The following is a 108,926-nucleotide window of genomic DNA, read 5'->3' on the forward strand; positions in this document are numbered from 1 at the left end:
CTTCATGAAAAGGAAAGTCTGACGATGGCTAGTATAACCCTGCAGTTATTTCATCAAGTTCACTCATTCCCTGCTCTCCAATATAGCTCCATCCCCAATAGACCAATAGATCTCTGCTGATGACAGATGGTTTCAAAACAGTAACTTGGCACTGCAAAAAGCGTCTTATTAACAATATATATCCCCTACTTCTTGTAGTGCTAGGTTCTCCAGTGCTAGACATGCTAGAAATCCAACAGGGCAGCTCCATAGCATTCAGGCACATGGTACATAAGCATACACAGAAGACTGCAGCACATGGACAATCTTTATTGTTAGAGGAGCACCGGTAATCCATTACTGACTGTAGTGGAGTCACCGCAGAGGCACATGCTAAGGCACTTATTGTATAAAAAAGTTTGCAGATTTATTTGTGACAGCAACCAGGACTGGAGGCTCTCACAGTGGAGAGCACTAACCATACAGTATAGGGTAATCTTATTTTAATTTGTCATTTGCTCATAAGTCTAAATGCAGCATATACAATATGGTTAAGTATACAGGTAAATCCAGCAACCAGTGTACAGTGTAGAAAAGTAAAGATTATCTATATAACCGCAGTCCCCATAGAAAGGCAGTGATAAAGACCTTTATTTTTCTTAATTACTTATAAACGAGAGATACAAAGGCCTTCAATGTATAATCTGTGCAGATTAAAATGCTTATTTCTTTTTTAATATACTCTTAGTCACTGTGCAGAATAACTAAACCCATCCCCGATTACAGAGCTGGATGCTTGGACATCACAATAAAGGACTTTGTTCACACTCCATTCAAAACCCACTAGATACTGTCTGTTACCATTAAATATATTTGGTCCCAAATAGATTCTCCAGCAAGCACACAGGAAAAAACTTTGCTGCTTCCTTGGTCTGCCACTAACACACCTCTTAGACACAACGCAACACAGACACCATTGCACTTCAGATCTGTCCAGACATTAGCAAAAAGAGGGCCAACTTAAACTCTTTTCTAGGAAAAACTTCCCAAGACTGTATGGTCTTTGAAGACATTTAGGAGCCATGTTGGGAACACTTGTTTTTCCTGTTCAACATGACTCCCAAACTGGCTAGGTGAGTAGACCGAGGAGGTCGGAAATGTGAGGTCACTGAACATGATTGCCAAAAGCAAACAAGAGGAAGGGGACGGGACAAATTCCCTGCATCTATCACAAACTCGTTATTGGAAGAAAATAGTTGATTTACAGCAACGAAAAGGAGTCACCCCACCCCCACCCCTCAAACTATGTAATTTCCCCAGCAGCCATGGCAAGGACAATGAATGCTACAGGCCTCTGTAGCTCCCAGACTGATTGGGCTGCAGACTCTTTGGCATTCAATACGAAAGAGCTTGGAAGCTGGGAGGGACAACACTAATGTCATGGCTCCAGATATTCAAGGGAACGTTTCAACAGATGTGTTCCACTTCCCCCGGCAGGTTTTAGAAGGGTTTGCAGAAGTCCACTGGACAAAGGGAGGGCAGGTCACTCCATCATGTGGGACCCGGATCCACAAGGCAGCTCTATTCAGTAGCTTTGGCATCTCCAGCATCAGCCTTGCCATCCACTTCCTCATCAGATACTTCACCTGCACCCTTCCTGCCAATCCGGCGTGTCACCACAAATGGCATGTCTCCCCGCCTGTTGAAGAGAGTAAAAGTGGTCATGCAGCTTGGAAATTGGCATTTCATATTTGAGTAATTGTACATCCATGCATTCAGGAAATATGGCAAGAGGGCATCTTACCTAAGTTTGCTCTTCAGCGAGCTGACCTCACGGTTCATGGCATCAGCCGTTTCAGTGACATCTTCTAGTTCCCGCTGCAGCTTTCTACGAGCTGCATTGGCTCGCTGTGCCTCTTCTTCTGCCTCCTCCAGCTGGCGTTTAAGTTGCTTCAAACGGACATTCACCTTGTCTGCCTGCAAAGCAGAAAAAGGAGCTCTCTCAACACTTGTTCATTCACTCCTGAACAGGGACACCAACTTGGAATTTTTAATCTGAACTACATGGATTACCTAGCAGCTCTAGCTCCTTAAAACCTAGTTTCCAGAATCTGGATTTTAACCTTGTGAAGTTTTTGCCATTCTGCAGCTATGCAACCTATGATCAGAGTTTTCTTCCTTCTAAGAGAAGCAGTCTGAGCCAGAGTTTGGGAGTTAAGCAATCTTGAAGCTGGAAATTCTCTAGACTGGCATTGAAATGTCCAATACCAGACATCCTGACTTGTGACATTCATTGCTAGATGGGTGGAAATTTTATTGATGTAGAGACTCTTACAGTGTCTAGCAAAAAGGGTGGAGAACAGAAGACACTGCCAGCACCCTAAAAGCTTGCTAACAGCTCCAACAGTGTTGATGGGATTGCAGGGTAGCAGCTTCCTGCCACACAGCTCACATTACTAAATGCCAATCCTCAACATGGCACATACCTGATCCTTGTACTGCTCAGCATTACGCCTCTCATCCTCCACTTGCAGGACAACATCCTTCAGCTTTTTCTCAGTACGCCGCACCTGCTTGCTGGCAGCCTGGCGCTCCCTGCAAGGAAAGTACCACATCAGATTGATGGAAGAATTCAGAAATAGCCCAAGCTTCCATGTCTGGAGACATTCCTAGATCCCATGCAAAGGAGAAAACTTGCAGAAGGAAAGTGGTAAGAGTGAGATGCTTGCAATTTCCTATGACAAAAGAATAATGTCAACATACTGTGCTGCTGGCACCAAAGCTTTCAACGCCAAGATGGAGTATTTTGAGAGCACCAGCAGCCAGGACTAAGTTAAACAGAAAATGGGTCACTAAGCAGGTATCCCATGGGCATGGTCTGCAGTCTGAGCAAAGTGCCTGTCAAAGTCAGGAGAGCTGTTGGATTACATGGGACTAATTTCTGCCAATCACATTTCAGGTTAAAATTAATTCGTATGACACAACGTTCCACAAGCAGTAACTGTAGAGACAGAAGATGCATTGTAGCTAAATATGCACTTCAGTGGCTGTTTGGCTGTTTTGCCTTTTACTCAGAAGGTTATGATGCCTCTAGAGAAGAATTTAAGTGTGTGAGATTTACTAGGCACTCTAGAGAAGATTGAGCAATCGCAGGCACCACTGAACATGCATGCGTGACCCTTGAAAGTACTTGCTAAGAACTGCATGTGACCTGGCCTTATAAAAAAACAGAGGTCAAGAAATACTTCAGTTCAGATTTCTTCACCCAAGTTAATGACAATATTTCACAGATTTTTTATGACTACACCCATACATCAAGATGCAGGATGAATGCATGACTGATCACAAGCACCTACTTTGTCTCAGCATCCAGCTGTTCTTCCAGTTGTGCTATCTTTGCTTCCAGAGCAGTGATAGAAGACTTGTATTTTGACTTCACAGCACTCTCCATTTCCTGAAGCTTGGCCTTAAGTTCCTTGTTCTGACGCTCAAACTGCTGGCGAGCATTTTCATTCTTCTGGGCATTACTACGCTCTGCATTCAGGTCTGTGTTTATCTGGTCAATCTGGGGAAGATAATAAGAAATGGGTTACAGTCATGGCTAGTTTCTGAATACAGTCTCCTGAAATTTTCATATCTAATCTCTGCCTTGCTTTCCATCTTCTATTTGTTTCCTTTGCTCTATAATCTTGGCAATCAAAATGTAATTCTGTAGGCAGGGCTTGTTCTCAACCTTAATAACTTCACAATGCCTACTTGTCAATGCTTTTTAGAAAGAATATTACATTCATTAAGCTACCTCTTCCTTTTAACAAGGAGGCATATTTCATTATTGTAAGCAGCCTACACCAGCAGTATCATCCCAAGTAGTCAATGCCCATCTTCTGCTATAATAATAGGAATAGGCAGCAAATTTCTAGGTCAGGAGTGGGGAAACTGGCTCATGGACCTCATTAGGCATGACATCCATGCTCACATGCCACCTCTGACATAACATTAAATAAATAAATGTATGTATGCATGTCTGGGCAGCTTCTAACACACATAAAAATAATAAAAATCAAACATTAATAGTAACAATCCGATACAATATTATAAAGTCTTTAAAATAAACAAGTCTTTAAAATAAACAGAGGCAGATAAAGGTGTGGCTGCCATCACTTTTTGCAGGTGGTTTGCAATGGCTTGCAATGGGCTTAAAAAGAGATTCCCTTCAAAGTTGCCACATGATGGCATAATGTTGGGTGATTGGCAGTGGTGTGGGCCTGCCCACCTGTCAAGGTGTGCCTGAAAGCAGGGGCAAGGGAAGATCCAACCCACTAGCTGGATCAAATTCCTCAACCTGTCAATATAAAGCATCAGCTAAGTTGAAAACCACCAAAGATGATTCCAAATACCCTGGACAATAGTAAGACAAATACTCTTACAGGGAAGGAATAGCATCACACTATGATTCAATATACTATGCTTCTCTATGTGCTTCCTCATTCACCATCCTACTGACTTATCAAACCTGATACAGTCGTACCTCGTGTTGCGTTTGCTGTGGGTTGCGAACGGCACGGGTTGCAAACGTGCCGAACCTGGAAGTAACGGAACAGATTACTTCTGGGTTCGGTGGGTCGTATGCGCAGACGTGTGCAGTAACATCACGTGCATGCACAGACGCGCCGAATTGCGACCTGCGCGTGCACAGAAGCAGCGCTGCGGGTTGCGGACTTCTCAGGATGTGAATGGGGCTCTGGAACGGATCCCGTTCGTATCTAGAGGTACCACTGTACTATCTGTCCTGACTCTCACTGGCTTTCCAAAACCACAGGATTGGGGTTATCTAAACTGATATTCAAGGTCCTTACCAGATATTAAACATATGACTACATAAACGTAAAGCATGTGCTCTCATCAAAGAGGTTTGTCTGGGATTTGAACCCAGCATCTTTTGCCCCCAAAATGGGAACAATGCTCCGAAAGCATCAAGGCTCTGATAACATGCGCAGCGCAAAGCAAAGTGATACACAGTAATTTGGATGAATTATGGCAGGGAATCCACCAGCTGAAGCCCTCCACCTCACGGTGCCGTTAAGCAGGTACCTGAAGATTTGCTTTCTTAAGGCGGTCATTAACCAACTCTGTATTGCTCTGCTCTTCTTCTAGTTCTTCCTCCAGCTGAGCTATTCGAGCCTCCAAGCGTCGCTTTTCCTCCAAGGCCAGAGCTCTGAGAAGAAAACACACAATGGGATAATTAACATAGTGCCCTTTTGTGAAGGATGCTCAGTAGTAATGACCATAGAAATATTCAACATTTGTAAGCCATTCTCAGCACACCACTCAGGATAAGAAGACATCACAGGGCACCCTTTCCATGAGCCAACTCCCACAACATTCCTTGTCCCTGAAGAGAAAAAGTGCCATTACTCACCCTTTGCCACTACTGTTGGCAATCTCATCAGCCAGCTCATCCCGCTCTTGCTGAGCCTGGCGCTTGGCACGCTCGGCAGCTGCAAGTTCCTGAAATCAGAACAAGACGTACATGGACTAAGGGTAAAAAAAACAACAACAAAAAAAACCTTCTTGCCAAATAGGAGACATTTTATTACATGAAGCACATGAGGAGTATCTGGAAGCCAGTTATAACCTACGAGCCAGCAGAATGCTCATCAAGAAGAGGAAGATTCGCCTCAGAGTCAGAATGACATTGTGAATCTGGGGCACAGCGCTCTTGAGTGTCATAACAAATGGCTAGTCAACCATCAAGGTAGTTTGTGATGCTACAAAGTGCATCAAATGAGGGTTGATATTGTTTAAATAGGTATATTCAAGTCAATGTATCAAACGATGCTGAAATTATGCTAGAGAGAATGAACTGGAAATTGGGAGGAGGGGGAAGGAGACTATTAAACTGGCCCGAAACCAGGAAAAAGTAATCTGTCAAGTGCATGAAGGAAATACCTGAAATACACCCCTAGCTGCGAATCCAGCAGCTGATCTGATCCACAGTAACCAAAACAATAATCGTGGAAGGGTTTGGATATGCAGTGAAGGTATTAATTTCCAGGGGCTCACCCACTCCCTTTTCTCTGAAGGCAACCTCTTCCCTCCCATACCCAAAGGCCTGCTTTGGGCAGAAACTCAGTTGTGTATTAGCATTTTCTGGATTTAGATTACCTCCTGCATTTGAATCATCTCGGCTTCCATGCTCTTCAATTTCTTTTCATTCTCTTTTGCTTGTACCAAAATTTCTTCTCTAGAGGCACGTGTGTCATCCAGCTCCCGCATGTAGTCCTTCATTTGAGCCTAAAAACCAAACATACCAAATCAGCCCACTTGGCCAAGTAAAGTCTATTCCAACTCGCTGTGGCTCTCTAAGGTCTTAGGCAAATATTCTTTCCTGGCCTGGCTACCCAAGATTCTTTTTAGCTAGGTGTGCCAGGGATTGAACCTGGGACACAAAGCACCCTGTCTACCAATGATATACCCAAAAGAAAACTTATTTTGTAAGAAATGATAACATCCCAATTGAAGATGTAGGCAACTATCTTCATAAGTCTTGATCAAAAAAGCAGCAACTGGCAACTAAGTGATCTGTTCTGTTGCAACAGTACAGTAGTATCTCAGGTTACAGACGCTTCAGGTTACAGACTCCGCTAACCCAGAAATAGTACCTCGGGTTAAGAACTTTGCTTCAGGATGAGAACAGAAATTGCGCAGTGGCACAGCAACAGGAGGCCCCATTAGCTAAAGTGGTACCTCGGGTTAAGAACAGTTTCAGGTTAAGGACGGACCTCTGGAACGAATTAAGTTCTTAACCCAAGGTACCACTGTAATTGATTCACTTTCCCCATCTCATCTCACTGTAAGGAGAAGCCAGTCAGTAACAATGGAATGTAGACCCTCACCTGCAACTTCCTGAGCTGTTTGATGGCTTCCTCACGATTCTTGTTGGCAGAGTCTATGTGGCCCTCCAGATCTTTTAGATCCATTTCCAGTTTCTTTCTGGCAGCCACAGCAAGGGAGCGCTGCTTCCGTTCATCTTCCAGCTCCGCTTCCATCTCTCGCACCTGAAAGCGGGGTCAAAGCACCAGCAGTTTAGCCATGAACACAGGCCTCTTCCCTCCTCCCTGAAGCAAATGAAGCAGGAAGGGGTTGTAAGCCTGCTGTGCTTTCTGGAATGTTACCTGTCTTGTAAGCTGCTTCCTCTTTTCTTCATTCTGCTCATCACGGGCCTGGAGATCCCGATCAAACTGTGCCTTCATGGCTTGCTGGTTCACTTCCAGGCGCAGCTTGGCATCTTCTGTGGCCTGTAGCTCATCCTCCAGCTCTTCCAGCTGAGTCTTCATCTCCTCCACCTGCTGCTCCAGAGCTCGTTTGGACTTCTCCAACTCATGGACCTACAGCACACACACAAAATCAGTTTCTCCCAGACTGACACAGCCCTGCTTTTGCTGCCTGGTACATTTATAGGTTTTAAGAAAAGGAACAAAAATTGGCATGTCTAGTGGCTACAATATTTCTGTGCGCTTAAAGGCATAGTTACTGTTATATCCTAATATGCCTCTGGCTTGGTCCTTTCCCCTTCTGTCCCCATCTCTTTGTCTTTTGTTTTAAAAACAATTTATTTAATAAATCAATAGAAGTATTTAAGTATTTTAAAATGGTAGTGAATCATTAAAAAAATGACCAGAATGTGGGGGATAAAGACAGTCATTTATTGCCAACTTTCCACCCATCTTTGACAATATCAATTCTTAGCTGACCAACTCCCTTTTGCTAAGGATTCTTATCAGACTCTGAACTGCACAGAATTCTGCCTCTTTATCTCCGCTCACTTGAATAAGCTTTGTTTCCTAACACCCTTTGGTGAGTAGGCCGAAGGGGTTTATGATAAAGCAGCTAGGCAATATTGCACAAAATACTGGCACAGTTCCACTGAAATCTGACAACAACTTTATCCTTTTAGAAATGAAGATGCCTTGAGTAACTTAGAAATGCAAGATACTAAAGCTTTTCAAAGCCTGTATGATCTCCCTGTGCAAAAAGGCTTTATTAGTTTATGTGCCTTCATACTGGGTAATAATTCGGCACTTTGTGCACCATTGGAAAAGTCAATGGTGACATTGTTAGATTGCATGCTGCTAGCACCCAACTCATTAGCTTTCATGTCTTATTGCATGTGAAAAATAAGCCACTTTTAGCAAGCCCTCTTCTTGCCTAGGACATTTCTTAGCCAACATCCTTATTACCCCAGCCTGTTGTACAGAAATGCCATCAACTTACACTCTTGCCAACATCATCCTTTGAACTCATCAGATCCTCCATCTCTGTCCGGAACTGCTTATTGAGTCGCTCTAGCTCTGCTTTCTGTTCAATTGCTTCCTCAAGTGCTCTGGCCAAGGAGAGAGCTTTTGTTTCCTTCTCACGAGCTTCTGCCTCAGCACGATCCCGCTCTTCAGCATATTTTGCAGAGATGGTTTTCTCTTCTGCCAAGAGCTGGAAAAAGGGAAATCAATGGCACTGTGAGATCTCCAAAGGAAAGGTTTGCTATCCCCACTTGTTCCATCTGTAATGGTTTGACTACCAAAGATAGGTCACCTGGGTACCAAACTTAGCCACCAATTCTAGATATGTGCCAGGATTAAAGCCAAATGCACTTGTCTGCTTCCACTTAAAAACCAGCTGAAACAGATAGATACAGTGGTACCCCGCTAGACGAATGCTTCGCTAGACGAAAAACTCGCTAGACGAAAGCATTCGTCTAGCGGGAGGCTGCCCCGCTAGACGAAAAAGTCTATGGGGCTGCCTCGCAAGACGAAAAAATTCCGTCTTTTTTTTTTTCGTTTTTGCGGAGCGCGGTTCCCATTGCCGCTCCGCAAGACGAAAACCCCGCTAGACGAAAATTTTCGCGGGACGAATTATTTTCGTCTAGCGGGGCACCACTGTATTCGGGACTATTACCAAATAAAAGTCAAATTCATGAACTAGAGTGAGGGGAGTTGATATTTGCTTACAACTGATCACAATTACCCTTCATCTATGGGACAAAAAATATACATCTAAAATATGACACTTTTCTTTCTCCTTTTCACAAGAATCTATCCTAGTGAAGGAGAAGGACATTGTTGAAAGTTAAAACTAAGTGTACCTGATCAAACTTCTTCTGTTTTTTCTCCAGGTTGGAGACTGTCTGCCGCTGATGATCCAAATCCACAGAAATATCATCCAGCTCCTGTTGAAGCCTGGTCTTTGTCTTTTCCAGCTTGTCATAGGCAGCTGCCTTTTCCTCATAACGTTGGCTCATGGCCTCCAAATCTTTCAGAAGCTTCTTCTTTGCTTCTTCCACTGACTCCAGACAAACCACACTATCATCCATTTTCTTCTTCATTTCTGCAATCTATGTGACAGAAGCAAGGGGGTGGGAAAAAGTATTTTTTTTTTAATGAAGCAAAGAAAAGATGTGGGGATTGAACACCATTTTGCAACTTACAAGTAACAGTGGGTCACTAGAAAGGAACCTATAATTTTTTTGAAGCTATGAACTATCTTTAGGGGGAGTGTTCCACAGTGAGACTTGCCAAAGCAAAAGCATCATCACTTGCTGACTAAGATGCTACAGTGGGATATGACCACTGAATTCCAGGAATATTTCCCAGGGTTAGACTGTTTCTAGGACAGCTCTATCAGTCATCAGAAAGGCAGTTCCTATTTAATTAGACTAAACAACTTTCAAAAGAGCTTGTTTTGGCTACCAAATTGATATTTCCCATGCAGAATCCAGCATGCCATTCAAAGGCAAACTGCTGCCTTGTAAGCTACATTTGGACACATTCTTTTCTCATGTCTTCTACAGTACCTGAAGCTGAAGGACAGAAATCTGTTTTCCCAAGTTCTTCTTTGCCTCCTCTTCTTCCTCTAGTTGCTCTTTGAAGCTGTTCTTCTCATCTTCCACCTGTTTCAGCTTGGTACTGAGGCTCAGCTTCTGACGAGTTTCCTCCTGAAGTAACTCCTGCAAGAGCCACCACGACAAACATTTGGTGTCTTATGATGAAAAGTCCCATTAAAATTTTCCAAATATATATCACATCTGAAGCAGAGAGAACCTTAAGCAATGGCTCAATACCACTGAGCAAGCTGATTTGTCACCAGGAATCAGTTGAAGTGGACCCACAAAATGTAGTTTAGTAGACTACTCGGGATACCCCCCAAAAGTTATGTGGCCCTTGGGATGAAATGCCAGTGGAAGCCCACATTCCAGTAGCCACACAAGGCATTGTGGGGGGGGGGGGGAGCATGACAGACAAGCTGTTATAAGGAGATTATGAACACTGGTTTATCTAAATTGCTCTATAGTTACAAAAAGAAGCTGAAGTTAACTACTCTTAATATAAAGTATTGCCAAACTCCTCAGAGATTATAGATTATATGCAGAAACCTGCAGCACCATGACCCTGAATCTGACAAGCATGGTTAGCTCTAAAATCTGTTCCTGAGCTTGGAACTGTGAAGAGGGAATCATGACTGCAATTCTCCTGTGCTTCTGATGTTGTCAGAACACCTTCAAAATGTAGCCTGACTGCAAGTACAATTCCCTGCTCCAAGCTTGGAAGGAGGGTTGGGGCTCATCAATGCTGCACTGTGCTTCCAAAACATGGATCATTGGGAACCACAGGCCTCCCCCGAAGCCTGAAGTTGTTCAGAGCAACTCTAGAGCTCAGTGTGACAGATATATCCCCATTAGGGAAGGAAGACGATTCTGGTGGTCACATATTTTGGTTACCAATATCAACCACTATTTGTGGGGACCCCACCCCCTGTTCTGCAGTCTGTATTTTTCTGTCAATCTAACAAATCTGTCATGATTAATTGGGCTTATATATTAGGTTTGCATTTTGGACTAGCTAACTGAAGTAGCTAATTTCTGTAGCACTTTAAAGGCTCACCTGTGTGTCCTGTAGCTGAGACTCCAGCGTAGAGAAATCTTTGGCCAGTTTAATTGACTTGCTGTCAGATTGATTCAGAAGACCAGTGACATTGTCCAACTCAACCTGAAAAATTAGAAGAAAAGTCGAACCAATCCTAATAATAATAATAATAATAATAATTTATTTGTACCCCAGCCACTCTGGGCGGCTTCCAACAAATATTAAAATACATTAAAATGTCACAGTACAGCAGGAGAGAAACTGCAGCATCATCATAAATCACTCCATCCTAGTTAAGACTAAACAGCAGGAATTTTAGGTACTTGATGCCCATCAGAACTACCACCCACAACTTCAGCTATCGGCTTATTGTCCCCTAGTTGGTGCAAAGTTAATCAAGGGGTAGTGGACTAATTCACATTATCTCCAAACAAGCTTTTTGTTTATTGCAAGTTACTGGGGCTGAAAAGTAACAACATAAATAGAAATCATGTTAGAATAGCTAAGAGTCAAAACTTCAGGAGGATTAAAGCAGCACTGTAGCCCCAACCCAATTCTCCACACTTCCCCCACTAAATTCTGTGCTAAAAACCAGAACACAATGAATAGGAGGGCAAAGGGAACCAACACAGGAAGCTCACCTGCAATTTGTTAACTCTCTCAGCCAGCTCAGTTCGTACTCTCTCCCCCTCTGTGAATTTCACTTGTAGCTCTTGAAGTTGAGTTTCACCCCTCTTCCTCTTGTGCTCAGAGTCTCCTTTGGCTTGAAGGAGAACTTTCACCTCATTGGAGAGCTCAGCACGTTCACTCTCTAGGGCCTGCTTTGCCTTTTCAAGGTTCACTTTCACCTGAAGGAGACAGGAACAGAAAGCTTTAGTGTGCTCTTTGCAGAAAATTTGATTTCACTAACTCATAGCCCATTATTCCAAATTGTGGTCCTGATGCAAAAGACAGATTTGCAATTTGGGCTCAGCATCCCAAACACTATTTGAACAATAAATCTGCAGGTTTCCACAGCGGTACAGGTGATGCTATGAATTAAAGCTTCATCCTCATTCAAGCAGGATGTCCATGGCAATAAATAGAACTAAAAAGATTCTAGGTAGTTAATACTAATGTTTTCATAAAAATAGGTGGTAAGCAAGAATATGCACAATTCTGCAACATTGTTCTCTCAAATTACAGGTAACTCGCAACTTATGCACATTTAATTTGAGCGCTTTCAGCTTTATGCACTTGGGGGGGGAATGGAAAAATCTCTGGGCAGCTCCCAACAAAAAAATAGTAAAAGCACAATACGCTGCACACTAAAAACTTTCCAACATCTCACACACCCGTTTAGTCTGCTCCAACTGCTCTGCCAGTTCTTCCACAGCCTGGGCGTGTTTCTGCCTCATCTCCTGGATCTGTGCCTCATGGGTCTTTGCCTCATCATCCAGAGTCTTCTTTAGAATAGTCACTTCTTGTTCACGTTTTGACCTTTTAAAAAGCCAGATATATTTCTATTAGATAGTAGTTGAGAATGCCATGCAATATGTGTTCCAAGGGTGCAGTTGGAAGCTTGGCACTTATTTGTGGAGCTACTAAAGTACAAATTGAAAGGAACAACATGGCATAGGAAGAATAAGTTTTGGAAAAAGTTCCCCTGGAAGTGTAAAACCTGCTGAACCCACTATTCCCCTCTATATTTTGAAGAGGTGGAATTGGTCTGAGCAGTATCATAAACACTGAACGTTGCAATTACCTGAGCTCCTGCTGTGCTGCAGTCGAGTCCAGTGTGTCCTCTAGTTCTGTCTTGAGAGCCTCAAGCTCTTCACCAAGATCCCGCTTCTGTTTCTCTGCTTTGTTCCTGGCAGCCCGCTCAGACTCCAGGTCTTCCTGCAACTCTGTTATCTGAGACTCCAGTTCACGGATCTTCTTCAGAGCCATGTTCTTCTGAGCAGCCTCCTCTTCCACCCTACACAAGACCAATGATTTCTGCTTCAATGACCATAAACAGCCATCTTATCTACAGGAACGTTACTAATGCTGCAATTCTACACACGAATGCAGAAACAGGTTAGGGACGCACTGCAACAGAAGTTAGTGCTGAATGCTAACACACACCAGTGCTCTGGCCTTGTTATAACCATAGTTGGCTTGTACTAGAAATGCTTAGTTTCAGCCTCCAACACAAAATAGAAGGTCAATAGTAAGTTGGAGAGGTTGAAGTGGGATACTACAGCTTAATTTATGGCACAGAACTTCTATGGTCCACAGCACAAGCGAACTATTTACTTTATTGCTGCCTTCTGATCTTATCAAGCCATGTAGACCAGTAATTTCTGCAACAGGTCCCATTTAAAAATTAATTTCCTATCAACACAACATTTGTAGTTGCATGAAACAGGGTTACCAGCTAGAAGTCTTAGACGCTTAAACTGAGGCCATTCGTTCTAAAACCATTTAGGGAAATCTCAGGATTCTAACTAAAAGAACACAAAGGAAAATTTATTGCTTTTGCTAATTTCCAGGTAGACATTTAATTCCGTGACCCAAGGCCTTACCTAGCTAAAGCTGCTTGCAGCTCTTCCTCTTTTTTTGCCAGCTGCATTTTGAGCTCTGCTATTTGAGCCTGAAGTTCAGCTATTTGGTCATGAAGATCTGTAGAGTCTCCCTCTAGCTTCCTACGAGTCTTCTCCAACTCTTGCCTTTGCTTTTCTTCTCGGCGCAACCGTTCTGATGGAGAGAATAGAGCTGGGTCAATGGTTCATCTTGGCTCTTACAGCCCTAAGCAATACTTCATGTGAAGAGCCAGAGTGCCAGAACCTACATCCAAACATGTCAACAATTATGGGCCACAGTAACAGCTCCCAGTTCAGGTACCCATGTCAAAGAGTGAGTTTGAAGGTATTCCCCTTCAAACTCAGTGTTCATTCAATCCCCTCCATAGGACTGTCCCATTAAGGCAGACAGTACTATTTCCAGCTGTGGAAAACCACCACAGGCATTCTGAACACAATGCTGAAAATACCCTCAGTCTTTTTTTTTATAAAGTCAAATTAAGCAACAACATTTATGCCAGCCTTATTAGCAATTCCACAAACTTATTTTTTTAAGTCAGTAGTAGAAGCAGCACAAACCCCAGTATTCCGGTATCACCGAATACACAAGAGCAGAAATATTCCCACAGCAGGAGGTGAAATGGAACCAGCTGCTCTTCTCCATTGGTCTGTTTTAGAGGTTTGTTTTTGTTCAAACTAAAGCTAAGCTGGCAGTGTGTAACCTTCAGCCATCCTTACACTGAATGGCTCTATTAAACTGATCAATACCTGTCCTACAAACCCAGTGGTATTAACCCATTAAAAGCCAACACGGTCAGAAATGTACAACACGCTGTGCAGAGAGAGATGCTGATTATAGCCACACTCTCTTAGGCCCTTCCCTACCTTCCAGCTCTGTAATCATAGTCTCATGCTTGTTCTTGAGTTTAGCTAAACTCTTTGACTTCTCCTCTTCCTCAGTTAAGTTACTGGTGAATTCTGAAATTCTTTCCTCCAGTAATTTCTTTTCCTGGGGAAACAAGGTATGAGTTGTATTAAAGAAACAGTCAAGAATACCTGCAGCCAGTTGAGAATACCTTAGCATCCCTTTGCAATGCTTTTGATTTTCCATTAGAAAGCAAATACCCTGGAAGTGTCACAAGGGTCGAAAATCACCCAAACACAGTAGAATAGCCACCAATACTACTCAGGATCCACATTTTATTAAAAGACAGCAGTGTTCTGATGCAAACAGCCTAATGTTCTCTCAGAATTAAGTGGGCATTTGATAGCCCAATTCTCACTCAGACTGGAGTGCTGCAATCTAGTTTGTGTTCTATTTAGGCATTCAGTACTCATGAGCCTGGGGTAGTGTTGAAGGAACAGGGCTAGTCTTGACCATTCTCACTGAGTTCTCCATGTGTGTGGTACCTACTGTAATGAAGGCTTGAACAGAGCTACAGCTTATTTGGATCAGGAATCCTGTACTGCTCTAACAGCAACAAGAATGAACTTTTAAGAGAGCTCAACTATTTGGCCCACCTACTTCCCCAGGAAGATTACTAGATACCTCTTGACTATATTATTAAGATTTATATGCTACTCATGGTGTCCCTGCTTTCCCAGGTCTCCCCCCACCCCCACCCCCGCCTCCAACAGGGTATGGGACAGAAAGCACGTACATACCGTGTTTCTCCTAAAATAAGACACCATCTTATAATTTTTTTCGCTCAACAAAACACAGTATGGCTTATTTTCAGGGGATGTCTTATTTTAACCGTGTCACATCGGTACGCTGCATAGCCACGCCTCTCCAGGCTGTTTTAATGGGAGGTACCACGTCACTATGGCTTATTTTCGGAGTATGGCTTATTTTTGGGGAACGGCTTATATTTCGCAAATGCATAGAAATCCTGCTATGGCTTATTTTATGGCTATGTCTTATTTTAGGAGAAACAGGGTACATATTTGCTGGGTAAAATAAATGAGTCTTGAAAAGTATTTCAGTGAAGTATTATGTTGGAAGAGTGATGCTTTTCCCTACTTCCTCTATGTACTTTTCACAGGACAAAATGTAAGCATCCTCACCACCTCATTACCAAGGGTCGAGTGAAAGCAGGTTAGCAAGAGGTTTCATGGACACCAAAGGAAGACCTCAAGGGTGCCATATGGTGAGGCCATACTGGTGTAATAGGCAGATTACACATCTCTTAAGTCAATCTGAGGCTTCTGTTGTTTTACTAAAGATGGAATCAGCTATTTTAAAATTTTAAAATTTGTTTTGTTGAAAAATAGATCTGGGTTTGCCATGATCACACCTTTTCTAATTTGTTTCTTTCCTTCCCACTTGTGAATGGAGGGAAAAGATCATAACCCCTGGGCTTAGCGTTATAGCCACACCAATGTTAAGGTTAATTTCACTCCAGCAAACCAAGAGAAAACATTACTTAAGATAGGTATGAAAAGAAAACTAAAGAGTGCAAATTGGGCCATTTTCAAAGATTAGATAACAATGCCCTGGTTGGGGGAAGAGGCAGCTCCTTATATGCTCTCTAGTTTTAAAGGAATTGTGAGTACTTTTCAACCACTAATGTTGATCCATTTTTTCTACTAAGTAGTTCTGCCTTGCTTTTTCAGCCAAGGTACAGTTATTCAGACATTATTCTATGTATTTCTGGGCTCATGCAAACTGCAGCAAAAAAATCTGATTAATTTGCAGAGGGCTGGTTTGTGGGTGGTCCTGCTGTTCAGCACAGGGGATGAATTAAAATAGTACTTTGACTCTTCCGGTCCTTTGACAGGGTTCTTCAATAACAGACTTGCTAACATTAAAAAAATAATAATATTGGAACCAGTACAACAGTATGTTATTTTCTATCCAAATTAGAACATTCTGATTTGGACACAGCTATGATTTCCTAATAGTGTGCTCAAGAAAACTCGGCTGCAACTCTAGATGAAGCGGGGAGTGCCAGGGGTGAGGGGAAATCCCAGGTTGCATGGACTCTTTCAGAAAAGTGATATGAAGATGGTATCTGTCCAGTGGGCCAATGAAATTGCACATGGATAGAATATCAGCTCCTTCATGCAAAGTATATCTTTAGTAATCTCTGTCAGGTGGCACCAACATGCCAAAGAAAGCCAACAACAAGAGCACCTCTGTTCTCATGGATGCTGTCTATATTTCCTTCCTTCTACCATCCCACTATATGGGAGCTTTGTTTCTGCTTTACCTTGGCCAGTTTGCAGTTCTGATCTTCAAAAACTATCAGATCTTCCTCCAGCTTCTTCAGTTTTGCTTCAGTGGTCACTTTCTCCAGCTGTAACTTTTGTCTGGCACTTTCCTCTTCCTCCAATTGCTCTTCAAGTTCCTGTACAAGGAACAAGAGAATATATGCATTTAGTAGCTAGATAAACGCTGGACCTCTTACCATACTTTTAAAATGGTCACGAGGCCATACATTGCATATCAACAGCTAGTCATGAGAAGAGCAAACAAACATTGTCCAAGGGTTTACATGAAGCAGCATCATTTTCTACACTTCCAACTGAGACGCCACTATGTACCAAAGATTATAACAGCTGCTGAGTGTTAAATTATAGTCCATTACCTGAATGTTCTGCTGCATTTTCTTTTTCTCAGTTTGCAGATGCTGGCACCGCTCCTCCTCTTCCTCCACTCTTGCCTCCAAGTCATGACAGATCTCCTCTAGCTCCTGTTTCTTTGATTGCAGGCGAGCTCTGATCTCTTCAGCCTCAGCACAGAGTTCAATTTCTGCTTGCAACTGCTCTTGCAGCTGCATCTTCTCTGACATGAGCTGCACAAAACAAACACATCTCTTAAGTCAATCTGAGGCTTCTGTTATTTTACTAAAGATGGAATCAGCTATTTTTTAAAAACCCGCTGGATTTTATTCACACAATGGTGCATTGAAAAAGAAGTGGTAGTCTGTGCAGGGTATTACACTACACTACATTTTGAATTAAAAGCTTTATACAATTCCTTCTCTATCAGACACAAAGTTCAGATTCAAACCTGATTGCACCTTTGTACATTGTTAGCAGGATGGCCCAGAGGGTCCAAGGCCCATTTTGTGTGCCAGGGCCTGTATTTCCTGCCCCTGCCACCCCGTTCTTTAAACATATTTAAAAAAAAAATAATAACTTTGCTTACAGCACAATGCTGGTGAGACCTTAAGCCACCCACTATTATAATTTGCCCAGAGGCAGCTACAAATATAAATTAGCATATATGCATTCTGCCATGGGCCTCTGCCCAAGCTCTTTAGCTTGTGCCCCCAATGTGCAGTGTGCTTCACTTACAATACACTATTCAAGATCAGCTATGATGACTAAATGACTTTCAAGCATATATATGTAACCAAGGAGCTGATCGGCCACTTTTATGAAGGACAACCATCTATTCACCTGTGACTGGAGATTTTCCATTTCAGACACTCTGTTTTCTGCAGCCAGCTGCCTTTCCTTGACTTTGACCAACTCTTCTTCTTTGGCCAGCATCTCCTCCTCTTGCCTGCTCACTTGCAGCAAAGGCTTCACCTGCAGGGAATCAATTGCAGCACAAGTTACCCACGCTAATCAGCCAGCTGCAGAACAGTTGCTTTGTCTTGCACAGAGTTTCAGAATTCAGAGCCCTGGTGTCCCTCCTAATGACCAACAAAGTCCATTGGAAAGAGGGCCAATCCTAAGTATGCAACACAGGACATGGAACTCAAGAGACACAGCGCCTTTAAGGAAGAGGATTACATGCTCTTGTTTGGCTCTGAAGCCTAACTTCCTAACACTGAATCCTTCCTCCAATTAGTACCTTTGTAAACAACCTCCACCATTGCCAGTTGCGAAGCTTCAAGTAGGCAGCACAATTCCTCTGGAGTACCTTCATTGCTGTTAGTTGCTGCTGGCGCTTGGCAAAAGCCCTGTAATGGGAAGAGGTAGGGGAAAGCAGAGGGTCAGATAAAAGCTAGATACCCTACTTACAAAGCCACATTAAAATATTTCATTTGCTTTCCCACTATATCATGCCTTTCCCATTAAAACGTTATGTTTGCTTTCTTTTGTTTGTCTTTTACCACTATTTGTGTGAACGGGGGGGGGGGGGGGGAGACGACTTAATCACCAGTCACTCCATATTTTCCATCTCAATCTAGTTCTATCCTACTGGGTTCATCCCGCATAGTGGAACAAATGCCACCAGCACTTTTTCATAATATAATTTTGATGCTTTATTCTTGTATTTGTACAAATTGTGATGAAAGTTCCAGAGCCCATTCATTCTTAAGAGTGTGGTAACATTTTACTTTGATTCAAATGTAAGCTTTACAGTAAAGAGGGAACTTCAGAAAGCTCAGCATCCTGGAATTTAGGTATTCCATCTTGTGTGTACCTTGGAAGTAATCTCTCAAGCTTTCCTGAATTGTTAGAAAATCATGAGCCAAGGCCAAACGGTGTTTTTCAAAGTTATCTAGAATTCAGAATGCCAGTAATTTATTGCCAATTGGATGCAGATGCTAGCTAACAAGAAGGCTTATACATTACTTTCAACATACTTTCTAGCCAAGTAGCCTCTACAACACGCTTGAAACCCAATAATGACGTCTGTGATTTTCAAGTCTCTTTCTTCTTCAAGGTGGGCAAGGACACCTGCTCGGAAAAACACTTTGCTCTGTCCAATTCGGTAAAGGTTTGGATCCAGCTCCAAGGCTTTGATCTAAATGGCAATGAGAAGAAAATATTTATCATTGAATAATGAATAGAATGCATTGCAGTGTATTTCTTCACACATAAACTGTTCCATGGTGACTTAATGCCACTGAAGAAAATAAAAGAGACCTGAGCTTTCCTGCTGAGATGCTCATACGAAGAGCAATCCAAGGCTATAATCCTAATTCCTACTTCTAGGGAGTAATGCCCACGTAATTCAACAAGACTTGCTCCTGACAGGACACGGTTATGATTGCACTGTAAGTGCATCTTTAAAATGTATGTGGTTTAGGAGCTGCTGTCACCAGGGATTGTTGAAGAGCATGCTTTGAAACATACTCCTTATGAAAGAAAAACCCATCAGGAGGTAATGTGGAATTCAGATGCATGCCAGTTCCATCTTGAAATTGCAACAAGTTAAGAACACTGCTCCATAGTAATGATTCATTAGTGATAAGCCAAGGTCCAGCAGGTCATCAATAGAGACACACTTTTCATAAGAACACTAAACATGAATTATTGAAACATCTACCTAATGGATTGTATATTGCTCCCCTAATCCCTTCTTACATTCTCAGCAACAGGAGCAGAGGACTTACCATCAGAACACAGGCCTGCTTTCCATCCATGAACCCTTTGGGAATAGCATTTGGAGTCAGGATCTCATATCTAAAAGGGAAGATGGTACCATTATATCACTAGCTCATATTTGTATGAGTATTTGGCTAGTTTTTTTATGAAGCACATGTAAACTCAATGTAACAACCACTATTGTCAAGAAGGGTACCCAGTCGAGTCTCAACACACTTAGCAGGAATGCAACTGAAGATCTCTCTGGGGTGTTACCTGATAACACAGACAAAAAGAGTTGTGAAGGTGTCCTGGAAACAAGACCCTGACCTGCTAACACCATATAACTACTGAGTGGGCCTCTGACACTACTTGAGGCTGACCAGGGGCTTTAAAAGGCAGCCTATGAAGAATAGACTGCTAACTGGCAAGACAATTCTCTTTACAAACTACATGCAGAGACCTCTGACAACCTACGAGCACTTCACATAATGCATTCAATACCATGCAGATTAAAGCCAATGCCTCAGTTTTACCTTTGTCTGAACTCCTGGAAGACAACTCTGTTGGGAAAGCCTTGTCTGCAGATACGGATTCCCTCCAGTACTCCATTGCAACGAAGTTGATCCAGAACTAGATGTGGATCCAGTTTTCCAGCCTGTGAAGAAAAGACAGGTTCTTATTATAGGACATGAGTGCAGATGCTTGTGGGTCCCCTGGTGGTAGTCAACAGGAGCATTTCTATCAGCTTAAATTGCACCCCTCCAAGAGAAGTCCTAGTCACAATCATGCGTCAACATCCCTGCCTTGCAGGCCTTTTCCCATCTGGCCTGGGAGGTTGGGGTCCTGAATAACTCCAGCTACAAAAGCTGAGGCGACTTAACAGACTCTTGGGCTGGGGTGTTGCTGATCTGGCGGTGAATTGTTGCTGATGGGTTTTTGTATATTTTAGATCTTGAGGTTTGTGTGGAAATTGTTTAGTTTGGTTGTGTATTTTCGAAATCTTATTTATTCATTACGATTACTTTTGTTATGTTGCAGCTATTTTTTTCCCATGTTGCAAGTTGTCTTGTCCTATTGTGCAAGCAGAAGGCTACACATGCAGTGTCAGATTCCAGGCTGTATGTTTCGTTTATTGTAAGCCAGCCAGCGAACAACAAAAAGTAAAACAAATACTGTTCCTGTATTTTTTTATGGAAAAAAAAGTTCGTTTCTCAACCCCTACTCCCACTGCTAGCCACTAAGGATGTTCTTTAAAATGGAAAGTTAGGACATAATTAAATACTTCACTATTTTAGTACTAAGTAGATGCCATTATTTCTCATTAGGTGTGCGAAGATCTTTCCAAGTGCAATGAAAAGGTGCCTTCTAATAGTCAAATAGTGAGTAAACACAGCATATCTCGCAAAGGATTAACAACAAGAAAAATTCCAAGTCAAGCTAAAGCAGCCACATACAAAGGTAGGGATACAGCTGCTTTTTTCCTCATTATCCCCTACCCCTGAAGTCAATAATACAGGCAAGAGTGGTAATCTATATTAATCTTCAAGTCACTTCTGATATGTGAGTATAGTACAATGCTTCTTTTTATATGCATTACCTTCTTCTCATGGTTGGGGATGATGCAACGGACAAAGTTGGGGTTGGTGTTCCTCAGGGTAGCCATCAGCTTGGCCAGCTGCTCCTTGTACAGCTGCCCTACTGTTCGGAACATTCCCTTCCTGGTCTTAAAGGCCCCAGGCAATGCTGTGTCTGACATGCCAGCCACTTGATCCAGCCCAACTATGCGATCAACTAGAGGAAAGACACCAGATTGTTAATATTTTCCCCTAAACAGCTTTGGTGAGAGAATGCCTAACATATCTGGATACAACAAGGATAAAAGGAGTTTGCAGGATCCATTTGCTTCACTCCTCTACAGATGTGGAGGTCCAATTCATCATTTGTATTGGGCAAGAACAAGGAGGGAAGAAAGCAGCCGACTATTAAAACTAAGATCCATCTCATGCCTGACAGATTTTAAACTGCAATTTTATGCCAAGGTCTAGGAGTAAAGTAGAACTGGCACAATGGGTTTGATTTAGACAAAATATTCTCTCTCATGCTTGGTGTAACCCAAAAGAAAACTTGCTTCTCACAAAGCTAGCCCCTACAGACTCAATATTTTCCATTGAATGCAACCATTTCAAGTAATGGAATTATGTAAGACAAAGTTATAGCAGTCAACAGTCAAGCTAAGACTGCACTTGGGAATTTTTTTACAGGGTTCCTGCTGTAAAATTTGAAATAGATTTAAAAAAAATATTTGATCAGACCTGGTGTAGAGAATCAGATGTGATTTAAAAATCCATTTTCTAGTACCAGACAACATCTGTAAGCTAAATATATTAACAAGATTTGTTTCTGCTTCTCACTCTGATAAGGAGTCTGTCCCTGGTATATCCCATAGGTCATAAATGATAGAATTTATGTAATCACTGCTCAGTGTGCCATGTTATAATGTGCGTGCGTTTTAGCTGGAACAGCTTGTCTCACTGGACACAAGGAGGCAGTTTAGTATTAGCATGTCACAGCAACAGTCCCCCCAGTGCTAAAAGCAACTAAGCCTTTTGTTCAATTCTTTTATTTACCAGTTGGCCATGTGCCATAAAAGAAATAAATTATGTAAGATGATTAAATCCCTCTCTTAATATTACTACAATGGACAAAAGATAGCTCAACCAAAATTAGTCATTCTAGTCATCAGAATGAGCCTAATGGGATAGATCGGGTTTTTAAAAATGTAATCCACCAAACCACTGAATTGTGCACTCAAGCCAGCCACTGCTTCACATATCTCAATGAGCATGTGGCTATTAAAAGCTCTTTCTCCCCTAAAAAAAAAAAAAAAAAGACTCAAGACCTTTAATATGTCAAAAAAGAGGACTGCATTAGAGACTGAAAGACAAGATCATTGCTAAGGGATAAAGTACTTGTGCTTAAAATTATGATGCCTCACCCCTGCCCCCAAAAACCCAACAACAGTAGAGTCAAGACTGATGTAGAAACAAGTTGTTTTACTGAATGGAATCTTAAGAAAAGCATTCATAAAGTTGAGTGGCAACTTCTCTTAAAGTTGATGGCTAAACATCAGCAATCTGCACAGAAGCAGCAAAATATGTAATTTCTCTGAACAGAAACTTCACCCAGGATGATTAGCTGCATCCTTTGGATCAGTAACATTAATAGTTCTAACTTTAGCCACTGGAGAACCTAATTACTGCTCCTAATACACAAAAATATTCAGGTTAGAGCCACATATGGTCATCACTCCATATGGCACCACTAGCAAGAAAATAATTTATACAGTAATTTTTTTCTCAGAAGCCACCTACTAGGTCTATGTTTAAACAAAGACATTAGATAGCTATTTGTATGAATCACTAAAGCAGTACCATACATGTGTTTTGTGTTGCTGTGCCTGTGTGATCACACCTTGTTAACAAGATCAGTTATTTTCCAAGCCCAAGAGGGTCTACTAGCAAAAAAGCAGAGGGACTGAATGAGACAGACAAGCAGGAATGGTAAAGGGGCAGATAAGATTTATTGGAAGCATTTCTTGCATGGCTCTAGAAGGAATCACACACGACACGACACCCGGGGTTTCTCAGTCACCTGGTTCTAGATGAAGAATAGGAAAGTGTTGATAGAAATAGGCTCTCTGAACGTTCTGCATCTCTGCAACAGAGACGTCAAAGAAAAACCCAAGAAAAGAGATAGTAACAGTGAGAGTCAAAGCAGATAATCCAGAGTGCAAGATACCTAATGGCACTGGAATAAGCAAAGAAATCCTTAGAGGCAATGTTTGGTTTCATCTCATTACATCCCATATTTGGATGTGGTAAAGAACAAGGAACATCGGTTTGAATGTTATTCTGGGATGCTGCCTGCCCCTGACAGTTTGACCCTTTTCCAATCTCTCCTCAGTTCAGCAACAGGAGGAGGATAGTATTCAGAATAATGCATACACAAGTTTTGGATCACACTGATCACTGTCATTTTAAGGGAGTGGAAAGCCCCTGTACATAAAGTGCTTGAAGATACTGGATAAGCACTTTAAAGAAAAATATGCAAGAAATCTGGTTACATACCATCTTTCCACAGTTCAGAAACAAATTTATCAGAGGACTGGTGTAGCAGAGTAGCAATGTTGTCATTAAGGGGATCCATGTTCTTCATCAGCCACTCATCAGCTTTGTAGTCAACCTAGAGAAGAAATTAATTCATTAATATTAGCTACAAAATATTAACCTTACTTCAGTATTGAGGAAAAAGAGGCAGAACTATGATTGCCCCACTCTTGAAATGGAACATGATTCTAGAGATACTGTACTAAGTGGTGAAGCTTAATTATAGCTTATTTGTATGAGTAGATCAGTCAATGGGCTTCAAGTCATGACAAACTTAAGTTACTGATCTCAGTGGGTCTATTCCAGCTATGACTTAGTTGGATACCACCAATGTGAATTATCCCAGAGCACCTCAGAAGTGCTAGTCAACAAGTGCTTAATCTGCCACTGTGAGGAGAAGAACAGAAAGGCAGGATTGGCAACAGTTCATGTGCCTTGCTATTAAATAGAAAGTCGTAGACCAGGGGTAGGCAACCTAAGGCCAGTGGGCCGGATGCAGCTCAATCGCCTTCTCAATCTGGCCTGCAGACGGTCTGGGAATCAGCATGTTTTTACATGAGTAGAATGTGTCCTTTTATTTAAAATGCACCTCTGGGTTATTTGTGGGGCCTGCCTGGTGTTTTTACATGAGTAGAATGTGTGCTTTTATTTAAAATGCATCTTTGGGTTATTTGTGGGGCATAGGAATTCATTCATTTCCCCACCAAAAATACAGTCCGGCCCACCACATGGTCTGAGGGACGGTGGACTGGCCCATGGCTGAAAAAAGGTTGCTGACCTCTGCCGTAGACCTTTATGGGAGCACACTGCTTCCTTTCCTAATGTGGAACTTGATCACTACATAGCTTTCACTAGCCTAAAACAAACCCTCAAATCAGCAAGACCTAAATTGTCCACAATTCAGTAGCACCTCTTTGCTTTTCTTTCTACTACAAATACAAGGGCTTACCTTGCCAGCATAGTGCATAATGCAGAAATCAGCTTTGTCTTTTAGCTGCTTTGGCTTCTGAAACTTGGGATGAGTGCCTTGCTCCTGCACCACCTTTTCCACAAAGCTTTTATCAGTAGCTTTAGGGAACCAGCATTCTTCATCCAGTAGGGCCAAGATCCCAGGAGGTCCAGCCTGTGTTAAAAAAAGAAAGCAGGTGGAAATCAGCACTGCTTATAAAGTTTTATGGCTCTGAAAAAGAAAAGCGCACAAAATGAAATCTATCAATTACACATGAGACTGGCAAACTTATCTTTTGGGAAGCTAACTAGAGGAAAATATCTCCATTTAAAGTTGCGGTATTTGCGCTCCAGCTCAGGAAAATGGCGACGAACAAAGAGGGGAGTAGAAATATGACACCCACTTCCTCCTCCTCTGCCAGTATGTTGGGTTTCGTCCTTGAACTGGTATTGAACTCTGGACTAACGGATGAACAGAGACTCACTGCCTTGAAGGTGGAACTGCTTTGTAGAAAAGTCAAAGTCTTGTGTGGGGGTCTGAAATGGAACCAATTGCCCACAGAGGAGGCTTTCAAAACTTTTGGCACTTTGGAAGAATGCCTTGCCAAGGAGCTGAGAGGGTTGATGGAAAGTTGGAGAGAAATGAGTGAGCTACTTCGGAGAAGAAATTCGCTTTCTGGGGGTGGCAGCCCCAAGGCGACGTCAAGATTCTTTATATCCAGTCCCCGAGGTGTGAGCTCGGGGGCCAGGGACAGAGAATTAAGGTATTTACAAGAAGAAAAGGAATGTTACAAAGAACCGAAGAAGCTGAGAGATGATGAGATGGATACCTCTGAACTCGTGGCAAGGAGAGGTTTGGACTGTGCCTGGATCTGTGGACGTATGGAGAGGGAAGCTACATGGAAGTTTAGTGCTGAAGCCACCAGGAGAAGAATAATGGACAGAGGGGGTGTGGGGTGAAGCATTAAGTAAAACTTAAGGTAGCCTGATATGGTAAACTGAAATCGGAGGGTGAATACTGTCAACAATTTTCTGTTATATTTTTTTATTTGAATATGAAAGGAGATATTTCAAGTTATCATGTTATTAGCAGCAATCTTAAGGATAGAAGGGATAGATTTGATCGAATGAGTTGTGAAGATCTGTGAGGTGGAGTATAAGTAAAGTGAATTTAAGTGGAATAAGTTTATGGATTAAGAGGATTGAGATCAAGATGTATATTAAGATAAGAAATCGATAAGAATAAATGAAGAAGAATTATGACGAGGTACCATTATGATGATGTATTTTTAGTAAAATGTTGAAGATATAATTGATTGTAATTATACAACTGAATTTAATTTCTTTTTTCTTTTTTAGGAGAAATGGTTATAAAATAAATTAAGGATATAAACTCGAAGGTGAAAAGGCAGGGGAAGTCAATAGTCAAGATATGGAAATAGAAATTTTTTTTTCTAGAAAGATGCAATAAGAAAACTTGACATTGTTTGTATTTGTTTTATTTGTTTTGCATTTGTTTAATTGTAAGTGTGGGTGTGGGTATATGTTGTTATAGAAAAAATGTCAATAAATTCTTATAAAAAAAAAAAAATGAAATCTATCAATTGCTCTTAGCAAAGCAGCTTTCCAGATTGGCCATAAGCAGTCTCTAAACTCTCCCATTTCTTGCTCCTTTTATATACCACTTTTGATAAAAAAAAGAATTCTACATTTAAATGAGTTTTTGCAAGTTCATTCAAATTAAGTTTATTATCTTTTATTTATAGCCTGCCTTCCTTCCACCATGGAACCCAAGGCTGCTTATATGCTGTTCCCTGGCAGTTTCATACCTAGGGACTAACCACATTCAACCACCTTAGCTGCAGCAAGGTGATGGCCTCATAAGCTCATAGGCCACACCTATGTAGATAAATTCAGCTTCTTAGCATAAATCAAGAGGTTTGTGCATAAGGGCCTTAAGCTCACTGCAATAACTGTTCTGTACTACCCAGGACACGATGCATGAGTCACTCACCGGTTTTTCTATAAGATCAATGCAGGGCTGCAGATCCAGGCCAAAGTCAATGAAGTTCCATTCTATGCCCTCACGCTGGTATTCTTCTTGTTCCAGGATAAACATGGTGTGGTTGAAGAGCTGTTGCAGCTTCTCATTCGTGTAGTTAATGCACAGTTGTTCAAATGAGTTCAGCTAATTCCGGAAAAATAGAACAATGCAGGTCTAGGTGAATGCTGCCCACCAAACGGTTACCTACTAGTATCCCCATTTCTGAACCAACATTCAACTACAGTTTCTCCACTGCCTTATTTACTGAGGTGAAGAAGGCATCTTGTTAGGTGCTTTGCAGCATGCATTTGTGCATCAATTCTTAACTTGGAGCATCAGACACCTGCTCTCCACTTAGCAGCAATCTGCATGCCAATTCTTACTTTACTGAAAGAGTATTTGACAGCAAAAATTATATTAAGGTTAATTATTTTGTGCCAAAATCATTTTTAAACATAGTCATTTTGGATTTTTCAAGCATACCAAGACCATAATATTACATCTAACACTGAAAAACCAGGATGGGACACTGAGTTTGCTCATGTTGGCAGGAGTGTCCCCTGAGGGAAGTTGCACTCATATAATGCTCCCACCAGTAGATGGGGGAAATGAGATTTGCCAACTCCCATCCCATGCACCCCTTTTTTCCCTGGTCTAGAGGGTTGGGGGACCTCTGGGGTACACTAAGACACAGTGCAGGGAGGGTGGTGATCAGCAAAAATTGCCTGTTCCTCTTTCTGCTAGAGCAGGCATGTCCAACAGGTAGATCGTGATCTACCGGTAGATCACCGGACGTCTGTGGTAGATCACCGGTAGATCAGTGCTCCCCCCAAAGAAGCAAAAAAAACGTTGGCTCCCCTAAAAAAAACCTCAACGTCTTTGCCTGCACCAAAACAGGGCTTTCCTTCCTAAAAAAAGCTCAATGTTGCTTTCCTCCTCCCTAAAGAAGCTCAACAACTTTTACGTGAACCCCTAAAAAACAGGGCTTTCCTTCCTAAAAAAAAAGCTCAACAACTTTGACCTGAACCCCCCAAAAGAGGGTAGATCACTGCCAATTTTTAACTCTGTGAGTAGATCGCAGTCTCTTGGAAGTTGGCCACCCCTGTGCTAGAGGAATGCTCTGCTGGATCTTGGTCCAGTCCATGGAAGGAGACCTTCCATTTGTGGAAGCCTAGTTAAGAACCAAGCCACAATCTTTCAGAAGAGTATCTTACACTGGACTTTAAGAATGTCTCTAGCTTCTCTTCAAAGAATTCTATTTTGTTCCTACTTGCTGCCTGGGGTCACTGAAAAATTATGTGTTACGACTACACTATGGTCCAGTACATCAAAGGTGGGCTCTCTTGCATTCCTTCATGGTCCTCCTGGTTGAGCCCTGGGATGAAACTGGAAGGACCACAGTTCAAGTGGAGGTTCTTAGTTGACATCCCTCCTTGAGCAACACTAACATCCAAACACAATCCACTGGAATTTAAAAGTGCTGCTGCCCTTTACTTACCTCAAAGATCTCAAAGCCAGCAATGTCAAGGATTCCTATGAAAGATGCTCCTTGTCTCTTTGTCTTATCCAGTGCCTTGTTGATACGCATCACCAGCCAACGAAACATGCGCTCATAAGTGGCTTTAGCCAGAGCCTCAATGGCAAAGTCAGCCTTAAAAAGGGGGGTGAAAGTCACATGTACAACCCAAACCAGATCGCAAAAAAACACTATCACAATTGTTAAATTTAAGGTTGCAGTGCCTGAATCATTAGGAGCCCCTTCAATTGTCAGAAAGTTAAACCTTTTGTAAATACTTGCCTCTACAAAACAACATGCACGCGTCAGCCAATGCTACAGGGCTGGTACTACCATATAAAAGCCTGAAGCAAGAAGAGAGTCAACTCAGTTCAGGAGAAATTCCCTCTGGCCTGATGGACACCAGCAGTGAGATCATGGCTTTTTTATTTTTCAGAACATCATCTTCTTCAATCAACTAAATCATGCAAAGCATACTCTGCAAATATTCTTAGCTTACTTTCAAATATGGAATTGTTTTTTTGTTTTGTTTTTTAAAGTTTTGAACTTCTCAGCTTCATCCTGAGTACACACCATATGGTAGCAGCACGCATACAGAATGTTGCTGGGTGGGGTGTGCATGGGCACGGGGAAGAAACATGAACACCAGAGCTTGTACATTCCCAACTACTACTCTTAGCATTGTTCCAATATGGAGCTTCACAGACTGACTCTAGAAGCAGTTGGGAATTCACCCTTTAAAGTCTGGAAATACATTCCTATGCACCTTCAGTTGAAAGTAAGCTCCACGGCATTCAATAGGACTTACTACAGTGAATAGTACTGCAGTCTAACTCTCAACAAACAGCTCATGCTCATTTCCTTGAAAACCTACTTGACAGGTCTGTCTCTAGAACCATTTATGTGATCCACTGATCATCTTTCTACATGTCCATGTAAATATACTGCTTATTCTTTACTGTCTTTGTTGCAAACCTGTACAAAACATACCTGCTCTTTAGTTTGAGCCTTTTGGACGTAGTCTCGTCCCACTTTGATGCGAGGGGTGAGAATTCCTCTGCTGAAGTCTGTCACATTGATACCCAGAAGGTGGGAAACTTTCTGAGCAGCTACAAGAGAGAAAGAGCAAAACCAAAGTTTGAGTATTTGTTTCTGCCATTTTACTGTGAAAAATGAGTCTTCTTAAGTACACTGTTCTGCAGAGAGTGTCACATAAGGGAACCTAACAACTTTTCAAGCACAGGGAAAGCTGAAACTGTTGCTTCTCCGTGTGCCACAGACAGAGATAAAGAGGGGTGATTATTGTTTTGTGTATGCCACTCAGTTGTTAGAGAGACTCTAGGTTTTAGTGCAGGCATCCCCAAACTCGGACCTCCAGCTGTTTTGGGACTACAACTCCCAGCGTCCCTAGCTAACAGGACCGGTGATCAGGGATGATGGGAATTTTAGTCCCAAATTCAGCTGGAGGGCCGAGTTTGGGGATGCCTGTTTTAGTGCATGATCTGAAGGCAAAGTATGTAGCAGCTTGCTGAAACCAGGCAGGAATAAGTCTGGTTACTGTCTGGATGAGAGATGCCTGCCTACTAACCCGCCTACTAACCCTATGCACCTAGGAGTTCCACATTGAAAGAACAGTGATATTTACATGTGATCATAAAATAGTTATTGGGTTTTCTAGGAAGGGGTGACAACAATCTCTGTCTGTTTTTGATTGAGACTTGCACTACCAAAGAAATATCTCCGTTACAAGCCTGAATACCAAGGTTTAAGCCCTAAATTCAGAGTTACCAAGAAAGGTCTACTGATTTCTGAAGGTTTTTCAACAGCTTACACTTGGCTTCTTACAATTTCTTGCAGACTCGAGTACCTGCTGGTGGCTCCACCAATTCCATGAGCATTTATGCATGAAAGACACCCTGATTCAGTTATCAATGAACACAACTACACTTCCCCTCACCATTTAAGGCACTTGAGTTTTAGATGACATCAGGTCTGGCTTACTGAGTCAAGGTTTTACTGCCCCTCTGGCTTGGCATCAAATTTCCAACTTTTGATGTTCAAATGCCAGAAACCATGATCACAGCAATTTCAAAACACGCAAGCATCTGTCTCACAGTTAGGAGTTTCACATTTGATATTAGAGGGCAAGTGTGACATTTAAACTAATCTGTTTCAGCCTCTGAATTGGAAACAGGTTCCATCACAACCCCACTCATCCTAAACGCATGCCAGCTCCCATTACACAACTGGAACTCAGTTTCTGGCTGTTCCCTCATTCACCTTCTGCCTGGCACAAAAAAGTCTGTAATGCATACTTGTTCTAAAATATAGATGAGAGATATTCACTCTACAGATCAAGAATCAATATCTAGTTTTGATGATCAACTTCCTGCAAGTTACCCAAAACCAAACCAGTCAAGTTTGTGTTACTGTAGTTAATCCCAAACATACACAGTTGCTGGTTATCTATTAGTTTGTTGCCCCATGTTCAGCTTTCCTCACCTTCTTGATGCCTTGTCTACTCGCTTCCTCCTACATCATCTTCATTTCTCTTCTTGCATCTTTCCTTTCAACTATCACCAACTGACACTGCTCCCTCACTCTTTCCCTACATTCTGCACCCCATCCTTCACTTGTCCTGCATTCTATAATGTAATAGCAACAGGCATACATTGTGCCTATTCATGGGTGGTTGCAATTAGACAGTGGATGACCCCCAATATTTACATGTCGATAATATGTTTGCCACCAGGAGGCAACAGCAGTTGCTGAAGTTATCCAGTTACATCAAAAGCCATCAAGGGTATTGCTGTGCTGCACACCACCACTAGAGTTCACTACAGTGCATATTTCCACTCTCGTCTGACTTCATATGTGATGCCAACATTTTAAGAAGTTTAAGAAGGGCTCTTCCACAAAGCAGTACTGACTTCAGCCCATGGGGGAATTTATTTACCTGTATTGTCTGGCATGGAGGCTTGGTCTGTATTGCGCTCCTTCTTGAAGACAATATTGCCAAGCTGAAGAACACCCGATATTACCTTCAGCAGACCTAAAGAAATACACCCATGAAGTTACTACATGTCACTTAAGAAGCACCAGGCACAGATGAACGAACGACCAATTGTTTCATTCCCACTAGCCTTTGGTATATCAGAGTTGCACAAATGGATCTGCAACAAAATGCTTCTGTTCACCATCCCAGTCAGTCATGGCCGCCTCTACAATACTCCACACCATTTCTCCTCTTACCCAACAGCCAGTCTTCCATCTTTGGGAGGGTCATCCACCTTTATTTTTTATCTCAATATTTCTTGGTACTTCTACAAACCTTCTAAGCCTTCCCAAACTTCCCTCTAGTACCTTTTTGGTTTACACATTGTATTCATGTTAGATTTATATTCTGCCCATACAGCCTACAAAACAATTGCATGCATGCCTGATCAGAAGTATAAGAAACAGTAATTCCTGGAAAGGCAAGATGGCTCAAAGGAGGCATCTGAGCCTTAAGTTGGGCATTATTACCATCCAGCTCATGCTCCCCACAAGTCAAGGAAAATAATTTTTAAAAATAAATAATCTTACAACCAGTGACATTTCAGAAAATGTAGCATATTCTGCTACCAAATACTGAAAGGCATCAGTATTTGGTAGCAGAATATTGTAATACAAAGAGACTGACACATTTTGCCTAACAGATTTATTATGAAAGAGGATACTGGATGTTACTATAATTGCATTTATTAGTCTTTTTTCACAAGTGACCCAAGCAGCTTACAAAATGATACATTTGGGTCCACTCATAAAAGGTCCAGGAGGAGCACTGATATTGTATATGCAATGACATCTAACCTTTTAATCTTCCAAGCTTCTAAAGCACAAAGTGGTAGCGCTAACACGTGTGGCAATGCCAGCACTGAAGCAGGCAGACTCCAGAGTCACCTACGATTAAGTTACCCCAAACATTGAGTCCAATATTGTATGACAGATGCAGACAGTCACTAGGCCCTGTCCCTGTGATGCACATCTGCAGTCAGGTATGGTATGTATTACAGGCAGGGACCATTTGGTTACACTAAGGATCCTGACACGTTACAGGAGCTCGTCAAGTTTACTATGAACCATGGCTGCTTCAATCCATTAGAGGGCCTATTTTGCTCCTGTTCTTCCATGAGGTGTTAAGAGGCCTATGGGAGGACCACAGACCTTCGTCCACCCATACAAACACAGTGAGGAGCAGCTCAGCAGATTACAATATTTTAGCTGCTTGGAAAAATGGGCCACTGCCTCTACCTCTTTCAAAGTTCAAGCATTCTCATTTTACGGTTTTCAGTACCCCGGCTTGTCTTGTTTCTGGCTCTCAACATCCCAAGCCACCAACCTTCCAAGCTAACGGCCAAACCTATACAGTATACGTCCCATTCCAAAAACACAGATTATGATTTCCTTACTGTATGTTTGCCCTTCCATCAGCTGGACCAACTTCTCCAGGCCAAACGGCTTATCTTTTTATTCAATTTAAACCAACATGTTTTAAAGAGGTTTAAAGCTTTAAGCCTAAAATCAGACTTTCAAACCACCTGCCTTCCAGATGTGGTATCTTCACATGCTTAATACTATATAGTACTTAATGCATTCAGCAGCTGAAACAGGGGAGGAGCATTTTTTCATCACTCAATTATGTTGAATGGTTTATTTAAATATTAAAGTTCATTATTGTTTCACAAGATGTGTATCTCTTTAAAGGCCAGAGTAAATATCATGACCTAGTTTTACAGCTGTGAAGCAGTATAGCAGGTGCTGTTAAGCTGTGTTAATTAAGCTGTGTCAGCAATTGGGTAAGTATATAAAGAGCAGTGTGTACCTCTCTCAGTACCCTGGTGAATGGGTCATACTTATAGATTGAATGTAAGAGGAGTTTTTGTTTTTGTAATTAAAGCCAAGCAAAAGATTTTTTGAGTTTCGTCATTGTTTCATGAACGTGTGGTCTCCCCAGCACGCTTTCTGCAGTGCAATTAATCTGCTAAATACGCAACAAATTACACATCTCAAAACCTTACACTGGACTGTTCATCCACAACACAAAGCAGTAGGCGGCAGCGTTTTTAACCAAGCTTGCAAATAAGATGGAAAAGAAAGCTGGGCAGCAGCTTGAAATGTTGGCTGGCAAGCTACTTGGCTCGTGTGGTGTGTTGTGTGTGTGTGAGTGTGAGAGAGAGTCCTTTGAAACCTCTCTTTGTAGAAAGAGGGTACTTGCCAAAATTAACCTGAATGCAGGGAAAGCCACTATCTAACAGCCCAGGTAGACACATGCAATCACTAATTTAACAACTTAAAAATACCAGGTGGCTTGGGGGATTTCTCTGTTATTTAGCAATCTTCACCACAACCCACTTGCACATCTAAAGCCCTTTTTAGAAGCTTATACCAATCTGCTCTTCATGCATGGAATGCCCATGATCCTCATTGCCTCCATCGTCTCTTGAAAATGTCCTTGTCCTGCTGACCCGGGATTGTAACGTGCCCATTAGAAAGGAAGCGGTATTTGTTGTAGGGCTCCAACAGCAAGTCATCTAAAGAGGCAATAAAGTTTAAACATTAGTGCATAACTTCAGGGTGAACATTCAGGGCAAGTAGCAAGGCTAAACTTATATGACAAGTCTGACAACTCAAATATACAACTACTCGGTATTAAGGATGCCTGCGTTAGGCCTCCTATATTAAGCCCTAGGCCAAGTATTCTTGCATTCCAGCAATTGCTAGATCTTCAACATTAAGCAGAAGCTTAATGTTGTTTCCATCTGAAAAGGTCAAATGAATCTTTTTTTAATTCCTTATCTAGATATCTAAACACTGCTCTGCTGATAGTTATGCAACAGCAGTAAATAGGTAAGAACTATCCCGCCCCCACAAAAAAATGGTTAGTTGGGTTAACTTCAATTAAATGGTGTCTAACTTCAGTAACCCATTTGGTACAACACTTACGGAAAGCAGCAGAACCAGCTTACTTACAAAAACAGTGACTCTGTTTCCTATATTCTCACCCGTAAATCATGTGAAGGGCAATTACTTGCTGCAAGTTCAGTAAATTCTTTTGCAGTATTCGAAGAGTGCTGTTAACACTCCTAACTTGATTTTTCTCATGTCCTTAATTAACTCAGTACAGCCTTCAGATAAGGAAATGTTGACATTGGTTGAGACTGACAAAGCTAGATCAGTCTTGGGGGAACAAACACTATACAAGAGGAAAGGGTTAAAAAAGGACAGAATGCCTGTGCAAAGCATTTCTAAAGAGACTACCAGTAAACCAGGAGTCTATAATTTAAGCACCAAGTACTCACTCTTCAGGTGTTCCCCTGCCCCGGTCAGCAAGTAATAGAAGATGTGGAATGTCCGTTCTTCTTTGGCCTGACGTATTGCTCTCGATTTCTCCAACAGATCTTTGGAAAGTTAAGGGGGAAAAAACAACTACCCATGTCTACTTAAATTCTATTTATACAGATTCAGAGATAGCTTGGCATCTTTCTCAGACCCAAACTGGAATACCAGTGGGCAAGTTGTTTTTGCAAAAACCTCTCACATTCAGGAATTAAGCCTCTATACTTTGAATGCTCGACTGCTGTTCATATTATCCTCTCCTTCTGTCACCATGCTACTATTAAAGAAAAAGATACATAAAAGATTTTTCAAAAACAAAGTAACTCAGTTTGCATGAACTTTAAGTGTGCAGGAGTTTGGCAGAACAGAATAAAAGGTTTTTTGGGGAGGATGTAAAGAGTTGTTATTTCGGACTTAATGGGGTATGCTTAAAAGGCAGCTCAGGTATTACTCTGCCAGACTGGGGCTTCTGCCCTAGTGTGCCTCTCAGCAGCTGAGCCCATAGTGCATGTGAGTTAACACAAATGTTCACAAATGGTGTATAAGTGTTGAACTGGATCACAAGTACTTCAGAGTTCAGGAAGAGATCTTATTTTAAATGTAGCTATAAGATCACTACTCATGTGCACTTCAATCAAAGGTTGCCAAGCTCTTCTGAAAATATTATTGTCTTCATAAAAGGCAAGTTGCTTCTTCAAAGTACAACTTCAAAACACTATCCACCCACACCTTTTCTAAGCCAAGATGCCTGTGTCTCCCCCCCCCCCCAACTTTAGTTGTTATTTGGATTTCCCTATCTGTGGGAAGGATACAGGTCTCAATATTGGCTCCTACAATGTAGCCATTTACATCGAAGTTGATTCTGATGAACTTTCCCTGAAAGGAGAAAGAAAACAAGAACTGTTAGCCGACTACATATTGTAAATGTGGGATATACAGCTGCTATTCTAGATTTCTATATAAAACTCAGGCTCATTCTACAGAACAGCCAAGGAACTTGATAACGGGATAATCTTACAAGCATTAAGTGATTCATAAATTAGATGGATCTCAGTAGAGGACCAGGACCTTGGACATTTGCCGCCTCAGATGCCACTTGTGGTGAAGGCAGGGAAAATATAATTTTAAATAGGCCACTTTGGCTTCTACTCTTCATTTCCAGGTGCTACATGGCACAGAGTATTCAGTGTCTAATACCATACTATTATAGTTTCAGTTTCCTTTTAAAATAAATGTTTCAAATCATTCTTTAAAAGGACATTTTACACAGTAAACAGCTAAGTATATTTGATTTTTTGTTTATTGTTTATGATTACTTTTGTTTATTGTTTATGACTACTTCATTATGTTTATGTAGTTATGTATTTTTTTATATATGTTGTAAGCTGCCTTGAGCATGGTTTTAACTTTGGAAAGGCAGCATACAAATAAAATGTTTGATATTGCTAACTATATCAGAGGCAATCAGGGTTTAGGATGACTCACAGATATAGTATTAATACGAGTTTGTGGATAATCTACTTGCCCCAAATACCCTTCAAATGCATACAAGGTGAAGTTTGCATTCAGAACTACATCCAAGGCCAAACAGCTAAAATCACATTCAACTATATCCTTCCCCTGCCCCCCAAACTTCAAATACATAATTCAACTAAGGAGGCAGATACTCACAAATCTTGAAGAATTGTCATTCTTAACTGTTTTGGCATTTCCAAAGGCCTCCAAGATGGGGTTGGCCTGCAGTAGCTGTCTCTCAAGCTCCCCCTGGAGTCAGGAAATCAGACATGAAAATTACTTTCAACCCATTCATTTAGAAGGCAATATATTTTGTCAACTCCTGGCTCCAAACTCTTATTTCCATAAGTAACACTGTATAGATTGTTGGGAGATGTATGCTTTAAGAAATACACTTCCTTAAGGGTAAACTAATCGCATCAAAAGAAAAATCTCTCCATCCAGTAAACTCACGAGAAACAAAACCTGCTGCCTTCATCGTTTATATCATGGGTAGGCAAACTAAGGCCCAGGGAGCCAGATCTGGCCCAATCGCCTTCTAAATCCGGCCAGTGGAAGGCCCAGGAATCAGCGTGTTTTTACATGAGTAGAATGTGTGCTTTTATTTAAAACGCATCTCTGGGTTATTTGTAGGGCATAGGAATTCATTCTTTTTCAAAATATAGTCCGGCCCCCCACAAGGTCTGAGGGACAGTGCACCGCCCCGCCTGCCCCTGCCGAAGAAGTTTGCTGACCCCTGGTTTATATGAATACATAACTGCTGAAGAACTGTTCTATTTTTGCTGACCTAAGACCACACTGCATCAACTTCTCCTCCTATTCCAGCTTTCCATGTTTCTGAACTTGCTTTCTACTGGACTTTAGTACCTCCCAGAACTCAGATACACAACTCTTCAGTTTCCACATAGCACCAAATCTGTTGTTGGTGCTACAACAGTTGCAGTGTAAATTTGACAGTTTTGCTCACTCAGCTGAATGCAGGGCTAAGAAAGGGGCCTTTACCCAATTGTTGCTTTGGGTTTCATGTAAGTGATCCAACTTCACATACATTTAGAAGAGCCTCGTTAAGCCTGAATCTTGGCACTGAACTCTGTTGTGCACCTTGGTACCACAACAGCAGCAACAACATTTATTCATGGTGACAGAGGGCTGTTGGGCCATGGGAATGGATTCTGGCTAAGACAGCTGCTATCCATCACAGACCACCCCATCAGCTGTGCAGAAGGAAGTAGATGAGTGCCTAAAAGTTTATTTTGCCAGCAATGTAGAATTTCCTCTATTGTCACACATGTGTGCTAGGAAGACCTCCCTCCCCCTCCCCCCCCCCCCCGCAATTCTCCCGTTTGATCCTGCAGTGGAGTCCTAATCCTTTGTTTGTTACTGAAATCTGTTGCTATGGAAATGAGTGATGTCACAAACCGAAACATTACAACTTCAACGCAGGGTCAAGATCTGAAGAAAAACTATGTTTAGAGGAAACAGCAGCAGCTTAAATATTTCAATGCAGGACTCCAGGGCAAAAAATGTAGCTATAAGGAGCAATGGTTGCTTTGAGTGTTTTTCTGCAGTCAACAGTAATTCATTGCACCTTTTTCACTAGAAAAATGAACATTTATTTTATAGAAGAGACACAAATGGGTTGGAGCCAGGCCACAGAAGGAAGGGGGAGGCTGTGTTAGAGACCCAAAGCACAAGCTATTGTAGCTCCCCATATGAACTTAACCAGTGAGGAATTTAGAGAAAGAATTGGCTACCCAGCCGACAGTAAGATTATGAAAACCTAGAGCTTCCAAATGCATTTGAAACAAGCGGGACCTGCTCGAGACGCTGCAATGCATACTCATCCCCAAATAGGAGTGCTGTTTCTTTTTCCCCAACTATGGCTACTGGGCATGCTCAGTCCTCAATGGGTTGTTTGGGGGATTGTCCTCATAGGGCTGCGGGCGTTGCTTAAGACTGCTGTTGGACTTCTGCAAATATGAGACTCCCTCAATCCAATACCACTATCTTGTTTCTCAGCAGTCCCATTTTAGTTCAATTTCTGCCAGCACTCACCACCAACAATTCTTAGTAGAGGGAATGATTACATATTGTGATCAAGTAATATACAATGTTCTTTTTCTGAAATATCTGATTCATGAGTTAGGGTCTGTTCGGATACTATTTCCCACCAAGAAGAGATCAGGAACATGACTTAAGGTGCCATTGTAAAGTACCACAGAACCAAGGAAATCGCATATCCTATGCAATTTGTTCATTTATTCACACAGTGAGGGACATATGAGCCCAAAGCCTGTTTCTGGACACAATCCCAGGAGTGAAATAATGTCGTAACAGGTCCTCAATATAGGTTGCTAATATTTATTTTTCTTCAGTTGCAGCCTCAATTTTTTCATTCTTTTGTGTGTGTCGCATAACCAATTTAATCATGCATGTCACTACAGCCACAGCTTCTGTTCCATTTGGCCACAGTGTGGGTGTGAGCCTTTCATCGTTTCAGAAAAAGAGTATCTTCACAAGGTGTGAAGCCTTTCATCGTTGCAAAAAGAGTATCTTCACAATTTTCCCACACAGCAGCTCCAAATACTTCCTCCAGGAAAGAATCCAGGAACACTATCACCCTTGGGAGTCTTCAGATATTTGATGTCTGGTCCGGAAAAGTCTTTAAAGATTTCCACCCCTCTACTCATGACTAAAGCCAGCTGAAGCAGATCTCAGAAGGGATTCAGAATGAGAAGAGACAATTTAAGCTAATTGTCCCACCTTGGAACTAACCAGCCGGTCTGCTGAAACAGCAGATCATGCCAACCTCCTCCTCCAGTAAAGCTGCTGCTGAGAAACTTTAGAAAATACCAAATGCTGTGGACAGCTTTGCTTGAAAGCACTGACGGTGCTAAGAATTTCAATTGCAAAGGGAAAGGTTTGCCCAAGTTGTGGTTTTAAATCTCTGCAATTTAAAGCTTAGCACTATTAATACATAAAGCCGGGTGCATGTCATATCCAGCCACCCTTTAACACAACTTTCCTGATCAACAGGCCTGTCTCCTGACCATGGAAACTATCACAAATATTGATTCTAGGCATGTCTAGAGGGGGGGAATCAAAACTCTCCGAAATAAGTCATTAATAATTGTTAATTCCTACTCAAAAGCATGGGTGGAAAGATTGACTGTGATAGTTAGATTTAAACATCCACACACAACATAAAAAAGTTCTATGTCTGCTTCAGGCTTCTAAAAGCAATACAGTACTTTGACTGATCTAAAAAAAACCAAAAGGACTTCCAGTTAAAGCTGGGGGAAGAGCTCCAAAATTGTTACACTAGGGGTAGATTGATTGCCACCTTATATCCTAGGTTTTGACAGCACTGGAACAGAATATACATGCTTTCAGATCCCTAAATCCTAACACAGAAGTATTTTTTGTGCCTGTTCTAAGTATACTCACTGACAGTCTATTGGAGCAGCTGTCATCTCTCAAAAGGTTTGGCATACAGAAGACTATATTTTGGTTTGCTTCCAAAAGCCACTCATTAGAATGTGCGCACACGCACACACACCATGCAGATATATTTTGAGAGCTAACCCTATGGACACAGCATGCCAGTACATTAAAGAATCAAAACCCAAGATTTTATGTAGCAACAGGGAATACACTTGGCATCTGGGTTTCATTATAATGTTTACAAGATAACTAGCATTTCCTCATGTGTTTAACTCGGGCAAAGAGCTCTGAGCTGGAACATCCAGCCTGTGCCGGGGCAGTTTCTTCATGACCTTTCCCAGCATCCTGCACCACAGCAAGTACGCTGGATGGGTTGAGGAGAGTGGAGAAAGTCAGCTGGCTCTGTCTAGCCAGAATACCATGGATACCAGATACCCTCTTTGGAACAGCACAGAGTATCTGTGTCACTGTGCAGAATGCCTCTCGGTGCACATAGGAAATTCTATTTAGACAGACCTAAAGTGAGAATTACTAATAGGTTTTGACTATACAGTACGTGAGAAAGTGTCATGAGGTAAACTGTAGTCTCCCATTTGGGACGTCTCTGGAGAAAGAAAGCTGTGTGATTCAAACTGTGAACTGATAGTGGCAAAAAGTGACATTGGTGGGAGTGAAAAGCTGCTATAAGTCACACAGTAGAGCAACACACACATTCCTGGTGCAGATCGTGCAGTAAACGTGCAGCTCACCTATGAAGTCCCAACTGATGAGTTCGGACATAATCCATCAAGAGAAGGGAGGAAAAATAAATGAGACAATATTTCATAGATACCCTCCTTAGCACAAAAGACACACACTGTCAGTGTTTTTGGTTCTACCTATAATAGAAAAGAAGGCTCTAGTGATGGAAGTTTCTTCATTGCAAATGAAAGAGGGGGGAGGCAGCCACAACTCCAGGAGAAGAGGTGGTCAAGTAGTTTTAAACTGACACTAAAATAATTACTACAAAGCATCAATCAGTACTAAATTATCTCCCATAAAGAGGTCAGCTTGTGTTTGCAGTTGAAATAGCAGAGCAAATTCCTATTAGAATACAGAAACTTACTTGATCTTTCTTGCTCTTGTGTGATGAAGCAACATGAGCCAGATACTGAATGACCTTCTTGGTGTTTTCTGTCTTACCAGCTCCAGATTCACCTCTGCAAAAGACAAAGCATTATGGGAATATATTTGCAAACATTTACCTCTCTTTAGCAACTTTCTAAAATACTGTCTTCAGAAGCCTAGTCCACGCATTTCCCTAAATGTCTTGCTAGCTTGTATATGGTGAACAAGGTTACCACAATACCTACCAGGTTGCTTTTTTAACTCCCAGTTCTCCAAGCATTTACACTTGAGGATATGCTTCCACTAGGGGGGCCTAGAACATCTCCTGGTCTTTATCTGCCCTTATCTTTTTCTAGTGAGACTTGGTAAACATGTGAAAAATTATGCACACACCTGCTTTTCAAAGTATTACTTAGACCCGGAGAGATTAAAGTTTCACGGTAAAACCACTCCTGTGAGTCAACTACATTTTAAAAAGCTGCTTAAACTGCCAAGAACAGTATCAGCAATGGGGAAATTATGCAAATACTTACGTGCAAAGAATGGCCTGATCCTCTCGATCTGAAATTAAGAAGCAAACAAAAGACGATCAGATTCAGGCCAAGGTCACCTTTATTCCATCTCACTGCCTCTTAAGCAAAGTTACATAGTCTCAGGCCTCTTGGCAAATCTCTTCAACATAGCCTGCACCTCTGCTGTAGTATTTTCTTGCACATACACCCCCAGCAGATTCAACAAAATGCAATGGAGGGGTGGGGTCTTAAAGGATAGCCTCAATGCCTATATAGCCCTTATTCAAGTAAAACAGTATGACTGGGATTACTGATAAACAAATTAATAAATCCTGCCTATTTTCACAGCCACCATGTTATCTACAGTATTCCTGCTTTCGGTGTGGTATGCGCAGAAAAAAAAATCCAAATAGTTAGGAGAACTATATCACTTGTTTTATACTCTCCTATGTATAACTACAATTCCTTTTTGTGTCAGGTAAGATTAGAAGGAGACATAACTTAACCAAGTGTGCAAGCCAGAGTTCTTTGCTGATACAGAGCCATATCCAATAGCATTTTACTACCTGATTTTTTTACCACTGCTACAGGAACCAAAGAAACTGAAGAGCTGGGTTAGTAATTCAGCTACTCATATACAGTGCATTTTATATGGTGCTTAGCTACATACAGAGGGTGATCTCCGACTAAGTCATATTCTGAGTCGACCCACTGAAATAAACTGACTTGTTACTTAAGTTTATTGATTTCAGTGTGTCTGCTCAGAGCATGACTTAGTCGGAGATCACCCAAATTAATTAGTAACCAGGTAGATTACTCCAATAGCATACATGTGCCTTGCAAGGTAAGTGACAGGTTTTTGGACTCTTTACCAGTTCATAAGAGCATACAAGTTGAAGGATTCCCAACAGTTAATGGATCACGCAGACATAGGCTGGAAGGGCTCTGCATGACTGGGCATTGATTCATTTGAGCATAGCCCCAGGAGGTGTATTCAGTAACACAGACAACTGGGTGGTTCTGTATCATGCAGGCAATTCCAGGAAGGCAATTGTTTCTCTGAATAACGATGACTTTTTAAAAGAAGCTACAGGTGCTTAAAGTACACTGTCTCTGTATCCAAACATCAATTTATGCCTCATTACTATAGGGGAAGCCAACTGGAGAACACCTGCAGTAGCCCCATGCATCTTGAGTCATAACCAGCCGTCCTTTTGCCTACAGTAGGAGCCTGACTCCAAAGGCAGAAGATACTTCCATTTCAGCCTGCAGGAAAAAACTTAACTCAGCAGCTGACTAATTAGCCTGAAATTCCTTGTGGGAAATGTAGTGTCCTCCCTATAGAATTTGATGCAGGCAAACTAGTCAGAAAAAACCCCAAGTGTGGCAGCAATCCCCCCTCCCCCTCTATTATCAGCTGCAGGTTGGTTAGTCACCTCCTCCTTAAGCTTTAAAGAATGTACCTGCACAAGTACAGGCAAGTCACATGGCAAGTATGCAGACACTACCATAAAAGGAAATAGGCCCCTTTGGAGGGGGGGGCATGAGAAGGAGAGAATTTTCCCAGCCTAGTAGAGCAGTCATCACTGGGATAGCTGGAATTCTTCTGCCTGAGAAGTGAGAAGTGCCGCATGGTATCCTACTTCCTGTTGCTCAACTCTTAGAACAAACAAGACTTCCCTCCCCCAAAACAGTAAGCTAACACACATACACACACAGAAAGAGCTGCACAATGATACAGCAGCTATGTTATGTTTTAGAATATTCTATGTTCAACCTGGGCTCTATTGTGCTCATGAGATTATCCTACAGATTAAATGTGTTTGTGTTGTCAGATAATATATGTAAAATGCTTTGAAATTTTTCTTTCTTGATCATTATTATGTGATCTGTAAGTTTTGATAAATAAAATAAACAAAACAGAGGCACCCATTTCAAAACTGACTGTCCAGCAGGATATTGGGCTACTCCTTCTGGGGAGTGTGCAAGTGCTCAGATAGCCATTTGTTTTGCTGGAGGAGGGGGGTGAGAAAGGAGGAGGGGGGGTGAGAAAGGAAGAAGGAAAATAAATGTAACCAAATGCTCATTTATAAGATAATTAAAGAAGGAGACTACATCTGCTTTACAGGCCCAGATATGTATCTTTTGACTATGATTTTAATAAGTAACCCATTAGTCTATAGAACTGGCTCTGTATTTCAGAGCAGTTATTCGATAAGCAGCTGTCTTATGAGCTGTACAATATCTGTTCAATATTGATTATCAAGCCTGGCCTCCAACACTTAAGAAGCAATACAGATTTTAAAGAGGCAAAATTATTATTTATTCCAGAGAGATGGGCTGTTACAGTAATGCACAAATTTGTAAACTAAAAGGATTATTATGATACAATCTCTCATTGACTAGAGTCCATCTTATGAGATGCATGGCTTGGAAGCATTTTATGCAAACTGCTTCATCATTCAAATTTAAATATAGTTTTATCTGTGGAATCCTTGTAGCTGGAAAAAAATAGATCAGAGTTCTGTAGCAGAAGTGGCAAAACAATAGTAGTTATTACATGCTTCCCAAGTACATGCATTTGAGGTGTTCTAATTGCCCAAGAGGAGATTATATTTTGAACTCTGGGGAGGGTGAGGATAAGAAGAGAAAAAAACGTTAACATGCTGCTTAGTGCTTCACAACTCAGTTACAGAATATCCTAACAGGCCTTTATCACCCACTTCCTCTGCATGAGCAACTCTGAGTTGAGTCTGTTTAGCTCCATAAAAGGAGAACATAGCACTCACACTATGGTGACATCATCTCTCCAGCCAAGAGGAAGCCGAGCTAAAAAGGCAAAAGGTTTGATCCCTGCTTATAGCTGATTCATTAACACAGGCAGTTTGACTATTGCTAAAGAACAAAGCCTGCCTTCTAAATACATAAAAAGAGAGTTTCCCCCATCTCTATGGTTTATCATCAGAAATATTTAGGCATCACAGCTAAGACCTGTAACTGCATTTAAGGCACTGAAATTAATATTAACAGTAGTAGTAGTACCCCGCCCATCTGACTGGATGGATATAGAGCACAAATTATCATACATCTCATCAGCTATCTTGCCTCCTCTGTTTTTACAGTGCTCTTTTTGTAACACATTTTCCATCTCAACACTGGAAAAAGCCTCAGGGGGTACTTCACTTGTCTTTTACAATTTTGGAAATGAGGTGGGGGGGGGGAGGACTCCTGGCACACATTATTTCCTCTTTACCATCTCCTTCCCCTGGATGATACAGTAGGGAACAGAGCACCAAGAGGTTAAGAAGTTGGTCAATAATAATGTTTAAGTACTACTCTGACTTGTCTGAACTAAAAGACTAATAAAAGGCTTTGGAGCAGTTAAGAATCCGAAAGTGGTTACAGAAACCTTGATTCAATTAAAAGTCACAGTTGGGCAATTAACTTTTATTGGGAGCAAATATGTCACAAAATCATGGGAACAAGCTTTTGAATTTTCTACAACACTTAAAGGGGCATATAGGAGAAAGATGGGAGAATTGGCTTGATGTTGTAGTCAAAAGGTCAGCATCTAGATTCAGACTTGATGGGCTTCATATCTGCTGGGTACTAGGATATACTTAGGATTCTGGGACAAAACAATACTGGCTGGCCCCCATTTTGGGAAACAAAGTCCAGTAGTTACCCCAACCTTTCTGCATCTTTAAGCAAACAATACAGGTTCTTTCACTTTTTAAATCTTACTCAACTCGTTGCATGAGATTTCAAGAGGCAGTATTTTGAGTGCATGTACTTCTAGGATAAAATATGCAAACTTGCATCTGTTCTTGTCAGATGGACCTCACCATTAACAGATGAAATGTCTTCTTTACACCTCCCACTATGTTAACTGGAGACAATTAGAACATGACCAAAGCAGAATTTTAAGAGGAACTAATTTCATTTCCCACTAAATGAATTTACAGCAAGAAGCCGTTTCACATACAAAAAGACTCACTTAAAAAACACTATCTCATTCCTTCCTGTCTGCATCATAAAAAATGCTTTTATATTCTGTGGGTTTAATTTGGTTGGGAAAAACAGCTGTTAATCATGAGACACCAAGACGACTAAGAATGTTAGAAATCCACTCCTACTGGAAGCCTTGTCTAAACCAACTGCCTTTTGTCATCTACCTTGACATCTGGAGACATGCAATATGAAGCAGCATGTGGTGACACTCAAATTTTACCTTTTTCTTTTAAAAATGTAGATTCCACTGGCATAATTTGCAGCAAATGTAAAGATGTATGCAAAAGTCAACCATGACAATGTCGGGCATCAGCCGAGGTGTTCTGTTTTTCCCCTCTTGTCAGCCTTAGTAGCTCTTGTTCATATTAAATATGTTTTCCTATCCTTTCCATACTGATAAAACAATCAAACTTGTCGGTATGATAAAATATTGTAAGACTTACAAAAAAAGACAGTATTTCGAGAGGGAAAATAGTGAAGCATGAGCTATTTCCAACATGGAGCCTATTTGCCCTGGTTATCATTGTTGGGAAATGGACCTCCACACTCTTAAAGGCAAGCTGACAGAATCATTTCCCTTAAGTACATTTAAGTAAGAGAAATGCTGGTGGGGTTATATGAAAGTCATGGCCTTTAACAAAATAAAGACCCAGTTGTTGTTGTTTTAAACCTCCCTTTGTGAATCAGAGTCCAGAACAAAAGATTTAGCATAAACAAGACTTGATTCAAAAGGGACATGGAATGCTACACTAAGCAAGCCAGACTATACTTGACTAACAAATAGTACATTCTTGGCCCCAGCTTCTGAAATATGTAAACATTATGGGTTTCACACAGAAGATTTAACATTTAACAGATATTGGAAGGAGGGGGGAGAGAGGAAGTCTTCAGCTTTAAGTCTCAGCCACAGGGCAATTGAATGCGACCTAAAGATCACCAAGAACCCTCCCTGCTTCCCCAAAACGGCAGATTCCTACATACTACATTATCCCAAGCTTGCAATGCAACAAGGAAAAGCAAACAAAAGCCTGATGGTAGTGGGTTTGCAAGGAAGACTGTAGTACATACAGTATTCCAGTTTGTCACAATTTAATGGGTTTGTTCAAGCCAACTATAAAAGGTACTCTGGCTCCACTGTTACTTATTTACATACTGGAGCAGCAGTTCAGCCTCATAAAAGGATACTGAATGGCTGTTTCCTCATTCTCTCTCATACATACATACACAAGCAAACTCATGAAGGACACCTTGATGCCTATCCCAGTTGTTGTTGTTCAGTTGTGTCCAACTCTTCGTGACCCCATGGACCAGAGCACGCCAGGCACCCCTTATCCTCCACTGCCTCTCGCAGTTTGGCCAAACTCATGCTAGTCGCTTCAAGAACACTGTCCAACCATCTCATCCTGTCGTCCCCTTCTCCTTGTGCCCTCCATCTTTCCCAACATCAGGGTCTTTTCTAGGGAGTCTTCTCTTCTCATGAGGTGGCCAAAGTACTGGAGCCTCAACTTCAGGACCTGCCCTTCCAGTGAGCACTCAGGGCTGATTTCTTTAAGGATGGATAAGTTTGATCTTTTTGCAGTCCATGGGCTCTCAAGAGTCTCCTCCAGCACCATAATTCAAAAGCATCAATTATTTGGCGATCAGTCTTCTTTATGATCCAGCTCTCACTTGCATACATTACTACTGGGAAAACCATAGCTTTAACTATACGGACCTTTGTCAGCAAGTGATGTCTCTGCTTTTTAAGATGCTGTCTAGGTTTGTCATTGCTTTCCTCCCAAGAAGCAGGCGTATTTTAATTTCGTGACTGCATTCAACACTTATTTTTTCTTGAATGCATTGCAACCTACATTAACACCCAAGGTCCTAGCAAATCCAGAGTTCAGACGCAGCCATGCATATACAGTCATACCTCATGTTGCGTACGCTCCGTGTTGCGTATGTTCAGGATATGCAGTCCCGCGCCCCGGAAGTGTTTTCCGGAGTGCAGGAACGCTTCTGCGCACTTCACGCATGCGCAGAAGTGCTCAAATTGCGTGACCCCGTTTTTCTTACGTGCATTCGAGTTACGCACGGCGACCCGGAACGGATCGCATGTGTAACCCGGGGTTCCACTGTACCTGACTTCTAGGCCCCTCCCTCTGCCAGCTGATTTGGCCTGGGGCAGGGAGTTTCATCATCATAAAACTATATGGGCTGCCAAAAGAGATGCCAGTTCCAAAAAGAGGCAGTGACACATCAGTCTGGCCACATTGCAAAAAGGTTAAGCAACTTGTGTATTAGTTGAAACCAAGCAAACCCCTGCTCCTCCTCTGCAGGCTGCCACTTAGCATGCCTAAACCAAGTGCTGGAATCTAACCAATTAACATGCAGGTCTTTCTGCTTCACCAACTCAGGGAAATAACTGCACCCCCATGCTGAGAATGGGTCAGAGACATCAGCTTGCCATGCTTTTTAAGAAGTGCTCAAAACCATGAAAGATTTCCTGCCTGTTAGACTTTGAATAGCGTCTAGGGCACAAACAGCTAATCCTGAATGCCTCTGGTTCTTGCAGAGCACTGTGGCCTTTCATCTTCTGTGCTCAATACAGATTCCTCCCATACCACTGGCTGCTGCATCAAGCCTCCCCCACGGATTAAGCAGAACTGAAAGCAACGGAGGAATGCTGCTTTCCAGAGACCAGAAGATTGACTGGAATCAAAAGTTGCACTGCAGCAGACCTCCACCCGAACATGTGCACATTGTATCCCTATGTACATTTGATATTTCAAAAGTGGCAACTCTACAAGAGCCTACTCATCTGAGCATAGCCACTGCCATGGCCAGAATATATTTTTAAATGTACCTACCTTGCATCATACTCCTGTAGGCAGTGTCTGTAATAGCGTATATGTGAGGGGGCATCTCATGTCTCTTTTTGCCTTTGTACATATCCACAATTTCTTCTGAGTAGATAGGTAGGTTCTTGTAGGGATTTATGACAACACAGAACAGGCCTGAGTAGGTCTGCAAAATGGAATTTAGGAAGAATTTAGAAGCATTCATGGTTTTACAGTTTCATCGGCTGCAGATAACCTGCCTCGCTCCCATCCCCCCAACTCACAAGAGTCTAACAAGAATCACATACTGAAAATGTACTTGGGCTGTCATAATTGCCTTCCATTACCAGAAATTTTGAACTAACTATCACATCTGTCATTTACTTTGAATATGACTATTCATCTTTGATGGCTGAAACATGCATTTTATTGCATTATTATTCACTGTTTACAGCTCTACAGTACACAAAAATGAGTGGCATTTTAGCAAAGCTTAGGCAATAGGTCTTTCGATACTAGCTCAGTGCCAGCATGGAGCAGAACAAAAGATTCACATATATTAACAAAGCTCTATCCCAGAGTTGTACATATACTGCACCAGATTTTTAAATCCATTCTATTACCTACATGTTATGTGCAAACTTGAGCATACTAATTTTGCTAGCCACAGAATTTGTGGGGGTGGCAGAGATGAGAACCTACAGCTACCACTAAAGTCCAAGCAATACTTGCATTCAGGATTTAATGAAGCATTGCCCACACATTTCCAAGCCTCTCTAAGCCTTACAACTAAAACTTAAAAAAAAATTAAGCCCTGAGAAAGGAGATGCATTTCACCTCCTCCAAGTAAAAGGCTGGAAAAGAAAAAACCTAGTATGGGTAGAAGTAAACTGCAAAAACACTTGAAGCTCCAGCATTCACTGGTTACCACTGATGCATTTACATGTCAAGCCAGTATTACACATATGCCCAAAATTAAAATGCTAACTTATAAGCTACAAAACTGAATTTTAAAAATCCTAATGCAGTTAGAACAGACTTCCTTTTTTATTCCACTTATTGCATATGAATGTTCATTTACTCTAAGAGGCCAAGACAGCATTCAGTGCAGAAAGAACATATAGAAGTAACCACCGCCTGTGCACAACTCTACAGAATGCTTATTGTGTGCTTATTTCCCCCAAGGTTGTAAGTGCTAAAACATTTTGGCTGGCCACAGTTATATACACTAATCCTGCCCCTACCACCTCAGAGGGATGAGAGCTCATCCCAGACATTGTATGGCATTCCAAGATGTCAGGAAGCAGCAGCACTTCTCAGTGTTTCCAACTGCAGCGAGACACCAAAGATGAGCTCCTGCTCCTCTCAATGTCTGTACCCACCAGGTTAGGATACTCTGCTGCAAAGTATATTTGAAGAACTGCCTCCTTCTCTGCCCCCTCTACTAAACTCATGGTCCAAGCAAAATAAAGTAGCTAAGAAGATCAGCCTCCTTGCTGACCCTTCCAGATGCAAGTGGGACAGCAAATATGGAAGCAGATGCCTCACTTCACTTAATACTTCTTAATGTTAGAAAAGCAGAATTGTATGCAACCACCATTTTCGGTTGCATTTCCTCAAGTATAAATGTCCCAGCTAGGAAACAAAGCTATGAGCATGGTCTAAGTGTCAGCAGCCAGCTGCAGCTCTTTGACATGCACAGCTCAAAATTGAAACTTGGATATTTACAAGTGAGGAAACTTCTGCAAGAAACAAATAAGCCCTTCCAGTTGATAGTGGTCATCATACTGTGGCTTGTATAAAATAGTCTTTTGATCACAGGGAACAGTAGAGAATACAAAGCAATTACAAAACTAGGAAGAGTTACGCAATTTGCCAACTCTTTGTTCTGTGTTCCTGTTTTAAATGATTCTATAAAAAAATGAAGTTCTCTAATAAAAATTGGTGTTCAGGAAATACACATTAATTGCCGTTTAAGCCAAGAGAGCTTGGGGGGAAATCAACTGGAAGAGTAACAATTTTATACTAGAAATCTAACTGAACTGGAGATCCAACAGCAAAAGTGTGGAGTAGAACAAATCTGACTTCAAAAAGACTAGTTATAAGAGTGAGCTTCTCCCAAGCAACAAATGCAAAATTCTTGAACAAGTCCATGGAAGACATAGCACTGATCTGAATGGGCCTTGTATCTGTTCAAGCACCTTAAGGACTCCAACTCTAAGTCACTTTCTCAGAGGGCTGCACCACAGTAAGAGATTAAAGCTGTTTCTCTTAAAATTGTTGTCCTGAAACAGGCACCTTTGTCATAGGACACTGAACCAGAGTGTTTTAGTTGCACTTATCCTTGCTGAAAATATGTATCTATTTCCTGCAAATGATCCAAAAGCTGCATTAGCCCACCGGAAAAAAATACCAAGTTTACAGGGGGGGGGCTTAAATTTGTAAACTTTCATCAGGCTGGCAAGCGTGAAGAATACACTGGGGACTTCAATGTGGAGGAAAGGGGGGCACCTATCTCAATGACCTGTTTAGCTGCTCATTTGTTTTTTACTTGTGGAATCCTTACTATGTTTTTTTAATGTAACTGTTAGCTCTATTTTTAAAAAATGTTGGAGAGTATATTCTGTTTTGTTGCTGTTTTAATTGTGAACCTCTTGTATTTGATTTTCATTTGTAATGTTTTCTGCTGAGGTGCCAAAGGGCCACAATGCCTTCTGGGCAACCTTGCAGGGACCACATCCCAGTAGTGGGTGGAGCCAAAAACAAAAGTGGGAGGGCAATGATTATTTATTTTAGTTTTGTACAATAGGCCAGTTTCTACACACATCCCTCTCTACCATCCATCAATACAAGCAAGAGGCATTATCAGAGTTCAAGGACACCTGCCAGGCAACAACTCTGGATGTGAAGCAGATCCTGTGAAGCTTGTGGCCTGGGAACAGTTTGGAGGCCCACACAGAGGAGCCTGGATGACCAAATTTGCCCCCCAGTCTGAGAATCCCCACCTTGAGACATGCTGTAAACCAATTAGAGGTTTTTCTGAAAATATGAATTAGTACAGAAACCATCTAAAATAAATAAAGGTTGAGCAAAATACTTGCCGGGGGAGTGGGGAGTAGAAAGATTATGTACAGTACTGCTAAAACCACAAAGTCTGCACACTGTAATAGACTGACTTGCAGACTTCATGGGATTGACCTTTGGTGACAACAGGTTTCAGGTTGCACCAAGGCTGTTGGAACAAAGCAACATTCAGATACCCCACTTTGCGGGGGAGGTTTCTATAACATAAAGTGTAGCTGGATTAAGTATCACTGGGTAAAAAACACTGTGACCCAAGGAAATTGCACATGCCACAGAGTCCTCTGTAAATCAGAGTTAACAACCCCAGTACCATATTAGTGAGCGATCATGATAAATGTAAGCAAAAAGGCTTTAAACCTGCGCAAAAAGTTAGCTGTATTAGTAGTAAAAAGTTATTTATTGTAGCTGCTTAAAGAAAAATAAATGTTAAAAGGTTCACTGAAACTGAACTACATAGCCATAGCAGCTAGATCAGTGAGAATGTAATGTTTTAAAATTATTGCCTAACTAAACCTCAGGAAATGCAAAGGAAGAGATGCGTTTTGAGAAGTTCCTTATAAGGCAGAAAGGTTAAGGGTGTATCATATCAGGAGACAGGAAGGAATAGAAAATAAAAATTGGGCAAACTTGTAAACACATTCCATTTTACAGTAGCAGGTCTTTCTAAAAACAGCACATATGCATGTCATTGTAGGTGTATGAATCTCTTCCAGTCAGACATTGGGGGACTCCTATTACTAGGCCTACTTCTGAAATTCATTTATTTGGAATGATCTTGGAGTCCAAAGATCACAAGTAACAGAAATAATAATAAAAATTAAGCAGGTCACTGATGAGTGAATGTCATTATCAGGAATATTGTATCTGGGGAACTACTCTGTGAAAATATACTTGCCAGGGCCAGTAGCCATGGCAACTCAAGGTATAAACTACATCTTAAATCTCAAGGGTTAGATTTCCTTTCCTTAATCATCACCCAATAAAGATTAGCACAGGCCCAAATGAATTGAAAATTAGAGCATTGACTGAGTCACTGTTAAACTAAAAAACTGCATACAAAACTTGTACAGTAGATTAGGAGACAATTAGTTACTACATAGGAAACTAGGAAGCTGCCTATATCAAGCAAGGCCATTGGTCCTTCTAACTCAGCATTTTCTACAGCCAGTGGCAGTATTCTTCAGCACTGCTGCCAGGATTACCTCTCAGCCTACCTGGGGATTGAACCTGGGACCTTCTGCATGCAAAGCAGATATTTTGCCACTAATACTTGCTCCATACTTGCTCACACATGATGCTTATTTTCCAAACACAAAAAATTATCAAAGGAAAGAAAATACCCACACGTTGAATGGGTCAGAACTGTGATAGAGACACTGGCAAGTATAGCCTCATAGAAAACAATAGCCTATATATGAACATCCTAATTGTACATTGCCTAGCTTAAAGCCATCAATGTGAAAAATTGCACATGTCCATTTTACTACATGTACACACTGACAACCTTCATTTTTTATGTGCTGTAAAAATGAAAGACAGACATGTGCCATTCCCCATTCCAAAGGGGAGAAACTGTGTAGGCAGACTGCCACATGTGACAAAGACTTCACTGTGCAAAGTCCTACAAGAGTCCATGTATGGGGAGCACAGAAGGGCTGATCCATGTGACAAGACAGCAACAAAGAGCTAAATGGATGCTAGAATGGAACTCTGACGGGAACAAATGGAAATCAGTGAAGTCTGGCAAAATATCCCTTTTACAGAGTCAGGCTCAGCTGCACAGCTTATGTGCAGGGCAGCAGTGGCATAGGCTTTGATCCAATCAGTGTCCTGAATATAGAATTCAAGACAAATGCCGATTTCTCTCCTCCTGTACCCTTGGCCACTTGTGAACCATAGCTCTCTGTCCAACTGATTAGTACCCCAAAATTAGATCCACCAAGACAACTGCAACCCTCCTCTCAATCTCCTGTATGCCAGTAAGGTCAGAGTTGTTTTCTGTAATAAATATTAAGTAGGTGACAACTGACTGCAGTTGTCTCCAAAGAATAAGCACAAGATCTTCAGAAGAGCAAGTGCCTAAACACAGTTTCTACCTCTCTACCCATTATGAGCTACACAGCAGCCCACCCTTTTATGCCCTAACACTTTACAACTTTAGGGGGAAAGGCTTAGTGGTAAAACAATCACTCTGAATGCAGAAGGTCAATCTCCAGGTAGGGCTGGGAGAGACCTCTGCCTAAAAGCCTAGGAAGTTGCTGTCAGTAACTGTAAACAGTACTGAGCTAAATAGACTAAGGGTCTGGCACAGTAGAAATTAACTTCATATGTCCCTAGGTATCAGCACACTTTATGCATTCTCTACCACAACTGCTGCAGCCCCCCCCCTTTTCCAGCTGAGAAGTTATCTCTACAGTCTCTATTCAGTGCAGCAGGTGGAGCAATAATGCCAACAAGTAAACCGTGTCAGCATCTTATCAGCGAACAGAGTCCATGCTAAGTCATGTATAAACAATTGAATATCTTGTTTCCATGGAATCAAGCTCATGAGAGCAATGCTGCCACTTTTGACAAGAGTTGAATTAAAGCTGTATATTCTGAACTGAGTTGGGCCTTACTGTGAAGTGTCCTTCTGGTAGAGCATCAGGCATTGCCTTCAGGAGGGAAATACTTCTGAGTATGGTGTCTTAGATTTGCAACCCACCCAAGGATGGAGAGCTCACTGCTTCAGTACATCCCTTGCCTGTATAATCCATTCCTCTACTTGCCAAGAACAGAAATGTGGCCTCACTGTGAAGCGTTCTTCTGGCTAGTGGAGAGTAGGGTGTACACCCTCAGTACAGAACTGAGGCTATGGGGGTGGTGGAAAGGGCTCCTCTTCAGAGGCCCTTAGGCATTTCCTGTTTGCATGGTAACCCAGCCAGCATAGAGAAGACCACCCATGGCATCTTTCTTACCTGTATACTAATGTTTCTTTACTTCTTTTTCTATCCACTATTCAGGATACCAAACACTGCTCAAGGTAGTGCCCAGCCACTCGCTGGTTTAGCTGTGTGACAAACTGGAAGTTGGAGGAAGGCTACCTTCCCTTCTTGCTAGCCACTAATTGTTTTGGGTTTGCTTGTTGTTGTTTTAAAATACAAGTGCTTTTTGATTCTGCTTCCAGGAGTTTATCTTTGTTTGCAAGCTCCACTCCTCCCCTGACTGAGAATCACCTGTTCACAGCACATGTTGGAGGCTTGAAGTGCAAGGAGATTATCGCAACAACTAGTCAATTCGGAGGTTCTTAGTTTTCCATGTTCAGCATTCTGATTGGTTGAAAGTAGATGACAGTACTTTTTTATATCCCAACTGCCTTATGTGCAGCTGAGCTTTGTTATTTTGCAGTCTTAGTATTACTGCTTTTTATACTGAGGTTCCAGATACAGAAGCAGCAAGCCAGGTGTCTACATGAAGAGTGTGTTCAGCTTGGATCAAACACTGTGCATGATTTCTAATATATCTTCCAACACAACACACAAGAGTCTAGCCACTCCATCACAATGTTCTACAAAAACTCTACTAGGGAAAGTACTGTTTAGTTTAATGAGAATGTAGACAGGGGGAAATAGTGTAAGACTGGGGACATATAAGATTTAGTTAGATCCTATACCTAGCAGAAAAAGTCATTACTCACGTAGATAAGCCCTGAGTAGTATCGCTCCTTCAGATTGTGCAACACTGAGGCCTCATTCAGGCAGGTCAGTTCAGCCATATCTTCCACTTTCGAGAACTTGGGTGGGTTCATCTTTTGGATATCATCTTTGTTGACTCTCACTTTCTTCCCGTTCTCTGCAAGCTCCACAATGGCTTCATCTCCTACTTCTTCCTTCAAGCTAGCAGGCTCAAAACCATTTTTCTCTGATGGGACCCACACCAGCTTCTTGGCGGCCCAATCAGCCTGAGCAAGAGGGTTGTTGATGAAGTTTCTATCCACATAGAGGTATTTGTCAGCATCTCTCTGAGCCATGGTGGTTTATAAGCAGGGACCTATGAAAAGAAAAGTTGCAATGTTATTACCTTGCCAACATTTTGACATTACAACCTTTTGAGTCACCTGAAATAGGCACCAGTTCCCTCACCAACACCGATTTCAAATCTCTGGCCATGTTACTGCTTAAATGCCATGCAATCATTAGAAGTAGGCTCATGTTGTCAGCTTATACACTCTATAGAGGCAAGAACACTAGAGGTGACTGTATAGATATTTTAGGTCCTTGTAAAGGAGTTTTGAGTAGACAAGGCCATTGACTCCAAGTTGCATGTCCAGATAAACTATTCACCTATTGCTTCCCCACAGATTCATTAGCCCCTGTGGGCCACAAATAGGCAGTGACTGGATGCATAAAAGCATCCAATTACTCAAGCAAGCAAGCTTTGAAGGCACACACAAGAAGCTGACAACTACATATCAACACAATGTGGTAGTGCTACAATTAGCCTCTTCCCTCTAGGCCTTAACTAGACTTTGGGAGGGAGGGCAGCTTCACATAGTCAAAGTGGTTTTCCCCTCAGTTAAAAACAGCTATTTAAAATAGATGGGTCACACCTGAGGAGAATATACACGTTCTACCCCAATGAAACTAAAATGATATTAAGTTATGCCAAATCATAGGAAATACTGAGATAAAGAACTTACTAAGGTTAATAACTTTTCAGTAGATATGACACAACCCGGTTTCTTATCAACATTTGTCAGTTCCCTGGAACAAATGTAATATATCTAAATAAATACTGACTAAGTCTACAGTGGTCTACAGTTATTTACAGCAAACTACAGCTATTTACAGACTGGCGGCCTTAGCATGGTAGGAAAGCAGGTAGTCTTTTCTTCCTATCTAGAAATTAGAATTCCTTTCCTTGCTATTATGCCTACAAATGATTAACTTGGGCCGCCAGCCTCACTCAATCCCTTGTGGCATCTGCTAATAGCCTGAAAGTAAAAGTAAAACCTCCAGGCTGGCAGGAGACTCACCCTGACTAGAGCAGGGCTGTGAGATTAGAAAAAAGTGGCTGCCAGGTAGCCACTTATTTTTCCACAAAGGGGGGGGGGGACTCAGAACTACTTTAGGAGGTGAAAGGCAAAGTAATTTTACTTGCCACTTTATGTGGCTCACTATGCAACACAAGTGGTCCATTGTATTAGGTATTTCAAAACCTTACAAACTTCCTGTCTCTCTGCATTGCATGTGCATGCATACAGCCATCAAGAACCAAGCTTTTCAGCCAGCTTTTGCACACCACAGTGTCAATACTGCTACATGCTGCTAGCCAAAGCTGCCCATGCAGACATTTAGAATACAGTACAAAGTGGTCTCCCTCCAGAGTCAACCAAGTTACAAAATAGTTGGTAAACTGCGGCAAGACTTGTTCAAGGATGTACTGTGGATATAAGTTCCATTAAGCCTTTCTATGAGAGAGAGAGAGAGAGAGAGAGAGAGAGAGAGAGAGAGAGCCATCAGTTTTATGTCACCTTAGTCTCAAAAGCAAGTGTTTAGACAGCCTGCATTCACCTAAATAAGTATTTACTTATGATTAACCATGCAAACAAGGCACTTTGGATTTTGCTAGAAATTAAAAACATAAGAGAAGTCTGCTGGATCAGGCAATCGCCCATCTAGTCCAACATCCTCTCACAGTGACCAACCAGATGCAAATTAGAAGCAAGCAAAGAGGAATAATGTTCTGGGGCTACATTTAATGCAAGAAACCAATGTCAAGCTCATACTGGCAGAATTTTCTGGAGACATCAAAAAGCAAAAAGTTACATTATGTAAAATCCAATAAAAGCTCTTCAAACAAACAAGAACTATCCTAGAGCCAAGTTTCCAGTGATACACCATGCTTCATGATGCCTAATCATAGTCTTGGAGCCAAAAATATGCCACAGGTCTTTGCTAGAACAGGAGAAAACTCTGGTGGTTTAGGCCCATAAGTTTGTCACTCAGGAGCCAAAGGAAAGGGTGGGAAATAATTCATTGTGCTGTATTGAGAATTGTATCAAGGCTGGCAAGGCAACAGCTGCAGTCTAAACTTCTGCTACACAGCTTCCTGCAATTGCAACTTCCAAGAATCTAACTACTTGCCTTTTTTGGCCATAATTGAGCAAGCACCAGGAGAATGAGCGCTTCCAGCTGAATTTGGTTACTTTCAGTTTCATCATTTCCTGAAAACTAACTGAAGAGCTGTATAGTCAGCTTAAAAATTCTTCTATTTCTTTAGGCCCTTTCTGCTTAGAATACATCTGGCATGGTTTTGTCATTCCTCATGCCTTCAGAGAAAATAGTTATTTTGATTGACAGCCTTTGAAATGCATGGTGTCCTGGAAATTTTGCTTCCATGTCCTGTGCACAGTCTTAGTCACAAGGTATTTTCAGCAGCAAGGACCCAGCACTGAAATTCAAATCCCATAAGCCCCTGGCAGCTGTGCCAATGAGTGGGGCAATGGGAGTTGCAGTCTAATGACATCTAGCAGGCCACAGTTTTTCCACCTCACTTGCCCCAGCACATAAATCTATTTCTCCCCATCTTAGCAGAGAAGGGGCCCCTGTTGTAATATTGTTCACAAAGGCGACCAGTTACTCGAGTTCACTTTTTCCAAGAAGTAATTGGCAAACATTTCCAATTCATAATACAATTATGAAGAACTGAAAAGATTATTTTGAGGGGGGGCATTCTTACAGCAGTGGATTTATACCAACATATCCATACACTTCACAAACAGGTGTGTGCCAAACTGTATGTGCAGTCAGGTACGTGAAAAGCCTTAAGAGTGCACAGAAACTGGGCTCAGGTTCTACTAGAATTGTTTATGAGCTCTGATGCAGGTAACTGATCCAATAGCAACCATAATCTTCTTAGGGGTTTCTCAGGGAGCCACATCATGTACAGCCATGGGGTAATATTAACATGCTCCTGACAACACCCAAGTTCACACAGAAGGTGGCAAGACTGAAAACCTAGCCAGTATAAGGAGAGTAGGAACCTTGGATTGTTTTCAGAATCCGCTTTAGTTCACAGGGCTTCTGTGAAAGACAAATCTATGTGTTCCTTGATTATAGGACATTTGAAAACAAAAAAAGGAACTATTAATGTCCGCCATTACTAAATGCAAAAGAAGAGTGCAAATAACAGAGTAAGGGTGGGTCAATGTCTGTAAGATGAACAGCAAGGAAGGGAACGTTCAGAGTCCATGGGTAGGCAAACTAAGGCCCAGGGGCCGGATTAAGCCCAATCACCTTCTAAATCCGGCCCACGAACAGTCCGGGAATCAGTGTGTTTTTACATGAGTAGAATGTGCCCTTTTATTTAAAATGCATCTCTGGGTTATTTGTGGGACACAGGAATTTGTTGTTTTTTTAAATATATATAGTCCAGCCCACAACGTCTGAGGGACAGTGGACTGGTGCCCCCCGCTGAAAAAGTTTGCTGAGCCCTGGTTCAGACCAAGAAAAGGGAGAATGTTAGACCTTCCTTAAGTGACACATATGATGATCTAGAGACGGTAAGCTTTAACAGGAAATGGTAACAGGCCAGTTGTAGGATGTGAAAAAGCTCACACCACATCCTGACAACAATTATCAGCACACTAACTGAATCTATTGCCCTTTTATGCTGTCACAACTATGAGTTCTCTCCATGAAATAACTTGGATTCTGTACTTGTTTTTCTTTCTTTCTTTATGTCCATTTATGTTATTGGTTGTTACCTGTTAAATATACTTAAAAATAATGTATTATTAAAAACAACTATGTTACCTGGCCAGAGAATTGGAGAAGATCAGTCTACATCCCAATCCCAAAGAAGGGCAGTGCCAAAGAATGCTCCAACTACCGCACAATTGCACTCATTTCACACGCTAGCAAGGTTATGCTTAAAATTCTACAAGGCAGGCTTAAGCAGTATGTGGACCGAGAACTCCCAGAAGTGCAAGCTGGATTTCGAAGGGGCAGAGGAACCAGAGACCAAATTGCAAACATGCGCTGGATTATGGAGAAAGCCAGAGTTCCAGAAAAACATCTACTTCTGCTTCATTGATTATGCAAAAGCATTTGACTGTGTCGACCACAGCAAACTATGGCAAGTTCTTAAAGAAATGGGAGTGCCGGATCACCTCATTTGCCTCCGAGAAATCTCTATGTGGGACAAGAAGCTACAGTTAGAACTGGATATGGAACAACTGATTGGTTCAAAATTGGGAAAGGAGTACGACAAGGCTGTATATTGTCTCCCTGCTTATTTAACTTATATGCAGAATACATCATGCGAAAGGCTGGACTGGATGAATCCCCAACCGGAATTAAGATTGCCGGAAAAAATCAACAACCTCAGATATGCTGATGATACTACCTTGATGGCAGAAAGTGAGGAAGAATTGAAGAACCTTTTAATGAGGGTGAAAGAAGAGAGCGCAAAATATGGTCTGAAGCTCAACATCAAAAAAACTAAGATCATGGCCACTGGTCCCATCACCTCCTGGCAAATAGAAGGGGAAGAAATGGAGGCAGTGAGAGATTTCACTTTCTTGGGTTCCATGATCACTGCAGATGGTGACAGCAGTCACGAAATCAGAAGACGCCTGCTTCTTGGGAGAAAAGCAATGACAACCCTAGACAGCATCTTAAAAAGCAAAGACATCACCTTGCCGACAAAAGTCCGTATAGTTAAAGCTATGGTTTTCCCTAGTAATGTACGGAAGTGAGAGCTGGACCATAAAGAAGGCTGATCACCGAAGAATTGATGCTTTTGAATTATGGTGCTGGAGGAACTCTTGAGAGTCCCGTGGACTGCAAGAAGATCAAACCTATCCATTCTCAAAGAAATCAGCCCTGAGTACTCACTAGAAGGACTGATCCTGAAGTTGAGGCTCCAGTACTTTGGCCACCTCATGAGAAGAGAAGAATCCCTAGAAAAGACCCTGATGTTGGGAAAGATGGAGGGCACAAGGAGAAGGGGACGACAGAGGATGAGATGGTTGGACAGTGTTCTTGAAGCTACTAACATGAGTTTGGCCAAACTGCGAGAGGCAGTGAAGGATAGGCGTGCCTGGCGTACTCTGGTCCATGGGGTCACGAAGAGTCGGACACGACTGAACGACTGAACAACAACAACATGTTACCTAATTTAGTGTTCCATACTTGGCGAAAATCAGCTCTAGCACAGGTCCGTATTGTCTACCTCCAGAAAAGGTAACTTATTAAACACTGAATGTATGCTGGAAAACTGCTGAGAGATCAAAAACTGCACCTTATCTGTATCATTAACATGATCTGCACATCACTTTATCAGCATTATAAACTGTGAAAAGGTACCACATTTTAACCAACTGTTGAATGTTTATCACAGGAAACACTTTTCAACCATTCAAGTCCACTTGAACAGAATTGCTTTTGGGACTCTGCCATTGCTCAACAAGGTCAGTAAATTAATATAAAAGACCATAAGCAACAAATCTGCTTAACAAACAGGAAATTTGGTCTCAGACTGACTGGGGTATGGTACTTGAATGTGTCCAATGAATATTATGTCTGCTTTCAAGAAAATTATATTTTATATTACACACACTCACATAAGGCATAGGATTTAGTTAAAGGGGGTAAGTAGGAATAAACTTCCAATCCTACAAATAACTGTTCAAGTTCGCAACACACATTTATTTGTAGCACATCACATTTTCCCCTTCCTCCTTTTTTTTTTTTTGCTTGCTAATGATACTGCTCCATTATTCAATGCAGAACAGATTTTGACCATTTGAGTATTTGCTAGTTAGTGTTTTTTCAGGACCTTTATTTCAGCTTAAGGCAGCTTTTCTCACCTAATGCCCCCCAGATGTTTTGGACAAAGATTCTCAACAGCCCAGACCATGACCATGTTGGAGGACACTGGGTTGAGGAGTGCTCTCCCAGGGCTATTTTTATTTATTTTTAATGGAAGCAAAGTTTCTTAAGATGTTAAAAGTGCACAGAATCTCCCATGGAGCAGCTGGTGAATCCCCTGCTCTAAGCAAGCATTATCTTACTGGGTACCTCCTGCTGTACAATAAGATGATACAAGTTAGTGGAAGCCAACATAAATGTTAAACTGAACAGTAAAACTCAACTAAAAAGCATGTTTGGGTCCACTGTGCAGAATCCAGCTTGTTCCTAGAACTGATCTGCTAATTACAGATATAGCATCAACATCTGCAGTCATGGCTGAACGCTAAACAGCAAGTATTGGGCAGGTAGCCACCCCTTTGATGTTGAAAAAGACCATAATGAGATTTGCCGGAGCACATGCAACAGCAGTAGTTTGGGAGAGACTCTTTCCTGTGTTCCTGCCCACTGGCTCTTTACCATTCTATTGTAAAGCTGGACTAGTTCCAGGTGTGTGATCCCTGTTACCATCCACACTTTGATTCAGTCATAACCAATACATCTAGAAGCAACTCAGATCATCTCAAGCACATAGGTTTAAGGGAGACTGCAGGGCATTTTGGCATTCTCAGAGCAAACATTTCTTTCTCACGTGAGCAAAAAAATTTCAAGTGAAGCACCTTCACCTTCCCTTACTCATAATATTGTAGTGTACCACAGCCACAGTCCTTTCAGTACAGATGTGAAGTGGAGACAATGGGGAAGGTGGGAGGAGTTGCATCTTAGTCTAGCCATGCATACATACATTACAAAAGTTAATTAACACCACAATCAGCCATGGGAGGGAATACAAATGCAGCCTCTGCGTTGTATATATTTGATGGAGGCATATGGCAGGAATGAGCAAACTTTGACACACCCCATCCAGATGCTGCTGGACTACAGTCTTGACCACTGGCCTATGTCAACTAGGGTTGATGGGACTTGAGCCCAACATCATCTGGAAGGCCACAGGTTCCGCATCCCTGCTCCAAGGAGTCACATGTATTCCCAGTAATCCTTATTGTTAGGATAGGTTGTTCTTCTATTTAAAATGGGAAGTCAAGAGAGAACACAGAACTGTGTAAGAGCCAAACTGGTCATGACAACAGCAGACTCATGCATGACTACCAAATTCTAACAGAAGGTGGAAAGTGAACTCTTCTTACTAAATCACCTCTCCCAATATGTTCCCCTTGCTGCAAAGGGGGAAGCAGCTTGCGCAAGAAGAGTGTGGTAACAGTAAGGATTTGGCAAACGTCTCACCCAGCCATAACACAGTTGCGACACACAATTAGTATTCTGCAGAATCCGAGCTGCACTATGCCACCTACTGGGTACGTAACCAAACACTGACATTCGAACCAGGGATTTCCTAGTTCACCAGCGCCCCACCCACCTTCCCATAGTTATACCATGCACCCCACACACTATGGAACCTGCATCTCTCTTTTAGGGAACATTTCAAGAAGCTATTGCTAAACATGCACAAGAGATCCTTTCTCAACTCCTGAGCTTTCTATAGGATCCAGGTGTTTCAGATGAAGGCTGACAACTGAATACACCATCTGCACCTTCATCTGAAACACCATCTGCACCACAAGGCTGGGAAGGAGAGGGTGAGATACAGTCTACCTTTCAGGAATTTAGACATTCCATTTGCTGAATCCTTTCTGCAGGATTTCTAGTATTAAAGGTTTGTGAGAACCTGCCCCCTGAAAAAAGTGAGGCTTCCTTTAGGCTTCAGAAGCATCTGGAAAAACAGGACACACTGCTTGCAGTTTTTTCTCCAGTACTATTTGTATTACCCCCTTGGCCTACTGTTTACTTTATCGGTGGCCACAGAATTGCTTTTGGGACTCTGCCATCACTCATCAAGGTCAGCACATTAATATAAAAGAGTATAAGTAGAAAGACTGCTTAACAAACAGGAAATTTTGTCTCAAAATGACTATGCTACTTGAATGTATCCAATGAATATTAACCCACAGTTTTTCCTGATTTAAGCATTGCAGGCTCTTGCAAATAGGTAACTGCACAACATGCCCCAGGCAAAGTAGCTGGAGAGTGAGAAGACAATAACCTTTTCAGTTGTAGTTAAAGCCTCATCTTCAGGGAAAGATGACAGTTCATTTTCACCAGTTTGGAGTATTTAACTATTGAGCCCTAACAGGACCTAAGCAGTTAGTTCTTTCCCACCTAAATCAAATGCAAAGCCTTGCAACCGAATAGCCCAAATGAAATCTGTAATGAAATTTCTGGGGGAAAGTACTTCCCAGAGTTATACTGCACTTTGTTCTGATGGAACCAAGCTTCTATTGCTCAAGCAGTCCGAGCATAGTTTGCTCAAGTGTAAGGGGGAGGGGGAAGCAGTAAGATATAATTACACAGCAAATGCTACCTAACTGGTAAGTGCAGTGTGTAGGTTAAGCAAGGGGTGAGGTGGTGAAAGTGCACTATGTGATCATGATCTCGAACCTATTGCTTACAGGACAAAGCCTGATTCACTGGGTATTCTCCTGAATGTGGAGAAACTGAGCCTCTGATTCTCAGGAGCAATGCATTCAATTACTCTCAAAATCTGAAGTACACAAACTGCAGTACTTAAAAGAGAGGGATATAGAAATTTCTACAGCTTAAAATGTTTGAGCTTCATTTGTCAACCATGGCAAAAGCACATTCATGTTTCACATTTCCTTTGGACAGGCAAAGTTGTCATCTGACGTCTTTATGCCCAATTTTCTCCAATTTAATTGTATGTGGGGGCATTACTGTATTCCCATACCTGTGCATTCTGTAACACAGAGCAACTGAAGCAGAGAAATCTGTTGAAAGTACTCAATGATTAATTGAGGTGACAAGTACAGCAGTACACTCCTTGACTTTTGAAATTATGAAATGAGAGGCACTCTGATTAGCAATATCCTGTTGCTGATGTTGCACAGTAAAAGAGGAGTCAGAGCAACTGAAAATTAGTTGCAAGATCATAATGTGGGAGAGCCACATTATAACACAAGTCAGAAACCAGAGGGGTCTATAGTTCACAACTTCAAGTTGCTCCTCGTATAGGTTTCGTATAGTTTCAACGTTAAGTATTTCACAACACTCGCATAAACACACATTTTTTTTTAAAAAAAGCAATGTTAAGTGCAATGAGGCACCTTTCTGTGACAGTGGGAAAAAATAACTGTCAAGGCTTTCATACAAACTAAACATGGTGTATCACAATAACATTTGATACAGGTTTACTCAGAAGCAAGCTCCAGTGAGTTGAGTGGAACTAATACCCAGGATACATACGATTGCAGCCTTAAGTAACTGCTAAAGTCTCTCTCTCCAGGAATCTGAGCTCTTTTTCTTGACATTCAAGTAGTCTACTTTTTTTGCAGCTGCATGGTACTTGGATGCACTACTTCAGAGTACTCATTTTTAAGTTTATTATCCCAGGGTACAGGGCTGCCACCACTCAAAAATATGAACTTCACTATTCACTTGGTGTCAAGCAAGTTCTGCACTAAGGAAATATAAATTGTATATGCCGCAACATCAAAAACGTGTGAAAATTAACTGGCATAAAACTATTGGTATCAGTGTGGTTGCAAGGGAGGGTCCACAAATTACCTATATTGGAAAGATAGTAGCAATTCTGCCATTTTACGTACAAACAGAAGATGCAACCCAAGCTGTATGGTTCACATGTTAAGATTATCCCCATATTCTGGCCCTATTGGTTGCAACTGTTAACACAAATAAACTGACTCTTCTTAAAAGTTCCACATCACTTTAAATTTGAAGAAGTGTGCATGCACACGAAGCTCATACCAAGAACAAACTTAGTTTGTCTCTAAGGTGCTACTGGAAGGAAATGTTTTAATTTTTATTAAATTTAGAAGTCTTCTTTCCCTTCATGATGAATTGTTCGGCTTTTGCTGCTGTCCAATTCCTAGATTAAATAACTGTATTATTTAACTATTTCCTTCTTCCACTCTTCCAGACTCACCTCTACAGGACTTGAGGAATGCCAGCTGCAGACCAACAAGTCATTACTAGCCTTTGTATGGTATCAAAGGGAAATTCTTATAACAGGAGGCAAGGGAAACCCATGATTGGGCTTTTCTTCTCAGAAGGCTTGTGACTGGTTAACTCAGGGGTCTGCAACCTTTAAGACAAAAAGAGCCACTTGGACCCGTTTCCGAAGGGGGGGAAAAAACTGGGAGCCGCAAGACCATTGCGACATTTAAAACAAATATAACACTGCATATATATATATGTATATGTATATATGTATTTCAACTAACAATCCAGTCTTGGCTCCATGCACGGCCTGTTAATGCTTTGAATAAACTCACACTGCAGCATAAACTTAACATTCTATTTACGGGGGACATTATCTTCAGACCAACTAACTGAGTTTCATGATACTTTACTGCCCATACTTAAAAAAAAGAAATCCCTCAGGATCTTTTCCAGCACACCTAGTTTGAAAGCTCTTTCTGAATGCTGTGTCAACCAAGAGGATTGGCAATACTGAAACCCAGGCAGCACTGAGACTGGTATGCATAACCATGTGCAAATAAGGCCGTTCAACACCTTTTTGAAAGCCCTAGCAAACAACACAGTCCCTCCCAAATGCAGTATACCCCAATGCAGATGCTGCTTGAGTCACACAGAGGCTCCCCCAAGCAACCAACAAATGAAATAACAATAACAATATTAATGTTACCAATAATAGTAATACAAGTAAGAGGTCTCAACGAACCTTTCGCTTCTGGAGACTCCCCTGTGTTAGGCAACTAATAAATAGCATTAAGAATGGTGATAATATAAGGAAGAGGACCAGGAAAATTTTTGCTTGATGGCAAATTGCCCAGAGACTCCCACCCCAACCCCCATGTTAGGCAACTACTAAGTTAAATAACTAAGCAGGGCCCAGTATGGTTTCAAACTGGATAGGAGAGCACGTGTTGAGATACTTGTATTGCCAGGGTTGGGCTAGAGGACCCTCGGGTGTCCCTTCCAACTCCACAGTTCTATGATTCTAACAATATAAGCAAAAGGGTAAGTGCGTTTTTCACTCAAGGCCAGTGCATGCCCCCTTAAAAACAACAACAACACCACACCATCAAATCCCACTATGGCGCTTAATAGAGCAATTTCGTTGTTTCACGCAAGGGGACAATGACAATGAAGATTTATTCTATTCAATAGAAACAACACACCCTTTAGTCCTTTGCAGGTTGCATAATCGGTTATGCTGTAGTCCTGTCTAGGCTCGTTTTACCAGGACCTAAATCCCGATGGACCTCAGCGGGGATTTGCTAAGTGCGCTGGTTAAAGTCTTTGAAAGGCTGCAAACTTACCCGGAAGTAAGTCCCATGGAGCGCAATGGGACTTACTTCTGAGTAGACAAAACGGGGCTGCGCTGTGAAGGTGCCACTTCAAGATGCAACACCCTCGGAAGTGAAAAATGCTAGGCGCGTCTACTCAGGAGTAAGAGCCGCTGAGTTAAATGGAACTGACTCCCAAATTCAGAGGACGCAGGCTTGCTTTTTGTTTCATCGCTACATCTTAAGGTTTATTTGGGGCCTCCGCCACGTGCACTTCTCCCCAATGATTATGAAATAAACGAGGTTGAGGGGGGGACGCCTGTTGCCCTTAATCCCGAAGAGCTCACCAAGGACAACGACCCCTTAGCCTCCCAACACACACACACACACGTACACCTCTCCTCCAGACCATTTGCTGGCTTTACTCTGATTTTCCACTTCATCCCCCCCCCAACACACACACATCCTTAGTTTCCTCCCCAGCAACCTAGCCAGCATTTGCAAAATCAGGGGTTGCGAGCAGTGGAACTGGGGGGAGTGAGGTTGATATCCATCGGTCCTTTTCTGATTTTTTTCTACAATAGTTACACATCTCCAAGAGGTTAATGTTGGGGGTGGGGAGGGCGCGTCCAGGATGCCTCCAGGCAGGCCCCGCTTCCTCTACAATTTTTTAAAAGAGGGCTTGTTCCTCCTCGCCCTCGCCCGCTGCCCCTGGCCCAGCCCGCAGCTGCCTACCTGTCATCATCGCCTTGAGCCAGCAGCAGCTCCACGCCAGCAGCAGCAGCTCCACCACGCCAGCAGCAGCCACACCTCCAGGCCAGGCGCCAAGGAGGGAAACTGCTGTTGTCTGCTGCTGCGCTTGCGCTGGCATAAACGAGGCACGGCGCATGAGCAGAGCAGCAGTGCCTGCCTCAGCCTGGGGGCAGGCCGCTGGCGAGCTGGAGAAGAAGAGGAGGGCACGGGCGCAGCCGGTGGGGCCACGAGTGCGGTGCCGCCCCCCAACTTCCCCCGCCCTGGAAAAGAAGTGGACAGCACGGGCGCAGCCGGCGGAGCCGCGGCAAAGGTGTGAAAGAGCCACATGCGGCTCCGGAGCCGCAGGTTGCAGACCCCCGGGTTAACTAGAGAGCCCATGCAAATTTAGATGGGCTTGTGGTTACAACAAAAACAGAAGGACCCCTGCAAACAGATTAGGATATTGGGGGATGGGGTACTACCGTGTTTCTCCTAAAATAAGACACCGTTTTATATATTTTTTTGCTCAAAAAACACAGTATGGCTTATTTTCAGGGGATGTCTTATTTTAACCGTGTTGCATCGGTACACTGCATAGCCATGCCTCCCCAGGCAGTTTTAATGGGAGGTACCACGTCACTATGGCTTATTTTCGGGGTATGGCTTATTTTTGGGGAACGGCTTATATTTCGCAAATGCATAGAAATCCTGCTATGGCTTATTTTATGGCTATGTCTTATTTTAGGAGAAACAGGGTACTGCCAAGGCAAAATACTTTGCATTCAAAGCTAGGAAAGCTATTTGCACAATTGTATTTCTTAAGAATCGTGTTTTGCCCTCAAAAGTCTTACCACCCTTTCCCCACAATCACTATTGCTGAAACACAGAAATGTAATATGGAGTTAGTAGCTTGCTGCAGCACAGCTTACTGCAGCAACACTGTGCATGGCAGGGGTGGAAAAGTGGTAGGGAAACCCCACAGTAGTGACAGGCCACTCCTGCCATTACAAACCAACTTCAGAGTTAAGTCCTAGGACACGTTGCACTCAAGAGTGAAGCTGATATTAATTAGTTCAGCTTACAGAGTATGGGAACTGGTGCATGGAAATAGCATATTGTGTTATGGGGAGGGGTGTAGAGGTGGTTATTAGTTTCAAACTCCATCTGCAGCACACTTAAGCCCAACTGGCAGCAACCCAAAGCTTTAAAAGTTTGGAATATATCTTATTCCAAGCTAAATGTAGCATAGTATGCTTTCTGAAACTGTTGTTTCCTATTACCATGTGTGCAGTACATGCCTTCTCAGCATAGGAAAGAGACAGCATGCCCACAAGGAAAACATTCCAGAGGGAGAACACATTCTTCGTGACCACTCAGTAGAGTAATCCCACTTTAATGACAGCAGTGGCTTCAGAGACTCCAGCCTAGCCCTGCTGCTCAAAGCGTTTGGTTTAGAGTTCACTATGTCTCCCTGGGCAACAGGATCTTAAGAGACAGGCCTAGGACATTGCACAAGATGACAATATTGAAGCAAAAGTTCCTATCCCTGCAGGCTTTGCCTGCTCAGCATAGGAGCCCAAAGTACTGCCAACAATACCTCCACAGCAGCAGATTAGCCAATAACTAAATGCTTCCCTGCTGTGCCACAGGTAGGGCCACTATTCCTATTTACTTAGATTTGAAAGCAAGGCTGCCTCTTCTGCTGGTTTTACCATCCCAGTCAAGTTCATGCAAGACGTATGTCAGAGTCAACACCCCTCCTATCTATGATCGTGCCTTCTCATTCTTCCACGGACTCTACGATTTGCATCAATGCTAAGCTCCTTACTTTTAAAGCACTCTCTCTTCACGGATGTTTCTTCTGTATCATCTTTCTGGTCCACATTTAAGTGCAAAAGTTTGATACTTGACACAAGCAGCAGTAGCTCCTTGTCTCAATGCAGACCACCACTATCCCAGGAGCAGACAGAAAAGTAGGGCAAGTGGTTTCTAACGGATCAAGAGCAGGAAGGAAGAGGCTGTTGGCATTCCCCACAAGTGATTTTCTTCCTGAATTGAATTCATTTCCATCTGAGGGCCTGGGTAGACCAAAGCAGCTAGAAAAAGGGCTGCAAGGGGTAGTGAGACAGAAGGAACCAGCACTGCTCCAACAACAATAGTACTGCTGGGCTCAGGTTGAGACGAGGATCTGCCCCGCCCTCAACTTTTTTTAAAAAAAGAAATGCCACTGATCCTGAACTTCACGTGACCACAAAGGAAACAAGCTGATAATTGTCCATGATCAGGAATCTATGGCTACACCACTGCCTTTTCGTGTTGTAATAATAATCCCTCATTTCCTGCTCCATTATGAGTTTTATAAGATCTGGCAACTTGGCTAAAGTGACAGCTAGTTTCATAGCATAAAGCCAGCCTCAGGCTCTTGGGACTATAGCTATCTTTAATCACTAGTTCTAGATAGCGGCAGCAGCACTGAACATTCAGTGTCATCAGAGCATCTTAAGCAACTAAAGCTCTCCAAAATTTCAATACAGATTTATAATCATATACAACTTTTTAAAAGCCTTGTGACCACCTACTCAGAAATGTTACCTATCCCTTTGGCACAGCCCTTTGCCATCTGCCAGCACTACTTTCCTGGGATGTCCCCTTATCCAAAAGCAAGTGCCGTCCAACACAAAGAGAAATGCTGTGCACAAACGCAGACATTCCAGTGACCATTCCTGACTCAGCCTTCCTTCTTTACTGCATGCCCCTGGACACAAACAAGTAGGCTGAATTGCAGTTGCAAGCTTGTTTTTAAGATACCTAAAGGCCATAAACAGCTTGGGAGCCTCCAATAAAAATGCTTGTAATTGGGACTGCTTAAGACATAGGTGAAAGGTAAAAAGTTACCAAGTCACTTTTCAGCCATGTTTTGTCAAAAGTCTACTTCTAAAGAACAGTTTATGAACATTAGGTAGTACAAGATTTCCCTAGACCTGCCTTCCCTCCTCAGTCTGATACCCTCCGTATGTTTTGACTACATCTCTTATTGTTGCTGATCATTAGCCATGCTGGTTAGGGCTGATGGAAATTGTAATCCAGTGCATTTGGAAGGCACCAACTGGGAAAGAGTACCCCAACTATATGCCCCTCATTTTGGAAACATTGTTGAAGACTCCTCCAAGTTGTACATATGGGAAGCAATAGGATGGAGGGGAACTCAAGGACTAAGGCTCAATTACAGCCAGGAGAAACAAAAAAGAGCAGTTCAGGGGATGAGAACAGTTTAGGAATAAGAGTACTGTAGCTTGGAGGTCTGGGCAAGACTGTAGGCCTAACTGGAAACTGGAACAGCAGTGCCTAAAAATACCATTTCTAAGAAATAAAGTTCTTAGTGGGTCTCTCAGCTGTGCTTCCTCACATCCGACAACAAGTAAAAGGGTATTAGGGGCTGTATCCAGTGCTTGAGTAGACCCATAGAAATGAATGCCCTTGACTAACTTAGGTCTATTAATTTCAGTGGGTCTCCTCTGAACAGACCTTGTTTGGATACAACCCATACTATTGTGTTTTATCCAACTTGCTCTTCAAATACATGTGTAGCAGGTTTGTGCAAGCACACTATTAAACAATATGAAATTCAGAAAAACAGCTAATTAAGAGGAAACAAGAAGAAATTTAATGCAGGCTGGAGCCATGGAAGCACCCAAAGGCTTTACTATATATTATTCCTAAGGCTTTCATGATGCATGCTCAAGCAGCTTCAGCACTATAGCACAAGTGTCGTCCCTCTTCATTACTTCTATTGTAACCTAAGGGATAACTAAGATACCTAGTCTGTGCACATTAACATCAGGTCTAGACTTTAAATAGCTTGCATAATACTGCACAAAATGTAAAATAAGCACCACAGTGTAGTCCGGCAATTTCAGCTTCACTCTACTTGAAAGGAACTTCATAGCCAACAGTGGTAAGGAGCAGGGCTTACTGCTGAGCTAATTGGGTTGAAGGCATTTTCTAACATCTGAATAATTTAAGTCCCACTGTCAAACTGATTAGTGATTATGCTAAATCTACCACTAATAGCATCTTAGGGCAATATTAGACACGGAGCAGTTGTGTGGATTTAATCTTGGAGTGGCCTCATCACATGTATTGGGCGAGGACACACTGATCAAGGGGTTCAACCCTTCCTGAATATCTTGCAGCTCCTCTCCCCAACTGCTTTTCACACAGCGAAGGTGGTATTGGAGTGCTCCTGTGAGAAGGACTCACTCAGACCTCCAGCTTTTTACATAGCTAAGTGTATGGAACTGCTAGAGCCAAGTCCTTAACTCAACAACAAACAGGAAACTGCTATCTAGCAAAATAATGGTCTGATTTTAGCTAACCAGCCAAGGGAATAGTTCGCTTGTTTAAAACCCACATTTTCTATTAGCAGTCACTTTGGTTGCATTAAAAGCATCATAATACCAACAGGCTTATGTCTGAAGACACAAGATTCTCAATTAGAACTTCAAAGTTTTTGCTGAAGATCTGTATTCATCCAATGGGGGGGGGAAATGTGGTTGTTTCAATCAGGTGAGTAGATGAAATGCACTATTTTAGAGATACTAAAGATAATCCAAAGAGTTTTGCATTCATCTTCTAAATCTTATCATCAATGCATCTGAATGCATTTGGAAGAAATTCCCATGAATTTCAAGGGAACTCGTTTTCAAGCAGTTAACTAAATTTAGGAACTGTCATTGGAAGTAAGTTGGACAAAGTGGTAGCCTGGTACAAAAGTTAGAAAATCATGAAAGATTGCACATTCTGTATTTAAGAGTTGCAGCAACCTCTTAACAGAGCAGTAGATCACTAGAACTTGTAGAATCTTTGGGTTCCCAAACTACAAGTGTTGACAAGTTTCATTCAAGTGGCCCAGTGTGTCTTAAATACAATTAAAATCATACACCATCTAGCACAGCACATTACAATTGCTCTAAAAGGCAGGAGAATCATTAAGTGGTTGCCAAGGCCCTCAGCAATGTTCAAGTGGTCTCAGAGGGAAAAGGTTTGGTAACCACTACTATAGACTAATGAAAATTGGTACTGGATCCATGTTGTTTAAACTAGCCTAGCAGAGTCCAAGGCAGGCAATAAATTTTTACTGTATGCAGAACCATTTGGATCCTCTTGTTCAACCTCTCTCAGAGCCCATGCCTAATTGTGTATGGATAACCAATTCAAGATAGCCCTATATAGCATACCGTCTTAGGCTTGGGTAAAGGCATGAGCGTGCTGTGATTTTCCCACTTCCTCCAAATACACAGGGAAGCAGTGTTTGCAGTTATACCAGAAGCTTAAAGGGAGGGTGAGAGAACTTTGCCATGGTCTATATTATGGAGAAAATATAGCCCCATCCCATTCAATATATATTCCTTCAATATAATCAACAGCAAAGGAAATGTTTAGAAAGCTGAGGACATATCCCAAAGGGCTGGACATGAAAGGATAATCTAAAATTAGATATTGGTATAATAATGTGTTACTTAACGTTTAGCTTCTAGGGATGAGTCTGTAATTGTATGTAACCACAAGCGGTCCATGTACTCTTGCCACCAAGCCTTTAGCCACTTCTTTCCATGTCCTTTTGTCACATATGTCATACAGGGAGGGTGCTTCAAGTCAAGGTAAGAACAAATCATCTTAGATTCACAGTCAACAAGAACTATGCTACTTCAGGCAATCCGGTATATTACATTTCAGCCTGCATAGATAGAAGCTATTGACAGTGAACACACATCAGATTAGAGAAGATTTGCCTAAAAGCTGATAGCTGGCAGTAGTTTGCATATAAACATGGCACAACTAGATCTAAGCTACTGAGTGTGTTCATGCCATGAACTCCAAATGAAAAAAAATGCCCAAATTATGATTTACATCTATGAAAATAGGCACTCTTGTTAAGGTGGATCTATACTATTTTCCATAGCTCTGTTAGCAAGCTGGATGTATGGACTTTTGATAGCTCAGAGCAGTCTTGTAGAACTAAGTATCTGAATTGCTGCTTCATAAGGAAATTGCTTTGTGGGATCTGGCCCAAGTACTAAGCAGCATGCCCAAAAAGGAGGACTACTCTTATGGCACTGGAAAATCTTACAAGTACCCATTGTTGGAGTGCCTACCTCCCAGGACTTCTCTGGGAGATTTCATCCTATTATGGCCTGCTAGACAAGAAATAAATGCAATCCTGTGCATGATAGGTAGGAGTAGAATGTTGAACCGCCCCCCATGTAGATCATCATTTGTCCAAGTCATATTTTAGAAAGTAAATAATTATAAGTCAGATTTTTAGGGTGGGTTATGACATTTTGGGTCCATGCATTGACTAACAATTTTTGCAGAGACTGGTTAGAATAAAGATACTCTGAAATATGGTCCCTTTTATTAACAGTGCACATTTGCCCCAGGCTCAAAAGAGAAACTTGCATTATCTTCCATGCCTGCCTGTTTCTGGCCTACCTGAACACCTGCCGTGTCCAAATACAGTACATGAAATAAATTTAGATACAGCTCAAGGTGAATAGTGCAAGCACTCACCAGCTACAAACTGGAGGCTGAGCTGCTATGCCCATTCAGCAGCAGTTTTGTCTTACAGATTTTCTGAAAAGCAGATATAAAATGACCAGGATCCAAACTAACACAAGTGTAATTTTAAAAGTGAAATAATAAAATCTAGCAAACATGGAAGTTATTCTAGGTACTCATGCACCCTTCTAGGTCATGGGCTCCTTTGTGTGGTACTTCATAAGGTACAAAGGACTGCTGCCAGACCGGAGTTTTACCCTCCTCATGCATGTTCAGAAGCACTTTTCACTCATGCACTCAAAGTGGGTGGGAAGTTGAATCTTGGTCAAATATTTCTGCCAGAATTCAACAGTTTAAGATAAAACTTACGTGATACCACAAAACAAAACAAGCTCTCTCTCTCTCGAAGTATGTATATGTATTTGTATTCCTACCAGCAGTATCTTGACATGGTACAATAGTAGCACAAAATACTTAAGATTTGGTCACATAACAGTTTAAAAAAACCCACTAGAAACTGGCAATCAACTAGTACATGAGATGTGAAGAGAAAGATCCAGCTTATTTTCCAAGACTTTCCCTCTTTTTAAATTTACATTTCAATATTGTAGATTAAAAAATACATAGGCCAGCATAAAACAAAAAATTACTGGTAAATGTACCACGTTAATTGCAAGCTTCCAGGTTAGATGATTTACATGCTAACTAAATCCACCTTAGTACATTATCAAAATGCCCAGTGTTAGAAACTGGAACTGGAATGCTAGAAGCCACATGGCTCCTGCGACCTAGGTTGTGGGTGCCAAAACAAAATGTCTAGGTGCATTGTTTGTTTTTGCTGCCCTGCTACCAGACCAGGCAGCCCCACAGGGGAAAAAAGCTGCCTAGGGAATCAGGGGGTCTGCAGGGTAGCGCAGCAGCAAAAGACATGTCTTTTGCTTCCACTCTACCCTGCCAAACACCTGAGTCACCCCAGCGTGGCAGCATGGAAGCAAAAAAAAAAAAAAAAGTGCTTTTTCCTGCTGCACCGCTGGGCAAATCAGGTGTTTGGCGGGAGTGCCCAGGAGACCAGATGAGTGCAGCCAGGCAGGTGGACATGCTAGGTGCAAAGCATGCCTCCTTGTTATCTCCATCCAGTTGCAGAAGGCCAGCTGCCAGTCGCAAAATGCGACTGGTGCCCAGCTAATTTTGAACACTGAATGCCCATTATGGCACATACTCCAGCATCTATTCCATTATTTAATAAATGGCATCCAATTCTTCTCAAAAGTCTAATGTATTACTTCTTTCTTCCCCCAGTTACTCCTAGTAACTCTCAAGACTTTCTCTTAAGAGAGCACTTATGGCAGTATTTTGCAATGCGAGATTAAAGGCTCCAAGTGTAGCTCTTAATAGAGGAATTTTGGAACCCTTAAGGGAGACATATCCAAAATCAAGATTAGCTCCTTTATAAGGAGGAAGGAGAACAGAATTCAGGTTCTGCATGAAGGGAAATAATCTGAAGCTATCCAAGGCAAGACTAGAATGTACCAAAGTTAACTCTCAAAACTGCAGTGAGAATGTAATGTGCTACTCTCCCTTCACATCCAACCCTAAATTCAAGTCAAACTGATTAACAGGAGTTCATGGAATACAGGACTTTTAGGTCACATGCTGCCCAAGCATGCCACAGCAGTAAGCATAACAAATTACCGGTAAATAAGAAGACTGTACTGTGCAAAAAGCCTGCCTCAATTTAGGCTACAAAAAATAAATAGCAGTTAAGTGGGCATGCTTGTTCACTCACTGGTCACTTCTGGCTCTCAAATTAACTCTTAAGGAGATCTCCAGTGTTAGTCATACATGGATTAGACCTGTGAAATCAAAGGACAAATTACTCGTCTCCCAATTTCAACTTGTATATTCTAAGTACGACTAACATTGGATATTACCCTTAGTTTCTAGTTGTCCCCATCTTTGGAAACCTCAAACATACAGGTAAGGCTTGCATGGATGACTGTCCTCTAGACAGCTTTCTTTTGCTGTTACATTTCAGACAATTTTACCTTTTATTCCAAGTACTGAACTTTCAGACCAAGTTATATCTGACTTGGTATGCTGCCCCTTCAGTCTGAATCCAAATCTTTCAAAAGTTAATTTGGGCGTGTTTAACTGATCCTGTGTAAATTATACTACAAATCACCTTATCTGCTCTGGACTCCTTGGAGAGGAAGGATGGGGAATAAATATCCAGACTTTCAAAAAGTAGATTGGATTGATCCAAGGTGCAACAGGTAGCAAATCTGGGGCTGCAGTAAAGGATGAACACTCCCTTGGTCACCTGTGGTGGTTAACCATTACCTACATTTACTGAGGGACCTCCCCACTGTTGAAGGTCATCATAGCTGAGGGGTGAGGAATCTCTAGCCCTCCAGATGTTGAACTACAGCTCCCATCATCCACAACCACTGGCCATGCTTGCTGGGGCTGATGGGAGTTGGGAATCCAGCAATGTCTAGATGGGTTCCACACACCCATCATAGCACTGGCCTGCAGAGGACTACAAACATATTTCTCCTGTATCAGTTGAAAGAAATATTGTGGGGGATATAATAACTGGGTGTGTCTATAACACTGTTTTGCATTAGACAAGCCAGTAGCAAGGAGGTTGCACTTGTAACTACAGTACTGTATTACTGCAACCAGTCAAGAACCACAAGGAGGACTCAGGGTAACATGGGAACAGCTACCTTATACAGAGTCAAGAACATTGGTCCATCTAGCTCAGTACTGCCCACACGGACTGGCAGAGACTCTTTCAGACTGGGAACATTTCCAGCCCTATATGGAGTTTTTGGAATTTGAATAGGAACCTTTTTCTGCAGGCAAGGAAGATGCTCTACCGCTTGAGCCACACACCCTCCTAGTTCTACATCAACACAAGCTTTCTCCAAAGCAATTATTTCCAAAACCTACGTTAATATGCCTAATTTGCCCTCAAAGACTGACAGAAACAAGCTAGCTCACATCAACCACTAACATGATACTTTTTGGCTCAAAATGGCAGGCTAATTGTATTGGCCCCCCAAGACATTCACATAGATAAGTGACTAGAACTTATCTCAATTATTTCAGTTGAATACACAAGTATAACGTCATAGCTCCAGACAGCAAGTCTATGAGTCAGAGAGTATTAGCCAGTGCAAAGGTTTGCAGCTTTCACTGGAGTAGCAAAGATAAGAAACTATAGCATTTTTTCACCTGGTGACTAATAATGTATCTTTATACAAGCAGTAACTGATTACGCAGTCATTACTTTGGATTCTGTTCTGTCACACCTATGCTTAAGGGGAAAAACTACATTTTAAGAAGTTGTAGAAGTGTGTTAATCCGAGGACCAAGGTTCATACATTCTCTTCTGCAGAAAGGAAGACAGATGCCTCATCCTATTTAGCCACAGCATTTTTTTTTTTTACCTATGCAGTTCAAACTAGAGTTTCATCATGGGTAGAATCATTAGTCACAGATGCACATGTTAGCATTAACAGCCAAGTTTTGTTGCGGCTATTTGCAAGGTAATTATACCGCGAAACAAACAAAACTTTTGTTTTGTTTTGTTTTGTTGCCAGTTCAGATGCTACTTTTTGAAAATGCAAGTCACATCTTGCTTGCTTAGCAGCACACAAGTCTGATAGATCGGTAAAATCCTGAATGCTTTGGAGAGTCCTTATTTCTCAGGCACGCCCGCAAGCCAGACCTGCATGTTACTTTGTGCACTTATCTCTAGTCTAGAGGGATGCTGCTGCTGTCTACAAACAGGCCCTTGAGGGGCTTCTTTTTAAAACAGACTCCACTCTCCAGGTGTACATTGGTTAGAAGTAACTTAAGAGTCACAGATTATACACAGAAAAGAAGTAAAGGGAAGACAAAGAGCAAAATGAAAAAGCAGACACTGCCAGTAAAAAGGGGGTCTCTATGGGCATTGGCACCTTCCTTATATCAATTAAGTATTGAAACGAGCAAGTCGTTGTGCTCTACAAAAAGGGATGGCCAAAACAGGCAGGCAGTGCAGATCCCCTAGACTCTCTACCACAAAACAGAAGTTTGAAAGATAGCAACAATCATCAAGGGACAAGAGCAAGAAAAAGCACACTTTTTAAAATCCTTGATTCACAGTTATCACAATGCTTACAGCCAAGTGAAGAAGAAGAAGAAGAAGAAGAAGAAGAAGAAGAAGAAGAAGAGTTTGGATTTGATATCCCGCTTTATCACTACCCGAAGGAGTCTCAAAGCATTGCTCTTGGGGAAAACTGGAGTATTTCCCCAAGAGCAACAATTGTCACAGGAGAATATTCTAGAAGTAGCATGCCTCAGAGCATTTTCCCACTTTCCACATTCAACTAATAAACACATGAGCAATCTTGTCCCATTTCTTTTTCCTTTTCACAATTCACAATTCCAGATACAGACCCTGGGACTGCTGGACTCTTGTTTGTACCACCCTGCCAAAGGGAAATAAACGCCCGTTGTTGCTTAATCAGGGCATTTCACCACCTTTTATTCAAAGGAAGTTGGCTGAACAGAGAGAAGTTGGTCCCATTTGAGAACGGGGGCAGCTGCAAAATCTACCAGAGACTCTCTCCTCCTGCAAGCTTCGTCTTGCCCCGTCGCTCCCTCCTCCCCCTTTCCTGGCTTGACTAAGGCAGCGCCAACTGAATGAGGAAGTCAAGCTCCGCGGGCGGAAGCCAAGCCCATTTGCAATGTCTGCAACAAGGTTGTCAGCCCGTGACTCAGGCGGGAGCCCTGACAGCTGCCAAGCGGTCTACTGCCCGTTACTTCCCAGCTTTCTTTTATATATATATAAAAAGGGGGAGGGGGCAGGAAATCCTTAGATGATTATAGGGTGCAACCCCAGCTACAAACCGAGGAGAGGGAACGAGCAGGTTTAATCTCTTGCAACAAGAGCAAGATATAGTAACAGGCAGCAGAGGATGAGAGAAGCACGCGATCAGCTGCTTTCTCAGAGAGGCAAGAGGCCGTAGTCTTAAAGCCATTTTCTTGCAGGGTCGTTGGGGGTTAGGTGGGGGGGGAGGGGAAAGAGGTATGGGGGAGGGGTAGCATAGGTAGCCGGTGCAGCAAGGGAAGGATCCTGTGCGTGGCAATTGCACAGCGTTCCCCCACCGCAGGCGAAAAGGAAGCCAAGAGATGAAGGCTGCACCTTCCCCCACCCCGCTTCCACCCGCTCCAAAGCCGATGCCCCCACAGTGGGTGGCACTTCCTGGGCTTGCAGCCCGCTTGGCAGAAGAAAGGCATTCTAGAAGTTAAGCCACACCCGCCCGCCTCGCGATGAACCTCAACCCGCCGGCGCCAAACTGAAAGCCAAGCGCCATCTCTCGCGTGTTTCCCGTCCCGTCCCGCGCCGTCCCTGAAGCAGGATTTCACCTGAGTCTGGCCAAAGCCCGGGAGGTTGGGGGGGTGGGGTGGGCAAACCGTTGCCGGCTCCTGCTCCTCGCTGTGGGAAGACTAGACTCGGTACCCGGCACCTTCGGAGAGAGTCGCAGCGCCCCACCCGCCGCGCCGTTCCAGCTTCAACGCCTCACACTCACCGGCAACAGCGAGGTTTCAAGCCGGGAGGGAGCGGCCGCGGCTAAGGACAGCAACACCCACCTGCTGTACTGCTGGCCAATAAAAAGGGCAGTTTGCTCTGACTCCAGCTCCCGCCAATGGCGACGCAAGAGGAGGGCGGTGCTGCTAAAGAAGGCGTAGGGCGCTTTTTTTTTTTAATCTCCTCAACTGACGCCTCAACCTCCGCTCTCATATTAGCCCGCCTCTCATCCTCCTCGCAGAAATGGGCTCAGCCAATGCGCCCTCATTCAGAGAGGAGCGTAGACTGACACGTCGGGCGGCCAATAGGCGTACGGTGAAAGGGTAGGGCCCTTTGTGGGCCTATCTTTGAACGTTTCCCTGGCTGTTCTGAGGCGTGGCAGCAAGGAGTGGAGTGGTGGCGAGGGAGAAATCCCTACCATCCATTTTCAGCCCCATTAACCTACCCTGAGTAGGAACAAAACAGTGGGGACTCGCCAGTTCTCCTGTGCATGCTCAAGCAGAAGTAAAGAACCCTACTGTATTTAAAATAAAAATCGAAAATTCTTTCTAGTAGCACCTTAGAGACCAACTGAGTTTTTTTCCTGGTATGAGCTTTCGTGCATGCACACTTCTTCAGATACCATGCACACGAAACTCATACCAGGAACAAACTCAGTTGGTCTCTAAGGTGCTACTAAAATAATTTTCGATTTTTTTTGACTATGGCATACCAACACGGCTACCACCTGTACTCCTACTGTATTTAATAGGGCTCTCTCCAAGACTGGCCCTTAAACATCTAAAAGCAGATATCAGGTCTACTTCATTTAGCAATAGCGATATTTTCAAAAAAAAATTGTTAGAAGCTTTAATTGAAGTTTAACACGTCACGTATAACAAATACCTTGCATTACTGGTAAAAGACTGGGGAAATGCCCTTAAATGGGAAAGCTGGCTTCCTCTTCACCACTGGATCCTGCACAAACTTACTACCTTCCTAGCTCCCTCAGCCTTGCCTCCCCTTCTCTCTCCAATCTTTTTCCAACGCATCCCTTCCTGTGACCCTCTCTTGTCCACAGCTTAGCTGTTCCAAAGGTTTCCTGCATCCTGAAACAACTCTGCTCTTCCTGTCTTCCTGCCTATATGCCTGGAACTGCGTCCAGAAGGTCTTTGCAACCTCCTCCCTTCCTACGTCCCTCCTCAAAATTCATTTATTTTTGTAGAAGACCTTTGGAACAACCAAAGTGCATGGAGTTGAAATAATTGCACATTCTCCCATTTACCCCTGCCTCCATTTCCCGTTCCCTCTTCTATGTTTGCAAGCTTTTTGGAGTAGGGACTTGTGAAACCTGTTCTTTGTGAAGCTCTGTATACATGCATGCCACTGTCACCATCATAAAGCTTTAAAAAAAGGTAATAATCACTTTGTTATATTATCAAGATCTATTTAAGCTGCCACAGTTCTGTGCACACCTAAGTTTAAGCCTCATTGAACATAGTGGGACTTTCTTCTGAGTAAACATGCACAGGCTTGCCTTGTTAGTCCAGCATTGTGTTTTCAGTGACCGCCAAGCAGATTCCCCTGGAACGTTCACAACAGGACATGATGAAGATAGCCAACCCATTATTGTTATCAGTATAGGGAAACCAGAGGTATTCTACCTCTAAACATAAAAGTCTCGTTTATATCTGTCATTCCTAACAGTAATGCACTTGTCTTTCAAATAAATTAGATCATCTTTTTTTGTGCTCAACACAGAAAGCATGGGATACCAGAGGAAGGAAGCCTCCTTGCCTAACATTGAAATTCAGCAGGCTGCTGGAAGAGGGACAGAGTCTGCTATCCATTCTGTCAGCCCATAGCAAGCCAGAGCAAGATGCTCTGAACACAAAAACACCAATCCTTGTGTGACTGCAGTAGCTGCCAATTTATTTATTGCTGTAAGCTGCTTTGAGTTACTTTTGTAAAAAAAAAAAAAAAAGTTTGATAAATAATAACAATATCAAGCAAACAAGCCGCCTGTCTGTCAATCATAGGCTAGTAACTTTTGAGGTCTTGTTTATAAGGCTGACTTAAACATTTTCAGGTACTATTAATTTCAGTGGGGAAGATATAAGTATGGGCTTGCTTCTGACACTGAAATCAATGTGAATTTAAAACCCTAGCTTTAGCTGGGCCATTCCCAAGGCTTTTTGTACACTAGAGAGTGTATATTTGTAGGTATAAATGATGTGAGAAAAGACATTAATTAGGTCAAGGATCCTTATTGGTCTTTTTGACCAATAATAAACTTCCAAGAATCAGAAGAGCTGAAAGTGTACTTGGAGAAACAGAGTATCCTGGAGACATTAACCTGAAGGCTCTTGAAAGAAAGTTTATTTGGTTAAGAAAGGGATGAAGGGTGGAGAAGGTGATGCTACTAAAGTTGTTGAAAGATGTGTGCCACTGAACATCATTGTATCAAGGATTAAAAGATAAAATACTATGGTTAAGCATTAGTGAGAAGAATCTAAGGAGAAGAAATTGCAGAGCTGGAAATAGAACTCAGCCACTTGGGGAGTGTGGTGCAGTGGTTAGTGTTGGACAAAGATTGGGAGATAAGGGTTCAAATTCCCACGTGGCCATGAAGCTCACTGAGTGATTTTGGTCGCATGTGAGACATTCAAGCATGCACACACACAAAAACAAATGGGAACTGTAATTTGTTGTGAGTGTTAGAAACTAGCTCTGAGGGGGAAACTCCAGTTCCCAGAATTCTCTTTGGCGGGTGAGCATGCAGAGCAATGTGTTTTAAAATTTCATTAAATGTATGGCGTGTACACAGTCTCGGGGTCAGTTACTGGCTCTCAGCCTAACCTACCTCACAGGGTTGTTGTGAGGATAAAAGGAACTTGGGAAAACCATGTACACTGCCTTTACTTCTTTGGAGTAAAAAACAGGCTCAAAATGCAATTAATAAATATATCAATAAATAAATGAAGGAGCTTGACAGAGAAAAATAAATAGGGAGCCAAGAATGAAGGAGTGTAGTAAACCTTGTCAGTGAAGTCCCCGAATCCCGATGCCCTTTTATAGGGCATTAACATAGTCATAGTCTATGACATCAGAAGCCCAATTGGGTTATGAGGGTTACAGGTGTAGCAGAAGTCTTTATTTAAAAAAGAAGGCAAGGAGAAGGTTTGAACTTGACAGCAATAGGCAGAATGGTAAAATTAATTTAAAGTTTGCAACAAAAATAGATAATGGTGTTATCAATGTAAGTATTTATTAATTATTTTTGAAAAGTTAAAGCCCAAGGAAATAAATTGACACCCAAATACAGTACTGTAATGCAATGAAATAATTTTGAGTCTTCTGCTTCTTTGACTTGTACACGTTGAGCTGCATTTTTTTTCCTTTTGCGAGGTGTGAGCTATCAAAAATATGCTTTCTTTTAGTAAAGGTAATTAAGGCAAAGGAGAGGAGTGACCAATGAGCAAAGACAACAAAAAGAGTGAAGGAGGGAGCATGTTGCTAAATATTAACCACAGTGACTTTATTTTAAAAAAAACAATGACGAAAAACCACAGGAGCAGAACAGCTTGCAAAAGTTACAACATTGTATTGGTAAAGGGTTCTCTACTGAAATGGATTGGCTAAGTAGATGCAATTTGAAATGAAGGGTATTGCTAAAAGTTCAGATTGTGTCCCGTCCCTTCATATAAGCAAGTCTGTGAATCTGAAGCAAAAAGCAGTGGTTGAAAGTCCATGTGAAAACAGCTATATCAACAGAAGGCTTTGAGGGGGCTTCTGGGATGATAACGCTACAAATAATGCACTCCTGTGTTTACTGCTTCCCATCCAACATGGTACTCCAATGAGACATCTACTCACCTTACAGTTTATACTTACAATGACCTTTCACACTCACTTTGTTCCAGTCACGTGGCCTGAAAACTCCTTAGGAGCAAACATTGCACAACAAATTACTTCAGTTCAAAAAGAGGTTGCCTTTAACCCATCTACTTGTCACACTCCTGGCATATGTATCAGCAGACAATGCTTTTTTACAGAGTTGATCTTAGGTGGCTATCTGGAGCAGCACTTTGTAGGAGGCAGCCTGCCTGCTGCAGCAGTGACTGCTGTCCTATACAAGGCTGCAGAGAGGTAATCTAGGTCTAGGACAAATAATAGTTTTGGGAATGAAGATGAAAGGCTCTGCTGAGGTGCAGCTATTCATGTATTGCCCTTCTGCACCTGCTCCCAAATGCTGTCAGTAGATAGCATAGCTTATCTAAGTACATGGAATATCAGCAATATTTAAGTTCATGAATACCCCTCAATGATGATTCACTAGATAGGCAAAGCTTGCAGCGGGTACTGGCAGCGCCTTATTTAGGGCGGTACAGGTGATTCCTCGGCATAGGGCACTGAGCTGAAGGCACGCAAAATAATGAAAAATAAATAAGGAATCATTGTGAAAATATATGTTGAGTATCAAATTTTGTCCTTGCTCAGCGCACCATATTACTAAAGTCCGCCCCTGGTACTGGGACATAGTCCTCCTACTCTGAATTGTTCCTGGCTCCAATTTGCAGTCCTCAAGCAAGGAAGCACAGCAGCTTACACACAAAGTGGTCTTCTTTGTCCACTAACCTTAGGCAATATGCACCAAAACATGTGGGACCCTTAGCTTTGTTGGGCCTCAGGGGAGTCTCTTCCCCCCCCCCGCCTCTCGCCCTCTCTGCACCCCTGGCTGTGGGTACAATTCTGCTGCTGGGGAAAATCGGGGGATAAAAGGAGGGGCAGAAGTTGTGATGCAAGGAGGAATCAGTATGAGCATGAGACCCTGGTAGCTGCAAGAATCGAAGGTTCCTAGTAGATCTGGCTTGAGAGAGCCATAGCAGGTCAGCATGATTCAACTGCTGGCACTCACTGAGAGATCAGGGGGTGGTCTACAAGCCTGCAATATAATGGAAGTCACTGTCTGACAATCTGTGGATACGAAGGAGGCTCTGCCAAATCCCAACTATTGATCTAGAAGAAGGAAAGCTAGCAGTCTCATGAGTGTTGGGTTCCATTGGGGAGGGTCGGGTACTTAAATAGCAGCATATAAATACTTGAAATAAATAAATAAGGCACTCTTTTCTGACTTCCATTTGTCCCAAGACTGCAGAAGCAATAGGGAAGGGTGCTCTATCCCCATCCATCAGACAAGAAGAAAAGAGCTGCCAGCCACTATGCAAGTAAGGTCACCAGTGGAGCAAGGGAAGAGCAGGCTGGCAACAACTGGATATAAATGTCCACTTATAGCTCACCACTTTATTCTGACCTTGAAATATGAACTCCCTCCTCTATCTTCCCCCCACTCCACTTCCCTTCCATTCCCTTGACTTAGTTTGTAAGCCTGATGACAGGGCCTGCCTCTCATTTTTTTTTTTTAAGCCGCTTTGGAAGGTAACCTTTTGCCTGAAATGTGGGATAAATATAAGTAGACAACAGAATGAAATTGATGTTGTGGGGAAATTCTACTAATGAAATGGATCCCACCTAAGCCTTAAACATTTCTGGGGCAACTGCAGTTGGTGGTAGGAAGGTCTCTACAGCTACTGCTGCATCCACTGGGTTGTTGTAGGGTATGGTTGCTAAATGACAGGCACAGGTTCCAAGACCATCACATTCCACATTTAACACATTGACAGATAACAATTCAAAGCACTTTTGCCATCTGATAGATTCTGAACATGAGGATTCTGAACATGAGGATTACCATAGTAACTAGCTCAGGCTCAGTTGGGAGGCGGGGGCTGAATGCTTGTGGTTTACCTCAGCTTATACTCCTACTTCCTTTTCCTCTGAGCCTTGCCCCATTGCGCTGACATTTTTTGAGCTTGTTTCAACATTACTGTCAAAGCTAGCAATAACTGAGATGGCTCACCATGCTTTTTACCAGAGAGATTGCTACTAATTAATTAGTAGAAATAATAGCCTTTGCTACTCCCAGTTTTAGCCAGGTACAAACCAGCTGTCCATATATAAACAGCTGTGTTCATGGCACGTGTCCTTACCTTAAGAGTGAATTATTGAATCTACCATAAATGTAACTACAACCAAAGTCAGATCAGCTGATGGATGATGGCCATTTGTTTTGGGCGGGGAAGCAGATCCAAGGTGAAATTATCTGCTCTGCAAAGGCATTTATCGCTTCAACTGTTCTCTGTTTATAACACACCGAGACTGGATTGTGTGAGCTGACATTGGAGGCGGGGAGCAGGAAATCCTTTTGTTTCTTAAGAAATGTATACCAGCCTTTCACCAAAAGGCCACAGGACGGCTTGCAACATAATAAAACATCATAGCACAAGAACTTAAAACGGCAGTCTCAGTACATTTATAATAAAAGCAGCAGTGTCAAACTATTCATAAATCACTCAAGTCACAGTTCCCCTCATCCAAAATCATGTTTGAAGAGGTGTGTCTTCATCTGTTTTCTAAAAGAAAACAAAGATGTTGCTAGGCACATCTCGATGGGGAGTGTTCCACAGCCATTCCTCAATTGTCATCTTCCATAGTTGGAGGCAGTATACTTCTAAATTCCGGTTGCTTGGAAGCGAAGAAGGAGAGAGTGCTCTTGTGCTCAGGTTCTGCTTTGTGGGCTTCCCATGGACGTCTATCCGGTTGGCTACTGATAACAGGATGCTGGACTACCGGTAGGTAGGCCTTTGGCCTGATTCAGCAGACATTCCTTATGTTTTTAAAATATCTGGAGCTGCACCAAATAAACTCTTTCTTGCATGTGGCCTCCAGAAGGTCGCCCATGAGGAAACACAGCTCTTGGGCTATCTGTTCTGAAACCAGAAATTCACAGGAGTGCCTACAGTGCACAACACTGAACTCAGTAAGATTTACTTCTGAAACAACATGCACCAGATTGAGATGCACAGATGCAAATTGTTTTATGACCTTTATTTTTGTCCTGGTAACAACCCTTCAAAGTAGGTCACTATTGTTCTCACTTCACCTAGGAGAAGCTGCAGCTGAGAGAAGATTACTCATCCAAGGCCACAGCAAATCCATTGCAGGTGAAATCCAGTCTCCTGGATTCACACTGGATCATTGGCCATTGGACCACATAATCCAAAGCATGCTTTAATGTCCATCCGCTAATCAGAGTTCATGACTGAGAAACAGGTTGCCCAAATCTAGCCAGTAAGAGCTGCAAGTAAACTCTGCTCAGTTGTTTCCCTTCTGCATCACGGTGCTCAAAGAAGGAAAGAAGAGAGTAGTGAGATTTCCAGTGAAAGAGAAGAGTGGGGAGGGGAGGCAGTTGTTTAGCACAACCACTCCCTTCTCCTGGGTTGACATCAACCATTTGGACCTTTGTTTCCCTCCATTTCCATTGTGTGATGTTTACCTTGGGCCTAGCCTGACATAATAATTATAGCCAAATATTTGCTTAAATTTGGATTGTGGCTTTCATTCCATTCTCCTCTGGCTGAAGACAAAAGAAATATGTATTTGGAAACGTTCCAGCATGTCCCAGAGATGTAAGGACTATGGAATTTGCCAAAGCCAGATAGAATCATCCAGAACCTTACAGCGGCTTGATGCATGAGCCATCAAGGCTTATGATTCTAAACCAAGAAGCAACAAAGATGATGTCAAAGAGTTGTTCTTCCTGACTTTAGATACCAGTGGTGGAGGGTACCTGTTAGCGCAAAGTTCAGAAGCATCTACAGGAACAAATGTCTAATAATTTCATTCCTTCAATCAAAGCCTTTTCCAGCATTTTTGGACATAGTGTCAGCTTTACCCGTGGCAGCACTTCTGATGATCTTGCACATTTTTCCAGGTGGCGCTGTGGGTTAAACCACAGAGCCTAGGGCTTGCTGATCAGAAGGTCGGCGGTTCGAATCCCTGCCACGGGGTGAGCTCCTGTTGCTCGGTCCCAGCTCCTGCCCACCTAGCAGTTCGAAAGCACGTCAAAGTGCAAGTAGATAAATAGGGACCGCTCCAGCGGGAAGGTAAACGGCGTTTCCGTGCGCTGCCCTGGTTTGCCAGAAGCGGCTTAGTCATGCTGGCCACATGACCCGGAAGCTGTCTGCGGACAAACGCCGGCTCCCTCGGCCTATAGAGCGAGATGAGTGCCGCAACCCCAGAGTCGGACACGACTGGACCTGATGGTCAGGGGTCCCTTTACCTTTACCTTACATCAAGGCCTAATTACGCCTATGGTCAGGGGAGTATGCACAATACTGGTGCAGCACTGGAAAACAGATAAGCATCCAACTTGCAGCTGTTTGATACCTGAGAGCATGCGACTGAAAAACTGTGGAAATACCAACATAAAATTCAGTCTTGTAAACGAATGGCTAAACCTTTTCACATTAAGTGGTATCTTTCTGTTTCTCATAGTGACATTGATTTTCATGTTATACGACTTCCTGTAAAATAGGCTTTTCAGCGATCCACCTAATTACCGTGCCTTCTGATTTTAGCCTTTAATGTATGATTAATGTTCATGATTAATATAGAAGGGTTTTGTATTTGGAATCAATTTTATTCTTAGGAAATGTAATTGTTACTGACAGTGCAATAAAAAGTTTTAAAAATAAACCCACAGTAATGATGATGGTGATGATGATTTTATTATTTATACCCCGCCCATCTGGCTGGGTTTCCCCAACCACTCTGGGTGGCTTACAGCATATATAAAACATAATAAAACATCAAACATTAAAAACTTGTGAGTCCTCATTCTATCTGTGGCATGGCCACTCACTCTCAAATTTTGCAGAGCTTTCTGTGCAAGAACCCAGGCTCTCTACTTTGATTTCCTGACAGCCATTTTGCAACCGACTGCTCAATCTATACAGTTTCTGCCAGGATAGTACTGTAATGCTTCTGGGAGGGTGGTAGGACTCTGGTTTCCTGAGCCCGTCTCAACTGCTCCTGTCTCCGCTCCACACTTCAAGGGGCCTGGAGGGTGAGAATAATATGGCTGGCTTTGAGAACTTGGAATTGCTGAATACAAAGCCCTCATTTGCAAAACTCTTTGCGTGCCTGAGGATATCTTGGATATGTACTCCAACCACATCTGCTAAATATAATACGAATACACATTTAAAAGCATATTAATACTGTCGGATATAAAGCTGTCAGTCAAGTCCAACATTCCGAGAGAGGACTACCGGTAACTGCCTCTATGTGGCAGGCAGTTGTGTTAGTTGGTCGGTTAGTTGCTGCAAGGAGTGTTAACTGGTAACTGCTTGGATGCAGTCTTCTCACGACTCACTACTATCTAGTATATAGTTTATCTGTTATGTAACCTAAGCCTGCCTTCAGGAACAACTCTGTGAACCTGAATGAATCTGATAGTTTATGTTAATGATTCAGATTCATGTGTGTTTTCTTTAAGAGGGACAGAAAGGGATTATCAACCAGGAAGGTATAGTTATTGATAGGACTCAAATGAGTTAGCAACCTGCTTGTCGCTGCATAAACTCAAACGGGATCGTTTAAACTCTGCTAAATTATATAAACGTTCCCACAAATACTATAGCTGTATGTTGGCTTTTTGTCCCACTTTTTAACTGTCATAGCTTCTCCCATATAATTCTGGGAAATGTAGTTTGGCAAGAGTGCTGAACATTCTCAGTTACATATCCCTACATTCCAACCCTGAACTTGGGCTCCCAGGAGGGAATGACTAGTGTACCAGTTTTAGTCTGTAGTGCAGCTATGGCTTTGCTCTTGGTTCCCAATACTGCAAACTTATTTTGTGTGATGTCCCTTGCAAGCTTTGTTCATAGTACCACCCAATGAAGATGTAGTGGTTTAGAGCATTGGACTAGGCACCAAGAAGCTGGTGTTCAAATCCTCACTGGGTGACTTCAGACCAGTCACTGCCTCTCAGCCTAACCTATTTCACAGGGTTGTTGAAAAAGGTGGATTATAAATGCAATAATTAAATAAAGTCTGTCAAAAGTCCATTGTTAGTTTAAACAGATGCAGTGCTTTTTTCTTTAAAAATGTTTAGGGGTAATAGGGGTGCAGTACTCTCATTTTCCTATTCATATTGAAACACTGCCCCTCAACGAGGCAAAAACTTAAATTCACAAAATGTTTAGGGGTATGTGTACCCCTGCGTACCCCCATAAAAATGCACTGAATAGATGTCCTAATTTCACTCTATCTAGTCATAAATTCTAAGCTTCTTCCTATTTGCTCTTTTAAATTCAAGGGGTGATTCAAAGCAATGAACAGATGTTGGGGTAGTTTGAAATACACATAGTTTTTTTTTTTTTTATTTTATTTTTATTGTGATACATTATACAATTCCATTTACACATAATTCACACACATACACATATACACATCCAGTTACATTCATACAATTACAGTTACAATAATACAATTACAATACCTTATACCAATACATATACATATATCCAATAATTTAACATCTTCCAAACTCATTTTCAATCAATTATATTTTTATTACATAAGTTGTTGTTGTTGTTTTTTTTTTAAAAAAAATATATATAAACTTGTTCTTCCTAGCCTTCCGCCTACCACGGTAAGACCAGATTGCCAAACAATATCGTTCTTTGACTTCCCTGTCAATCTCTTCATCAAGATATGTAAGAAAATTGATCATCATAAATAAAATTATGACACCGACCTCTTTTCTTTATTTTCTTATACACATAGTTTACTGAAAAACATAAGGCAAATAGACTAGCCTCAGAAGATAACCCCAAACGTCTTATACTATCATTTAAACAAAAAACACCCAGATATAATTCATACAAAAATATATCCAATTTACAGACTGCTGGTATTAATAAAGCAATTAAAGTGAAATGAGAAATAACCTTTCTTATTGCTCCGCCAGACTGAAGCAGGAAGCAAAACTAACCAGTGAGTAATAATGACATTTCAGTACCTCTAGGCAAGACAAAGTAAAGCCATCCTTGCTCTCTGCACAAAATGATGTCTTACCTGAAAGCACAAAACCTAAGGACACCAAAATTTAACCATCATTTTGTTGCCTTCATGAATTGAAAATAAATCCAAAATCTGCCAATATGAATTCTCTGCTCTGAGCAGCACCCCACTTCTGTTCTGAATCACTGGAATACCTAGGCTAGCATTTACCAAGATCACCTACCCACGCTCAAAAAATAGTCTGAGGTATAAAAGGGTTTTTGCAAGGTGCAATTGATTACTCACCAAGTGATAAAACTCCTGCAGCCTAAGCACACTGTGTTGTGTTGCTATGCCAGCCTCCTCCCAAGCAAAGTGAAGAGAAATCCTGATGGAGACTATTTTCATAAGGTGTGGGGTGGGGAGAGGCACTGTTGTCGTACCATGTGAAGCAGAAGAAGACTAGCTCCAGGCAACAGATGACTGTTTCAGTTATTACTTGAACAGGAGGAGCAGCACTGATAGAGATGACTCAGTTACCAACCTAGACCTATTTGTCAGAACTAGGGGACTTATGTCCTACTTTACAGAGGATGGTCCTCTCTTTGAAGGGCTGTCAGAGGGCAGTCCTCTATTTGAATAAGTCCTCTGTTTGAAAGGCTGCCTAGTCTATATCTGGCTTTAAAATAAAGAGCCCTCAACTGGGGAGCAGGGGCCTTAGCATTTGCCCTTGGACCAGGGCCGTCTTAAAGGGATCAGCCGCCCTGGCGCAACAATCCCTCGGCGCCCCTGTGGCCCACCTCTCCGCCCACCTCCCTCCCGCGCTGGCCGCCCCTCGGGGGGTGGGTGAGCGGGGTATGAGGGGCGTGGCGCTGCAAGCCGGCCGCCCTCCGGAGCCCCAGTTGGAGCGCTGGGAAGGGCGCGCAAAGCCCCGCGCCGCTCCAGCACCACGCCCCTCATCCCCCGAGGGGCGGCCAGCACAGGAGGGAGGTGGGCGAGCGGGGGATGAGGGGCGTGGCGCTGGAGCGGCGCGGGGCTTTGCGCGCCCTTCCTAGCGCTCCAGCTGGGGCTCCGGAGGGCAGCCGGCTTGCAACTCGCCCGCTGGTGTGGGAGCGCCCGCCCGTCCGCCCATGGGGGCGGGCGCGGGTTGGGGAGGGGGCGCCTGGTATGCCGGCGGGCTCGCAGGGGCGCCCCTGGGGGGCCTGGCGCCCTGGTGCACCGCGCCACCCAGCCCCTATGACGAGACGGCCCTGCCTTGGACAACAGTGAGAACTTGGATAGCAAGACTGAGCAGATCAGCTACATAGTCCTCCGTATGATGGTGTGTTTCTATTTAAATTGTTATTTTCTAATTTTGCATCTTCTACATATAAATTGGAATATGTAAATTATATACAAACCGTCTTTCGCCTTCCCTTTTTGGTGAAGAATTTCCTCTTTTTTGGTGATGCACTGTGGCCACCCCTGTCTTAAAAAAGAAGATGCCAAATGTAGAGCTGCTCTTTAAACCTCGTGGTTTTCAGTTCGTGATTGAATAGAATAGAATAGAAATACTTCATTGTCACTGTACCACTTGTTTACAGTGAGATTAAATACAGTGACCTCCTTGATAAATCCAGAATAAAGGGTGTGCACTTCTGTTTGTGATATCAGTTTGCCTTATTGCACAAACATACTAGCTCTTTTGCTGCCCTTTTACCTCATACTATGGACCCCCTGGGCCTCATCAGTTAGTTCTGGAACCACATGATAGTAGGAGGTAAAACATGGGTTTTTTTTACTACATTCTGCCATTTTACTGTATATAGCTGTATGAATCAAGACCACTCTACTATTAGCTTACCAATACTGCTGCTTTCATCCTTGCTATAGATCAGAGCTTTCCAAACTGTGTGTCACGACACGTTAGTATGTTGGCTGCAGTGTATAGGTGTGTCACACAAACACCTCCCGCACTCCTCCCAGGGCCGGAAAGGGGTTAGTTTAACCTCCAGTTTGCTAGTAAAACTGAATTACTGTGTCACAAAATGATGCATGTCTAAAAAGTGTGTCACCAGCAAGAAAGGTTTGGAAAGCTTTGCTGTAAACTGTTGTAAATTGCCAGGGCCAGTCCAAAGCATTTGGCTGTCTAAGGCAGATTGGCAAATAGCACATACCCCTTCCTCCCCCAAAGTCAAGTAAGCCAGCTAAGTTATTTTGGGACCTAAGGCCAACAAAAGGAATCCCCAAAGCAACTTGCCCTTCCCTAGCAGTAAAAATACAATAATAATAATAAATAACTACTGTATTTGTTGCCCTATAATGATACCTCAAACCTGAAGTCTATCTAATGGTAGGGCCTGGTAAGTCATTTGGGTTGCTAGTTATTGTTGCTGTTTGTATAGAAATGTCAGAAATATATGCAGGAAACTTCAGATCTGAAATGACATTTCCCTCAATTACCGGTACTATGAATATATGTGATGCCATGTGTCACGAGGATCCCCTGCTCTGTCATGCATTATCTCAAAAGTTGCATTTGCATGTTACATGTACTGAAAACAAATATAACAAGTTTGGCTTCCTCCTCCACCAGGCCTCCTGTTTCCTATTCTTTCCCCTACCTGAAGAGGACAGGAAAATTCAGCCTGAAGTCTGGCAGGGGCATTGGAACACACCTGGATCCTTAACATAGCAGCTTTCAAATAAACAAGATCCTTATTCAGATCTGGAGCCTGCAAAGTTCAGCTGGCAGATGGGTGTGATGCTGGCAGGTGGAATACTTGCCACTGAAATGTTCAGACATTGCAGTCTTTATGCACTCTTAGTTAGGAATAAGTACAATTTATGTAAGTGCTGGAGACTGGGGTAAAGGGTAAAGGTAAAGGGACCCCTGACCATTAGGTCCAGTCATGTCCGACTCTAGGGTTGCAGCGCTCATCTCGTGTTACTGGCTGAGGGAGCCAGCGTACAACTTCTGGGTCATGTGGGTCAGCTTCTGGGTCATGACAGAGCCGCTTCTGGCAAACCAGAGCAGCGCACGGAAACGCTGTTTACCTTCCCGCCGGAGCGGTACCTATTTATCTACTTGCACTTTGATGTGCTTTTGAACTGCTAGGTTGGCAGGAGCAGGGACTATGCAATGGGAGTTCACCCCGTCACAGGGATTCGAACCACCGACCTTCTGATCAGCAAGCCCTAGGCTCTGTGGTTTAACCCACAGCGCCACCCATGTCCCGGAGACTGGGGTAGCATCACACAAAAGGTTGGGGGCAGAATTGTGCCTGCACAAAAAGGATGAATTACTCCTACAGGATCCCATGTCAGTGGCCTTGTCCCATTCACATCAAGTTAGTTATGTACATAGTACAGCTGTTCAGCATAAGGGCTACTAAAGTCCAGTCCCAGCACCAGTGAAAGAAGACAGGTTGAGCTAGCAACAGTGACAGAACCTTCCCTTTGAACTGATAAGCTACTGGTTCAACACAGCAGCTCATTCTACCAAGATATTGAACAATTTAATGTTCAGAAGGAGTTTTCAAATTTTGGTTTGTAGCTTACCTTGGCTTCATTGTTATCTGCAGTAGTAGCTTGGTGGATCACAAGTTTGTAGGCCTCAAACTTTCCAGGTTTCACATGGTATAAAAAGGCACCAGGGTAATTAAGAAAGTCATTTCTTGTGTGCTGAATGCAAAAGGGGCTCCTTCAGTCTTGTGCAGCAGAACCTTTAACAAAGGCTTCCTTTTGGATTGCTAATTAGGCAGTGGAGTTAAACTGGTGGTAAAACCAAAATAAATAAACCCTAAAGAATTCCAATTAAGCAGTGTGGCTAGAATCTTTTCTCATATTAACCGTTTGAGATTCTTGCTCTCTTGATTATTTGACAGTTCTCCTGTTGTTATGGAAGTCTTGCTGAGCAAAACAATTTCTATTCTCTAATGCAAAAGTACCTTTTTAAAACCTTTTTCATAAGACATATGGATATGCCTCTTGTTCTTTAACTCCACCCACGCTATTTAAATAGCTTTTTTTTTACAGAGTGGCTAGGCATGTTGCAAGGGGCACCTGTCTTCTTAATTTATCTGTAGTCAAAGTTTGTTTTTCACCCTCTGAAAATCAGCCTGCATTTGAAAATATACATCATATAAATTAAAATATGTGTAAATTTGTGATCATCGTGCCTGAAGTCCCTTAAGTATTTAGCAATGTCCCCTGACTGCTGGAGAGAATTATCAGCTGATTTTTTTTATTTTACTTTTGGAGACCTTTTGGGAAATGCTCAGCTTGCTGTTCATAGGAGTTGGGGGAAACTGAACACCAATCATTACTTCTTCCTTTCTCTTCTATTTCTTTTGATGTGTAGGCTGAATAAAGACCCTGCTGGGCCTTAGGTCTCACTTCTTTTCCCTTCCCACTTCCTTGCATAGTTACTCAGCATGCCTTCAGGTACAGCCAGCTTTAGGGAGTCATGGAGAGAAGGGAGCGGCCTCTGTGCTTTGCCCCAGGAAAGGGAGCTAACAGTTGATCCTGATAACATTACAATGACTTCACTACTTGGCACAATCCAGCTGGGAAGAGGGGGTGCCAGCCAGCAGCAATCATACTAACAGCAATTTTCCTCCAAGTGAGTGCAGAAAACATAATCCAAGAATTGCAGAGAGAAGGCACTTGAGGGGGCAGAGAATCAGAGAAGACCTGTCATTTATTCTCCTACCCAAATGCCTCTCTGTCCTCTACCTCCCAAGAGCTCTGGGTCTCCCCAAGTGTGCTGTAGATTACAGGAAAGCCTTGTTCCAAGTTGTTATATATTTCCAAAAAGAATGTATTGTTTTCATTTATAACTGAGTCCCTGGAGGACAGCTGTGGGAGGTCACTCAAAACCTTTCACCTTTTGTACTCTTAAATTAGTTCAACCCAGCTCCTCTATCTTTGCATGGAAAAAGTCTACAGACATGGTGGCTGGGTCAAGGCTGTCCTGACAAAAGTGGATAAATACATAGCTTGGCATAGAAGCATATAATTTGTGCTAAATATCCTACTTCATAATTGGTTTTTGTGCATTCAAAGCTTGCTTCCAACTTTTTTCCTTCTGCAGTTTTCCCCAAGCTGCAAAACCCTGCATGAAGAGGATAGAGGTGAATTTACTCTCTCAAGTCACAAGGTTGCTTTTAAAAATGCTTTTACAGCCTCAACTTGTTCAAGATGCCCTTTGACTCACAGTGAACATTGTGCAATTAATTCCGATAGACATGGAACGACAAGTCCTACACCTCAGCTCCTCTAGGGACATGTTTCCAAAGAGGCGCAGACACTGATATGACCTTTATATTTTTGATGTCTTCTGTCGTGCCACACCATCAAATGAGCAGGTGCACTTACATGCCAGAGCATTTCATACTTTTTCTGAAGGAAGATAACCACATATAGTAAAATACATGATGACTGCATTGTGTGAAGTGCAGGAAGTATCTGTTTCACAAAGATACATTTTGCACATCCTTGTGGCAAAGGAAGAATTTGTGCCTCCATTCACACACTGCAGTAAATGTGTATTCTCTAACTGGAGAATACCCCATTGCAGATAATTTGTAATGTATGGCTTGTAAATAGTATTTTATTGCCTGCCTTCACCATCTCTTTAGTATTCCAAAAAGTGCAATGGTGGGGGGTTCTCCAACATGTGAACTACAGACTCTGAATATAACCCTGGCACTGTGACACAATCAGAATTTGTTTTAAAAACAATCACAAAGCAAACATCCACATGACTTCTTAAAAACAAGTGTGGATAAATGTGAGTGCAAGTTCCATAAAAAGAGATATACACAATGAAATATTGTTTGAACTTTGCAAAACAGGCATGTTCCTGTTAGGAAATCCCCCCCCCCCCCGCTCCAAGAATCTAAGGGAAACCTAGTCTCTCACTGGTGAAGTTAGGGAATTTTTGGCTCTAGGCTTAAGGCCTTATCTCTTTCCTCTCTTTAGATTGCATTTTGTAATTACCGTACTTCTTTACTTTAAACTGTGGAAAGCCAGCCCTGCTGTAATTCCCAGTCCTCTGAGTCATTTTACTAAGTGCAGCCCTAGTCAAAATATGCAACTTGCCCTTAAGATCAGACTCTGTACCTGAGGACTAGTAAGTGGCCAATGTCATACCAATTTTTAAAAAGGGATCCGAGGGGAGATACTGGAAACGAGAGGCATGTGAGCTTCATGTCAGGTCTAGGAAAACTAGTGGGAAGCATTGTTAAAGATAAAATTGCTAGGCATAAAGGTAAAGGTAAAGGGGACCCCTGACCATTAGGTCCAGTCGTGTCCGACTCTGGTGTTGCGGCGCTCATCTCGCTCTATAGGCCAAGGGAGCCGGCGTTTGTCTGCAGACAGCTTCCAGGTCATGTGGCCAGGATGACAAAGCCGCTTCTGGCGAACCAGAGCAGCGCACGGAAACACCGTTTACCTTCCCACCAGAGTGGTCCCTATTTATCTACTTGCACTTTGACGTGCTTTTGAACTGCTAGGTGGGCAGGAGCTGGGACCGAGCAATGGGAGCTCACCCCGTCGCAGGGATTTGAACCGCCAACCTTCTGATCGGCAAGCCCTAGACTCTGTGGTTTAACCCACAGCGGGGCATTGTTAAAGATAAAATTGCTAGGCATACAGAAGAACAAGTCTTGCTCAAGAGGAACCAGCAACTCTAATAGAGTTCTTGAGAGTGTAAACAAGCATAAAGACAGAGGTGATCCAGTTGACGTAGCATACTTTGACTTACAAAAAGCTATTGACAAAGTACTTCACAAGAGACTCCTAAGTAAACTTAGTGTCATGGAATAAGATAACCAGTCCTTTTGTGTACCAGGAATCACAAGTGGGAATAGTGCTGCTGCACTTAGGTCCTGCTTTGGGGTTCCCAGAGGCATGATTGGCCACTGTGAGAACAGGATGCTGGACTAGATGGGCCTGCTGGCCTAATCCAGCCGTGCTCTTATGTTATTATCTGCCCCAGGACCTGTCCTGATGGCACCACTACAGACTCTCCTCCATAATGTCTCATTAAATTACCGGTAATTCTGTTGCCTCATCTCTCAGATAGGTTTTTCTGGTTGCAGCTGAAAATCCCCTATCCTCCGAAGAAAGGCTCATTCAGGCATGAGAGAGTGGAACTCCTATAATCCTTCCATTGTAGTACTTGTTTGTTTTGGCATGCTTGGTGTACCCTGACCATTTTGACATCTCTGTGTGAATGAAGGTATCTTTAAATGTCTAGAAACTGCATTGCACAAGGCCAGCACAGGCTAAAATAGAAGACTCAGGTGAGTGTGCTTTCCAAGCCATTTGGGTTAAGAACCTTTTGTTCCTTAAGAAAACACAGGTTCTGCTTGGCTAGATTTTAGGCCTGCTTATTATTTGTTACATTGGCATTCCACCTTTCCTCCAAAGAGGTCAAAGCAATGAATATCTCTCCCTATCCAATTTTATCTGCATAACAATCCTGTGAGGTGAGTTAGACTGAAAGATAGTGACTGGATAAAGTCACCAGGGAGTTTCATGGCTGAGTGGGAATTTGAACTTGAGTCTCTAGTCCTAGTCTGACACTACCACTATCACCATATTTACCGGTATGTTCTCAAAACTACTGAGACCAGGCTGTTATTCAAGAGTTGAAATCCCTAAACCAATAGCTTTATCTCACATCATTTTGCTGTTGCACAAACCAAAGTTGCTCTTCCAATTTTAGCAAGCCCTCTTAAGATTTCCTTGGGTGAGGGTGTAAAGAGATGTGGGAAGGGCATTTCTGGTTTTCAAAAATTTGGCTAACAGAAAGGACTTTATATGTGGTGATGGTTTCGTTCTCCTCACTCAGAGAGTCATCTTCCAACTCTCCAGTTCTAATGCTTTCACCTGGCTGGAATGTGTCCTTGAACTGTGATGATGCCTCTTGCTTCTTCAGGTGTGTTAAGTACCTGTATACAGAAACCTCTGCCACTTAACCTGGCTGGAATGCAGCCCACTGTACATGAGTAAGAGTAAGACCCATCGCTCCAAGGATTTTGCCTCTTGACTGCTCTGCACCCACTGTTTTGCCTCTGGCCCTGCCTACCACTCGCATGCGGCCCCCAGAAAATTGACCATGAGTGAATGCGGAAGGTCCCCACCCCTGTTGGAATACAACACTGTACTGCACAAGATGGGCCAAAGGACTCAGTATAAGGAAGTTTCTGTTGCATCTTAGTTGAGTACTTTTCTCCCCCCATTGATTTATTAATTGATTTATTGTATTAAACGTTTAACAAATTTGAATGCTGTCAGGGGTGGGTTATGGTTTATAGTGCTTTTGGTTTTAAGATTTCTTCTCTTATTTCTTTTCTTAATGCGACTTTCTTTCACCACGCAAGACAGCATCAAGCTCCATACGATGTAAATTAAAAGAAACTCCCCTCTGCCTATTGGTATCAGGCAGGCGTATGCTGTTTACTCAAGCTGGTGTGCATCTTCAGTATTCTGGTGTTGCAATTCCCCTCCCCCCCCCCGATTTCGTGGTTTTATTTTTTTTGCAAATCGCGCTGCAAGCGGCGTATAAATCGCGCGAAAAACAAAGGAATGCGAAATAAAATCGCGCCTCCCGCCGTTTCCTTCTTGCAGGGCGAGGAGGAACCGCGCAGCTCGTGTGTGGGGCCTCCTCCCGGCCAGGAAGATGTGCAGAGACACGCCGCTCGGAGACGAACTGCAACCGACAAGGGCGGGAGGAGGAGAAAAAGAGGGTTTTTTTGGGAGGGGGGAAGTAAGAGAGCGCGCGCGCGAGAACTGCTAACTGCGGCCAGGCGGGATCTGGCTCGGCTGGAAAGGTGCCCTGAACAAACCCAGCGCGAGCGGGCAGGTGATGACAACATCGCCGCGCTATTTATGGTGCGTTGTGACAATCGCGGCCTTATATGGGCAAGGCGAGGGAGACCGGCGGGGCGCGCGCTCGCGCTCTCGCTCTCGCTCTGGGAAGAGGGCGGCGCCTCGAGGGAGGGAGGTGCGCGCGCTCCCGAGCCCCGCGCCTCTCCGGCCTGAGAGAAAACCCACTGACCTCGTTTCCTTGGGAAAATCCCTCTCTCAAATCCAGCTGCGACGAGAGGCGCCCACCTGACTCACACACTGAGTGTGCCGGATTTACGTATAAGCTAAAAACAAGCTATAGCTTAGGGCCCCGCTCTTTTGGGACCCCCCCCCCAGAAAATTAAAGGGGGAGAAAACCTGGATGTACATTTCCAAAATAAAATATAAAAAACAAATAAAATAAAACCTACATACAGCAACAGTGGCAAATGGCTTTAGATACCTATTAGGTCCATAAATTACCATGTAGCATATATTCAACACAAAAAAACAGCGACAAGTTGTTGTTGACAAAGGACATATAAAGGGCCCCATTACCGTCAGTAGCTTAGGGCCTCATCAAACCTAAATCCGGCCCTGCTCACCCATGCACTCACCCTGCCACCCCATGAGACCTTTCCCCCTACCTGGCCGCGAAGCACCACTGGATGTGCTGGCTTCGTTGATGCAACTGCAGGCAGGCAGGGGGTGGGGTGGGGTGGGGTAGGTCACCCTCTCCTTGAGGGAGAAAGAAGCTTCACCAGAAAATTATATTATTTAAAAAAACAAAACCCTTAGGCCGAGATCTGGTTGTCATCAGAGATTACAACACAAAGCAAGGAAGCTGTACTTTGCTTGCACTAATGACTGCAGAAGGGAAGGGCGAGGAAGAGGCATAGATCAGCCACATGTTCACCCAGAGGTGGGCAAGAGTGGCCCTCCAGATGTTGAGGATGCCATCTCCCACCAGACCCCACCCCCCCAGCATGGCCGTCGGTCAGGGATGATGGGAGCTGTAGCCAACAATGTCTGGAGGGGGCAGCAGTTATGGTACTCGAGTTTCAAGAGTTGTTGTCTGCCTTCCTGTTAACCCACCCAAGAACATCAGCTCTTCGGAAAGTTTAATTTTGGTTGGAAGGATCGTGCAACCCCTGCTCTGTGTTTCTGGCTTTCTCAAAGCAGGTGTGGAGTGGGGCTGATTGGATTCCCTCAGCGGCAAGCGAAAGGTGCTTTGCATATGCTCAGAGACAGGTAAATTCACTGCATGATGGGAAAGCGCCTGACTCATTTGATAGTAGAAGTAAGTTGCCCTCTCTCAGCGTCCCATCTGTAACGGGGATGATGACCGGTCTAATTTACAGGGTTGTTAAAATATTGCAGTATAAGGATACACATACTTAATATTTTCCAGGTTTGAGTCCTGGCATGAAAATATTTAGGGACAAAGCCCCAGTTCAATATAGTGTTGCAATCCATTGAAGTCAGTGGGATTAACAACAAAGCCAATAGGGTCTAGAAGCCAATTGGAAAGTCCAGCTCTTGGAATATAATGACTACTACTATTTATTTCTAAACACTCCCACCTCCCTGAGAATGTCCTTCATTTTTGCCATTTACTTTTTTTGGGAGATAACTGGCAGGACTCCTAGAGCCGAAAGGAGGTAGAAGGTTAGCAAGTCAAACCACTCTTCCCTGAAGTCCTTTTGTATCAGGGATCCCAACAATTGAATAACACCATTCAAAAGACTATTGCTGTTAGCCTGCCATAGCAAAGCAAAACAGCCTTAATAGCTAACACATTTTTAGTAGTATGAGATTTTGTAGACAAGGTCTTGCTCGATCAGATGCAATTAATGAAGTGGAATCTTGCCTGCAAGAGCAACTTCACAAGAAATTTCATGTCATATGTTTCTAAACATGTTTCCTCAAATGTAAGCCTCTCTGGGTTCAGGTTAAGGCAGAAGCTCCACTTTAAAAGCTGAGGAATCTGTAGAATTTGCTATGTTGTTAGTTTTTTAAAGCCAAAATACTGTCGTATTTAAGGGTAAAGACTTTTTATTGGGCAATAATGAAGAGTACTGCTTATAGAAGCCCAAGGTTATTATAATATTTTGTAACAGTGCCACAAGCACATAGCTTCAATAACATATACCGGTAAGCTGTATTAAAAAACAACAACACCATAGTACTAAGCCTTAACTTGTTAGAAAATCCCTTCATGATCATAAATATGACAACCACTTAAGCCTGAGCGTGAAGCAAAGCACACCCATCAGTTCTCTCTGCGCCCCACCTCCAAATACTAATTCGGGCACAAGTCCATTGCCAATTGACAACTAAAACTCAACCTGTTCTGCTCCTTGTTCTTTTAACAGTTTGGCATGCAGAAATCAATAGAGGATTTTCTTGGCCTGGCTCTAAAAACACTTATTGCCTGCTAATTGCTGCAGATCCCACTGCTGTTAAAGCTAACAAGGCCAGCTCAAAACCAGGCAGCCCTACAAGTGCATCCTACCCAGTGTTTTGCCTTGAGTTGCAGAGCATATGAAAAAAAAAATGGGAAAAAAAATCCTTCCAGTAGCACCTTAGAGACCAACTAAGTTTGTTCTTGGTATGAGCTTTCGTGTGCATGCACACTTCTTCAGAGCATATGAAGTAAAGGATTTTTAAGGGGTGGTCCTGTTTGAAGCTGTGTGAACGCATTCTGGATATGCAAGAATGAATGCCTGTGTGGCTTTGTCTATGTTATCTCGGCTCAAGCAGCTCTGCAGCTGGGCAGCCACAGATCCAGTTTCCTTTTGTGCCCCCACAGAGATGTTTACATTTAAGCTTAGGTCTGGTCAGGTAGCTTCTACATTACTCATCTGCCAGTTATTATTATGCTCCTGCAACCTTGAAATAGTATATAAACCTTGCTTCCAGCTAGTGGGGAAGAGATGACAGACATCACTCCTTTTGTATACCTCTACGGGCCTGCCTTTGCTGCTCTCATCCCACAGCTGTGAAGCACAACCTTTCAAAGCATGCAGAAAAATAAGTAGACTAATAGACTAACCAAATGCTTTAAAAATGCTATTAGTGTGAGAGAAAGAATCCAATACATTGAGTGTTGAAGCCCATGGTAATATATACTATATAATTAATGTCCTACTTGATGTCTCTTTGTCTCTTTGGCATTCCAGCACCCACAGCAGAGCTTAAGAAAAAAGAAATGAAGTAAAAGGGTTTATCTGAATCTCTTAAGAGTGGTTTGGAACCACTGGTGTATGTCACTGAACAATAAAGAGAAAGACTTCTGCTATTGTACAGCAAGTTGCTGTTGTGGCACCCTCTCTGTGGAATGCCCTCCCATCAGATGTCAAGGAAATAAATAACTATATAGCTTTTAGAAGACATCTGAAGGTGGACCTGTATGGGAAAGTTTTTAATGTTTGGGGTTTTATTATGTTTTTGTATGTGTTAGGAGTCACCCAGAGTAGCTGGGGCAACCCAGCCAGATGGGCAGGGTATTACCAACAACAACAACAACAACAACATCTCCTTTTGCAGTAGCTGAAGTACAAAAAGCCACCACTACTCTTAGCAGTACAATCTCAGGACTCAACTATTGTGATGTGAAATGCATCTTTGCAAATAACATCAGCTGCAGAGGGCTGATAGATAATTACCGGTAAGATGAATAGAGCACAGAGTGGGGTGTTAAGTGTTAAATTCGTCCATGGTGCTTGCTCTGAGATCCTGTTAATTATTAGTTCAGATGGAATTGACAGAACAGCTGATGGAATTTGCTTTTTTAAAAAAGCTTGCATGTTAAACATAGTGCTGCATTCAACGTCATGCCTCTTTTGGCCCTTACACATGTTTGGCGCTGGAAGCAAAATCTCAAAATAACCCCCTTCCCACTCATTCCTTTTAATGAACCCAACCATGGAGGCTCGCTGCAGGAAAAGGGTGGAAGACTCTTCTGAAATACGCCAGAGCAATTGCTTCACACTAGTAAGGCGAGCCCTGAGCCCCACCCTTCCCAGAGCAAGATGCCAAGGTTGCCTCTAGCTACTTTGTAGGAGGGCTTCTCCACACAAGCCCAGCACATACAAACAGAGCAGACAATGCCATTTCTGGTTCCCACTGCTTTTGATTGGGTTTTGTCCTAGCAGAGTAACTTTAAACCAGGGTTCCCATCTCTGAAAGAATATCTGCTGCCCCCTCCCCATATTTGGTGGTGCTGATGCTGAGGGGCAGCAGGAACATGAGGAAGAGCATCTGAAACTGCAGCCAATCCCATCCAGTTCTGTGGCTCAAGAATTGTCATGGGGCAGTTCCTTTTTATTCCCAACCTTCACAGAAGACATTTCCTCCCTGCCTCTCCCCAGTGTCTCTCTTACTGCTGTTGCTTTAGTTTAATTTTCATTTTGTTGCCAGGAGGTTAGGGGGATGTCAGAGTCAACATCTGCAATGGAGATAACATTCCTGCCTAATTAGTGGACTGTGAGCAGAAAGGACTTCCTGTCCCCTCCCCTCCCCTTAAAGGACAGGAAAACCAGCTTACACTAGAGGAGAAGGAAGGTCCACTCTCCAGCTTGGTGATGTGTCCATCAATACACTCCAGGGAAACGTCTTCTTCTTCTTCTTTTTTTTGCAGGGTCTCTTGTTTCCCACAGTCTGAGTTCATCCTCCTACCGCAAAGTTTGCAGTTGCTACTTGGAAACATATTTTGAGACTTAAGGCATTTTTAAGTGTCTTGGAACACCAGAAATACTTTGAAGCTGTTTCCAATTCTGATCTGTTATAGATACCCAGGGAAGGACTTTCCAGACACGCAAGGCATACCATGCAGGGGTGTTGCTAGATACTTATAAAGACTCTGGGCACCTAAAATGTGCCTATGCTAATATAGAGGTGTAAGTATAGTCCTGACTTTCCAAGGAGAAGAGCAAACCCTGGTTCTTTCTACCAGGGCATGCTCTAAGCTATGAGGTGCCAGCAGGATATTCTGGGCCTGGTCAGCAGGACTTCTTGCAAAACGCAAAGCCAGCGAGACCCCAGCTAGCTATGAACTTAATTTACAGAAGCTCCAAATCCACATACAGCAGCAGCCTTTGCAAGCCTGGTGCCTCTCCATAAGTTTTGGACTACAACTCCCAAACGGGATACGGTAGTTTCATTAGAAATGGATAGGACAATAAAAAGAACTGAAATACTGTACAACCAAAGACTTTATCAGATCACAATCCAGTGTTGTTAGAGTTAAAAGAAAACTCCACATTTAGGTGGAGGTTAAATGAAAGTATTCTAGATAATCAAGTAACCATGCAAAAGCTCTCTCTTTTCTGATCTAAAAATTTAATAGTTGGCAGGAACCCTTGGGCTTAATCAAATGGAGGTTACCTGAGCATTTCTCAGGCTGGCCCTTAAATCCACATTTCCAGTTTCCCATTCCATTGGTCATTCCTGCTCAGCTAACAGCCAGACAAAAGTGTCTCCTCCAATATTGATTTTGCAGAGCCCATCTTTCCTTGTCTGTGTGCCCTCCATCCTTTCTCTTGCACAATGACTCTTACCATCACAGAATCCCCTATGTGTTGTCTGTAGTTTTATGAACATTGTCTGTGTCACCGGTGAGTGCTGCTGTGAATCATGCATGACAGCATAGCTTCCATTGTTGCTAGGTTTGATTTCACTGCTAGGAAAGTGTAAGTGTCCTACTAACTTTACATCAATGCCCGATAAGGCCTAACATAGCGGCGGTGGCGGTCTTAGCTGGACCGTATGATTGCACTGAAAGATGTGTGAAGTGGTCTGAAATGCAGGACAGGAATTGCTTGTCTGTAGCAGCTACAACCTCATGAAATTTGCTTTTACTACTGAGATCACCTTAACCTGATGTTTCAAAGCTACCTTTCTGAGCAGGGGAGATCCATGGTACAGCTGCTGCTGCCTGCAGAGCTTCACTGGTGTTGTGGTGAGGCAGTGCAGTGTAGTGGTTAGAGTGCTGCACGAGGAGCTGGGAGACCAGGGTTCAAATCCTTACTCATCCATGAAACTCACAGGGAGACCTCACCCTAACCTTCCTGCTGTGAGGATAAAGAGAGGTGGAGAACCATGGTCAGCACCTTGAGTTCCGTGGAGTAAAGTTGGGATATGAATGTAATAAGGCCTCCCCCGACATGAGCTCCACAGCAAGCACCCTACTCTTGGTCCCTCCATGCATGAAGAACCACAAGTGAGTCAGTGCTGGTGGTAGATAGCTCGGGGTTGCAGGCCTCAGCCCAGCATACCTGAAGGAGCGTACCCACCCCATTGTTCAGCCCAGACACTGAGGTCTAGTGCTGAGGGCCTTCTGGCGGTTCCCTCCCTGAGAAGTGGTTACAGAGAACCAGCAGGGCCTTCTCAGTAGTGGCACCCGCCCTGTGGAACGCACTCCCATCAGATGTCAAGGAAATAAACAACTACCTGACTTTTAGAAGACATCTGAAGGCAGCCCTGTTTAGGGAAGTTTTAATGTTTGAAGTTTTACTCTGTTTTTAATGTTCTGTTGAAAGCTGTCCAGAGTGAGGAAACCCAGCCAGATGGGCAGGGTAGAAATAAATAAATAAATAATATAAATAATAAAATAAAAAATAAATAAATAATAATAATATGTAGCACACAGCTCAGGCCTCCAACCCTTCAATGCTGCTTCCTGCTCAATTGTATCTGCTGCCTAAGGCAGTTGCCACATGGTGCCCAATGGGCCTGAGTCCCTGTGATATTTAAAACAGAACCCTTTCTCACCTGCACCAAAAATGTGTTGGCGCTTCCAGGCCTAATGTTTCCTGAGCCCCAGCCATCCCCAGTCCTTTTTAGAATGGCAGAGCTGGAAGGGATTGCGAGAGTTATCTAATCCAGCCCCCTACAACGCAGGAATGAAGGGAAGTCTAATAAATTGCTACGGGCACCACAAAATATGCCTTTTACAGAAGGAAAACTGCCAATGCTCAAAACCTCCTCCTGCCCCAATAGGAAACTAGGTAAAACCAATGAAAGCCAGACAAATGAAGCCAGACCACTCCCCAAAAAAGAAAATTGGGTAACCCAAACAACGACAACATTAAAAGTAAAACTAGAAGGAGCAGGGCGCAGGACAGACTTCAAGGGTGGTGTCTGAGGGTATTGTGGTGTCCCCAGATGCCATGTTGGTGACCACAGCTGTAAGCCATGCCACCCAACTCTTCTGGTTCTGCCTAGGCTTCTTAGCAGCCTCTTCCTGCTAGGCATTGCCTTCCTCCAAGTCTTTCGCTCACAAGCATCTACTCTACTTGAAAGAAGCAAAGCTCACATCTACACTACCAAAGCTCGAAACAAGTTAAAGTACTGTATGTCACTCTAAGACTTGTGATTAGGGATTAATATCCCCAGGGAAAGAAGGAAAAATGTGGAGAGCTAGAGAGCATGTTGTGGATGCGGGGGTGGGGGTGGAGGGAGGCTTCCTGTCCATTGCCAAAAAGCTGTTTAATTATAAACACTGAACAATAGCTCTTCTTGTTTCTGGAGCTACTAAATCAGACACCTGCAGGGATTGAAGGACGACAAGGACTTTCCTGCATGTGTGTCTGACTTTTGGAAGAAAAGAAAAGAAAAAAGAAAAAAAAAACACCCAGCAGTTTACATTCTGGTTAATCTTCTTTGTTCCCTGCTGAGTTAACAGTGAAGCAATATTTCAGCCTCAGAGAGGAGGATGTGGTTACTCTGCCCTGCCTCTTTGGAGATGTATTCTCATCTTTCAGACATGTTTCTCTAAGCAGCCAGGGGGGTGATTTTCTGCATTAACCCTGAGTGAGCTCTTAGCCTCCTGCAGAGCATAGTTTATCCAGAATTAGTCACTGCCTTAGGGGGAGACGCTGAGATCCTCCCATCATGCCCAAAAAGTACTGCATAAAACTGCTGCAGGACGGATTTACTAGCCAACTATTTAAGGTGCAATTAATTTCTACAGCACCCTCCTAGTTCAAAGTGTTTCACAAACATCTGCCAGTTGGCACCGGCCATTACAACAGTTAAGCTTGCAAAATCATTTGTTGTTTACTCCCATCCCCAAATGCCACATGTTGTTTCTGATTAGTACAGTATTTGATACCTCCGTGTCTGAGGGAACTGTTGCACACAGAAGATCTATCTACCAGAGCTTTCCTTATCATCAAACCCCTGATGAGAGGTGTGAGCTTTTTTTTACTTGAAACGTTCTTTCAGAGTAAATATGGTTTCGTTTTGATTTTTTTTTAAAAAAAAAACCCACACACATATAAGATGTTATAGGCAAGGGGTTGTGGTGAAGAAAAGGATTTGAAAAGATTTGCAGGCGAAGAAGATGGCACAGATGTGTGCTGCAAAAGAGAATGGAATAGAGCAGGGGTGAAGAACCCGGGGCCCTCCAGATGCTGCTGGACTGCAACACCCATAATTCCTGTCCACTGGCCATTCAGGTTGTGGCTGATGGGCTTTGGAGTCAAAAAACAACTAGAGGACGACAGCTTCCCCACCTCTGGAAAAGAGGACCACCCTTTGGAAAGACAAAAGCCAGCCATCTCAGACTCTTAACGCTAATGTTAACTGGAATAAGACGTGCCTATGCCATTACGTAACACACATATTTTGCATCATGTATACCAATACCTATATTGGGAATGTGCAATCTTGGCTTGTGTCTAGACACAAGTGGGCATACGTAACCAGCGCTACAAAAACCTGTATGTGGGTCAAGCCTTTATTTCTCATGCAGAAGTAACTCCTGAACAGGGATTTCATACTTGCCAAGCATAAGCACTGGGGTGCCGCAGGAACTTCTCGTAATCCATTTCACCATATGCAAATTTAATGCATGGCCTATGTCCAATCATTTAGCAAAACAAATCCAGGCAAGCACTTAGGAGCATCCTACGAACGAGAGGTGCCTTCAGTAGCTGCAGGTCCATGATCATATTGCAACCCCAATTAACCAGGTGCTTTCCAGATGAGTTTGGCTACAACTCCTAGCATGGTCATGGTGACTGCAGCTGATGGGAATTGTAGTCCAAAAACATATAGAGGGCACGAGGCTGACGAAGGTGATGCACTGCACTGCAGTTAATAATGCATATTTAAACTGAACCTCTTACAAAATATTTTGGACGTGCTAGTCCACCAAGCAAAGATTGGCAAAATGTATCCCCTTCTGGTCCTTCGAGGATACTAAATTCATTGGTTCTGAAGGACTGCCATCATAAGAGAAAACCAGTCTGTTAAGTTTCCATAGGTACAGTAAAACCTATCACAGCAATTCATTTTGGATTCTATATATAGGCATACTGATGGCTGTGAACAAGGCCAATGGAAAGAACAAAAAATGCTGCATGTGTTTTTGGTAGGTTCCCCCCCGCCCCCCTCAAAAAAGCAAGACTATATGACTACTTAGGTGTTATATGAACCTTCACTACACTAAAGAAGTTTCTAATCCTAGGTTAAATTGCTATGAACAGTGAGATCCTGTCCATAACACTCAGGGCATTTCCACACTTACCTTTTGCCCTGCCATTTCCAGGCAGAGGTCAGGGCTTTAATGCTCTGTGTCTGACCATTGAGGGGTTTTTTTGCACAGAGTTTTCCCTGCAAAAACCTGCTCTTTAAAGCTGAATCAGAGCAAATGTCAATTTGGGTTTTCCACAGATTGTTGTTTGCTCCAACTGAACTTTAAAGAGTGGATTTTCACAGGGAAAGCTCTGGAGCAAAAAGAAGGGTGCTCGGACACAGAGCTTTAAATTGTGGACTGTGCCTGAAAAGAGCAGAGGAAAGGTA

At 42.6% G+C, this 108,926-nt stretch overlaps 1 protein-coding gene across 1 annotated transcript; it reads right to left on the bottom strand.

Moving 5' to 3' along the window:
* Positions 1–289: 289 nt before the first annotated feature.
* MYH9 (myosin heavy chain 9) lies at positions 290–79,430 on the bottom strand. Its single transcript, XM_033163368.1, is given in 43 exon segments — positions 290–1,678; positions 1,784–1,956; positions 2,466–2,574; positions 3,336–3,544; positions 5,071–5,194; positions 5,399–5,487; positions 6,145–6,273; positions 6,876–7,037; positions 7,155–7,367; positions 8,254–8,466; positions 9,119–9,367; positions 9,827–9,979; positions 10,914–11,018; positions 11,537–11,743; positions 12,230–12,374; positions 12,640–12,852; positions 13,442–13,613; positions 14,324–14,447; positions 16,651–16,788; positions 17,029–17,235; positions 17,846–17,977; positions 18,246–18,354; positions 18,985–19,145; positions 19,738–19,807; positions 20,245–20,366; positions 21,309–21,502; positions 23,839–23,953; positions 24,827–25,000; positions 26,840–27,013; positions 28,368–28,520; positions 29,376–29,494; positions 31,342–31,437; positions 33,814–33,832; positions 33,835–33,875; positions 33,878–33,958; positions 34,727–34,825; positions 35,576–35,639; positions 36,435–36,527; positions 40,828–40,921; positions 41,363–41,390; positions 48,202–48,358; positions 54,932–55,284; positions 79,226–79,430. Coding segments are annotated over 42 exon segments (5,880 nt in total). The 5' UTR covers positions 55,265–55,284; positions 79,226–79,430; the 3' UTR covers positions 290–1,560.
* Positions 79,431–108,926: the final 29,496 nt, after the last annotated feature.

Source organism: Lacerta agilis, chromosome 10 (genome assembly GCF_009819535.1).
Source record: "Lacerta agilis isolate rLacAgi1 chromosome 10, rLacAgi1.pri, whole genome shotgun sequence".
Classification (NCBI taxonomy): Eukaryota; Metazoa; Chordata; class Lepidosauria; order Squamata; family Lacertidae; genus Lacerta; species Lacerta agilis.